The sequence below is a fragment of the Microchirus variegatus genome (assembly GCF_963457635.1).
Source record: "Microchirus variegatus genome assembly, chromosome: 8".
Classification (NCBI taxonomy): Eukaryota; Metazoa; Chordata; class Actinopteri; order Pleuronectiformes; family Soleidae; genus Microchirus; species Microchirus variegatus.
Window position 1 is genome coordinate 616,546 of NC_139809.1, and position 144,179 is coordinate 760,724.

The window sequence follows — 144,179 nt, forward strand, 5'->3', positions numbered from 1 at the left end:
ATATGCTCCCCTAAAAATTTTGCATAAAATGTAATAGTAATTTTACTTTGACATATTTGCAGCAATTCAGTTCTTTTCATCAAGGAGACATTGTTGGTGACAAAAGGAGTCAGTATTTTTAATTCCACACCCATATTTTGAGGCGACACAGTTTATAACAATTCAAACTACAATATGTTGATATTTTTTTGAAAAGTCTTGTTTGTGTTTGTTCAGCAAAAGCCGCTTAAGCTGTGAGATCTATCATCAGCTTTAAGTTTCTCAGGCGTATGATCCTTTAGAAGCCAGTCTCATGTGGATCCAAACAACCCTCTCAGCCTTTATGGTTTTTCATTTATGTAGAGTACATTCAGACCAGACTTTTTTTGCGTGACCTGAGATCATCAGCTCACATGTCTCTCAGACAGAATCTATCTTTCTTTCTTTTTCATTTTATGGCTGATGGTCTCATGGAATTCATTTTGAGGAATTGTCTGTAAAGCAGTAAGGTAAGGAAGGCTGCAACATATCAAATCCACAGCTGAAACCTTCATCTGTTATTTTGATATAAGCGATAGTTGAGTTACATCATCATTTTTTAATTGCTCATCAAGTGCTTTTTTTTATCCACATGACTTTATGTTAAAGATAATAAAGTAACTTTGTAGAAGCCAAACTAACTGAGATGGATGTGGTTGAGTAGGATTGAAACACATTTTATTGTTTATGATACAATACCATGGAGTCAATAATGACCATAATGAAGGTCCCAAACCATAATGTACAGTATAATTCAAATGTTGCAGGGTTTTTGGTCTCATTAGATCCCATTGGAACTGTTGCTGTGCGTTGCAACCATCTGCCAGTTTTCTGCTTTTCTATACAGCTCATTTCACTGGAGAACAGCAACCCTCACCCGTGACCTATTATGGTTCAATATTTGCTGCTTTCGGGACACAAAGTGTCAGATAACTGCTTCATGAACACGCAGACCTGGGACTAACATGTGTCTCCAAACCTTCTGCGAGAGAAGCTGGAGCTTCTCTTGTGTGTCCAATAGAATCGTAAATGTTTTGTGCTTTTCATGAAAGGCAGGCTATTGCTATGTGGGGGGGTAAGTGGTAAGTTGTGGGCATGATGCAATGCCACAGAGAGTTGATGGCTCCCCCATGGCCTCTCATTTGAAATCCTGATTCGGCCTCATTGTTTGTATGTCTCTTGGCATTGTGGTCTGCGCAAAGATTTACACGATTGTTTACTTTAAAATCAAAATATAAAAAACCTGTTTACTCAATTGCTTTGAGCTTTGCATCACGAGCCACTGGGTTCATTAGAAATAACTTTAAAAAATGGTTTTAAACACACCTAAATACTGTTTGCACCCTAATCTTGATAGCTGTGACCTGTGCAAAAAAAAGGTAATGGTAAATATGCAACATATCCAGCCTTCAGCAGTTGTCTAAATTGATCAGTATATTTCCCTGTCACTGTATTTTTCCGTGCAGTAGTCTTAGCTATGAATGACCACAAATGCTGCCCTGTCTGAATTGTTTTGTTGAGAGACATCAGTTCAAAAAATGCTGTGTATACTTGCAAATTCTGGAAGAAGCATGTTAAGTAAAAGAAATGCTAAAAGCAGCTTAAGTTCATCTTAATTAAACAATAAATGGTTTTACTCTTCAGCAGTTGTGTGAATATATATATTCATGCATTAATGTAGATCTTTCTTGATTCTAGATCTGGTGACCTGAAGATAGGACCAACTGAAGACTGGCTTTCCTTTTTTTATAATGTAGCACAAAATACAGTAAAACACAAGCAACTGAAACACAGGGACCAGATAAATAGGAACAAACTGGACTGAATACAGTGAACGGAAACAAATGACCCAACAGAGACACTGGGGAGAACAGAGACTGAGATAATCAAACACAGGTAACACTAATGAGAACCAGGCCAAACACATTACAGCAGGGCAGATAGTCAGGATGTTAGACAGGAGAACTTCAAACTTGACAGTGCACACACAAGGAGAAACTACTAAATAAAACAGGAAACAAAGGAAACCAGAAACAAAGAACTGACAACTCAGGTAAACAAAACAGAAACCAACAACAAAAAAGTCCAAACAGAGTAAATGTCCAACCAAAGGTGCCTGGAATAATAAAGGTTTTCATGACAACAGAAACATCAAGACTCAACTAACCACTGTGGATGTTTCCCTACCAACACTATATAACTCTGTAAATACATTACACCATATAGACGTCATCACAGCTGGATTAGACAGCTTGAAGTTTCCTGAAACATACAACACCTCCATAATGAAGAGACGTCTGTCAGCGTAACATTTACAGTAATTGCAGAACACATTGTAAATGCTTAGTTATCACCAAGACGACACCGAGCTCTGTGTGTACTTTAAATGTCACAGAGTGTGTTCTCTTGTCTGTGGGTTACAGCCTCATACCAGGACTGCTGAGTCCTTGTGGTTTCGTTTCAAAGGCAGTTCAGATCACTGGGTCGCCATTATAGGGTCCAAGCATCTCATTTACATACATTTGCATAATCCTGTTTAGTCATCATCACCCGAGCCTTACTGAGCAAAAAGTAACTGTACTGTTTATACATAAACTGTACACGTGTCACTTGGGACAGTGTTAGCCTGCATCATCCTGCTGCCACGACTACTTTTTGGACTATTTTTGCTCGCTTTGGCTTCATTTAGCTTGTTCTATGTGAGCTGAGACAGAAATTTATGTGAATGTTTAATATAAAAGTTAAATCTATTGCGCAAAAACTGAAAAATTTGATCTCAAATGGGCCGGACCAATAAAGTTAAAGCATAATACCCCATAAACAACAAGGACTCCAAATTGTTCCCTTTGTTTTACATTCTATGAAGTATCTTTTTACAAATCATGTCACAAACAACCTTGAGAAATTCCTTGAGAAAAACAAGTGCAATTTCAACAATGTTACGCACAAGTTTATCATTCAAACAAGTGCATTACGACTTACAGATCACAGTGGATCCACACAGGGATAAAACATTTAGTCACAGGTATCTGGAACTGAAAAATATAGTATTTACTCATTATAATTAGATCAATAATGAATAATCATAATGTGAAATGTTCACCAATTCATCCTGGGGCCAGATTGGACCCTCTGGAGTGCCGGTTCTGGCACGCATGTTTGACACAGCCTGGTTTAAACTAAATGTTAAATTTAAAGGTGCCATATGTAAGAATGTGGCCAAAAACAGTTACTACATTCAACTTCAAAATACCAAGTTCTTTTAGGTTTCGTTTTCTGACGTAACTGGCAACCTGTGGTTGCTCGGTAGCTGAGACTCTACTGACTGCAACAATTGGTAGACGGCGGTAGGTGGCGATTTATTTCATATTGCCCCTTTAAATGTAAATATATCTAAATAGTAAAAAAGTAGTTGCTCTCTTTCTCTCTCTCTCTATATATATATACACACAAGGCTGATTAAATCACAAACAAACAAGTTTACCTTGTTGTAAACTAAGTTTCAGTGAAAATTGTTGTTGACAAATGCAGCAAAAACCCCAAGGCCAGGGCAAAGCAAGGTTAATTTCAAATGTTATATCCATTACTTAGCTCCGCATAAACATCATCTATCAGCTTTTTTCACTTCCACCTCCAGCCTCTCCCCACATTCATTAGTCTCACTCTGGGCACCTTCTGATGTCCATCTGTTGTCACAGCTCTGCTTTCAGAAAAGCCCCATGCGTTGGATAGTTGTTTTATTTATATGACAGTACAGATGTTTTATTTTGTGCAACAGTCTAATATCCGTGCATGTGTTCTGTTTGAGTGCACCGCCAGGACCTGCACCTGTTTGCCTTTTTTTTTTTCTGAAAATATGAAACATGAAACTGCAAATTGTCAAAGTGAAATGTGGTTTGCTTGCAGCAGACTTAGAAACGGGGGGTAAACGAATACCTGTCTGACACAGACAAACGCTGAACCCAGTCAAACTCTTCTCAAAAACAGAGAAATGTGATGCTCGGCCTCGCAGAACTTTCCGCTCTTAAGTCATCTCAGTGTTTATTGGATCAGCCCTAATCTCTGGTAGTCTGAGCACATTGTGCTTTAGAATGCAGAAACCCAGTATGTGTGAACAGATCAGCCTCTGTTTGTACAATGAGACAAGCCGGAGTGATATCATGCTCAGTTCCCTGTTGTACACAAGACTCGTGCAAGTGAGGTCAATGTCTGTGAGAGGGGCTGGTGTGACAGAGTGTGAAGATGGGCTCCAGATGGTGGAATGGTGTAGATTTATGGATGAACAGTGGCTTTGTAATGTGAACGTGTGGGACGGCAGAAAGATGTGTGACCTCAGCACTGATGCTTCCATACTGTGACAAGACTGTCCATATAACAGGTTTGCTCTTCTCTGGGACACTGGGCGGACGATAAGAAACACTTCTGACAATGAATATGATTCCAGTGAGACAAACGTCCTCCATATTCTACAGCTTCTCTACTTTTTTGGGCGTCAATTTTACTGTGTCACTGTGGAGAACTTCTGTGTCGTCTCCACTTTACTCCTCAAAACTCCTACTCCTGCTTTCTCTCCTGTAGGAGATGCTGTTTTTCCAGCTTCAAGAACATGCTGATTTCTGCCCAGCAGATAAACCAATGTTCCTTATCTTCAAAGGATTTAGCCAGAGGCTAATTGGTTTCTCACAGGCCTGGGTCCACACTCTCTGGGATGCTGCACATGGGTGGAGTGTGTTCAGTCCAGCCGACTTGCCACTTCTAAAGGAGAACAGCTGCAAAAAGAAGGGAAGAAAAAAAAAGAGAGATGCCTTGATGAGATTAAGCATTTCAAGATGTTTGCATGTTGGGTTGAATCTGAGAGAGAGAGACACAGAGGGAGAGAGAGATATTTGGGCTGTTGCATTGCCCGATCCTGTTGTTAGTAATGGTGTTAGCTCTCCCACTCTCTAATACTCACACAAACCAGAAATACAATGGCAACATTGTCTTGGTGTGTCTGGTATCAGTTAATAAAACTCCATCACTGTCTCCATATACAGGAGTAAAAGAAGAGGAGTGGACCATATACATTTGACAGCTTTTGCTTGATCCAAATAAACACTTAAGAATATTTGGGAAGTGGAAAGTGGAAAACGAGGTCTATTGGTTTCCGGAGATCATCTTGAACACATTAGCTACCTGTTCCAATGGCACCAAAAACCTCTCTCTGTCACATTGTTATTATATGGCTGCACTTTCACCTTCATTCATAGTTTAAAAAGAGTCCAAGTTTGGTTTATTTTAAGCTTGCAAAACACTGCACACATGACCCAGTCTCTACTGGATTCCACGCTGCCAAAGATTTCAAAAATAGCACGTGTCATTTCAGTAAAGAGAGTCATTCACTCTCGTCCTTCCCTTAAAAATGGGAAAACAACCTCGAATGGTTTATTATGTGTCTGTGTCTTGGTGTCATTGCACGCTACAAGTGAAAATGACCCGTGTTTAGAGCACGGTTCGCCCAGAAAAAGACGTAGCAAGCTCTACATGCTGCCCTCGCAGTGGAAGATTACGCTAAATTACTATCCATAAATATATGGTGTTTCCTGACTCTGCTCTGCAGGACTGTAGTGATTATAATCCAGTCCATCATGTACTTGGTATCAATGTTGCTCATTTAAATAATACTGCATCTGCAGTATCTGCACCTTGTCCTATCCAAAATGACCACAATGAGAATGTATAGCAGTAAAATACTGGATACCCCACACTTCATTAATCTGCTTTTCTCCAATTTTGATCCATTTTACACCTCTTTACCATAATAGTCAAGTTTTTTTTTTATCCCCTTGACTTAAATGAATCAATGATTAATCTGTGATTATGCATGAAAAATCAAACCTATCATCCAAGGTTTCTCACTCTGGAGCCACTGTCCTGCATGTTTTAGGTGTTTCTCTGCTCAACACACCTGAGGACCAGGAGTGAGAAACCCTCATGTAGTCCAGTCACTAATCATCTTCATCACTATCATTATACTGATTTTATGTATTCATACAAAGTCTGAAATTCAAAGGCTGCCATTATATTCAATCTTGCCAGTTAACAATGTGTTTACAGGTTGGATTTTTTATCTTATACACTTCACTGACACTAGTTGGTTGTCAGTTGGTTGCATTTTATCCGAACTGTGACTTTTGCTTTTAATTCAATCCTACACGGCCTCTGACTCTCTGTTTCGCTGAAATTAAACTGAAATATTTGAAGACAATGCAGCAAGCTTGTGCTTCAGACATCACATTTGGCTACTCCGGTGATTTAATATTGCATTCAGGGACTCACAAGAGACAGATTTTTAAAATATTCTCATTCAGAACAGCAGAGAAAGAAAGAAAGACGATGAAAGACATGAATCTTGGTCCCAATGCACCAAACTCCAAAACACAGTGGTACCGCATTTTCCATAATGCAGCTTAATGTTGTGATTCAGTGATTTAATTCAAGAGTTGATTTTTCTAACTTTTAATAGCTCCCAACAGACCAATGCAAAACACTAACAACAGTTTTAGGGGCTGGGTGGGGAACTCTGTGAATAAACGACTCTTAAAGTGTCTTAAAAGGCAAACAATACATTAGATGGATGTGTTGAAAAATGATACAGTGTGTTTACAGCGACTGGTCGTTAATACCCTGTGAGTCATTTAGTGTGCATCTGTGATTGTTTATTGAGACACATGCATTCCGAGTTATCGTCAGCTGTCCCCTTTTTACTGTGATCTTTAATTCGGTTACTTTACTTTGTGAAATATGGTGCGAAAACACAGCACAGCGGGGGATGTTATAGGCTGTGTGCATGGCAGCAAGTACAGTGGGAATCCTGTTCAATCACAAATGGCATCCTTTTGTGAATGTGTGTTAGAGCCACCATAGAGCTTTCAACTGAACCAATATTTCTATTAAGGTCTCATATTATACCCTATTTATTATATACTATTTCTCAAAGTTAACCGAGTTCCCTGGTGTCCTAATGAACATGTCTGTGACATGCTTTGGTCAAAATACCATAAGGATGAAGCACCACAGCAGTTCAATCACCCTGACAAAACAGCCCTGTTCACAACACTCTGTTTAGTATTATCTCTTTAGGTCCACCTTAAATAAAAAAGGTAAAAGAAAACTTAAGGGACAGGAAATGAGCCACAGAGGCTACTGGGAGCTAACAGCAGTTAGCATTTGGAAAAGTGATCATTTGCAGGCTCTAGCAGGCACATTGCTGTCATATATAACATGTATCCACTGGACAGATAAATCCTCTGAGGCTGGAAGTTTGTGTAGAACTCTGTGCTGCACTGTGGAGCCAAGAATAGAAGTTTTTGCAGAATTTGCGGACTTCCGGTTTTTGGATACCCTTGCCCTCGTCAGCACTCTCACGTGTTTTACAGACAAAGCAGAGCTCCACGAGACAACAATTCCAGGAATTTAGCGCATTGTGACGTCTCAGTGAGTGTGGAAGTCAATATCGCGTTTCATCTCCTGTACTTAGATGAGAAGGACCACAAAAACATGAGTGAGTCATCTTTTTAGACACTTTGCCGACTGATAGGACCTTCAGAGTCCCAAATATAAGGACTTAAATTAATAAAAAGTTGATTTTTGTATAATATGTGACCTTTAGAATATGTTTTAAATTGTTCTAGTTTTAGGTGTCAGATGGTGTGGCGGATTCTTTCTTTTCCGCATCCTGTAAAAACTGCAACATCGTGTCGCTGGAGTTTCCAACAGGAAAAAACAACCTCTGGTACTGGACTGATTGGATATACAGTTTGAACGGGTGAAATAAATCCTCCTGAAGTGACGGGAAATTCCCACTAGGAACGTGGATGTTAATCTCACTGTGTGAGTCACATTAATCCCATGGTTGCATGTCATCTGGACACAAAAAACAAACATTATTTAAACTGTAGTTTGTTGTGTATAGATCAATGTAAACTGTATAGTCTACATTTTACTGATACAATTAAAACATCATATTTAAAAATCTGATTTGATTTTTTGATCTTAGTACAAAAAAAGTCATACTTAATCACTTGCAGCGATCACTTCCAGATGTCCAGGACAAAAATACCCTGAAACATTTAAACCTGCACAACACAATCTCCTTCAAAATTGAAATGTTGCAGAAAAGTGTCCAAACATTATCAAGCCACTGTTTATAACCAGTCAAAATATTTTCCTCAACATCCTCCACATCTGTCCCCACCCATGCCTGCTGTGCCTGACTGTGCATGGTGAAAAGATGTGGAGATTAAAGGGCCCTTTAGAAGCTTGATGACACCGTATCCTATGTCACCGGGGAATTGTAGTAATCCTCGTTACACACAGTTTGAATTATCACGGCATCTGAAGTGCGGCAAAGGACAAAAGGCATCATTACACGTGTGGGAGAAAAATCACTCATGGTCATTATTTGTGATAGAAGGCTGCTGAGCTTCAGTATCAGAGTGCTCTGTAATTTCATACGGGAGCTGGAACCAACGATGTTCAACGATGGCAACGATGATCTCGGCACGTGGCCTACATTTTTCACTTTAACTCTCTTTTACTGCATGTCACTGATTCAGTTCTAATTAACCATAATGGGTCCCTGCATTTATCGCATCAGCATACTGGATATACAGTACACCACAGTAGTGGTAGTTTCAGGGAATCTTAGGAATTGGATTTTTGCTTTAATAAACTCTGGGTTGACGATGGATTGTTTGCAAGCGCTGAGCAAAAATAATGGCAAACAACGTCTGCAGCATCCAATTCTTCCTTAACAAAAATGGATGAAAAACAGGCTGCTGTAACATTAATGTTGTATGCCAAAATCACAAGGGATGTATAAGCTTGCTGTGCAGGGCATAACAAAGTAAATTCAATATTTTTTTTAACTTGGCCATCACATTTAATTGTTTCACAGTCGGAGCCTATGTACATTGGGCCTGGCAGATTGGCCTGTGTGTACGCAACGTTTAAATCCAATTTCATTACAATTGACGGAAAATATGTGGAGTCTGCTTGTGGTGTTGTGGTGCTTTGATTGCTCAGCCTTTGTTTAGTATCTGTCATCTCTTTGCCGTTGCATTGCGTGAGCTGGCAAACATTGACTGCAACTGGAGCTTGTGTGCTGTTGTTCTCAGTTTGTCTGAGCGAATGCAACCGCGGACTCTACTTGGTGACTTGTCTGATAAGATTTGATTGTTTTACACGGAAGACACAAATCCAGAGGCCCTGGTTTTGTGTTTGTGGTTCCACATCAAGATTGATCCTTCAGACTAAAGCTGAGGTTCGCTCTCGTGCATCACAGAGGTCACAGTTTGCTCCGTCTCGTTGTTCGTGGACACTGAGATCTGTCACCACACTGCACAACAGCGAGGAGCTGCTGTCAAAAAATGTCCCGTAAAGTATTTCTTGTTTGAACACACATTTCCATAGAATGCAATAATCTACATTCACGTCAATGCAGAAAGGACAGAATCATTGCAGTACGTCACTACATCCCAGAATCATACATGGGACACATGAAACGTATTAGGTTTTTTAATGGAAAACAGCTGATATTTGATGATTCTTACTTGTTTGTCTCCGATGACATTTATCTCTGTTCACAAAGACGTGGAATAATATCATTACCAGTGTAAAAGATGTCGGTATGCTTTGATGTATAATAACACATAATCCTGTAGACCACACCATATGCACAAATTACAGTTTAAGTGTATTTCTGTGAGCCCCAAACAAGAGGTTTCTGTGTGTATCCCCTCCATATCAATCTGGTGTGTGGCGCCACTCAAACACCGAAGCACCATATGAATTTATGGCTCTGAAAAGGAGTAGGAAGAACAAAGGAAGACTTTGGAGCCACTTGTGTTTCCTCCTTTGCATGTTGTCTTCACCACTGAAGTTTTTCCACTACGTAGAAAGCATAAGTATGGCTCAACAATTCGTAAACTACGTGTTGTCAGCAGAGAAGCAGAAGACAAGAAAGTCAGAGCAGTGGAAAGACAGAAGAGAAAAAATCAAGACAAAGAAGAATGGAAGGAAAAATAGTGGCAAACAGGAAAGAGGGGAAGTCATTTGGATGCAAGATTTAACTTTGGCTCATTCTACACATTAGTGTCTTCAGTCCTCTGTAAATCAAGCAGCATGTTTACAGTGTAGGAGCTCACAGATGAAGAGGGTGATATTGCTGATGTAGCGCACACACACACCATGAGAGCACTCTGAGTCCTTCACATTTGATTTTGATTTGATGTGCAAAGCCTGCAGTTTAAGCTGGTTCTCTATGTTAATGGCATCCAGGGGAACATCTTGATAAAATCGATGTGACTGATAATTGGCGTCCAACAGACAATACGGGTTCTTTTGCCAGGAACATCTTCCAGTAAGTCATACTGTTCAGTTAGACCATGTTCCTTCTGAAAGTCTTTGGGAGCAAAATGTTTTGGTGGTACAGTCCCTGTGATTGCATTAATGGATACTCTTAGCTCACCTCAACTTTCACTCAACAGTATTTTTCTGTTCTTCACGCAAAGATTAAGGTTCAAGGACATGTAGCAGGTGAGTGTTGGACCCAGATGAAGCACACGGTACAACAGAGGTATTCAGCAAAGTGCTTTAACAGTTTTAAGGCAGATTTGAAGCAACACAGGCAGACAGGATCTACTAGGGTTAAGGCAGTTCAGGGTTCAGGTGAGGAAGGTAGGTCACGACCAGACAGAGTCAGCAACAGAAAGTCAGTCTGTCAGAGTGATTTTTATACTGGGTTTATTGTGGATGCAGAACAGCTGAGTGAACCAGGTGAGTGGAATCAGCTGATGAGGTGGGTGTGGCTGACAGGCTGGGTGAGGTTAATAAAAGCACTCTTATCAAATCATATCATCTGTCAATTGTCAATTTTCATTACTGACATTATTCCATATTGACAAAACCCTATCAGAGTATCATCATTTCCAAAAAGAGTATCATGTTCTGTTTTTTTTAAACTTTTTTTTTATGATTGTTTTTGACAGACAAGGGCCTTTCTGCATGGAGTTTGCATGTTCTCCCTGTGTCGGGGTTTTCTCCGGGTTCTCCGCCTTCCTCACAAATTGGACCATAGGTGTGTTAATTGACCGTAGGTGTGTGGGGGTGTATGGTTGTTTTTCTCTATATGTGACCCTGTGTCCAGGGTGTACCTCGCCTATCGCCCTGTCAGCAGAGATTAGCAAAGTACCCCCACGACCCTCATGTGGAGGATAAAGTGGTAAAAGATGGATAGGGTGGATGTTTTCGACAGCTGTGGCTCAGGCGGTAGAGTCGGTCATCCTCTAACCAGGAAGTTGGTGGTTCTATTCTTGGCTTCTTCAGTCTGACGTGTCCTTGGGCAAGACACTAAACCCCAAATTGCTCCTGATGTGCTGGCAGTGTGTGAATGATGTGAATGATGTGTGTTACATCAAAGCTACACTACTCTGTGTGTGAATGACAAAATTGCAGTGTTAAGCACTATAAATGTCCCTTTGAGTTGAGTTACAGGACATCAGGCAAATCAAGTTTAATAAATGGCTCCAAATAAGTGCTCCACTACATTTGCCAGTTAGCTGCTAAATGTTTAGTCTCAAGCAGGTAATGTGCAGTAGTTATTTGGAGGTTTTTCAATGTAAATAGCTGCAAGCTGTGACACAAAATGATGACATTAGACCAATGAGAGTGTATAAAAAAAACCCAGAGAAGTTGAATACCAGAAAATAAAACAATGAGCACAACCAGGCTATTAAGATCTGTGGAGCTGAGGGCAACTGCAGAACTGGGTGATCATTATTTGTGTTTTTATTTTTCCTCTGTTGTTTCATAGGCCTCTTTGACAGCATGCATCTCCTGACATGACATGAAGGCCTGCTGTAAAAAGACAATCTTTATGTATTTTCTCTCTCAGTGTTATTTTTAGTAACAGTTTAAAGATGTGTGTTTATGATAATGTTTCTCTATTTCCGTCCTCTGATTGTCTGTGTCATCGGCCGAACATTTTGCTCTGTCAAACTACAGCAGAGCCAAAACACTTATAACCACCGACCTTATGATTCTGTCTAACTCTCAAGACCTGACATTAAAAAATACACAATTCCCAACACCAACAAGGCTTCCATTCATATTTAGCTCCCCTCTCATGTGCACTTACCAGAAAAGAGTGGAGGTATGAGGGTAAAGGAGGCTTTACGTTTAAAGGATCCCTCGACTCTCCTCTTCCATCCTCTGCTGAACGCATTAACTCGGATCAGCTGTGGTTCCCATCAGCGATGCTCAGACCGAGGACCAAATGTTACACATCAAAAAAAAACAACAACTGGGATTTGATGTGTAAACACATGCCCCTGTAAACACACAAACTGATTTATGTGCATGTGCACAGCATACACACACACACACACACACGTTTGCTGCTCAGGTTGCTACGATGAGAAGCTGTGTGTTCATTAAAATGGTTGAATGACTGCGTGTATATATACACACACATATATATATATACACATTTATATACAGTATATATGGCGTTGAGGTGAGAGATATGACGGCTAAGCTTAAGCAGCCTGTTGGGTTTCATTACAATGACTATTTATGGGATTCAAAGCATAGGTCACTGTTTCAGATTATATAGATTGTAGATTGCAATTTTACAGATAATCATATCTGAACTTATATTCTATGTTTCAACAGTCACTTCTCTTTTATTAAACTTATTTATAGACCGGGGCAAATTTTTTTATTGACTCTTTGTTGCGCGTTAGAGTGGAGTTCGACTCTTTAAATCTACGTCCAAGTATATCATCATGCCTGGCTGCATCAAATATGTCAGATATTCATGAGCAGGAAATGCAGCCAAATGCAGCAGAGGGTCATTTTTACTCTTTGGAAAGAGAGTCAGTGAAATGTCCTTGTTCCAAGAAAATGTCATTTAGCAGCTTTTAAAGGTTACACGACTCTAGTGGAACCTGTGTGGGACATGAAGGTTGGACTTGGGTATAACGCAAGTTTCAGCGCTCGTCTCTGGAGTGTAGATGTTGATTCGTCTGCGGAAAGACCTTGCTGCAGGTAATTTCACTGTGCAGTTGAGCACTGCCATGTCTGTGACTGTACTGAAGGACGCAGACACTGCATGCATGCGTGGCTGACAGGACAGTGTGCTGTATGGATTGTCAGAGAACGCGCCACCACCACAATGAGCTGATCAGATGGAGTTATCCTCTTTCCTTGGTCTGAGTTAACAGGGAAAAAAATGGCATGTAGAAAAAAGCCACAACATTCCTCTGACAATGCCTATGTCTGTATAGCATAAACAGATGGGAACTCTTGGCTATGAAGAGACCGAGCTCAACATTACTGTCGGCTCTATTGTTTTTATTTATAGCGTTGGCATTTTCATCATGTGGAGTATTTGGTGCCTAATCGAAAAGAAATGGAACCCTCCATTGCTAATGATAAAACGAATTAAAGTAGACATTTAATATAACAGGATTCACACAGAGTGTTGAGATATACCATGGAAACTGTTCATTTTGTGGACAAAGTGTTGGCTTTCTGTTCTTCTGTAGACATTTTTTTATTATTATTATTATTCCTTTCTGACATTGAGCCATGAATAACCACCATCCTCCTTTGCATTGGCAATCAACCCTTAACCTTTTATTTTAGGCTTCACTGTGCAAATAAATGCCGACCCCCTGCTTGCTCAGAAAGTACAAAACATCTTAGATATTTAGCCATGGCTTACACAGGCCAGCTTGTTTGAATTTCACCTGGCAAAAAACAGGAATTTGCCTCAGAACCTAAGGCTCAAGAGAAAAAAGTGAGACCGAGTGTGTTCCCTTCATCACAAGAGATCAAGACTTTACCTTTGTAAGGAGAGAGAGAAAGACAGCAGCATGGGGCACCAGAGTTCAAAGCTTGAGTGTGCTATGGTCTGCTAAGATGGTGGTTACTTGAAGAGGAAATTGTACTTCAGCTCATTTTAAAGAATCAAAGAACCTTGGGGTGATTTACACAAGTCTGACCTAAAGATAACGCAAGCAATGATAATATGCAGGACTTTTCTCACTCCTCTGTACAGAATTAAATTGCTTTTTAAATTGGAAATGTTTTACCATTGTACATAGAGATGCGGCAGAGGGACGAATGCAAGCAGTCGTCACCTTATAGAGGTAGAATGATCAGGTTCCGTGTAATCTTCCCAGCATTTGCACAGCCTGGCACCGACAATCTCCAAAGACCTTTCTCTCAAATTGTATCAACACTCCAAACAACGGAATCCATCAAACTACCTTCCCCTCCAGTTCCATCACAGTTAATGGACCTGCCACATCACTAACTCTCTCATAAAATAGAGAGGGACAAATTATATTAATGGAAATGCCACTGTGTGCTGTTTGACAGACACATACTTCTTCCGCCTCCTTTCTGCAACTGCCCATCATCGCATTACATTCGCTCTGACTGCGCCGTCAACTCTGAAGTAAAAAGTAATTTACTGATCATAGTTTTCTGCTGAGTAAGCTGATGCCTCAGGATGAAGCCTCAGAGTTGATATCGCACAGTAATGATGTCATGTTTCTTCCTGATTGCTTTAAGTCTCACACGGGAGGAAAGAAAGTCTTATAAAGGAGAATATTACAGGACACAAAAATAGCATCTTTCATCTTAGCTCACTACAATACACTCCTATATGTTTACACATTACAGTAACAATATGGTAATATATTCAATTGTGATAGAGGGCCGGCATGTTCTCCCCGTGTGTGCGTGGCTTTTCTCCAGGTTGTCCAGTTTCCTCCCACAGTCCAAAAACATGCAACATGGGGATTAGGTAAAGTGGACTCTAAATTAGGTCTGACTGCATCGTAATGCAAAATGTTACACTACCAGCATGCATTTCTCAGTGTTATATAAAATAAGGTATCATTCAGTATATGCCTCCTCGTGTACGATTCTCTTTCTGATACTGAATGTCACTGCCCACAAACACCCACAAACCAGATTAAGCCTCTTGGCTTCATGCAAAGATATACTTAAGAGAGCCTGCGTAAAACATCACCCTTCGCTTTACCACACTCGTGCTTCTCCGTGCTTTTCTCCATACAGAAGTGATTTGGTCCTCAGACTTGGGCCTGAACCTACAATTATCTAACAACCAGAGCAGTGTCCCTATAATTCCTTGAAACCATCCTGGATCCAAAAACGCACAGGGAGGTCTTCCTCTGTCACAACCCCCCAATCACCTGACCAGCACAGCCCTCTTTCTCATCCACCCTCCCCCCCCCCCCCCCACACACACACGCATACACATGTTTTAACATGTGGTTGAACATATGAGGCTGAGAGATACTGTGATTGTCTGAATTTGATTCCTTTAATACATGACTTTATTAATTTATTTATAAAATGTGAACTGTGCATGTTATTGGACATTCACATGTGCATGTGCCAGATGGCTAATTTCCATCTCTATTCCCTGGGCAGGTTGATATAACATAAGCAACACTGGAAAACACACAGTAATGCATATGCAGTGATGCACAGCGACACCTATACACAATGCACAATCACAAATAAATATATTAAACACATAACAATGAGAAACACCAACATTTCAATGTGCCACTGAGGATTGCACATCATCTCTTTCAGTGGCACAGCTTGCTATTGCACATTACCCGATTACTGTATGTCGCACACTTTCTGTTACGTTGCACATTCTCATGTATTTTACATTTAGTGTACCTTTTTTGCACCCTGTCAACTTATTTCTTCACAAACTGCAATGGTGGTAAAATGTATTAACAGACCTGGATATTCCTCATCCAGTTTTCCATGTGTGTTTTGAATGTTGCAAACATTTATCAATGTTCTTGTTGGTGGAAAAGGTCTTTTTTTTGTTCTCTATAAAATGAAACAAATGTACACACAGGAGAAAAGTCCCTGTTACTGTTGTATTTGTACATTTCTTGTATTACTGTTGCATCTATTTGTAAAGACAGCTGAATATTCATGCTTTAGTTTGTCAAACTAAGGCTAAATGTGTGAGATATAGTGGAGAAAATAACCGACAGAGGTAAAAAGAAACAGCTAAATGCACATCACAAAGCCAACAATAGACTTTTCACATTGTTGTCTATTATTATCTCATTGCAATTACCTCTTTTGGAAGTGAACTAAGATGAGACATTAAAGAATAGGAATACATTAATGTATTTGACACAGATTGTGAAGTTTAAATCATAGTGTCCTGCTGATGTGCTGGGAAAATGTGATCTGACAGATGGGGCCTGACTACTGAAACACCCCTGCATGGATGTGTAGTGGACCAGGCTACTTTCTTTATCTGTGAAGCACTTTTACAATTATCTCTATGTAAAGGAATCGAAGTGTGATTATAACATGATATACTATATACTTTTATGAAATGAAAACATGTTTTTCTTCATCTTGTAATTGATAACCCAGTCTAGAAAAGTCTAATAATAAGCAGATGTTGATGTGATCCAACATGAAAACGTCTTCTTTTCTTATTTTATTTCTATCAGTGTTTTTTTTATTTTATTTTTTTAATGTCAACTAGATTATGATATCTGGAAACACCTGTTGTTTTTATTTATATACATGTATTTTAATCGACCCTGGAATAAGGATGTTTGAGATCATGCACTGAGAGCCCTCTACTGGCCATAATGGAGCCTCTGTGCAAAAGCTTGGACCAATGACCAAGTGAAATCAGTGCAAAGCAAACACTGGCATGACACCAAATCCTCTCAGGGACTCGTGTCATGAACATGTCATGTTTTCTTTACATCATCTAAAAGGAAAATAAAGAAAAGGAAGAAAAAAAAAACTCCCATGATTTAATCAGACAACTCATCTTTTTGATCAAACTTTCGACTCAGACAAAATTAAATCCACACAAAACAAGACTTTGATGTCAAATGAAGACATACTTAAAAGAATTTTAAAATAAAACATGGGACTTTTCGTTTTTCCTTTGCTGTTTAATTGAATCTAACGAACAGAAGTCAGAGTTCCTTTTACTGCCGCTGCTGTTTCCTGCAGCTGTGATCAGTTAAGTTTATGATATTGAAGCAGGACAGTTTAACAACAACACTTTTGCACTGTATCACAACACAGTCAATGGATTCAATTCAACAGTAGCTTTGAATCTTTCTGATTTTACAAACCAGGGAGCAGAAAAACACAATAAACCCATAATTGATTCTGTAGACCTAACGTAGAGGACATGTTCCACTTATTATGGTGTGAAGTCATTAGAAATTAAATTAAACAGTCAGGATTAATCTCTTCAGTACCTGTCCGTCACACTGAGGACCACCTCCATACTTAGCACAGTACAGTTAGTGGCGCTGGACCTTATGGGGTGTGATTTATCCCCCCCAGTCTCCCGGAGTGGGGGTAATGCGCATGCGCACCTGATCTCCGAACCACATGCGTGGGTTAGGATCAAAACTGCGTCAATTGACGAGAGACACCGAGAGCTCAAGCGGAAGTGGAGCACACCATCCTCCAGATTAAGGCTCATGCATTTGCAGCATGACACAATGCACATCGAAACGTAACGTAAAATAATGTTATATAATATTATATATGAAACATTATATGATATTATATTATACTGAAATGTGACAGCATAGATTCATACACTCTAAATTTGAAAGGGCAGCTGAGTCATGAAGCTTGGTGCAAAAAAAAAAAAAGATTAATGATCATTTATGATAGAATACATGGTTTGAATTCATCACTTATATGTGTTGCTCTCCTCGTAAAGCTAATTTAATGTATGTAATAGATAGATAGATAGATAGATATACAGATAGATAGATAGATAGATAGATAGATAGATAGATATACAGACAGATAGATAGATAGATAGATAGATAGATAGATAGATAGATAGATAGATAGATAGATAGATAGATAGACATTTAGATAGATATATAGATAGATAGATAGACAGATAGATAGATAGATAGATAGATAGATAGATAGATAGATAGATAGATAGATAGATAGATAGATAGATAGATAGATAGATAGATAGATAGATAGAGTAGCTGAAACGCGAACGTTTCACCGACTTTTACTTTGAAGCTCCAACCGGATGTTGCGTTTGCACTTCCGTTAGCTTACCCACAGTTTCAATCACGATGCTCGTCCAGCAGCGACCGCTGAGCATCAGAGAGAGAGAGAGAGAGAGAGAGAGAGAGGGAAAGAGCGTTGATCTCCCTCCCGCGTGTGAGTGTGTGTGCGAGCGCGTGTGCGAGCGTGAGCGTGTGTGTGTGTGAGCGTGTGTGTGTGTCTGTGTGTGAGTGTTTGTCACAGATTCAGTAAACGCTGTGTGTGAGTCACTGACTCTCTGTCGGACTCGGAGCTTCCACACAGTTCACAGCAAACATGGGTTAGAAACGCGAGCGACGCACAGATGATCCACTTTGTTCACTTCAGAGAGGACGATGATGATGATGATGATGATGGAGGGAAAAAGAGAAACGGACTTGTTTTCACAGATACATCCTGACAAAGACTGAGAGAGAGAGAGAGAGAGAGAGAGAGAGAGAGAGAGAGAGAGAGAGAGAGATCTGGACCCACTGACTCTCTCGTGTCTCGACTCGCTTCAATTACTCTCCTCTTTTTTTTCTTAAATTGTTTTTCCTCTTTTGTTTATTTTTTTATCTTCATTTCCTGCCGCGTGTGAGTGACACAGAGATGTTTGCAGAATTGCTGTGCGGCGCTGTGGCTCTGGTCCTGTATGTCAACACTCTGGGCGCAGATTTCTGCTACGATGACAGGTAACTGTGTGAATGAGTGACATCCTGCTCTGATCATCTGATCATCTGATCACCTGCAGCTCAGCTTCAGTCACTCTGCTGCTGCTGCTGCTGAGTTGTATTTTATTGCACCAGCAACTCTGGCATTTACTTCTTTATATGAGCTGCTGCTTTGTCATTAACGCTATGAGCATCAGCCTGAAGGTAAACAATTCATCAATTGTGATAATGACAGTGATAATGATGCTGATAATGTAATGACACCTAATGTTTATGTTTCAGTAGAACAATGTGCCAAACTTAAAAAAAAACACTTCTCATTTCTGCTACTGAAACTGCTTCTTTAGTGGTGCATGTATAATATACAACACAGTGCAAAAGCAGCATTAGATTGGGATAATAGTTTTACTAATTACTAATCTAAAGCATGCAATGTCCAAAATATATGCATATTACAATAACAATATGTTATGTCTTTGATAGTCTATGTTCTCACAGTTAAATCAGGCTGAGTTTCCTCTCTGTATAAATGTGGCGTCATGTCCCCAGAGCCTGGTTTTACTCAAAGTCCTGACTTGTGCTGAGCAAATAATTGATCCCTGGAGAAAAACACATCCATGCAACGTGTCTCCTCACTCTCTGCAGGAGGAGTTTCCTTTGCCAGACTCGTCCAATTGTGAATCCACTCCAGTGCTGAGAGGATTTTATTGTTTATTTACTGATAACAATCTTCCCCAAAACATTGGGCATTCACTTATTTTAATGATTTATGATTTATGACCCAATTCACACGGTAACTAATGGGCAAAGTTGTGCATAATACAACTTTTCAGACTAAATTTACTGCCATTTCTATTCATTTAGTTTAGGTAAACCAGCAATTTCCAAGATATATTGTCTGTGTTTAATAGAAGACATACACTTGCTTCATTTATTGATTATTAATCAATAGTCAATTTGTTTGATTTGTTTCTTTGCTCCATACATCACAGAATTAATGTAAACTGAATAATTTTGAGACTTTTGAGAACATCAGCACTTTTAGGTTTGGGAAACACCATCAACATTGTCCACCATTTTATGAACCAAACAACTAATTGATTAATTTAAAAAAGATTTGAAAGATTAATCAATAATCCAAACAATTTAAAACAAGTTAAATATTTAATACATCGGACCATTAAGGTCAGGGGTCTCTAACCCGTGGCCAGTTCTTAATATGAAGTAATATGAAAGTATAGTTTGACTATTTGCTATTGTCATGAACAGCAAGCAATATTTTTATAATAAAAATACCTAAGGTTATATGAATCACACTTTGAAATCGTTTTTTTTATTGTGAACTGTGTCGTTCCGTAGCGTGATGGAGTATTGTGATACAAATTTCCCATATAGTTGAACTTTTTTTTTGTATTTCTTAACACCACCACCCTCCTCGTGACTGGACACTCGTTGGCCTCGTCTACGTCTTTTGAGTTTGAGTTCCCCTGATTTACGTGGAGCTGACAAAGAAATCTGGTTGTTTATTTAAGGCAGATATAAATCTTGAGTAAAAAGCTGGAATAAATTCGGCAAATTCATTCGGTGACCTCAAAACAATCTCCCACCACTTGTGTGTGTGTGTGTGTGTGTGTGTGTGTGTGTGTGGGTGGGTGGGTGGGTCCTGACCAAGTCTGTGGGAATGACTGACTTTAACATATAGGCTGAAAGCTTCCATCCACCAACAGAACGCTTCAGTGCACAGGTTGAGTGGCTCTAACGCCGGGTGATGCATTACTCATATACAGTAGCTGCCTTTTGATATGTGATGGCTGACAGTGCTCCAGTCTCACTTATGCTTCCTCCGTGTCCAGATGTAGGTCAGAGCGTCATCACTGTGTTCCTGTTACCTCTGAATCATCATCCTGTAGCAAATATAACATGTTGATAAATCAGTAATTCATATTTACAGGTATATGGGATGATTTCAGGTGCTCAGAAGAGATTAGATAGATTATATCTACATTAGTATGCTTTATCCTGCACTTTATATATTTACAACAGGAGCTGTGTGATTATTTTAACAACCCCCAGAGGATAGAGCTCAGTGAACCAACAGTACATTAACATCCCCCACATCAACTCCTAGTTTCCTTTACAACTGTGCTCATGGTTCTGTGCGTACGTCTCTGCTTAACGCTTCCCCCCCAAGGCCTTATTTTTCGCTGAAAAGTATGAGAGTTTTCTCCTGGTTGTTGAGTCGCGGTGCATTTGCACTTTGCACCCGGCACAGATGACACTTCTCTGCAGGAAAGCTGTCACTCTTTGTTCATAAACCTGTCAGGGAGTGGCTGCACCGTGGAGAGGTGAAAGACAGCAGAGGCTGCTGCTGCTGCAGAGTCTCTGCTGGAGAGTACGACCGAGTGCCAGAGTGCTTGATTATTCTATGAGGAGATGCTAACATCATGTTATTTATTACCGTGGGAGGCTTTGCCCAAGTTAGTGGAAACAGATTATCTTATTTCCAATCTTATTCATCTGTGTTTAACACCATGTGTTTGGTTGTGGTTTGTTGAACATGTTGCTCAGTTGAAATGTCCCGAGAGCTGTTTCAAAAAAAAAAAGCAGAATAAAGAGATCCAGGTTTTTACAGGCGAAGCCAGGCTTGACTTAGTCGGATTGGTCCATCCTGACTTTAGTGTGTTTCATGAAGGCCGATTAAGAGAAAATCAGAAAGTGTCTCATCGAGGATAAAAGTCGAATTCACAGTAATGGCTTCCCCATTTATCTTGAGAGAGTCCATAAAGATTAATTGGCAGTTAAAAAGAAAGGCTTCTTAGGCCCTCAATCTTTATCAAGCCACACATGTTGCATGTTTAAATTTATATTTTCGATACACGACATGTCCACAGCTTTTCTTCTCAACATGATATCTCGCAGGAGACGACTCCCGCTGCTTATTTTGCACCCAAACAACAGCAACAACTAATGGGGGTGTTTAAGCTTTTCACAGATAACACAGGATTACTTAAGCCTGGCTTTGCTACTGTGTTTATGAAACAAGAGTCCAGGCCAAGATAACTGGAAAATCCTGGCTTAATCTGCTATCGAGGTTTTCTCTCTCAGGATGCAGAGACTAATCTAACTTGCTAATGTCGTGCATGTGTGGAAAACGCGCTGACTGTGCTCGTAAAGAAGCTGTCAAAACAGGAAATATTGAACGCGTGAGTGGCAATAAATCAAACGCCATTACCCTAAAGCCTGTAGACTGATTGTAGCATCTCATTATAATATCTGTATCATCCGAATAATATTTCAAAGTCATGCGCCTTTTTTTTGCTCTCAAAAATCCACATTTGTCGCACATCATTCAGCGTGCATTTAAAAGCGTCTTTCCTTGATACCCGCATGATAAATAGATGCAGAAGAATTAGATATGGAAATGTTCTCTCAGTGTGACACAGCACAAGAAGAATTGTGCCTCTTTTTTGCTTCTAGCTGTGAAACTAATAATGTGTGACTATAGTAATGATTAAACGTGTGTTTGGTTACATGTTTCATAGACACCTGAGGGTTTGCACTATAGGGCTGTGTCACTTTTCCTAAAAATGAAGTTTGAAGGCACATTATATGACGTGCTATTCCTTTGAAAATATCTGGGCAATTTCCCAGCCTGCACACTCACAACCAAAGTGATGAAATCATTTGCTAAAACTTACTATTAGTCACGTCATGTGTCGCCGTGTCGTTGTGTCGCCCGCCTCTGATGCCTCCTCTGCTGCCTCACTGTGGTGGAGATAACAGCCGAGCTAACAAAGTCTGAAAAATGTGTTTGTGACTTTGCCATCTATGATGTAGAAGCAGAAACACTTCCACATGCTCTTTTACATTTTTTGAATTTCGGATAAAAAGTGCCAGCTCTAGTTTGCCGTTAATTGGATGATAGGGCTTCATATGGTCCTGGAATGGCTTTATCATGGTAAAGTACATGTGTGCCTCTGTTCTCTTATCAATGGTGCCTGTGTGTGTGTGTGTGGTCAGTGTTATAAATTAAACAAATATTAGCCGTTCTATACATAGCAACTAAGGCCACCAGGAGGTCACAGCTGAAGGAAAAAAAGTTAACACGTGCTACAGTAAATTTTATGCTTCACACGTGGAAAAAAAAGTAGAAAAAAATCCCATGCAATGCAATTTTCTGGCCCCCGCAGTCAGTCAGTCAGTCAGTCAGTCAGTCACAGCCCCTCCCTCGATATATATGACAGCCTGTAAAAGTGTCTGCTCCCCTGTGCCAAATCACCTCAGGGAGCTTTTCCTCAGTCTCCCCCTGAAAACACTTATCATTAGCACATACACAACTTTGACACCTGCTCTGGAAAATGGGAGTCATTCATCATGTACTTCATATCTGCGCTGTTAGAATCCACCGTCCGAGCTAAGTGAAGGCATGGCAAAGCACAGATAAATGTCAGAGGAGAAATACTGGTCCAATATTGTGCGTCTTGTGCTCAGCCTGTGAAACGGCATTGTTGGCTTGATTGCTGGTAGCAAATTTTGTCTCACAGAAAACACTTTTTTTGTGCCACGGGTCAACAAAGGGTGACGGTAGTTGACGACAGTTGAAGTGAAGCCCATTTCATGACGGTTGAAAGCGCGTCAGTCTGTTGGAGAGGTGTACGCTTTCTCTCATGCACACTGGAGCTTTAAATCGCTGTTCTCTATAAGGAGGAAGTGCAGCCACTTCAGTTCTCCGCCCTCAGTCAGTGTCATAAGTTTTGACTATGTGAGGACGTGTGCGTGGGTCACGCTGAAGGACGGCAGCTCTCTCGGGACACGCACCATGATTTGTGATGCTCAGACTCTGGCTGAGGCTCAGACTCTGTTTTCATCCATGAAAGCTTCATTAGTGAGTAAGTCGGGGACGGAGGCAGAGCTGAAACTCCTCACGGATGATGCTGTTATGTTGCGAAGCCACACAGGGTGAATGACTCATGTTGTTTAATGTTCACGCCAACCAGCAAACAGGAGAGAAAAGAAGTTGTGTATCATCATTTTTTTTAGAAGAGAGACATGGATTAATCAGTCGGGCCAATTATTGCCATTTTGTAATAATCAGCATGACCTAATTATTATTAAATGAATCACCATAGCATTACTTTTTATTATATATTGTGTTCTCAGACTCTCTACAGCTGTAAGATAGTAAAAGGTTTTTATCCAAAAGTTTTATATTATATTAAGAACTTTCATTTACCTAATATTTAGTTTATATATTATTTTATTTGAAATATGTAAGTGTATTACAGTGCAGACACAAACTGTACATGGAAGATATAGGCCAAGTGTTTTAAAAAAATATTTTTATTAGAAAGAAAGAAAATAGGTTAAATACAGCCCAAAAAAAATTGCATCATATTTTGGCACCAGCCCTAGAAAAAAGAACATATCAGTCAACTTTTACTGTAAAGTGTGTGAGTTCACACACTTTACAGTAATGTAAATGTGTTTTGATTTACTTTGACATCATGTCCCAACAGATAGTTTGTTGTAAAACGTAGTCCTTGTCAATCTGAACATGCTGTGTGGTCCCAATAAGGTGAAACCCAGTCTGTGTTGGACTACCTGGACAGACATGGATTCTGTCTGTGTCCACGACTGCGAATCGTCCTTGGCTCCATGTGTCAGTGCACTCATCTGGAACCCTACTCTCATGGCCTCTGGTATAAAGATGGGCTGGTTAGCGCTGTGGCTATGTTGAGGGCCCAAGGGCGGCAACCCAGCAGTCTGAGTATCTCCACTTTTTCCCCAGTCAGGGTTTCTGTGTCTGCACCCTGTAATTACCATCCTGCCTGCAGAGAGAAGACTCACGGCATGGTTTGGTGGACGTGAACTGCTCCGCTGTCGATCTCTCATCTCACTCCGTATGTCGTTTTCTCTGTCTGCCTCTCCTACCCCCAAAGCCGCTCAGGCCGCCAGCTCCCATCAGCCAGTGACTGCCTCCAGATGGTCCCGTTTGGTAGACTGTTTGGGGTTTTTCTCCCTCCTGCAGTTTGAAGGGGAAGGTTTGAAGTGGATTCAAATGGAAGATGTTGTGTTTGCTCATAATTGCCAGGATGGAGACATCAAAGTTCTTGATGACACAGACATGTGCATCACAGAGGCAGTGAAGAAGGCCGTAAGACAAAAGCAAATATCTTTATATCATCTTTTTTTGTATTGACGCAACAATATTTTCTAATAAGTGTAGATTAAATAGCGATATCTGTTGTGACAGGGATCTTTTGCTCTGAACGACAGGAAATGATCGTCCAACTATGCAGTTTGTTTTAGTTTTCTTTCAGTTACTGTTTTGGCTGTGAGCTTTGTTGTCTCATACAGAAGATCACCAGTTGGTTCAACCAGTGGCCAGTTTCTGGGTCTTTGGACTCAACATGCATATCAGGTTTGGTTGATTGGAGACTCTGAGTGTGATTTGTTTTGTCTGTGCATTTTGCCTCTGTGATAGGCTGGGTCCTGTCCAGGTTGTGCCCTGCCTCCCACCCAACGTCAGCTGGGAAGCAGTAGAAAATGAATGACCCATCGCAGTCAATGCAGTCACCATAAAGTAGCTGAAAACATAGTTTTTATCCCAATCAAAGCACGTGAATTTGTTGCTATGAGCAACTGTTTGCAAATAATGGCCTAAAGTGGGGCAAAGGTTGTACTCACTGCCTGTTTCTCCTGCCTCTGAGTGGCCAGGAAATATCATCTCACTATTATTTTCACTTATGCAGATAATCTAGTCATATCAATCCATTTGTTTCAATAAATACCAGTTATGAAAGGTTCAGATTTATCTGTCAGTACTTTGTTTTACCCACATTTACCCTCTGATCTGTGCAGAATCTTTTGAAGCATTTGAGTCTCTGATGGCGGGTGTCCATATTTAAATCAATAGGAAACAGCTGGTTAGATATGATGCTCCATTTTTTTCTCCCCCTCACTGTCTTTGGGCCCAGAGTATGACTTCATTGTATTGTGTCTTGCATGTTGAATTTCACCTCATAAATGTCATCAGAAAATGTTGGCTCGTCCTGAACGTCATCCTGTGTGGTGAAAGCAGAAAAGAAACATCTCAATTAGTTGCATATTTGGCAAATGTAAAACAGAGATTGCACATTAAGTCTAATCTCACATTAAGTGTTTTAGTGCATTTCCAAACTGATTGTGGACATTCCTTTCCATTCTGAGTTACCACATTTCTCATTGACTGTCAAAGCTCCTTTAGCAATTCAAAGAAGCTCTCATTTTATTTCATGTTAAATTCTATGTCAATATTTCATGTCAACTTGCAATGTCTTATCTCACTGTCTGTGCATCAGCTGTGTTGTCCAATATCTTATTACAGAGGGGTATTAATAATAATTGTAATAATACTAATAATTAACCTTATTTACATAGTACTTTTCTTTAGAAATATTACTAAATGCTTAGCAGTCCAATCAATCGTAATCAAATATTTCAAGGCGTTTGTGCCTTAGGAAATGAAAGAGACAGAAAGCCCAACAGTTCATACAATGAGCTAACGCTGGGCAATAGTGAAGAGTCAGAACCAGACTCAAAGATGCCTCGGCTGGATGAGGTGAAAGGAAAATAGGGGACGGAGGAGAGAAAAAAGAGAGTTGAGAGACAGAAACAACAAATCAACATATCGACAATCAAACAATCCAACAAATATGTCATAAAAAAGGAGGACATGGAGAACATGAAGAGGAGGAGAGAAGAAGTGAGAGGGCAGAGACAGAGGAGAGACACCAGGAGCATATGATAGAGGGAGATGCGATGAAATCATAGAACAATAGAAGAAGTACATTAAAATAGTCCATGACTATACAAGAGGCCAAGGTGTCCAAGGTTATACCGAACCAGAGAGAAGTGACACATCTTGAGAAGTTTGGACATCTCTCACATGTGTTCAACAGCTTAGGATCTGACACAAGAAAAGGTTCTATCTATTAACCATTAACGTGTATATCAGTAGATTACGAGATTCAAAGAAACTGGACCGCAAGAATGTGAAACATGTTTAAAAAATACAAGAGTCAGTAGTACGAGTAAATAGAGTGGAAGCTCTACTGGAATATGACTACTGAAATATAAAACAGCTGTTGTTCGTGCATGAGCGTAAACCCAAGTGACCCAAACCACAAGTTAAACACTGCCCTACTGTCATGCTAAAGCTGAACAGCAAGAGCTTGTACCATATTTGCACAAACATACCTGCACACCTCTGTTGTTGTGCGGTGTCTGCTGCATGCAGTACCTGAGGTGGAGCTGCTGCTTTCCTCTACCTAGGGTTTGCCTTTGAACATTCCCATAAATGATGTACTGTATAATAAATTATTCCCGGCAAATGTTAGGACTCGTATGTACAGTACAGTATGCGGCTGTGCGTCCATCATTGCTGCACATATGTCACTATGAAATCCTTGTTGTTTGTGATACATTCGACATATAGACGTTGAAATCGTGGTGAAAGATCTCCTTAACTGTCTGTTTTGCTGTGAACCATGCTGACGACATTCGCCTAAAGAGCAGTGCGTATCAAGCTGGCAGCGTGGTTGTTTTTTATCTGATAACAAGTGTGCTTAAATGAAAAAGAAATCTGCTGCAGATCTGTGTTGCCCACGCCTTAGTCACAGTAATCCTCTGTGACATTTTACATGTGGAACATGCTCTTGTGACGCCATGAACGCAAGCGTCCAGGTCCCACTTTGATTACTGTCGCAAACCGCTCTCTGCCATTGGATTAAAACAGAATATTTGTGGCATCGTGTAGCGAGCTGAAATACTCCACTGATTGCCCTCTTCGGCTGATTGTCATTTGTGATGTGCTGCAGTGGTTGAGCTGTGTTCTTACTGTGAGACTGAACGCTGCTCATGAGCAGCCATTGTGGCCTCTGCTGTGCTCGAGCAAAGGCCACAGCAAGCTGCTTCAAAGCTGCAATAATCTCACTGATGCTTTGTAATCACCTGACTGGTATGCATTGGGATGGGATATGGGCCATATGTAAGATGGTGGGTTGATAGAGTCACCAGATTGTCTTCACAGAATCCACCAAGGCGTTAACCTTAGTCCTCTTTGGATAGTCGCTGTACTCCTTGCCTGGCTATCTAATTAAAAGCCAACAGATTATCTCTCCTAGTACATCATGTGGTTATAGCAGCACACACACACACACACATATATTAATCTCCTTAAATGGGAATAATGTGTAACACCAGAGTGAATCATTCAACAAATGGTCAGTGTTGCGTGACAGACAACACATTTCCTCAATAATGTGACAAATGTGACAACTCCCATCAGTCAACAATGATGCTTCAGCACTGCTGTTGTACCAACAAAATAAAATGTCTTGGACTCATGTTGCCAACTTGCTCTCTGTGTTTCTGGAAACAGTGTTTTGAAGGAGTGTATCGATTGGTAATGCTGTGCTTTAGGATATGGTCTCATATAATTTGACTGTACGGGGGCTAAGTTGTTAATGGGTCCAGACAAGGGTTTGGATTTCGGAGGCTAATGCTGGCTGATGGCTCTTAAGCGGTGGCCACTCTCAGGCTCTTGGCCCTCTTCATATTAATGGGATTAACAGGACTGTGCATGAGGGGGGCATGAGGTGTAAGCAGAGAACCCGAAGCCATTAGAAACAAAAACTCCCCTGTCCCTCCATACTCAACAGGGATGCTATAGTTGGCCCTTTTCAGCAAGGAAGAGGAGAAGGTTACCCCTCTTCACTGGGCCTCAGCGTCTTGGTGGCCTTATTCTCTGTCGAGATTCACTGGCTCGTTTCGATAAGGTTATGACACAAGTTGGCTGGTTTGGGGGGGAAATGCCTTTGTCCATTGTGAGAAGAAGGGGCTGTGTGGTCCCTCTGTTCTCCCTGGACCCAAAGAAGGAGGCCATTTGTCACCAAATCGAGGGGGAATTAAGGAATGGTTGTGTTGGCTTGCTGTTTATAAAAAAGACAAAGAAACAAGACCTCAGTGTTTGAACAGAGCATAAAATTGCTGCAGTTTTGTAAACCAAACCTGTCAGAACCAATTGGGTGACCTCTGGTAGCACAAGCTCTGGTTAGTGTTTTTAAGCTTTGAGAGAGTAGAAGGGGGAAAAAAAAGATGATGCACAGTTCACGAGCCAACAGTAGCATCACCGTGTTGTGAGTGAGCCAGTTCTACTTGTTATTTTTGGGTGGCATGGATGTAAAGAAGGAAAGGTGATCCACCAGTCATTGCTCTCCTCTGATCTTGCAGAGCTGGTAGTTTGAACACAGCCACCTGCTTTTAATATATTTTATGCATAATTTTATAGAGATAATTGGAGCAAATGTGGGCTACTTTAATTAGAAGTCAGACTTTACAAATTAAGAGATGAAAGGGTTGTTAAATATGTTTGTTTTAAACCTATGATGCAGTTGATGTGGAATGAACCAGGTTTAATTCATACTCTTAACTGTGCCATTGTGTTGCAATGATGTTCTGTTCCTGGTGTGTTCATGATGCTTTGGGTTTAACACAATGTAGAGCTCAATTACTGTCTTTTATTTTTTATCACAGCCTTGTGTATTGTCTCTGCTTACAGGTTATTGTTTGTCATGATTAATTGATAAAAGCAATGCAACGGCAGCACATTCACCTGCACAGTTTTCCCCTGAGATATTCAGTTCCATTTTTTTTTTCCTAGCACAGAAAAAGCGTCAAACCCAAATAAATCAAAATCTAGTCGTAATCTTGTTTTTTTGTGGTGAATGAACAGAGTGAGCTAACAAAATCTTTAGATAATCTGACGTGATTATCGTTGAGGATTTCTTCCCTCTCTTGTCAGATCCAGGTTTCTCAGGCTCTCTTTCAAGAACACACACGGTGGATTTACTCAGGCTCGTGTTATTATTGAGGTTAAAGTGGTTTTCAAATATGATTACAGTATCTGGTGTGCGAGCTGAGTCAGATGGAGCACAGAAGTGCCTGTGGTTAGGTCAGCAGCAACTGCAGGTGACCTGCTGCTCCTTTTGCCCTGAAACACTGGGTCATATCCAAACATGTGCCCCCTAGTAGTTTGATTCTGTTGTGATCCTGTGTGTTTGAGTCACTGCAGAAAATAAGCAACTTGGGACTGGACAAGTGTGTATTGTAGTACACTTCTTTTTTTATTATTTGTGGACCCACAAATAAGCTGACAGAGCAAGTCTAAGCCTTAATACTTGTGCACCCCGATGGTCCCAGAAGTAGGAGTTGCCTCTTTCCCTCACTTCCTACCTCTGACCAGACCACAGCAATGGAGGAAGAACATCTTTTCACAAGCTGCCCTAATTGATACTGTCGAGCCCTGGGAACCTAGTGTGTGGTTTTAGTACTCTGCAAAATGCGTGCAAAGCACAACAGCCTGCAGTGTGCCACCCTCTGGGACACCACAGGTTATTTACAACCAGACGAACAGTCTGACTCAGGTCCTTGTATAGTTTCATTTAAGTAAGTAAAAAAAAAAAAAATACCCACCGCACTTGGATGTGACCTTGCCAAATCTGTCATCAGTGAGAGCGGCCAAGAGTTGAATCCAATCCAAAGGTGTAATCTCAAGGCTTCAAACTAAATGATGATAGAGGTGCAGAAGATTAGATTCCTACTGTTGCCTTCCCTCTTTTTGCTTAGCATACAAATGTTGATTATATAATATGGTTAGAATTAATAAAGGTTTTGAGCCTTATGTATCTATTATCTTTGGATAGGGGTTGGAGACATTACCGTATGTCCAATCAAATGCAGTTTAAATTGACTGCTTCTAACGTAACTCGTCATGGCTCGGTAGAGCAGATGAGTCCGACATGGGAACGGCTTGCGTTGTATTGCATTTCACAGCCAGAGCCAAGTCTCTCTCCCCTTTTCTCTGTGTCATCGGGAATAAAATCACACCAGCGACAGATTGATGGAGTCATGGTGGTTTTCAAGCTTGATTTCAGTGGTTTATTTTGGCTGAGCACTGACCCTCAGTATCCGTGGCCACGGTGTTTCTCCTCTTCTTTGACCTCTCACATGTGTGACTTCCCCCCCCGGCGATTCTGCCAAGTGAGGTCTTCCTCCTCAGCAGAAGATGGATACACACAATTGGCCGGAGTTTATTTTTGATACACGAAGGAAGTGTGGGTTTTTGGGAAGAAAATGTGCACAAGTGTTTTTCCTTCACCAGCCCCTGAGGTTTGAAGATCTGCGGAGAAGCACTGTCAGCTGCACTGACAGAATAATGAGACCCCTTAAATGAGCTCTCAAGAAAAATAAATCTCTAATCTGAGATAAATTGAGGGTGTGCAGAGGAGAAAAAGGGAAGCGGGCAAAGACAGAATGAGTGACTGATGTGTCAGATCCCTGATTACGTACAATATAGCTGTGAAGGCCTAGAGGCGATCTGTGTCTGTAGTGAGCACATGTTGTCCTGACTGTGAACTCCAGCTGTGAAGGGCCTTGCAACATTTAGCGAAAGGAGAAGTAAAGAGGGCCCAAAACCACACTAGATCCCCCAAGTAGTTCCTCCAAATGTGTCCACATTTCCCGTCACCATGTGGTGGAAACATCAGCAGCTGTTTTAATTAGGAAGGAGGTTGAGAGAAATTCATCCTTAGTGATTCTGGCTTCTGAGCTTTGTTTTCATTTGTTTGAGTGACTGCCGGGCTCACAGGTGAAGACCTCAACCTTCAGACACACATTGTTTAAACAAAGTGTCACTCAGAAAACCCTGAATCTTCTCTTTTTTCTGCCAGAGAAAGCTTGATCAGAGGGAGCCTCTCAGGCGCTCAGTCAGGCTTAATGTGTTTTCTAGAAACAACCTCCATTATCTTGAAAGAAGACAAATTACACTATAAGAAGAATGACATTTATATACAGAATCCAACGTCTGGAGGCAAGTTGGATTCTGACTCGGGAAGAATCGAAATTATCTAACCCCACTGGCAGAAAAATACATTATCAGCACTAAACACTAGATTAAATGACTGTTGCAGTGCTTTCTCTCTGCCAGCACTGCTTATTTAGTACTCCTCTGAAACATTTACTAATGCAGTGCACCCATCAGTGCAATTGATTGATGGCGCTGATGATTCCCGCTCATGGCGGCTGAAGGAAAGCAGGAAGAACTCGGCTACCTGCAATTTGGCCACGCTGTTGAAGAGATTGCTGCTGAGATTATACATTATATCACTTAAGAAACTGTACATCATGCAGCTCTTATTGTCCTTATGTGCTAACATCTACCACCACGTCTTCTCGTTGAGGAGTTATTGATTTTTTTTGAGGTGGAATAATCCAGCATAGTTTCCCAATGAGCACACAGATGGTTTACTCTTATTAGCTGAACAGGGATTTCATTTATTTCCTCTTGCAACTCTTGCAGAGCCCGTTCATTGATTCAGGGAGGTGTAAATATATGTTGGAAAATGAATGTGTTATGTGTCTGCTGTCTGCAGCGTCACAGTAGCATGCGCTCGTATATAAAGTTTGATATTTCATGGTTAAATGCAGCATCAACAACAGCAACTTCAGATTTACATTTGAGATGATTGTGTGTGTGACACTCCACTGCTGTAACTCATGGGGATGAATGATGGATCTCAGCTGTCACAGTGAACAGATGAGTTGGCAGGACACACACTGGCATGTTTGCCTGCTCAACGAGCTTTTAATTTGCGGTAACGACTTGACATCAGCAAATTAGGGGTTTGTGGAAATCACAAAATTGGGAGTTATGTGGAGGAAGAATGGGGACTATACCTGTTATATACCTGTTTTTTAAGGTGCTCTGGGCTGCAGCCAAGCGACTTGGCTTGTGTGAACATAAGTCATGGAAGTTTTTACAGGCAGAATGACAGGCAGTGCTTTTTGGAGGAAATCACAGCAGGAGAGCTGTAGGAAACATCTAAAGGCCACTGTTTGAATGTTAGGTACGAAGTGGCAGTTATTTTAAAATAATAATAATACAACTATTAATTATTTATACAAGTGCTGCAATTGCTGTAAAAATATCTTTGTAGAGCTTCCATTGTTAGACACTTGCTTTCTTTGACAGTTAATTCATAGTCAGTATGTTTATTTATTTATTCAATACACAAATTTAGCCCTCATTTTTAGTTTGGCTATTGTTTTTTCACTGTAATTAGTTTGTTTTCATGGGTGCTTTGTGTTTTACACTAAATTGCGATCTTGGCTCTCACCCCGGGCAATTACAATTCCCTGTGTGATGAAGTCTGGTTTCCACTACCTTCTCAGCTCCAGTTGGAGTTGTTAAAAATGTATATTTTGCCTGGAAACATGAATATTTGGAGTAGACATTTGACGGAGTGTGCTGTAAAGCACTTCCTCGACACATTGCTCAAGTTTTTGTCGTTCAGCATCCTGCATGCTGCCAGCTCCTAATAGTTTTGCTATATACTGTCTGGGTGAGTTTACCATTGGAAACAGCATATCTGAAGCTGTGCCATAATCACATAATCATCTTTATGAATCATCCTATGGTATTTATAACGATGGCTTCTGGTTTTCTTCAGGAAACCAGCTTGGCTCGCTCTCTCTCTTCTTTGCAGTATCTGAGTAAAAGAGAAAATAGCCATTTGAAAAATTCCTTATTTTTTCCTGGGAAACATTAGTGGTATTATTTTACGGTATTACATTTCCAGCTACATATAAGAGTTCATCTTTATTTTTATATATTTTAAAACCCTGGCAGAGGTGAAGTAAAGCCACTGATCCATCAAATCCTCTGCTTTTAATGGTTATGTATGTGTACATCAGAGTCCCAATAATTGAAAACAGATTTTTACGTGTGCATTAGCAGGTACTTATATCTGACCCTGACAAATAATACTGCAACAATAATATTGCCAGTGTGTCCTCTTCTTATAGTCCCTTGTTTTGTTTTTAATATATATAGTGAATGGACGATACTGCTGTGTTAATGTGTTTTCTTGTATAAACAGCAGCCTCCTCAGTAGATTCGAGATGTGGCCATTAATAAAAAAACAATGTTCTCCCTGAAGCTTTAATTATTTGCAGATTTAGGAGGTTTTCTGTGTAACTGTCAGTGGTGGACTCCCAAGGGTGAGTCATCTGCTGCATAATTGACGCTCTCAGTCTAAACCAGATTAAATTTTTAAACCTTTTAGTGTGTCCCCACTTGGGAGGATGTTGAACTTCTCCAGACTAAGATCCATATGTTTCCTTTGTGTGTGTTGTTCATGCATGAACTTTTCGTTTTTACTCAATAAAGGAAAAAGACACTATAATGATTTATAAACGGAAGATCAAGTTGGTGGTGGGGCTGCACGGTTTAGTTAGTTGCGATTACTTTTACAGATGTGATTGCAATATGATTCATAATTGTTGTGACTCATAATTTCATTTTTGATAGTCTCAACAAACTCGAAGAGCTAGATTTTTGGCACTGCAGAATGCTATTTTGAAACATTTATCAAGTAATTGCAGTGTTTTTTGATTTGGATATAGCGCTTGGACGTATTGTGCTTTGGATTATTTTTGGCATCAAGTTTTCAGGTCTGCTTGCTTCTCAAAGGTCCCATATTATGCAAAATCTACTTTTTAATCATTGAAATCCTTATATTTGGGACTCTGGAGGCCCTACCAGTCGCCAAAGTGTGAAAAAAGATGACCCACTCATGTTTTTCTGGTCCTCCTCAGTCTAAGTACAGGAGAAACAAGCTATGTTGACTTCCGTGCTCCTTAGGACGTCAAAAGACGCTATTCATGTAATTGTTGTCTCGCGGAGCTCCGCTTTGTCCGTAAAACACGCGAGAGTGTTGCCGAGGGCAACGGCATCCGAAAACTGGAAGTCTGTGAAGTCCGTGAAAAGTTCTATTCTTGGCTCCACAGTGCAGCACAGAGTTCTACACACACTTTCAGCCTGAGGGGATTTATCTGTCCAGTGGATACATGTTATATATGAGGGCAATGTGTTTTTTAAAGCGATACTACTAAACAGAGTGTTCTGAACAGGGCTGTTTTGTCAGAGTGATTGAACTGCTGTGGTGCTTCATCCTTATGGTATTTTGACCAAAGCATGTCACAGACATGTTCACTATGACACCAGGGAACTAGGTAGAAAAAGAAGAATCTTGTAGGCTAATTGAATTTGATCTTGATCAGAAAAGTCAAAAGGGACTTTGATTGATGTCAGTATGGATTAAATTTGGGCAAACATCTTGATCTTATTTGGAAAAAAACTGATCAAAGAATTAACATGTTGTATTGGCTGCAGCTGGAGATACAGAGATAAAGCCCAGTTCTCCTTTGAGTCCACGTACGTCTTTATCACAGCACAGTTATACTTTCTGACGGCTCTGAACCTTGAAACAAAGGTCACCTGCATATTCATAACCCTTAGTGCTATTTACCTGAAGATATTCAGCTCACCCCCCCTTCTCATACGCCTGCATATCATATAATGTGGTTGTTAAATTGTTGAGGGTAAATATTAAGGCTAACTAAATAAGGTGCAGCTGCTTCTGCACAAATAAATCATGACACACTGTATCACAGTTCGTGTTGTCATCAAAACACTGAGTGCAGTAGGACGGTAATGTAAAAAAATGTGGAGTAGCTTCGAGCTTTCACCTTGTCTGCCCACTATACTGTAGCTGCTGTGATGCAAGTTAAGCTGTGCGTGTGGTGCAACCTTTGGCTGATCCATGAGTCTGTCTCCTTGCCAGCTTTGTGCAGTAGCCAGCATTTCTTTTACAGGAAAACCTGCTTAAGCTTATTCACTGACGTGATGTGAAATCTTGATCCGCTCACTTTATTTTGCACTTTGTTATTAGATGCAAAAGTGTTTTTCAGCCCACCTATTTCTATTAAAACAAAGTGTGATGTGTGATTTAAGCAAACAAATGAAATCGTTTAATAAAAAAAGTCATCAGGTGGATGAGGAATATCCAAATGTCTTTGAAGGAGCTGTCACATGATATTAGTTTGAACTTGAAGTAATCACAGTCTCTGATTGTGAAAGCAAGAGTATGAGTGACAGTGACTAGTGCGGGCAATTTGCCGTTCGGATTTGGCCATAAAAATGCAAAATCTGTAAAAATTGTATCATATTACGAATGTTGCATTCAGAATTTTTGTTCCTCATCATCCTTCAGTGACAATTATTACTTCTTTAACTATCAACTGTCCCATCTTGACTTTTGCGGCATAGCGCTATGTCAAAGCAGGGCTTTAGAACATGTGCTTATATCATCAGAATTTGTGTCAAACTGTAGAAAATGTTCAGCTTTGGGTTTGGAGCTTTGCGGGTTTAGAAGCACAGAATGGCACTGGCCGACTTAAATATGAAACGTTATTCCCAAAGCCAGTCAAATCAAAGCCAGTGGTGGACGGTAATATGGCTACCCAGCAAGCGGATGGTAATTGATTTGTTAAAGCCGCCACGCTCGCGTGGTGAAATGAGATGACAAGTACAGTCCTTAGGCGTAGTTGAGTGGAGGGAGGGATGTGGTGAAAAAGAGAATTAGGTCTGTGACCCACAGGAGAATCAATACAACAAGATGGGTGTCTGGAAATGGCGCTGCAGCTCTTTGTTCTCATTCAGGCCTCTGCTATTAACCAACCATTTTGTCGGACTACACTCCACGTTATTAAAAAACAAATCTGAGTGACACAGGCCATTTGTTTTTACTGGCCATATGTCTGACCATGTGGTTTCCCATATAACAGGCAACAACACATCATTGTAAGTAACATGAACAGCATGAAATGCAAAGTGAATCCCAAACAAAAGCTTTTAATACATCATCACGTGGAGTGTGCCACAAATGAATGAAGACGTAGAAAGTGGACCGTCGTGTGTCGTGAATTTAGAATACCACATTTGAGCTCATTATGAAGACTAATAACTGCTGCTCTGTTGAAAACAGATGAGGTCATATCTTGTGTAGAGACTTGATTGCATTGTGCAATACCTGGTGTCTGGGGAAAGTAATGTTTGTTCATTCCATGGGGGAAAAAACCATGAAAATGTGTCAGCATAACATGAATCCTGCAGAGAGAAAGCAGTACACTCAGGTACAGATGGTGTGAGTCTGTTTTTCCTTTTCCTGGATTATGGTTCAGCATTTGAGACCAGCTATAATTTATCTTTTTCATTTGTTCACATGTGCGATATACAATGCTAATGTGTCAGCTTTTCTTTGCCAAACCAGGTGACAGGTTAATTGCAGGTACACTTTTCAAGTCATAAAAAAACATTCCTATGCAAATGTTTTTCTTGGTGGTTCAGAGTAAATTCCTCAGCCCCAGGAATAGCAGCTGAAGAGTTGGAGGAAAGCATAGTTCTTTTTGCACCTCATAAAACTCCATGAGCACACCTTGAGAGTTGCTGAAGTCCTCTTCGCGAAGATCCCTCACTTAAGAGTCCTCAGAAAACTCCCTGAGGGTTATTGTAGAAGAGCTAATGATGGAGGGACACAGGATACACTGCTGTCATGTCACAGTCATGTGTGTTTCATCCCCTTACTCGCCTTCCTTCACCAAAAACCACAGCTGAAGTGTCATACAAGAATGACAGGACACCACATATTCATTATGAGAGCAGTCACTTCCTCCTGCATGACCACAGCATCCACTTGACACTCAAGATACAACACAAAGTGTGTATTTATGTTCCACAAATGCCTGGACCTGGACTGAACTGTTGGCTGCTGAGCTGAACTAGATGCTTGCTCTGTTAACCCAGTTTACATGACTTGAATTTTTCACAATCGGCTCGAGCTTGATGTTTGCACTCTGGTGCCCTGGAATAACAGGCAAGGCCAGAGAACAAGGTCACTGTATTCTGCAGAGGCTGTTACACCCACTGTTAATACAGACATCATACAACATAGGGTTGTGAGGTAAATAGAGATGCAACAATTCACCAGTATGGATCGGAAAGTGGGTTTCTGACCCTTGATAGATATTGTTGAACCATGTGTTGGTAATGGTCTAATACACTAATTATAGTGTATTATGCCTGTGCCACGTGTTGATTTGTATTAATGTAATTCTCGACGGTGTGTGCCTAATTCACTGGTTTATAATCTCCGCTAAATCTCACCTCTTAGCTCCCTCCTCCTTTGAACTCTGTTATCAGTGATCTAACATGCCAACAGGTTCATGTAATTAAACCCTGCTGCTATGTTAACATTTGCATGCAGCTGTGTCTTACATGATCCCTCCAGGTCTCGTAAGCTCTGACACGTTTTGCCCTCCAGTGTGTTCCATCTTCGTTAAACATGCAGTTTGCTTGTAATTAAGTACTTCAGTGGATTTAATGCTCGCCGGTGCTGACTTGTTCTCCGGAAACTCAAGAGAGAGTGTATGGATATGTAAATAGTGTTTATGTGTATGCTCACACAAGATCTCTGAGGCTTTGTTTGTGGATTCATACACGGAGCACCTGAACTTAGTGTAACGAAGAGACTGGGCTACAAATATCCTGCACAGATGTCACAAGCAGGTGTTATTCTGGTCGAATACATGTCATGTTGACAAAGCACAATGGCTTTTGCATGAGGGAAGAAAGCCGAGTTGACCTGTGAAATTACCGTTAACAAACATTTTTAGGTCCTAATCCAATCTACTTTTTTTCAGATCAGATAGATCATTAGATTCAAGAGGTCAAGGCAACCAATGGTATAAAACACAGTCTATTGACAATAGTATAATTTAGTTTTAGTGAAATTGACTTTGTTGTTCTTAAAAATAAGTTTCAGTAATTTCTTCCACAGTCCAAAACCAAGCAGATTTGGGGATTAGACAAACTGGACACTCTACATTGACTTTGGGTGTGAGAGTGGATTGTTGTTTGTCTCTATGTGGCCCTGTGATGGACTGGTGACCTTTCCCTGTCTTTCACCCTATGTCAGCTGGGATTTGCACCAGCGACCCTCATGTGGAGGATAAAGCGGTAGAAGTTTCAATCGGTTTCCAAATGAATATGTAATAATGATCTTAGCTCTAAACTGGTATTGAACATAGTTGTGTTTCTATCCTGGATGATTTGCATCAAGTGAATAGCTGTGAAAGTTATTTAATTCCCACTGAAGTCTTATAAATATTTCATGATTACAAATCTGGTCCTATATGAGTCAGGGGATCACACTGGTGACAACATTGTTTCTTTCTGCCTCACTGTTTCAGTCATTATCATTATAGTGGCACCACAGCAGGAAGATGAACATGCACCTTCTGTCAACATGTTTTTTTTTTCAAGATTATGGCTTCCTCTCTACTTAAAGAGGAAATTGAGTTGACACAGTGAATTTCTTTCCATTTAAGCAGCCCTAATGCTTAATGCCATTTGGTCTGCCCTCAGGGCCTCTGAGTGTTTTCAGCGCTGGCACGTGCTCTCATTACCTCTGGAAAAACTTCCAATGTTCATTTAAAACAGTGTTACCTGATTCCTGGATCCAGGAAGATTTGAATTTGGAGGTGATGCTGCTGCTTCCCCACGATGAGTCAATTGTGAAGGGAAAATCGCCCAGCAAATGATGCAGCGTAATGGCATGTGCACATGTAACGTCTATAAATATCCAAGATGAGAATAACATCATCTCTGTTTGCTTCAGTGAGAGGAATTGTGGGTAATGAAAGGAAACAAAGGGACTGGCACAGTGATGCTATTCCAGCTATTTTTTAATGCAGCCACCCAAAGCTGTGGGGTAAGTAATTGTTAACTGTTTAGCGTGAGGTAGGGTTTAACGGCTGTGTGGGCATTTTTTATATGAGTTACGTATTCATATTGACATAAAACTGGGTAAGCATTACAGAGCATAACCTCTACTTCCCCTTTGGTGAAGAATATTAGGAATGATGCTAATGTTTGGCACATGGGATCGTGCTTATTACACCGCTGGAAACAAATGCTGACAAACATAAACTCATTTGAATGAATGAGATTGCAAAATGTCCATGAGACATCATCCATTGTGTTGTGGAGGAAGTTATCCCTGACTCCATGATGAGAGAGTCTATTTCCACTAGCGGCGTGTCACTCTGGAGCCACTCAAACAGAAAATCAAATCCCAACCTGCTGGAAAAATGAGCCTTTGAATCCTTCAGGAGTGGTGATTGCCTCCGTGTTCAGTTGAAAAGCAATTGGAAAGAAAGAAAAAAAGACGTGAAAGACGGAGTGTGTTTGTTTGTTTGTGCACATGGTGCCGGGTATGAGCACGAGAGCTTGTGTAAATGTGCGCGCGCGTTTTATGAGCTCGTCTAAGTGATTTCCCAGTGAGAGTGTGTTTTACAGGCGGATTCCTCCAGGATGAGTCTGACTATTTGATCAAATGGCTCCATGGCGTCCTCCCAGTCTGCAGCCTAATGAGCATCATGTCTAACAGGTGGTCCATCAGATCCCTGAAAACAACAGCAATCAGAGTGTTTGTAGAAACATTTCTTATTTGCAGTGTGTTCCTGAAGACCTTTTTTATACCAGTAGTGAGACTTTCTTTTCCCTTCCCATTCACAGTGATGAAAATATATCTTAAGCACATTTCTGGGATCGTTGACTGGCAGCACAGGACACTCTGTGGTTTAAATTGTATAAGTTATCAAAAGATTTCAGAAAACCTGGAAAGTTGTGTGTATGTGTGTGCGTATGTGTTCTTGAATTTGCAGCTTTGTGAGGACCAAAAAACATGTAAACCATAGGGAGTGAGGACATTTTGGGAAAGTGAGGACATTGAGGCTCGTCCTCACATCTTTAATGGCCTTATTGGGAGTTCAGACCTGGGTTTAGGGTGAGGCATTTAGTTGTGATGGTTTAAGGTCACATATTATGCAAAATCAACGTTTTTAATCATTCAAATCTTTATATTTGGGACTCTGGAGGTCCTATCAGTTTGCTCACTGGGACAAAATTCCTGGAATTGTTGTCTCGTGTTGCTCCGCTTTGTCTGTAAAACACGCGAGAGTGCTGGCGAGGGCAACTGTATCCGAGAACCGGAAGTCCGCGAAAAGTTATATTCTTGACTCCACAGTGCAGCACAGAGTCCTACACCAACTTCCAGCCTCAGAGGATTTATCTGTCCAGTGGATACGACGGCAAAGTGTCTGCTGGAGCCTGCAAATGATCACTTTTCCAAATGCTAACTGCTGCTAGCTCCCAGTAGCCTCTGTGTCTGAGTCATGTTTTTTTTTTTAAGAGATACTACTAAACGGAGCGTTCTAAACACGGTGATTGAACTGCTGTGGTGCTTCATCCTTATGGTATTTTGACCAAAGCATGTCACAGACATGTTCAATAGGACACCAGGGAACTAGTTTAACTTAGAGAAATAGGGTTTAATATGAGACCTTTAAAGTTAAGATAAAGGGCTAGGGGATGCCTTATGTCTATGAGGGTCCTCACTACAAATGCTGCACAAACGTGTGTGAGTTCTGCTTTCTTTCATGATCCCGCTATGATGAACTTAAAAAAAAACAGAGGCGCAGTTTAGAGTTTACACAGCACAGAGGAAAATAGCTATAAAAGTGTTAATAGCATCCAGATTGTGATCGTACAAAACACTGGTTTACTGGATATTGTGTGAACCATTTGCATGGTCAGTATTTATTCACTAAGTTCGGAGAATGTATGAGCAAACTGTGTAGTTAAACTTTTCGTTTTTTATGCACGTCTGTCTTTACTTCTGAATGTTGGCATTGATTACGCATGTTAGGACGCTGCCGACATTTCCCGTCGCCTAAGCTCTATAGAGCTGCGAGCAAGAAATGAAGACCACAAGACGTGAATCCCCAACCACCACGTCCAACAACAATCTGTTCAAGCTGGTCTTTGAGGTCAGAAGATATTGAAATTTAAAAAAAAAAAAAAAAAAGTTTAAATTAAATATATTCTGTCAGTATGTGACTGAAAGACTGATTAAAAAGAATCCGCCATGTAACACAGATGAAACAGTTTATTTTCTTCTCTTTGCTGAATTCTCAGACTGTACACTAGGTTCTGTTAGAAATCTTACAAAGAGAAGAGAAACATAAAAGGAGGTTTTTGGCCTCCTCCCAAATGCTTTGGTAAATGTCTGCAGCATGATGAATAACTCTCAACGCACCAGTTTTCAGTCTGCTGTTTTATCTGCGTCGTATGGAACTGTAGTTTTCTTTTTACAGCAATTTGCTTATCACAAAGTTTTAATTAGGTTTAGTTAGGTTAATTACTTAATGTGATCTCATCTCATGTTATGCTAATTAGTCAGGCAGGGAAAAAAATGAGATTTGTAAATGAAATTGAATGAGATTTACACAAGTGCTCATTTATTTTTTTCGGCTCATGTTTTTTTTGTGTGTAAAACCTCATGGACTTTTTCATTTATGAATTAATTTTTACAGCTGCATTTAATCCTTGTGCTGGTCAAACATACTGTATGTCGGAAACAAAGCAGAGGCGCTCAGCGTGACCGTCACACGTCTATTGTTTTGAGGCAAGCTCATTAAGTGTTGTGTTAGAATACAAGGCTTTAGGATATTTTGGTTGTACATGTCCCCCCCACCCCCCAGTCTCTTTTCTCACAATTGCTGCTGCTGCTGCAGCCGACTTTTAATGGAATCTGATGTGAAAGCTTGTGAATAATGCTTTCGAGGCTGTGGATTGTAGGTCATTGTGCCATTACAGTTTGTTCCTGCTCCGTCTGAGGGAGGATGTATGTGTGGATGTGTGTGTGTGTGTGAGTGTGTGTCTGGGTCTGTGTCTGAGGAAGGAGCGGTGGGGGGAGCAAGGCATGGAGGCGTTGTCTGCTCGAAGCATCGCAGCTTCTCGCTCCGTTCTGCTGTAGGTGAACACCCCCCATCCCCCCACCACACTCAAGCTTGACCCACAAATCCTTTCCTCCAGGCAACAAAGGGATTATGAAAGAAATAGACTAATCTACTTCTGTGAATTTATATGCACGGTGATTGCTTTACAAGCCCGAGCATTAACTTAATCTGAGGGAGCAAAAGCACTTTAGCTATTGTGTTTGCGTTACTTTTGTCATCCAAAGCAGCTATTTCTGTACTGTGCATCTAATGTGCGGAGCAAAGACAGAAAACACTTGAGTTCCAGTGTGAGAAGCTTTGTTTTCTTTATTTGGGATACATGAGAAGGAACACTAGGCTTGTAAGAGGCCACCTGCAATAACAAATTACTCCCCAGTGTGTAGGAAACATCCAAAAGCAGCACTCCGGATGGTTTTGGTCTTGATTTATTAATATTCTACATAGACCTGAGGGCTGTGCATGATAGATATCTGGGGGTGTTGCTATATGAAAAATATACATTTGCAAAGGTCTTGCCAGCAAGTTCTACTCAGTAGCACGTACCAGAAATGACAGTTTGGTCGAAGTGAAAGCACAGTCGGGATGGTTATTTCAGGCTCGCTCATCTCAAACATCTTTGATCATCTGTGTTATCTGCTGCTGAGGTGGGAGTGAAGTGATGGTGAGTGAAGGGCGACCGAACATGGATGAACTTCTCGATCTGTCGTCGCCAGACAAATCATATGTGGAGCATTTGGCCATAGTTGGCTCTGCCTCCCTTCTTTAAATTGTTTGTCTCCACGGTGCGATACAGCAAATCCCAGGCTAATTTAAACTGTCCAGAGAGAAATAAACCATGTGATTTTCTGCAGTAAATGTTAGCAAGCTGGAGTGGATGGAAACCGATAAAGCTTCTTGGCAGTGGATACGTTATTGTTTCTACTCGTATGTCTCCAGACATTTTGAAATTATTGAACATGTTGTTTGTGCAACCTCTACAATGATAGTGTCCCTCCATATATGACCTGATGATGAAAGATTATGTGATATTCTTTTTGGGTGCTATTTATCTTATACGGAGAATAGTTTTGATTCTTCACCACAGGAAGAACATGAGACAAAGGGACAATTCCAATTCCTATCTTAACCCTCAAGCTCAACCCTTAATCTTAACTGGCCTCAAAACCAAGTGCTGAGGGTTATTTTGTCACTTAGAAATGGGACACCCCTTAAATGCAGATACGTCTTCAGACTGTAGGGGGCAGAATAACGAGAAAGCTGCGTCCAGTCTGTCAACTCCAAAAAAGAAGAAGAAGAAGAAGACATTTACGTCAGGATTATTTATTCTGATCCGTTTGTCAGTCAAGTTATTAGGTTGTCAGTTAGTTATAAGATGATACTCATACAAATATTCAGCTGACAGTTACCACACACCACGACTTATTGAAAAGTAAACCATAGCAAATGATCGCTTGTCCGCACCGGCCGACTATTGACAAAAGATCGTAAAATAAAAATAAATATTACGCAATAATGACGTCAGTAATCCATAATATGGGCCTAAACTAAGATCATTTTTATATCTCTATTAACAAAGAAAATACTTCATTTGTATCGCACTCGCTTCGCTGCTTTCAACGCCATCTTTCTTATGTGAAAACACGCAATGCATTCTGGGTAGCCCTTGTTCCCAAGGGTGGTCTCGGCAAATCTAAATATTGAGGGTGATACAGCCCTTAAACTTGACCCTCAACTTAATTTTTCTGAGAATCAGGACAGAACTTGCACTAGAGGGAGCACATTTTTGAGATTGAGGATTAAGATTGAGGGTTAAACAAGGAATTGGAATTCACCCTAAGTTTTGTGTTGCATGGTGTTCAACTCATATCCAGACGAGAGCACAGATGCTGGGCTTGGGTGGTCACACCCATAGCGATGTTGCACAATGACTGTTTACTGCCCCTTGTCTGTTAACCAAAATCATCTCTGTGCTTTCCTGGCTCCAAATAAACCGGCCCCGACGCAGCAGGAGCATTTATCCAGTTGACCACATGGTTTAACAGACAAAGCCACTAAACTGTCATAGTGATATTTCCTTTCCCAGATGTTCTAATGATGTTCTCACCAGCTCTCACCACCTCTGCTTTCACAGAGAGTTCACAATGTGAGCCAGATGAGGGGTTTTTTGCTTTCGAGGGTGGAACATCATGAACCATCTGCGAGGATATGGGACATACACTGACTACATTATAGAGTTTACCTTTTCCAAACTACGCCTGCAAGTAAACCTCAGAAACTGACGATTCTATGACATGATGTCTCTCAACTGAACTCAACTTAAATCCCTATACAACAGATTGACTGCTCAGCTCTCTTCTCTTACACTTAGCATTTTTCAGCCTTGTTTTATTTATTGTCATGATGTTTTGTGAAGTCGGTGCATTCTTGGGTCCATAAAAGTTCAGTTTCTGAAGTTAGCTGATATGCTTTCATTTATCGGAAACTATGCTTTTTGTCTGTTGTAAATTTCCTACCCAAACCATCAGAAAGGTTGTAGCTGTTTTAATGTGGTTTAACTGACACAACACAGCTCTGACTCGGTATTTGGAAAACAGAAAAAGCCGCACTGCCAGCATGTGAGAGCAAGACAAGTTGCACAAACAAAACAGGGATTAGTATGGTAATTATCTTAAACAGTACATGATAACATATGCTAATCCTCTGAGCAAGTTCAAAATAAAACATGTGAACATCACGTACTTACTTACAAAAAATGCAATCATTCCTCTAGCTTCAGCCATCAAGGGATGAGAGGATGACCTGCACTTGCCTCCTGAAAGCAGGTACTATAAAAAATAATTAGGTTTCCCCCAATAAACCTAATGGCAAACTGCAGTCAGAATCTTTTAATATTACATTGAAACAAATGTTCTTGGCTGATGCTGAAAGGTTCAGGCGTAGTAAGCTTCTCTCGGCTGACTATGAGAAATGGATTGGCCTCTGGTGACTTGTTGATTTTGTTACTCATGGTGTGACTCTACGGTGCAACTGATTTTTTTTTTTTTCATTTTATCACTTTGCTACCAAGGGATTATCCTCCATTTAAAATGAAGTAGTTCCTACAGCTGTGTAATATTAACCGTTTTATTTTACAACATCAACTGTCCTCACTCTTGTTTAAGAGCAAAACACATTCTCAGCATTCCCGTTTTTGTTTAACCTTATCTTTTCAAACACAGCGTGTTGCATGGAAACAGGGGAACCGTTAAGCCTCTCAAACACTCTCAGGCCAACCCAGTATTTATCACAGACTGTAACAAGTAGCCGAGCACTATTTGAAGAGTGTTTATGTGATATACATGCTCAGCACTGACATATGTAATGACACGTGTGAGATATGAGCCACTAATGAGCAGCATCACCAGCCTGCAACTCTTTGACCCCCGTCTCATCTGCTGTTAGCAGCAGTGGATAAAGCAGCTTGAAAGTGTCTTGTGTAAGAGACCTGATCGCTGACAAGGGATGGAAGAGGATGGTGAATGACGTAAATGCTCCCTCCTTCTTTCCGTTCTTCTCTGATCTCTAATCCTTGGCAGGTCAGCTGCTCTGCTCCACCGGTGACCATAATTCCTTAAAGAAACGTGTCCTTAGAAGAGTTCCTGTTGCTCCCTGCCCCTTCGTACGTGACTGACCTGGAAACGGTGCAGCTGACACAGACAAAGCGCTGAAGGGCCTGAGCTGCCTCCTTGTTTTTATTTTTGATCTGATGAAGGACATGACTCCATCTGTTTCCTGCCGCCCAGGGCTGCAGCGTTCACAGTCGGAGTGGATGAAGACGAATGCGCAAATGCAAGGATGAGTCACAGCTTTGTTCTCGTGTTATGACAAGTGCTTCTGCTTGAGTGCATGGGGCTGGAAATATTGACATGTTTGTAAAATGACTTTGAGGCTTGTTGTGTGGCTGGCATCATTGTAAATGGGTAAACACAAATGATCAACAGTTCTGCTGACATTTCTGTCTAGCAGTTTACCAGTTCAACATCTCCATGTTTACCACGCAGGGTTCTTTTGTTTGCCCCATCAATAAACAAGCCAACTCAAAATGTAGAACATAAATACTTGTTGTTCTCCCCTCAGGAAGCTATTAGCTTCTTAGAGGAGTCCTTTCTGCATGCATGCTATCCTCCTCCACAGTCAAATCTATCCATGTCTTTTCTCTGCCTCTGTCCTCTTGTGTGTCTTCCCCCAGCACCTGTCAGCTCCATTGTCCTCTCCAGGAGAAGAGTAAACCCTATACAGTCATGCTCCTGTGACCTTTTTAAATGCCCCCCCTCCAAAGGGGGCGAGTGCCTTTGTTTCTTGTGCCTTTCTTACCAGGTTTTGGGGCAATCAGCAAGGGGGCATCCGTCTTCCCATAGTGGGAGGCGTGGTGGTTGCTGCTTGCTGAGTGTGATAATGGACCACACATGGTTGTGCTTCAGTGGCTCACCAAGACTTGGGCCATGGTGCGTAGGCACAGGCCTCGGTTCTGCCTCCTCCGTCCCACCGAGCAACCCCAAAAAACACTCTTCTTCTCAGGCTTTTGTCAGGGCCCTTTCACTTATCCCGGGCTTCGCTGGCCCCCTTTGTCCTCCTATCAGGGGGAACTGTGCCTCAGCGCCTACTCCCTCGTCTTTGTTCAGTCCACCTACAATATGTGACCAACAAGTATCTCAGAAATGCAATGAATGCAAGTCTTTCTAACAGATTTAATGTGCCTAAGTAAATGAGAGAAAATTAGGTTTTTTGGCAGTTTGTTCAAGTGAGCTGATACTGTGGATGAATTCACATTAGGATCAGGATTTGAATTTCCATGCTACTTTTGGTATCAGGCATGAATGTTTAGGTGACATATTTTCTTATTATTAATCATTTAATCCAAATCAATTGTAGACAATTAAAAACAACAATCCCTTCTGTCCAAGTATTTTTCTTTTTGTAGCCGTATTTATCATACTTGATTAAATTAAGGAGCCGCAAAAAAGGCGTCAGAGGTCTGGATACTAGATTAAAAACGTAATATATGTCTGTGTCTCCAAATCCACTAACATGTCTGACTTAGCAACCATAAATCTTTATATCCCAAGGTTTATTAAGTTTCCCCTTTTTTCTTTATTATCTGTAGAAGCAGCTTTTTGATGTTTGACGCACACGTCAGGGATATCTCTTTCTTCTTTCTTTCATTAGATTGGAGACCCTGCTAATTTAGAAAACTTCTGTCAAAGCCTGTAGCGATGGTACCACCCTGACTCTTTATTAATATGAGGCACATATATGGTGAATGATGACAATTTATTAAAAAAAAAACCATCCTTCTTTGGATAGTGTATTCTAACTGAAGTTTGGATGGAAATCTACCTTGTAAAAATATTCAACGGTTTTCTCCAGTGTCACATTGATTTGTTGGTGCTCCTTGCAAAGTGAAGCATAACAAGCAGTTATCAGTGTTGTGGTCCTCTGCACCACACGGCCCTTTGTTGATCTGCTGCTAACCACAAATACAGTATGTGGAATCATCAAAGGGGAATGGCTACCATAGGGGTAGCCTCAGCAAAAGCTTTTTTTCCCCTCCACTGAGGTCACTATGCTGCCTGTAGTGTTTGGCATATGTTTTACGAAGTCTAATTAAAAGTTTAAGGCATTGCTGGGTTCAAAAAAACCCCAAGAGTTCAAAATATCAATCTGACCCATGTATAATGTCAACCCGCTTTGCTCACCATCAAATTATTGCCCCTAACTCTGTAACATCTGATTTCACTCATTCTAAACCTATATAACCCCGCGTCCAAAATAAGCTCTAAAACATCTGACGCCAATGTGCTGCTGTTACTCCCACATTTGTAGAAATTTCTTTGCAGACTTCATTTAATGCAAATAAATGTGGTTGCTCAGGTTTTCATGGTAAATTTCTCAAATTCCACACAAGCCTCGGATATATTGAAATCAATCCACCCTCCCTATGGAGTCACATGGCTCTGACAATCTTCATTAACCAGGTATGAAAACACGGAAAAAGCAGCTGTCTGTTTAACCATCAGCCCAGACTTCGTGGCTGAAACACCATTGATTGCTTTTGTGTGATACTGGCTCTTAGTAGGAGAGACTTGGCCAAACACATTGATTACCGCTCACTTTACCCAATTGATTCTGTTCAGTTTATTCCAGCAGTAATTAGCCTCCACAACAACTGAATCATCTGAGTGGTGTCATTCACTTACTAATTAAACGATTGTGCAATAATGTTTTTTAATTTTATTTCTTGTTCTTCAATTTCATTGAATGTGGCAATGTGTGAATGTTGATCACTGACACTGACAATTGTTGTAAATGTGCTGACTGGTGCAGTTTTATGCTGTATTATTGTTTGGAAGTCAGCAAAGCTCAACAATGGGAATTGGGAAAAAAATTGACTGTGAAACTTGTTGACTCAGAGAAAGACATTAGCTGAGGAGAAGAGTTTTGTTTCGAGTTGACAACAAAACTGTCTTTTGGATATCTGTCTTTTGGATAGCTCGTACTATGAAAACCTGTTCCGATTATGCACCCTAGTAGCCCATCACACAATCTGACATAATTATTATCAAAAATATAGATAATGATGTTACTTTTTTCTCATTACTGGAGTTAATGTATTAACCTAAACTTCTGCTGTGAAAATAGCTGGGCTCAGGCAATATCTAAATATCTTTGAAGTAATAGTGATGTTATATGGATCTTACCTCATAGGTGTTTGGTGAAACAGTCATGCATTTGACTGGAATGCAATATAATATAAATGCAAGGGTTTGCTTAGTTGTTTTAATGTATATATTTGAGGGAGTCTACTCTACATTCTACACAGACAAAAGTCTGTAAAAAGCACAGGGGCTGGTGAAAGAGGCCGTGTGGTTTGTGTGATTTGGTGGCTGTAAAATTCTAAATGTGTAAATGAGCTCCTTTGCAAAAATGCAAATTGACACCATGTGAAAGACAAAGCCTTTAAAAAACACGTAAGAGGCTATTTGGGTGCCTCCCCGACATGTTTATGGGTGAAAAAGTTTGTGCAGTCTCACGCAATGTCAGGCTACATTGGAGATATTTAGGCACCCGTTGCATTGACGTAGGTCTACAGGCCATGGAGAGGGAACGTGTGTTTTCTTTCTTTATCCCTTCACTTTTAGATGGTTTCTTCTCAGTTTCTCACGCTTTCAGTAGCACATCTATAGACTGTTTGTATTATACCCCACGACAGCTTGTCCTTCATCACTTTTTGCAGCTTAAAAACGTCAACCCCCTTAAGCCTACTGTCCCGTGTCCAATTAAAGTGGAAATAAATAACAGATTGCCATTGCACCTTAACCTGATTTCCTCTCACTGTATCTGGCCCTGACTATCTAAGAGCAAGCTAAAGTTAATGAGGCGACAATATCAGCTATCAGAGCTGCCTTATTCTAATCTGTTCGTGGAGATCCTGTGACTTTCAAGTACTGTTATTCAGACCGCCCGTCCACATTAACTTTGACACACACACACACACACACAGCTACTGAGGTGGGCTCCCGATCTGAGTGAATAGGTTACATGTGCCTTCAATTACGGCCTGGAAGTGGAGCCCAAATAGGAGAGTCTGAAAAAGACAGGCTTTAGAACAGTGTGAGGACTTGCCTGTTGTGACAGTTTCTAATGAGTTCACTGGGAGCTGCATTCATGACCACTGCCATTCATTAATGTGATGATTTGTTGCGTATGTGTGTCAGTTTTCATGCTGTTTTCATGTTGATGTTTTGTGGTGAGCAGAGAGATCCTACAAAATGTCAGCGAAACACGAAACGCTTTCGGCCATCTTCCTCAAAGTAGAGTTAAGGCTCATAAGTAAAACACCCTTCAGTGGAAACAACTGCAAGTAGCAATTGTAATTTGTCGAAATTTAAAAAATAACACTTTTATTTTGCGGGAAAAAAACTGTAATGGCAACACAACTAATGATCCGTGCAAAGTGAAAAATTATTAGTTGTTTTATTGTCTCCCAGTTCCCAGCAGCATGCTTCCCCTTGCATTGTTAGGGCTTTAAGCTGATTGGTTTGTTTTCATATTTGCATTTGATTGATTGCGCATGGCTTCAAAAACATAACCACTAATCACAGCGCTTGCAGGATGATGAGCTTTCTGCATCTTCTTGCACTCAAAGCAACCTCTCTATACTTAAACAGAGGACCTATATGGATGACTGGGATATGGCACAGCTGTTTCAAATGCTGAACATATAAGATGGTCGGCACTAAAGATGTCTTCTCCTTTCTGCTCCACTGGCACTCTCAAAGGCTCTTGCTGCACTTAAGCCCTCATGCAATAAACATCAGTGAACAGAGGCCTCTTCGGTGATGTGCCATGATTCAGGCTCATCCTTCAAGGCTGCCCTGGCTCATAAAGCCCCTCCATGCAAAAAGGTTTGAGAAGAAGGATGGCAAAGTGCTAGACAGGAGATCTATACTTAGCTCTTGCTTCTATGTGGGGTTTCCATCCTGCACTGCTCGGCCCATCTGTCTGACCTTACTGAACCTCTTCATGGGTCAAAATCCCCCAAGCCCAACCAGATCACGTGAACAGCCCAGTTGTCGGTCAGGCTGTACTGGTTTGGCACAGAACAGGACCACAAGCCCTGGAAGAAAAGTCTCCCCTGCACTAATTTCCCTCTTCATGTGAAAGAGAAGCACTCTAAACACAAGAGGAGGAACAAATCCAACTAATTTATTACCACATGGCCAAAAAGGTCAGTGCATGACAAAAGCCCTCCTGTTGTGAAGACGAGTGTTGTGGAATGGCCTCGTCCAAGCTGAGTCTCGGTGACTACTGCAGCATTAGACATGGTTCAAGCTGAGCAGAAACTTGAAGGTAGAACTAGTTTCAGAACAAGGACTTTGTTCTTATTTTTTGTTCTGCTGTGACTTTATTGAGTGAAGCCTCTTATCAGTTTGCATTATAAATTGGCCCAAAAGTCTAGCTGACACAAATTGAATTTCTCTTAATTTGTTGACCATTATGTTGCTATTTTGAGTAAAGCAATACTGACTTCTGACTTCCTGTAGCACTTTGTATGGCTCAGTATAAATGGATAGCCATAAAATCTGATAACAGTCTGAGGATGAGGTGTCTTTTAATACCTGTAGAGACCCCATGATTCTTTATCTCGTGCCAACATTTCCATCAGCCTCTCGGTCTGGCAATCAACAAATGGGTTGGACTAATGGGCTAATCCCATATTAGTCCAACGTATTGTCCTGATTTGAGCATGTGCAAATCTTCTGTTGTTGAGTTTTTAGGCTACACATGGTCTGTGCATCGCTTTGAAGACATGGGTAGAAGAAGACATTTACATCAGGGTAAACTTGTGGACACAAGTCTTCGGTAAACATTATACTGGTTAAACTTAAGCATTGCTAATTTGAGCTTGTTAGCAGGTTAATAACATCATTTGTATTGAGTAATACAACAGGTACTTGTGCATCATGGTATGGAAGCAGAGAAAACCTCAAGTTCTTTTGAAAACCATCTGAACTGTTGAAGACTTGACTGCTCAAAGTGGCTTTTTCTGTTGATAGAGAAAGATCGAGTTGGTTACTAAAAAGTAGTTGATCTTTGTGAGAGAGAGAGAGAGAGAGAGAGAGAGAGAGAGAGAGAGAGAGAGAGAGAGAGAGAGAGAGAGAGAGAGAGAGAGAGAGAGAGAGAGAGAGAGAGAGAGAGAGAGAGAGAAAGGGGATTGCGTGACCCGGCAGCTCTCTTCCGTCCGGCCACAGACCTGCACATGCTGACAGATTTATTGATACAATAATCACAGTGTAGTTTACTATATCAGCCCACTCTGCTCTCTGCACAGGCAGCTCCTGTAATTGGCTTTTACACCTGGAACTGACTATAAACTTCACATAACTTCACACTTTAACTGAAAATATGACTTTGACATTAACATGATTTATTTATCATAGGTGGTGATAGACAGCGATGGTGGATTTACACTGAAGAGCAGCAACAGCAGCTATTAATGAGGCAAATTAGAAATTGGTATTTTACATTTTGGAATTATAATGCTTGCAAGTGTGTGTTGATGTTAAGTGTTGGACTGAAAAGGATTTAGAAAGTTACAGAGAGATGTCAAGGCAGCTAAATCAAACAGGGCAGTGGCCCTCAGGCCTTTTGCTGGACAGTAAAGTGTTGGACAGGTCCCATCAGAGCCCCAGGCAAATCCACATCATGGGATTCAACGACGGGCTGCCAGGATTCCTGCTTTGTCAGGGTGGTTGGCTGGGTAGAAGTGTGGCTCACTGGTTGGTCCCTTTGCTGGTTAGCTCTGGTGATCAGTATTCAGGCCACGTCTTACTGTGCCTGTCTCAGTCTAAACAAAGGGCTGATCAGGGATGCTAGGCAGCAGGCATGAGTATTCACCGAGCTAAAACACTCCATAGAGGTGGATGCGCTTGCCCTTCTTCAGACTCAGTGTCTCAGTGTCTCTGTGTTTGCTTGTTTACCGTGCCATGAAATGGAGTGAGTGTGTATTATTGTGCCAGTGGAGCAAATGCAAATACCCTCCCCTGAAGGGGGAGACCTATTCCACTCAGCTAGGGAATGCTGTCGGGTTAATCAAACGCAGTGTTGCATGTTGCACTACGGTAAAAACATTGAATCCTTCTAGTGAGATCCCTTTTTTGTGCATTTTAACTGCACAACACACAAGCTGACATTTTTCATACACCACTTACGCTTAAGCAGAGTACGTAACATGATCATATCAATAAGTAGTAACTTTGTAAAAGTTTTACAAAATAAGAATAGAAATTGTTACCTGGAAGTGGCCTAATGAAAATGAAGAAAGTAAGGCTGAAACCAATGTATATGAAACAGGTATTGGGAGCATGAGCTCACTGGAAAGTAGTAATGAAGGTCAGAATTAACTTGAGCAACACAGGGGAAATTTAGCCCAGATTCAGCCCTAATTACTGTTGTCCCTGACCTTTACCACCATCACCAGTATCTCATCCATCCTGACTCTCCTGCCTTTTGCTAATTATCATGATGGAGGGGAGGCAGCTGTCCACGGTCAGTGAAAGTATCGTAACCCCCTCTTTATGACGCGCTCTTAGAATCTCTGGCAAATCTGTCAAAATAAAAAGAAAACAAAGGTTTGACTTTCTCTTTCAAAACACTCATTGACGTGTGCAGAACAGGGAGTTTGAATAATGAAATAAAATAGCTTTTGTTTTGCCAAATTAAGAAAAAATTCCAACTCATTCAGTCTTGTGGTTTAAAAAAGAAATCATTCAACATTCTCTCCAGCACTCCCTGAGGCTGTTTTCTTTTATTAAGAGCTTTTACTATAGGCTTACTAATCGCATATGTCAAATGAAAGAAAGCAGCCATTCATTCTTGACAATAGGCATTTTATGGTGGCCTCCGCTGTGGTGTTGGCTACAGAGAGCTACACCGCAACTGTTTTTCTCAGTTTGTTCTCCTTTCAAAGTTAAAGCTAAAATATCAAAACACCCCATGACAGTTAATTACATCTTATCCTTAAGATACAGTAACAGAAGTTTCTAAATAAAAGAATTTGGACCGTTTTCCCTCGTGTTGAACAGGAGCCTCTCTCTCTCTCTCTCTCTCTCTCTCTCTCTCTCTCTCTCTCTCTCTCTCTCTCTCTCTCTCTCTCTCTCTCTCTCTCTCTCTCTCTCTCGCTGGCTGAGCTGGTCTTCAAACGTTAACGCTTGATTACATTTTATCTTGTTTGGCAGCACTGCCAATGGCTGGCAGGTCCCATCTATAACCCCATGCTTTGTAACAATGCAGCAAAATAGACGTTTCCACTTCTCTCTCCTTCTGCCTCTTTTGGCAAAATCTTCATGTCTTTGCTTTTCATTAACATCACCTTTTGCATTAATAATTTGTTTATTCAAATGAGCTTCCTGAGAGTTTGATCGCTTTTCTGCTGCACTGAATACATTAATCGCAGTAATCTAAAGGTACATAATAGAACATCATTTATTTATCAAGAAGGAGCACGAAGACTATAATATGTTCCTTAATGGCCTCTTAAAAGTATGGTTTTAAGACGTGGTCTTTATTGTATTGTCTTTGTGACGTGAGACTCTAAATTCAAAATAAATAGAGCATATATTTTAACAATAGAAAAAAGACCATTAATAAAGGTACCATTACTGCAATGGAATGACATGCAATTAATGACGTGCTAGCATGCCCATGGGAAGAAACATTAGACAAAAGCGTGCCGGAAACACTGAGTGGGCTACCCCAGTGTCCCAGTGGGCAGGCTATAAATACCACTGTGCTTCTTTCAGATATTAAAGCTGGGTGATGACATGTAGTTGGCAGACCTTTGATCACTTTCTCCAGACTCCCTTTAGTTTCACATGCTCTCACAAATGGAAATCTTTATATGCTTTGTATTTTAAGGAGCAGATTTCCTCTACAGTGCTTCAGTACACTGAAAGTGCAGTGCTTCGCCTGTTCCTTTGTCACCCGCTGTGGAATCAGTGTGAATATTACATACGATTTACAAACAGATTTAGTCTTGTCTATAAAGTCTTGAGCTCTGTTTCCAGGGGAAATGGATATAAATACTGGTATCATCCAACAGGAATTCTTGTGCTCAGATGGTTTCTGGTAATAATTTACATTTTTGTTGATGTTTCTCTTCGTAGTTTTTGTTTACATCATGACTGAACATCAATGTACACCCATGTTTCAGCTGTGTAAAGAATCCCTTTACCTTAAAACAAATATTGTTCTCTTGTTGAGAGAGATGCCCAACCTCACCCTTTGGTGAGGACGGTGTGCTTGGTTTCATCACATTTTCTTTTAAATGCTGGAGAAATCTTGTTTGGTCACAATGGTTTCCATTTCACCAACTGCTTCATTTCATATTCATTGGGTAGATGTAAGGGGGAAGGAAAAAAAAAACAACCCGATGACATGTCCTTGACTTTCAATCTCATCTTAAACATGAGTCTCATCTCTTATGTGCGTGACGGCCACACAGAGCCAATCGCTTCTCAGTTTTAGATCCAGTCTGTTTACAGGGATCCTGCAGTCACTGGACAAGGCAATTTTTCTCCGTCCTGCTTATGCGTGCACAGTATACATGAAACTGTTCCAGGGGTAAAGAGGTTAACTCTCGCATGATTATTTCTCAGCTAAGGAGATAAGGAGATAGCAAGAACATTTTTCATGGAAATGCTTTTGAGCACAGTCAAGTAGGCTAGAGGATCATGCTCATGAAGGATTTTTTTCTTTCTTCAGTGCACTACTCTTTATCCCATCCTGGTTTAAAAATTAAACAAATATATCAACTGTTCTCATAGTTGTGTTGACAGTGTTATGACAAACTGAGAAGAGATAAAATACCTGGTGATCAGAGTTTTTTGTGTTCCCTCTCTCGGATGTGTTGAAATTATTTGGAAAAATACAATGTCAGGCCTTTGTTTTTCGCTTTTGTATCAGGATCACATGTTTAATTTTGGTGAATTAATTTCACAATTTTCCAAAAAAATCTGTTTTTCTTATTTTCTCTGCGTTCACCATAACCACACTGTACATAGTGGCTCTGTGTAAATTATTAGAATATGGAAAAATATATATATTTGCCAGATGCTGCATTTTCACTGCATAAACAAGTCTGTACTTAAATAATTTAGATTTTTCATACAAAAAAAAATACATTTTCTGTCCATATTATGACAAGGAAACAGTGAGGCATGTGATTGTGATCCAGAGAAGCTGTGGAGAAATTCAACCTGACAGCAAGAAGTAGGTGATCATGAAACAGTAATGGGAAGTCGAAAAAAAAAAAGTTTTCAGGGGCTGCTGTTGTTAGCAGTGACATGATCCCTGTGTTCCTTTGGGAGTCAGTGTGCAGGATGGCGGTCAGGGGTGGAATGTGCTCCCAGCTTGGAAAGGTCCTCCTTGCTGCCAGCTCTACTTAGAAAAGGGTCTGGTCAGCCACAGAAACTCAATCTTTCACTCCTACTGGCCTCTTGCAGCTGGTGGAGAAGTAAAGACTGATAATGATTAAGAAATTCAGAGGACTAAGGTCTTGCGATAGAGTGTGAAGACTCATCGTGACTAATGTGATCATTGTGAGTTTATGGCTGATTATACATTTTCTTTCCGACTAAAATTAATACATATAGCCTGGATTCTTCACCCCTGAATCTGCGATGGTACAATTTGTGTCTTTTACTTCATCACATTTATCCAATTGAAATACAAGCCCTAACTCTTACCCTACTGCTAACCCTAACACATGGCTGCCAGAAATTATGCAGACAAAATGGAAAGTAGTATGTTCACCTATATTCCAGTTAATGCAGACCAATTAAACACATTCCCACTGGTGAAGAAAAAGAAAATCCTGGGTTGAATGGATTTTTGACCAGTGGGAATGCATTCATTCAGCTGTGGGTGTATCTCCATCTTCTGCTCTGGTTAGTTCACACATGAGCGGGTTAAGAGGTTACACCCCCTTCTCTCTCTCTCTCTCTCTCTCTGTGCTTCTCTAATCTCTGCCTGTCAACATCAGTGTGTTAGATGCCGACAGTCTCTGTGACATATAAGAACGAAACAATCCGAGAGTACAGCGACTCAGGACACCAAGGCCATAAACACAGGGGTCTTTTGACTGGCACTGGTACACACACACACATGCTTTGCTGCCAGAAAAACCTGGTGTGGTTTTAACGCAATATATAATGCATCAGGCTTCACTGACTCCCTCGTGGCATGCAATGGAAAAACAGTGCACTTGTCTCCAAAATAGTATTGAAATATAATTCATTTTATCTGAGCATTTTGGGAATAGCTATGATGTTTTGTATTTACTTCTTTTCTACATTTGTGTCAGTATTAAATATCAGTATTGGTCATTCAATGGAAAGACATTTGCCAAATTTTTATTCTGGATTAATGGCGACTAGTGAAATAACATGAAAATCAGTCAGAAAATGTGCTTATTTTCAACACTATGCTGTAAAATTTATTCAACATCACATTCAACAGATCTTTTGTGTGACACACATCCTCATGTACAGCGTCTCACAAAGCCAAAGCTGTAAATGCAGTGGGCTTTTGACTGGAACTGGCTTTAGTCCGTGCTTTGTTGCCAAAAGTGGTTTTAAGGCAATATATAATGTGTTTGGACTCACTGACTCCCTTGTGGCGTACGATGGAAAAACAGTGCACTTGTCTCCAAAACAGCTTTGAGATGTTGATGAACTATAATGCGTCTTATGTGGGCATTTTGCGGTCGCATGAAGATCTCAAATAAACTGGCATATCAGTCATGAAGTGGAGGCTTGGGCTACCAGTTCTTAAGTCCTTGAGACCTTGCCAATCTCACTAGAGAGGATAGAAACCTGATCATCTGTGTGCTGACATGTGAGGCTTTTCTATTCCACCCCAGCTGTTTATTTCTATGCCCCCTTTTGACCTTCTGAGGCGAGGTGCTGTTTATTTCTCTCAGATCCATCATAGGAGGAGTTCTAGCTCTACTCACCCCTCTCTGAGAGAGTCAGATGATTCTGTAATATGATGAATGCCACAGCTTCTGCTGCAACACACCATAACTCCCCGTGAGCTTTTTGGTATTAGAGGTGGCAGTTGTTCAACGGGCTTTTGCCAAAATAAAGTGTTATGCTTAAAAAGGGAATGGCTGAGGAAGCAGTTCATTACTCTTGAGTCAACAGTTTTTGAGTTCATTCTTGTTTTTTTCTCACTTTTACATCAGTTTTATTCATAAGTTAGAGCATATATATAAGACTAATGAAGCATTTAGTACTTACCTTGTGCCTTGTGTTTTTACAGTCCAATTCATTGTCCAAATTGTGACTGCTGTTGAGGACACACTTACGACCTGGAGCACCTCTGTTCTGCTATTGCCAACCATCTTCCCTCTACAGGGGTTGGCTTTGTTTGCCTTGAATTATCAGCGCCGCCATCTCCCAGTGAAAGCAGCAGAGGTCTTTCACTATGTCCGATGCCTTGTAGCATGTGCTTTACTTGTCCCCTTTTTGACCCCCGGTTGGCCTTCTCCTCAGCCGATGACATACACACAGCTTGCAACTAATGCAGCCGCATTGCATTAGGTCACACGGGTGCATGTCTGACAGAAGGGAAGTCAAACTGGCCTCTTAATTAGCAGCCACGTGTGCTTACAGAAGCTGAACGCTCATGTGTGTTCACAACTGTTCTTGAATGGATAAAGTGAACTTTATACCTCTGCTCCACTCGAACGCCTTGTTGATTTTCACCCCGTCTCAAATGTTGCCAACATGACGTTCCAATACTTTGGTTCCTGTTTTGTTTGTGGTCAAGGGTGTGTCGCCCTTACCTAATTCCTGAGTGGCAAAGCTGCTTGGACTTTGAAGCTCACACTCTGTCTCACACATATACTTTCTGCTAAACCCCTACTGTTAAAGTATAGCTGTGCGTCCTCGTGAGAAAATCATCAGCACGTTGCCAATACAAGTATATCATAACCGATATGTTCAGACATTGCACTTTTATTGAATGTGGCAGATAAGTAATGTGGTTAGACGAAGAAGCAGTGGCCTTGATTGAATTGACAGAAATGTCACTACTGTATTACATGTACATTTTAGCCATCCATCGACTACATGCCGTGGTTTTTTTTCGTACCCAGAAATGCTTTTCTAACCTTTTCTTTTCTCTCTGCAGCCGTGCAATCAAGACCAATCAGGATCTGCTTCCAGAAACTCCCTGGACAAACATCTTCTACGATGACTTCTGGGGCACTTTACTCACGCACAGTGGCAGTCATAAGTCTTACCGGCCTCTCTGCACCTTCTCCTTCCGCCTCAACTACGCCGTGGGTGGGCTGGAGCCTTGGAGTTACCACATGGTTAATGTGGCCTTCCATGGAGCTGTGACAGCCCTGTTTACCTCGCTGGCACGCCTGCTGCTTGGAGGAGGCCCGTGGAGCCTCCTCGCCGGCCTCCTCTTTGCTTCTCACCCCATCCACACTGAGGCAGTGGCGGGCGTCGTGGGTCGGGCTGATGAAGGTGCCGCACTGTTCTTTTTGCTGTCCCTGCTCTGTTACATACATCACTGCACACTGCGGGGCCATGCTGGGTCCTGGCGGCTCATGGCGTGGTTCGTGTGCAGCCTGGCCTGCGCTGCCTGCAGCATGCTGTGGAAGGAGCTGGGAGTCACAGTCCTGGCTGTGTCTGCGCTGTACGACGTCTGCGTTTTCCACAAGCTCAAATTGCGACAGGTCGTCATGCTCTTCTACAAGGTAATCAAGTTTGTTCTGTGCCCGTGGTGCTGCCTTTTTTCACACGTATCTGATTTCCTGTGTCTGCTCCCTGACTTCCCAGAATCTGTCGAAGACAATGCAAATATATCCAGATAGATTTATGCTAGAAAAGATGCAAACAGCATATTCTGCTCTAGAACTGTGCACAAGGCACATTCACTGATGATGTCTCACGGCCTAACGGGGATCTCCGGCAGTTGCTGGGTATTCTGAAAAAAAAGATGATGATTATCATATAGCAATAAAGCCTCCCTAATGCTTTTATCTTAGTCGTTATAATCTAAGCCTAAAGATTAAACTGAGTTAATGTGTAACGTGGTCACAGTCTGGTATGTTGCATAATTTCAGGTCCTGATTTCATTGCAATTCAGTCTCTAATCTGTCCACATTTAACAGTGAGATACGCTATTTTCTTCCATCTGATTGAGGTTTGTAAGAAAAGTTCCAAAGAACAGATTAAGTCATTCAATTAAACCAAACTCAGTGGAAGAATGTAGCTAACTGCTCATTGACCCACATTTTTAGTGATGGTTAATGTGTGTTTATAGAGTGTCGTGATGAAAAGTGAGCTGTTAGCCACATGTTACACATTAGTATTGGAACAGAACGTTCTGTTTTCATGTGTTATGGGTTCATGTGTATATTAACATGTGTGTATATATAACAGAAGAAATAGTTGAGGTAAGAAAAAGTGATGACCACTTCATATTTTCTTGTCACTTTTGACAAATCCAGCCATTAAGCACCCTTTTTCCTCCAACAGCTCCTGTCAGATGTATTTGCTGTCTAGTCAATGTCACATCCCTGACGCTCAGTCCATCATTACAAATTCAACAGGACATTTGCACTTATGTGGCAGAAGAGCTCAGACGCAGCCAGTGAGACGGAGAGGACACATGAAGGGACAGGTGTCAGCGAGGACAGAGACTGATGTTAACATCTGTCCTCAGTGAATCCATCAGGACCAGATCGTGCCAAGTGCACGTCTGAATGTGTCTTTTGATCTGATCACAGCAACCACATTGGGAAGCGGGTTTGAGGACGCATTTTGTCCACATTCCTGAGCTGCATGAACGCAGTATAGTTCTTAGAATGGTCCTACTCTGCTGACGCCATGTGACCCGTGGTAGTTTCACAGTTTTTAAACTTATCAGCACTCATTCATCCATTGTTTCTTTAGCCACCACCACAATATTAAGGCCCCGTCCCATTTCTCCCGCTTAAAATGTCCACTTGGTTTGGAGTGTTCTCAACTGTAAATTCCCCTCGTTGAGGTAAGTGGCTTCCCTATGGAATTGGGACACCACTGTATGCAAATTAGTGTAGTGAACGTAACGAACGTGCTAACCTACGTCACATGTTGACAATTCTAGCGGTGGAGCGCTCAGCAAATAACTGCTAGCTAGCTAGTTAGCTAGCTGCTTTCATAAATCGTCAGTTATTTTCTGACATTAGTCTTTGGATCAAACTAACATATTCCAACACATGCTTATTTGCGAAAATATATTACAACACAATCGTTCCTCTGCAGATGTGGCCGCCATCTTTTTGAAAAAAATCCTCAGCCGGCTCGCAGAGTTTGCTAAGCATCATGGGTAATTTCATCTTCCACTTCGTTTTTAGCACACACCAGAGCTCACTACATTTTGAGGGTTGATTATAAGGGGAAAATCGTACTACCCCTTGCTCCCCCCTACACAAGAATTTATGGTTAGGGCAAACATTTAGGGTTAGGGGAGTTATTGGGACGGGACAGCATATGATTTTGGTTTTTTTTTCATCACAAGGAGGACTCTCTTCTTTATCTTTCTCTTTCTCTTACTCTGTCACCTGCAAACACGGGCACATACACTTTCACTCACATAAATACGTTGACACATCCAGGACATAATTTATCGCCATACTTTGCATGATGTGGTTACGGTTGGATCACTGAGGACAGGTGTCAATAGCAGGTCTGAACGGGACCCAAAAAGCCAAGAGAGACAGAAACATGAGAGAAAAAATATTCAATTGAAGTGCAGATCATACTTTAGGTTCAACTCTTGTGTGGTAATGAAGACTGATAGCCTCTGGTGCTGCTACTGCCTTCTCCACACTGTCCTCTCGTGATTTAAGCCTTATCTGACTCTGTGTCCTCTGGAGTACAGCCCATCCATTGCTGTAGGCAGACAGGCCTTCTAATGGCTTGTCAGGCTTGGCTAGACCAGAGGAAACAGGGCCAAAGGGGCTGAAGAAGATGATGCCTCACAGCTGACACATTTCAACTTTCTGATTAAAATCCAAAAACCTTGCTGATCCAGTCGTCCTTCAAAGAATAAAATCGACTAGTAACAATCCTGGCACGGAGCAGGCTCTTCAGATTGCTTTCATGGTTTGCCATTCTGCGTAATGAACCTGGCAAGTGTCTCCAGAGACAGATGTTTGCACAGCACAGTAGCTGTGATATTTTGTGTTTTTGATAGAATATGATTCAGTGATGATCTATCGAAATTTGATATGAGTATATCTTACATGAGGTGTAGCTCGAAATTGCCTATACAGACGTTCAGTAACAACATAAAGTATCACATTGAACGTATCTTGTTTCTCGATAGACCTATAAACCTAAATTTGTAGTACTATATAATGTTTGAAAAGAGACATTTTGTTTTATTTTATACAGCTCAGTCAATAGGGAACTTTGCAGTGAGAAGACAAATTAGGAAATGTGCAGTTTGTTGTCACTTTTGGAAAACAACCTTTTTTTCTGAGGCTGCAGACGCAGGTTTGCAACTTTTTGCTGACGTTGGCCATGACTGTATCGTGTCGTGTCATTAGGAGGACAGACAACACACAAGTCAACACAGCAGAAAAGACAGAGTCTTATCACCTCTAACACATTAACCTCAGTGGTTTGTTGTGTTTCTCTACCTTAGGATAACAGTAATTATTAGTAGTCTGATCCAATCATCTTTCCTTATGGCTAATAAGTAATGCAGCATGTCCACTCCATCTCTGTGAAGAGAGGCACTTACTTTGACTGATGATGAGCAAAGGGAGTTATTCCTCAAGGCGAATTTAGCCTTCAGCTGCCTGTGTGATCATTAATTTTTGCTCAGAGCTGCAAATGATCTCAGTGAAAATAAACACAGGCTTGAGATCTATCAGGTGCTGAAAACTTGGCCGCTAATTCTGCAATACATATTGTACCAATAAGAAAGCCGCACAGTGACATTTATGTTCTGTGATAAAAGGCAAACTCGGCACAAAGGCATGAAAAAGGGAAATGTCACCGTGTCTCAGGCTTTCCTTCGTTGGAGAACACAACATCCATGCATCAGTCGGACTAAAGAGGCCAGTTTGTTGCATGACAGACAGACCACAGTGGAACAGTGCTTCATTTTATTACTGAGCTCTTCGCTCAGCTCAAGTCGTTTGACATTCAGCATTGGAAATTTGTGAACAGGGTCTTTTTATCTGATTGTGGCGTACGTACAATTACATTAGAGTTTTATATCTGCTACAAATCTCCCATTTTGTCATTACTGCTTCTGTGTGCACTTTGAAGGTTGTAGGCTGGAAGCATCACTGTTATTCACTGGAGGTCCATAACTCATTTCACCACAACTTAAACTGCAGACTATTCATGCAAATCAATGGGTAATGCATGCATATTATCTTGATTTATTTGTTAAATTTTGCCTGACTTTAAATTTATATAACAGATCTTGGAACAGTAGAATTCGTGCAAAAAAGCTTTAGCAATTCCTGAGGATTGAGGCAAATCAAATTCAAAAACTGATATTTTACATTAAAAAAAAAACAGGTTTGAACTGGGTAAGATCAAACTGTCGAATTGAATAGGCTGTAATTCATTTGTGTGCTGTGCATGTGCTAGCTTTTGTCTGCACAGTGTCAGCATCACAGTTTACATGTATCCACTTCTCCAATTCTCCAACTTAAATTGTCCCAGGGCCAGTGATCTTATAAAAGGGATTAGACAAACACGAGCCAACTCTATATGCAGAAATATTGGCCACAGTCTGCAGCACTTTAAGGATAAGTATTCATTTCGCCACAGGGCTGTATCTTTGTGTTCATGTTTGTGGTACTGGAACTGCACTGGCTTAAAAAAAAAAAAAAAAAAATGAGAGAAAATGAAGGGAATGCGAGAAGGAAACAATAACACCCAGACTGTAATAGAATAAGCATATGCTGGATGAACAGTGACCCTGGAGTCAAAGCTCTTTGCATCATGTGGCTTCTAAAGGCTTTTATTAAGAGATTTGGTGTAACCTTTGGATGCCTGGGTTGTGTTCTGGTGTAATCTGTCGTAGTCTTTCGATAAATCAGTCGACCACAACCATATTTTATGAATATATGCAAAGCAAACCCCTATTTCATACGGAATGGGCCTGTGCAAGTAGCAGTTTTATGACCCATAATCCCCTATATACATTTCAACAAGCATTACATTACACCCTTCCCTTTTCCTCCCTCCCATCGTTAGTCTGTATGTTTAGTGTCCAAACTACCAGTGCTTTCAGTGTTGACAACCGGTGCCAATGTCAGTCGACAGTGTATAATATGTTTGTAATTAGTTCTTTCCAAGACCTGCACTGTCTTTAAAAGCCGTCATTAAATTGTTTACCCAAGCTGACCTTTACAATGGTGAGATTCAACAGTTGCCTTTGTGTCTGATTAAAGCATTTATGGCCATATGTTCTTATGCTTTGAGCAACTCGCAGGCAATGAGTTTATAGCATTCAGATGTAACAAAGTTGGCAACAGGGAGTGTGTGTGTGTGTGTGTGTGTGTGCGGTACAGCCACAGTTTATGTGGAAAAAATATGCTTTTTACGAGGCTGTTCCTGCCGAAGACTCATTTTCAACAACAGATACTGAAACACAATTAGAGTTCCTAATTTAGTGGAGGAAATGTTTGTGTTTTTTTAGATTATTTCAAAATGGTTATTCTAAAATTAAATGTTTGTCTTGAGATTTCCTCTCTTTCATCTTTATGTCAATTTTATTTTTTTTTTTAAGTTTCACCATCACAAAATACCTGTTTTTAGAGGACGAGTGACTTGTCGGACTGAGGAGATGATGCCGTTTGTTGACGTGCAGGTTCAGTATGAGTCAAAGCCCCTGAGGGAGCTGCACTCCTGACATGACCGTGACAACAACGACCCTTTGAAAACACGATACAGAAATCCGATGCTTTGAAGGAGTAAACGGCATAAAGAGATATTATCTTGGTGATGTCATGTTAATGCTTTGCATCCATTAGTACAACCTGAGCATACTGCGCCTCACATATATCTTCAGAGGAACTTGAGATGTTCCTTTTGCTTTTTGCTTTTGTTCACATTCAACAACCAGCAACGCAACCACTGGAAACTGATTTTCAAATCTGGGACAAGACCCAGCTGGCCCTCAGTGAATGTCAAGCATACTCACTTTATCTTTTCACACCTCCCATTTTCTGTTCACACTTTGGCTATTAGTTCAAGGTCACTGCTCCAGGCATGTGTGTGTTATATGTTTGGAGGGTTACAGAGTTAACCTGGACTGTGAGCTCAGGTGTTATGGAGTTGTCGAGGCCAGCGAGCTCTGACCTCAGGGATGTCGGAGATGGAACAGCAGACCTGAGATGGGAGGTCCCTCCAAGCGTGTATAAGTGCGTACTGCTTGCCGTGGTTGTGTACATGTATGCAGCACACACCCAGCATACACAATATGACATACACACATACCATCGCAGTGTATTAGATGAGGTGAATGGAAATACAGCCCACCACATGCATTCTTACCTAGGGCTCCACAGATGCTCCTCCATGCTCTAATGGCTCCTGTCACAGTGTGATAGATTGGGCCTGGTGGGCTCAGCTCGTGCCCCCTGCCCTCACCCACCTGCCTCTCACATGGGGATACACACCACCTCCTCTGGTCTGTAGAGGGAGATGGACAGTCAGACGCATGCACACTGGAAACAAAGCTGTAACGAAACGAAAAGATTAACACGTTAAAGGGAAAGTTGGGGATATATGCAGCTGAATCACAGACTGTGTATAAAAATGGACTTCATTTTCCAGTTGAAAAACCATTTCACCGGATTACCTGCAACCAGGCACCTATTGCAAGACACCTCTAAATTGAGACATCATTTACAAAATGTACATTATGTTCTATAAAAGAAGACCTAAAGTAGTAATTGAGACTTATTATCTCCTCATATTTTCTCCTCAGGAAAATATTTACTGATAATATGAATCAAATGAGAAATAGAAGCGCATTTTCCCATAGACTTTTTTTCAACCACTGCTACTTCTATCCTTATTCCTATAGGCTTCCCTTTCCAAACAAGAAGACTTTGTCCATTTTATTTGCTGTCTATGAGTTATATTGAGTGTTAGATATGTAGGTTGTCATGACTCTAATATCTTTGCATAAACATGTGGAATAAATTAGCACAAAGGGAGGGAATATTGTAGTAATTATGAAGTTGCCAGGCAATGGGCAGATATTCCTGCTATGTGCATGGTCCAGCCAAGACAGCATGTAACCCTCTGTAAAACCACAACAGGAATTCTTCTTCTTCTACTGTAATGAGTAAATAGAGGTGGTCTTATTAAGAGACCTTAAGAGGTGGTGCTTATCTTTGAACAAAGACGAGTTTGCTGATTTCCACTCTTTCCAGTCAGTTGCTAAGTCAAGCTAACCAACTGCCAGATTTATAGTTAATGAGCATGAGACATGAGAGTCATACTGCATGTATCTTTTCATGTCTCTCTCTCTCTCTCTCTCTCTCTCAGCAGGGAAGGGCATTTGCATATTTTCAAAATGTCAAAGTATTTCTTTTAGACGTGGTTTGAAAATGGATAAGGGCTGTTTCTCCATCTGTCTCATTCTGAAGAAAAGCATTATAAAGGCGGCAGTAATCGAGAAGACATTCCACTGATGATCGAACAGGACTCTCACTCCCAGAATGTCATAGCTTTGGGGTAAAATGAGGCAAGTGCAGCCACAGTGATGGAAAGTGACTTGAGCTGGGTCTGCTTCAGTCTGCCGTTTATTAGACTTAAGAGAACCTGACAGGCACTGGGCCAGGGAAAACCGGCACTGTAACCCTGACTTTGCAGCGAGACGATGGAAACGGAGACGAAAAAGAATGGAGCCTATAACAAAATATCACGCTGGTGTAAAAACAGATGCAAAATACAGAACAAGCCTCACTTTGCTTATGGCTAAGAAATGACTGCATACCCCAATTCTTTTTATAGCCAGCATGTCTGAAAATCGATGGTGGCATTTTATATAAGACCTCAGCTCAGGAAAAGAATGTTCTACAGCACCAGCGTGCAATTGTACAACTCTTTTGCACGAGCATTGAGTTTTCTTTAATGAAGATGAGAACAGATTTACTTGTCATTAATCTTTCACAGGGACAGTTCATTCTAACTCACTAATATTACAACCACTAACTCACAGTAATGAAATAACCACCATTGGACAATTTAGATTTCCTTCCTGCAGACATTACTGAACCATGTGGGGTTTTTCCACCGTAGCACAAATATCTGTTGATGTTCCAAATGTTGAGTTTTTCAAACTGTAGCTTACTTGAACACAACTGAAATACACCTTGGGCCTTTGTTTCACCTGCAGACCATAGCTCTTATTTACGGCAATAAACTGGCCTGTAGAATGAGTAAGGAAGAAGAGTTTTTACTTAAGACCTTCAGACTTATGGGCATACTGTAAAGTGTCATTTCTATACAGGAATTATGAAACTGAAATGGGGCAAAACTAAATGATAACTGACATAATTTCAAACATAGCAGTTGTTATGTAAAGCTCAACAGTATTTTGAATGTGACAACTGCTATAGATCAAAGCCCGATGACAAGTTTAAAGTGCTGCCTGTAAGTCCTTTTTAGAATTTTTTTTTTTTTGTTTTACCAACTTACAGTAAATTAGGCTTTTAAGAATCCTTTTCAAAACAAGCAACCGAGAAACCACTTAACTGCTTCCAAAACTGTTCAGACGGATGAGTGACATGTAATCATTCAGATGCAGAATGGGCAAACTGCCACTTTACACAAACAAAGGAAAAGGAAACAAATCAAGGGCTGTCTGCAGAGCCTCTGTTCTGCCTGGGCTCTCCATTCTCTCGCATAATATTCACAAGTTTTGCTGAAAAGCCGAGTGGTGCAGCCACTTCGATGAATACGTTAGCGGTCTGCTATGGTATTGAGTGAAAATCGCCTCTTGTGCGCGTTGCTACAAAGGAGCACATGCATCTCACCGTTGGACGCTCACAATGCAAAGGGAGGGAACCGAGAAGAATCAGGGCAAAAGAGATGGAGGAGAAATATGTTGAAGAGAAGGAGAGACGTTATTGGATGGAACAGCCAAAGGACGGACAGACCAAGAAAAGAGAGTCTGTTGTTGACATTTTCAGGAGGCGGAGAGAACACACGAGAGAGAGATAAAGTGTGTGTCTGTAGTGCTTCTGTCAGATGAGCTCTACCAATGTCTGTAAACCATCAGCCACTGTTTTCATGGCTGATTAAATTCTGGGGATATGCACGCCTCATATCACACTTGACTTTGCTCTACACTCTACCATTAAGTAGTTAAGAGAGATTTAAATTTAGAATTGTAATCATTCTACTGTCATTTTCTAATGTTTTAATTCTATGCAGCTGTCAAATCAGACATTGTGGTCATTTAACGTAATGTAGAGTTACAGAGACCAACAAAAAACCATAAAGGAGCACACTATGATTAGTGTCTAGAGGTTGATCGCACTATTTATTATTGCCATTCACCAATTATTATTTAGTTAATTGGCCAATTAGTCAATAAAATAGATTTATTTCAGACAAAAAATGTTATATATTTTTAATGTATACATTATTTTTATTTGGAATAATTCTGCACTGCTGTGTTGACACAAAATACAGAGCAGAGATACGGAATTTTAGTGTTGAATGAGATCATAAATGTGATTTAAAGGGGACATATGCTAAATCAACTTTTTAATCATATAAATCATTCTATTTGGGACTCTGGAGGCCATATCAGTCGGAAAAGTGTAAAAGTTCTTTTTACTTAGGACATTAGGACAAAAATAGGGTATAATACGGCCACTTTAAGATAAGCAATTGTGCATTTTTTATTATTAAACTGGGACAAAACAGCGTCATATATTGACCATCAGCTCTACTACTCTTTTAACATTGGCATCAGCCATAGGAATATCCATATCTGCAGACTTCCATTCACAGCAGTTCCATTAGCATTATATTGCACTCTACTCTTTTCTGGATATGATCTATAATGAAGTCTTATATAAGATATTGATGAGACTGTTGAGCTAAATCTGTGCGCAGACAGTGCACTGCAGTATGGTTTCCAACCGTAGCTACATTGCTTCAGTATTTACTGCAGGTGTGATGTGCATGGCCAACCTTATCTGCTCATTATATTCATGGGAGATAGAAGCATGTGGAGTCATGGTGAGGTGCACACTTATCACCTGAGGGTTGCGACTATAGACCCTGCAGAAGTGTAGGAAGAGATAGAAAAGGGTAATTGTTTTTCAAAAACAATAAAACAAGTGTATACGGCTGGAATACTTGTATTACAGTCCCTATGTTTTAGAAATAGCTTCTTTGAGAAGGCAAAGAGGCCATCCCATCATTTCCTCCCATCCTAGTGTACCATCCCGTTGTTTTCTATTCTTTCTGCTTTAAATGCTGAGTTGCAGTTTTTGTCCTTAAATGTTCAGTGGAGCATGTGAATTAAATGGACTCTGGCTCATGCCCAGTTCTAATTTCTCCACTGTGACACATTGGAATGATTGTATGATTATTTCAGCAGGGACGCAAAGCCACATGGGACAATCCACTGGTTGTAAACATGCAAACTGTGCAAACAGTCCATGTCCACATTTGGAACTGTGGAACAAAATTCCAGTAGTATTGAGAAATTTAAATCACATCATGTTACATGATCAGAGCTGGGTTTCATCAGCACTGACATGTTAAATCATTGGCATAGTTTATATTTAACTCCACGCTAAATCTAATTTACAACAGGGTTTTCATGTATTGCACACTGTGTTGTCACCATGGATGTATAATATGAACTGGATAGAGCTCCGCCCCCTCTGCCTTGAAGAAAATGTTTACATGGTGGGTACTGTGGGTACTGCAACATAAAACCCCATAAAAGCCCAAAAGCCCAAAAAGAAATTTTCCCATTGACCACAATAGTAAAAGAGACGCCTGTAAAAGTGTCCACAGGACACCTGGAGACATGGACACAGGCTTGTATAGATCTTTATATGGTAGTGACACTACTGCACATGCTCTATGGGCCCCATAACCCGGAAATAAACGCGGAAGTCAACAAACTTTTTTGGTGCCTGATATCTGTGCCAGCACATCTGGGAATTCTTCTCTCAATCCTCAGATTCATTGGTGATCTTGGAGATCAATGAGTACAATTGAGTTATCATGTTCTTTGGAGGCGTGTGGACCCTCAGAGAGTCACAGAGGGCTAAGGTCAGCATATTCACAGCATCCAAGTATTCTTTTTTTGTAAGTAATGTGCTCTTTGTCTTCATCCATCTCTCTAATGATTTCGCGAGTCTGGGCTAATTTGGTCATTGGCCCTATAAGTTGATGTCACTGGAGAACGCTTGACATTTTTAATTAGGTTGGTTGGAAAAGAAGAGCTTTCTTTATGTGCTTGATATCTTTAAGTGCTCAGTCTGAATGTACACCTTTAAAATTCCTTGCTCTATTATCATGGTGACACAGTATTTATTCTTACTGCCTTGGTGAACAGACAGGATGTTTGTATTACTTGAATAATCATCATGACCAAAGAGGAAAACAAGTAATGTTTTTAATGTGATTATTTTACCGTAGTGATATTTGCAACATGAATTCATGCTTGATGATGAAGTTGCTTGTTGTTGGTCTGTGGTAGCAGCACGTTTTTTTCGCTGACACATTCAAATTCATTGAGTAAGTGTGTGAGGATTATGTTCGTAGGCTCAGGCCGATATTAGATAGTCTCGTATATCATGATGTTTGCCTCAAATAAGGAGAAGGAGAGTAGTTCTGATCATGTTTGAATTGATTAAATAATCAAGATTTTTATCTAACATAGCAATATTTAAGTAACTGGAAGCGGCCGTTATCAGCACCCGCATGTCTTTTAATGTAAAGTTTTGTTTTAAAATATTTAGCAGTATTAGTGCTGATTGTATAATAGCCAAATGTTTATTATGTTCATTCATTTTTACAACATTTTCCCACACGTTGGGACTCGAAACAATACATAATTGATTGGAACATTGAGCAAGATTTTAGCAATCAGGCGTGTTCTCGTGGAGGATACATGCACTGATCCATAGTGAATGCAGGGCATCGTTGTTCCTCTATGGAGGAACATTGAAAACAGAGAGGCTGAGTGGACTGGCTTTGTTTTACTGTGAGAATGAACGAGGCAGAGACGTTTGGATTCTGAGCAGATTGTGGTGGACTTTGCAGGACACATGACGCACAGAATAACATTTAAACAGATGTGTGTGTTACGACTTACTGTGGCTACTCGTTGTAGAGAGGAGACCGACAACAACCGCCGCGTTGCTATAGCGATGCGGCGTTTTTGTCTGTGTTTGTTGTTTATTATAGGAGTAAAAGATTCTGAAGCTGAAACCAAACCTCGATGCAGACAGCAACAATATTGTACTGTGATAAAGCAGTAAAGAACCATGATATCAGCCTGCTTACAAAAACACATAATAGTCATCTACATAACTGTCTAAACAAATAATTGAAATAATCATCTAAATGTAGCTCTAATTAATGTTAGAGAAGCTGTATCTATGTAGCAAGTTGTGTCTGTGTGTGTCTGTCTGTGAACGGCATATCTGACCGCTGACCGTTAGTCAGATCGACCTAAGATTTTGGATATGGGTGAAGCATAGCCCGATAGTGTGCATCCTTTTTGGAGTAATTTTAATTTTCGGTGATTCATCACGCTATGCCAGGTGGTAGGCAGCGGCTCATCAGCAGCAGCTGCGCTGTCTGGAGCTGGAAGGTGGGAGTGGAGAGGCTGTCCTCACGGTGGGTGAGACATTTACTCTCGATTCAACGCAGAACATGGTGTTATACTGAAACGACAAATTCGGTGTCCATTCAGCAATGCGCAAGCGCATATTTTTTAGCATTAGCATGCTACTATTTTACTTGGCGAACCTGTTTCCAAAAGTAAGCTAGCGAGGCTATGATTAGCATCAGCGTAGCTAGCTGTTTTGTGACTGTCAGCCACGCTGGAATCTCTTTACAAGGCGTATTTTGTTTGCAGTGTGCACAGACTTCCTGTGGACACTGCACTAGTATTAATAATAATGATTAAGTTAGCAGTGAGGCCAAATAGGGCAGCTAAAAAAATTGTAAAAACCCAATTTGTAAAGGAGCTTTGGAATTTTGGTGATCATTTTTTGTGTGTAAAACAACCTCCTTTTCATTGCATCATATAAACATATTGATCATATCCACTCAAAGTACAGCATTGAGTGAGTGAGTGTTCCTGATCTCATCTCACATTCTTTTCACAAGTTTCTCAGAACAGCTTTTATTTTGCCATTAGCTTTACAAACACGTACTGACTCAGCCTCAAGTACACTGGATACAAGTGGAACATTATCATTTGATGGTTCAATTTGGACTCCGTTTTGTCATGGGGCCACTGTAACGCTCACTTCTGCTGTTCATCATCATCATCCCCCCCCCCCCCCTCACCACAAGTCATATTTTACTGTGTGTTTGTTGAGCTTCTCCATGCTTGTGACTTGCCAGTATAAACAGCAACAAATGACATCCTGTCAGTGAGACGTGGTGGTCAACTGTTTTGTGACAAGCTGGAGAGCTATTTTCTAAAAGTGGTTCAGGGAGGGAAAAATGCAAACAGAGCATTTTTTTTGTCCGTCCAGTAACTCACACATCCCTCTGACAGCAGATCAGCTTGACTTAGTAGCCAAACTCTGGCTTTGTGTCTCATTCATGCCTTTTCTGCAGGCACTTAGTGTCTCTCTAAACCCTCCAATAAAATGGCTGTGATCTCCCAAATGCATCGTAATGACTTGGAATCCATGCATAGACAGGACTAATCTAGTTTGGATAAAACTGGCAAAATACCTCAGGAGCAGTGATTTGTTTTTTTATTATTATTATTATTATTATTTCTTTTCTTTCTGAATGTTGTTTTTTTCCATTTGTCTTTCAAGTCCTTAAGAGACCGTAAGCAGCACATGTCATACCCCCCTCGTAGGACCTTGAAACAGCATCTTGTTAAAGTAAATGTGCGGTTGTGTTGGTACAAACTCAAACTCGCCTGCTTGAAATAAATATGGGAGACAAAAGGCCAGAAATCAGGAATAGTCACTTAACATTTTAAACCATGACTGTGGTTTCTCTCAATAAATATCTAATCTCAAATGCGAGCTTTAGTTTTCCATTGTCGTTATGTTCTCATCGTTTGGTCTCCGTGACCCTTTTGGCCTTCAGTTTGTAATGAGTATTCCCGAAGAAGAATCTGCAGTTGTTTTCTTTTCATGGTCATTCTCTCAATGAACTGTGATGTGTAATCTTGATGTGGCCGCGTGATACACGCAGCAAAAAAAAAACAATATAACAACAACAGAAAAGCAGAACGGCTCACTGCTTATACCGCCGTACGCTGGCCGAGGGAGTTCATAATCAAGGTTATTTCATCCGTGAAAAGTAAATTTCAGTGCTTACAGTCTCTCTTTTTTTGCGTACTAAAATATGGTCAGAGAGCCACAAAAAGATAAATATATTAAGAGTGTGCTTCTCCACACTGACAATTACATTTTTAGTCAACTGAAAACTTGGCAAAGTGGAAGATTTTCCACTTATTAGCCGTTTATATTCCTTCCCCCAGCTCTCCCTCAGCTTTTCCCCATCTACCTATACAACATACATACTATATCATCACACAGGCCTAATCAGAAGTTGGTGTTTCATCCCTCAGAGGCGTCTTTCCTATGCAATTAGTTATCTATTGCTGTTTGATTGCCACTGATGAGATTATAAATCTACTCCTAGAAAAGGAGACCCTTTCTCGACCTTAAGCCACTGTTATCTGGCATCAAATTAAGGTATTTTTTAAGCATGATTAGGACATAGGACATGAAATAAGTGTGCTTTGTTAAAGTGAGACAGAGTGAGACGAGCAGGAATGTTGAGTGAAGGGCTCAAGAGAAATTGATCCCATGTTGATTCAGTGATCACGGTTGATAAAAAGCACGATGTGTTTTAGGATGTATCGCTCAGACACGATGTTCACGCTGAGATTTATTTGCTGTCACCACCTACGTCTGAACTCCAACTACTTTTTTTTCACGGCAGGTCTTTGCAAAAAAGGCAGCGAGTTTTGAAAGAGAAAATGCTCAGCGTGGAAATTGAAATTGTCAGTGCGATTCATCCAGACAGAGGCCACATTGTGTCGGGTGTTTCACTTTTTCCACTGTCTTCTACCTCCCTCATGCTCTCACTCTCCCTTATGGACACAAACCTGATCTCTCATTTTTAATCTAGTCCTGCTCATCAATAGCTCATTTCTCACCCTTTGCTCTTTCTGAGGCAGATTCCCTCCCTCTCAACCTGCAGCTCTATATCCAGCGGTCGGAGACGCTGACTCTGTGTGTTTTCCGGTGGGTTCACACGGGTTAAAAGCTTTGATCATGAGCAGAGCGACGCAGGTCCACTGTGTTTTCTCACACCATGACCCTTCTCACAATGTGGCCCTGCAGTCCAGCAGCGGCCCACTTGACCTGAGGTCAACTCAAGCTATACACTGTAATTTATGGAGGTGATGACAGAGTCCATGTAGTTCATTCAATTAATTAAAAGTTCTCACCAGGAAATGTCAAATATTGTCCTGAAATATTGTGGATCTTCTAAACTGTGACAGCATCCGTCATCGCTCATTTTAAAATGATCTTTTTTTTTTAGATTATTTTATTTGTGTGGTCCTCTTGCCCCATAAAAAAATGCCTGTAAGGACATACGTAGATATATTTCCTCAAAATGAATGTGAAAAGCTATTCTCTTATTTTGGGTCTGGCCTTTTTGTGATTAATTGAGTCATTATTGGTCTGTAAAAAACCATCAGCGGCCAAAAGAATAACATAGTGAAAGCAAGTTTTATCTAGGGCTGCCAAACAATTATGTGTTTCTTTAATGCAATTAATTGCATTTTTATCACATTTATCACATGTTTATCATATGTTCTACTATTTTGCTATTTTACTATAGTTTTGATAAGTGACTGATTCAGTCTTTTCCCGAGAGAGAACTAACTCACTGACAGCACTAGTTTTAATATAATAATGAGTTTGCGGCAAAATTGTACCACTTTAAATGAATAAAATGAACACTTTTGAAATTGAGTATATGGAGAGTGCTTCTGCAAGTAGATTAGGGCTGTAGATGAGATTGATGCCACTCTCAATTTAGTTCATATATATATATATATATATATATATATATATATATATATATATATATATATATATATGTATACATGTGTATCTTATATATATATATACATAAGGGTTATACACACACATATACACACATATAATACATATATATATATATATATATGTATATATATATATAAACTAAATTGAGAATGGCATCAATCTCATCTACAGCCCTAATCTACTTGTGTGTGTGTATATATATATATATATATATATATACACACACACACACAAACCACATCAAACAAATAAAATGTGTTTATTTTGCATTTTGAAGTTCTGAAGTTTCTTTTTTGTTCTTCTCATTTTGTTTCCCCCCCTGTTTCCAGTTATTGTGCTAAATTCAGCTAGCATTTGATATAGAATCATATATCTCTCCACACAAGAAAAACACATTTCCCAGTCAGTAAATTTATGCAGAGCTAAAATGTCAAATTAGCCACATTTCAAAAACACGAGCCAGCTGTTTGTAATCCATCACACATTGTTAGGAAGTGAATCGCTGGGTCTCTTATCTGCTCTGTGTGCTAACAATCAGGTTTTACACCCAAAGGTTCTTGACTGTCTCAGAGGAGGCGAATCACAACAGCTGCTGCTGATAACACAGACAAAAAGATAGATTGCGGTTCACCAGCCACAGGCTTGATGAGTTGATCCAACACAGTCAAGAGGCAAAACACACACGTTGTGATTGTGTATTAATCCGTCAAACCTTCACAAAAATGTTTGCAAACTCTTTAAAGGCATCTGTGGTTTTAGAAGCTCAACCATGTTTACAATTTGAAGCCTGTAAATGTGAAGCAGAATCACAGTGAAAGTCCCGTCTTTAGACGGTTGATCTTGGGATGATGAAGAGGAGGCGATAGGTCACACACGTCACTTCTGTGTTCATAAGATGTTCTCTGGTGCTTCTACTGAGAGAACGCCATAGCTTTGCTGTCTGATGGACTTAAATGTGTCACGTAGTAGATTCTTCATAAACCGCCCTTTTAAAAAGGTGAAGCATGCATTAGCCAATTATTAAAAAAAAAAAAAAAGCCTGTGTTCTGAGAGAAAAGAGAGCTGTTCTCCAAACTAATTAATTACATTCCGCTTGAAGCTTTTCCTGCTTTATTTTGACACAAGACTATTCTGTCACATCACTCCAGTGGATGTAAAAAAAAAAAACACCTTTTACATTAGATTGATTTTTCTTTTCAGTCAATTCAACCAAATCAAAGTGTGCAGGCAGAAAGAGGACGACAAAGGCACAAATAGGGATTTCTTATTTGGCCTGTTTTGCATTTCATCTCCAAGGATATTTTATTCATAGGTCTGGCCTATAAAGGCTTAATTGTTTCAGTTCTGAACTGATTGTGCTTAAAACACTACAGAGAGGAGAGGGGGGGAGGGGGGGGGGATACATCAACCTCCTGCGTCCTATGGGGTTGTGCTACACCATTTATTTCAAACTAAACTGGATTACAGTCAAAAGACACACATTTTGAATGCCTCAGTTTTCCTTCATATTAGAGCAGTGGCATCCAGGGAGTTGGTGCCTGGCTGGTAATAGAGCTAATGCTATTGAATGAAAGACAATTTGACCGTAGGCATATGAAGGAGGATACATATGTTCATTTATCCAAGACTTGATGGACACAAGATTAATTTTGTCCCCCTGGAATTTGTCCCCAAGAACATTTTATGGAGCATTTCCTGTTTGCTTACAACCATTTTTTGTTTGTCATCAAGTTTATTTTCCCTACAATGTCAGAGAATTTGGCAGAATAAGCACAGCGAGGGAGCATCGGGGTTATAAATGTGTGCTCAAGTGCAATCGAGGGATTGTGTTTATGTTTCGAATAAAACACCCCGATTGTAAATGAAACATGTTCCTCGATCCTCGGCGTCAACATGTGGATGTGATCAAGGTTGTGTTGTCTGAGCGGGTGTCGCATCTGGGAAGAGTCTGGACGACTTGTCTGTTTCTCACAGTGTCAGGTTGAATATGTGTGTGAGCAGTGCCAGGTTGTCATCAGCAGCAATACTTTAAGACTATGAGAGGTGTGTGTGTGTGTGTGTGTGTGTGTGTGTGTGTGTGTGTGTGTGTGTGTGTGTGTGTGTGTGTGTGTGTGTGTGTGTGTGTGTATGCTCGTGCCATATTAGAGCTCCACAGCAAGAATGACCTCAGAGATCTGGTGTTGTCGAGTTGAGAACCCGGCGCGGTGCCCTTTCCACCTAGCAATGAATTTTTACTTGACCTGTTCTTTCCAAACATAGATGAAGTTTTCCTTCCAGTCTGCTCTGCATTGTTCTCTGAGTTAGCACCAATGTGGTGTTCTTGAAAGCGCTTGCCTGGGCCAGAAGAGAATTGTCTCGAGAGCCTCTACGAAGGCCTCGTAAATCCAAGCCGGACTCCCTGAAGCAGTGATTGGGATATATTAACACTGCTCAACAAGCCTCTCTGGCAAAGTCTGTACAAAGTACAGTCCCTGGGCCTCATATAGGCCACTTCAGTCTACTTCTGCTGTAAAGTTTCAGCTCACCTCCTTAGATTAAAAAGCAGCCTCAGGACCTCTGTTTCTCCGCTCCAGTGATTTTAGGGATGAATGAAATAGCACATTGAAACCGTGTGTGTGTGTGTGTGTGAGATTCGAAGTGGATGATGGCCATCCATCTGTCCTGAGAGTTCATGTGCAGTTCATGACTGATGATTTCCGTTAGGCTGAAAGAATGAGAGTGGTACTTTTTGGGGGAATGGTTGATTTCACTGCGAGGCTTATTTTTGGGACCTAGCATACTTACTCATACACAGTATGTTAATTTTAGACAGTCAGTTAAAATATAAATATCCTTAGTCCTGTGTTATGAAACACTGTCCTGGATTCTGTCTGATTTGACACAGAATGATTCTTATATACTATATATATATATATATATATTATGATTATTATATATATTTTGGGACATGCTGTACATTTCCTGGCGGCCTGACAGAGCTTCGTAATTATAGTACAGATACTAGAGTGGTATGAGTTATGTTTCCCAAAAATACAGGACTATTTTAATCTAAATTGAAGGACTTTTCACTCAAACTAGATTTTCAGTCACTTACATTTAATTTATCAGTATACAATGACAGGTGTGAGTGCCTTTTTATGTTTTGCAGAATTTAAATAGTAAGGACTGATTGATATGTTGAGTTGCTGAGGCCTGGTGTTTCATTTTATGCTGGACTATTGTCACTGTGCATTTTCAGTAATAATAGTATATTCTTTATGGCTGAGTGGTTAAAGCATGTCATCTGTGAGGTGCCTGCACAGCAACTGCACTTCCTATCCTTATTACAGTCTTATTTAACAGCATCTGAGAGTCATTTTCCCTTACAATTTTGTTCTTATATTCAACATTAAATTTCCATCTATTTGATTTACTCTGTTCTGTCTCCAGCTCACATTTTCTGCCGTATTTCTGACAGAACCCCTTTGGCAGTCGCTCAGATTAATGAGAGATGGTGATGTGGATTGAAACCATGACCTTTTTTTGGTTGCCGAGCAATGGAACAACTTCTTCTGCAGTAGTATATCCTCACAAAACACTGGAGCACCGTGGGTTGTTGTCAGGTCTCCGTTGATGGTTTTGGCAGCTGACCTAGTTTTAATTTTATGCCTGTGAAATTTTCAAAAATGGCTCGGGTTGTTGCACCAATATTCAATTCTCCATTGTGGTACAATTTCCCAAAGCTCCCAAGAAGTATATATATATATATATATATATAATTGGGGAGGCTGAATAATTTTTGTCAAGTTGCTCTGTTATATAAACCATTCTGACTCAGCCACAAAAAGCATTCAACTGTGCACTATTTTTTGCAGATTATTTTTGATGCTGTTTTTCAGCTGTTTCCCATGTAGTCACCATACTGACGTCTCTCTTCATACACGTAGTCTGTAAATGACAGTGGACCGAGTGGAGAAATCAGTTTTGCACCCTCGAAGCAGTGGTGTCATGACATTTATGATCAGAGAACAGGGTTTTGCCCTTTGGAGATGGAGAAACATCAAATGTATTGGTATGAAGGGACTGTGAGGATAGCCAGTGATGCATTTGGTGTAAATTTAAATAATGAAAAGTAATGTGTCTGATAAAACATCCGTATGATTCTCTGGAAATGATGACTGAGACTAACAGAGCAAAGTTTTGCTGAGTAACTCATATTTCAACCGTCTTTTTGCCTTCTGTGGTTTTTAATAATTTTTCTTTTATTTGAAGTTTGTAATGGAAGTCTCAAGGGCACATCATGCATGCTTCTGATGCGGATTTTAGGAAAACCTCAACATTGTTAAGAGTTTTAAGTTGAATCCCCAACATTAAAACAATAGGAAAGGTTGCAGCAGTGGAACATGCTTGCGGTGAAATATGGCAGAAGACGTTTAAATCTGTGATGAATTTGGGTTTTCAAAGTGGTGTTTGTTTGATGCGTGTTTAGAGGCTACAGAGAAAAAAAATGTGCCTGGATAGAAAGTGATGGTCTTCGTCGTCAACGTAGTTGTGAGTGTGAATGTTCTGGTTTGAATAAAAGGTGTTAATGTGTTGCTTTTGCTCATGGGTTTCCTCATAAAAGTGTTTAGTATAGTCAGTAACGAAACAAAAAACAGCCAAAATAAAACTTTGATGAATAACCTAACAAAGCTGCTTTACTCACTTGACTCAGCTGTAGTTGGAGCTCTGTACCCAATTAATTCTGAAGGAACGTAAGGTGAGACGATTCAAAGCAAATTACAGCCACCCAGAAAACTATTTTCATAAGCTAAATGCTCTTGTAAGTGCACTATATTGTTTTCTGACAGTTTTCTTTACATTTCCAGCTTTATTAGGGCTTCAGTCTAATTTCTGTGTTTGTTTTGTCTTTCAGAGAAAGAACGTCCACTTGCTGCTGAATGTGTTTTTGTTGGCAGCGTGGGGAGCTGTCCTGTTGGCCTGCCGCTTCTACTGGATGGGCAATAAACCGCCTAACTTCTCCAATTCTGACAACCCAGCGGCCGACTCGCCCTCCCTCCTCACCAGAACACTCACATTTTTCCACCTACCCGCCGTCAACATTTGGCTCCTCCTCTGTCCGGATAAGCTCAGTTTTGACTGGTCAATGGACGCCCTGCCTTTGATCAGGAGCCTGACTGATCGGAGGAACTTTTATTCAGTCGTCTTCTACCTTGGACTGCTGATGCTGGCTTGGTTTGGCCTGTGGACGCACCGCGCAGCTAAGAGCAAGGACACAAATGGCAAAGCGCATCATTACACTAATGGCAAAAATGGAAACAGTAATGGACACAGTTACCAGTATAACAATCATGAGCATATGAACAACTCTCACACAGGCACTCACAGTAGCAGTGCACAAAACGGTACCAAAAAGCACTTTGAGATCAGGACTCCACTGCCCACCACAGAAAATGTTGTGGTGCTTTCTCTCGGCTTGTTGGCGATCCCGTTCCTCCCTGCCACCAATCTGTTTTTCTATGTAGGTTTTGTGATAGCAGAGAGAGTTCTGTACATCCCCAGCATGGGCTTTTGCCTGCTGATAGCAGTGGGCATGAGGTCTTTGTACATTCGACTGAGGCACAGGTCCTTCAGGACGATGTTGGTGTATTGCAGCGCTGCCCTAGTTCTTGTGTTTGGTGTCAAAACTGTTTTGAGGAACCGGGACTGGAAGAACGAGGAGATGCTTTACAAGTCAGGGATTTACGTGAATCCTGCTAAAGGTAAGGCCCACCATGCATGCACACTATCACACAAACTAGTCAAAAAGTATTGATAAATATAAATAAGAAATGAGTCATACCACAGGAAATCCAGCTGAACGCCTTGTTAAGAACACATCATTTTACTCGTTTCACACTCATCCAAACTGTTTGATGAAACCAGGAACACTGTCACACTTGGAAGGCCACCGTCACCCATCACTGACTTACACCTCCAGCAAGAGATAAAAATATGTAGCCTTTATCGTCAAGGTCAGGAAACATAGATTTCTATCTAAAGCAACAGTCTCGGACCTTATGAGGGGGAGGGGGGGGGGAGGCAGGGAAACACACAACAACAGGACATGTTGTGTTAGCTAATTTGCCTTTCAGATTCTGTAGTGGAGCCGAGGCATGACAGCTGTTTGTTTTGGCAGACCATCAGCCGAACAGAGCAGCAGCAATGTCCCCGACTCCCATTCATTAAGGCAAATATGAGATTTGAGTGAAGCCCAGACACAGACACACACACACTCATTGGATTGTTTTTAAAAGTGCATACACAAAATAACTGTGAGCCATAAAATGTCATAAATCCATCTGTGCATAACTGTGTGCACGGTTGAATGGAAAAAAAAAACAGTTGTTTTTGTGCCTGCCCTGTTTATACTGAATATTCTCTTGGGGAAAATGTACGAGTAAAGTAAAGACATTGCTGAAAGGCACTGCATCTTTTAACACTTTATGACTTGTGGAGCTTACACACTTTATTGTCATAATTGTGCATTAATACATATGATATGCAAATGCATCGTTATCCTTGCAACTTCAATAGCAGAGGTAATTTCCATAAAAAGAGTTGTTTGGGGCGTTTGTGCTTTCTGAAATAACCTTTAAAACAAAGGAATGGTGATGTGTTGCAGTGGCTCTGGATACTAAACATTAGGCAGTCACTTTACATTCAGCCAAATCTTTAATTTTAATGTCTTCATTATTGTTCTTTCAGTCTCTCGCTGAACAAAATATACAAAAGCTCCTCACAACATTATCACCTGTCACATACTGTTGTGCCTTTCAACAGTAATCCCATCAGCCACGCAATAGCACTGCGGTGGTTCTCTTTTCATACGGGCTTGAAAGAAATGACAGGTGGTTTTGGAGCAAAGCTCTCCAAGTGTTTCAGCCATTTTTATGTTAAATACACACATATTATGTCATGTCAAGTGCAGGTCTGTTCATAACAAAAGACTTTAGGAGCTTGTGTGAATTCTGAAGAAAGAGATTTTTTTTCTCTCTCCTTTTCGGTTTGATTAACTTTTGTTTTTTTGGAACCTCAGCATGGGGCAACCTTGGAAATGTCCTGAAGAGCCAAGGCAAGATGGAGGAGGCTGAAGTGGCCTACAGAAATGCCCTCTATTATCGCAGCAACATGGCTGATATGCTGTACAACCTGTGAGTTTACAGTTTTAAAAAACCTCTTCTGTTGTGAATGATTCTTTCCTTTATGTAATTCTCAAGTTAAAACGTGAACATATGCACTTGGTCTCCTCTTGCTCATGTGTATCCATTGATCAGAGCTGTGCTCTCAGAGGAAACATTGTGTATTCCCCAGAGCGCTCTCTGCCTGACAGGGAATTTACTGGTGCTTTTTTAGCCTGAAGAGAAAATGCAAAACTTCCAAAGTCAGTACTTACAGTGTGCTCAATTGTCTGTGGTTTTGTTAGCCCTAAATCCCCCACCTCACTCCTTTCCCTCAGTTTTATCAGCTGCTTGTGTTGCATAAACTCAACAGCTTATAACTTGAAACATGTCCTCTTTTGAGATTTTTAAGCTCTAACCATCCCCCGCCATCGTTTCTTTTCTCTGTTCCAGTGGTTTGCTGCTACAGGAAAGCAACAAGTTCGCAGAGGCACTCCACTATTATAAGCTGGCCATTGGTAGTCGGCCAACTCTGGCTTGTAAGTACAGCTCTTCTTTTTTTTATTGACAATCTCCAGTGCTTGTGGTTGTGGCTGTGCTGTGTCCAGGCAACAGTGAGCACTTGCTGTGGTTATGTGAAGGGAGAGGAATAGGTGGCAAAGGGCAGTTGGTATACGGCTGAATTAAACCTTCAACACAGCTGTCTGAAAGGCTTTCAAAGCCAAGTCATGTCAACAGATCAGGTTACTGCATTATGTCATTTATTATGAATCCATGCCAATGCTTTCCTATTGCTTTTTATTTCCCCTACTGTCTTAACATACTACTTCTCTCTTGTTTTTCATGCATCTTTCTCTCCTTTTTGCCTTTCGTCGTTTCTATCGAGGTCTATTTTTTTTATATTTTGCATCTTCGAGAATTATATTTTTCATTCATTGTCATCATCTTGAGCAGGTTTTCTCCCTGATTTGAACAAATAGCTCACAAACTTGTGATCATGTAATAAATTAGCTCCACGTTGTTCCAGACATTAGTCAATGACAGACAAATAAAGAACCTTAAATGTTTCCTCCTTTTCCCCTGGATTAATTATAGACGTAATCAAGATCATGGTTCGACTAGAAAATCTCCATTCAGCGTGCAATTATCCAATCTGTTCCAGCCGATAACGGAGTTAATTAATTACCCTAAGCAGCAGCCATGTTAAAGGGGGAATAAGAATGTGACAGTTAAGTGTTTTTTTTTTTAAGGTTACACCATTATTCACTGCCTAGTTGGGTGTTAACTAGTGAAGAAAATCACTTTAAAGGCCAATTAAATTGGAAAAAAAACACTATTGTCTGTCAGATGTTCCCCAGTGTCAGTGCAGATGTGTGCAACGGAGACATTGAAGGTAGCACAATGTGGGACAGATAAGACGGTGAAGTGTGAGGAGGTGGAGTGAAGTGATTTGAAGCTTTTGAAGATATCGGATTTCCTTTTGTATGTCAAAGAAAGCAGTTTGATTCCTTTTAACTTGATTTTAAACAGCCGGTTGTGAATAGGGGAGTTGTTTTTCGACGCAGGTCCATAGAGACTTATTATACTCCAGCTGCAAATTGATCATTTGATGTCGTCTTATGATGTAGTCACTTGAAAACAAGTTTAACAAACATCCAAAGAATCCCACAGGATGCGTGCACGAGTTAAATGTAGTATGAAAAAGTGAAAAGTGGATGACGAGATGGTCGTACTCACCTTTTCTCCTTCTCCTTCTTACAGGTCATGTAAGACAAACATTTGTACAGACTTTACAATTTAAGGGAGTTCAGTGTTCGGTGGATGAATGTGATTTGACAGCATAGACAGATCAGTATTGAGAGAGTAAAACATGTTGTGAAGTCACACTATATCCCTGCACAAGTATGATTGGAAGCTGTAATCATCTGAAACATTTCAATTAATATTTTGTTTTGTTTAAACAGCGGCATACTTGAACACAGGCATCATCCTAATGAACCAGGGTCGCCTCGATGAAGCCAAACGCACTTTTCTTACCTGTGCCGACATCCCAGATGAGAACCTGAAGGACCCGCACGCCCACAAGAGCTCGGTCACCAGCTGCTTATACAACCTGGGCAAGCTGCTCCATGAGCAGGGGCATCAGGAGGTAAATCACCATATACTACGTGTGTCCTTCAAAATATGTTATTGCACGGTGATATTTAAATACAACACAGTCGCTGCCATAAGAGTTCAATTCATTTGCTGTTCCATATATTAGTACGTCCTTTAAAATGCAAAACGGTAGTGTGTTGAGATAAAATGCAGACAGTTTGTTTTATGGGCCACAGAGAAGATGCTCTAGTTTGTATGGAAATGTTTCAAAGCGTCATGGGGGAAACTGTCTTTTGCTCAGATAAATATAAGGCAGTTTATAACAAATTTACTCCCTTTCAGGTCCCTAAAGTCTACAGAGTGGTGGCTATGCTTACTGGTTTCCCAGTGCATATTTATATTATTAGATATTTATATACCCAAGCACCAATGCTGCTGATTGAACCAGGAATAAAGCAGGAGAACTGCAGAGTCAGTAGAGGTCTTTATAAATAGTTGGCCTGCTAGAGAAGCACACCCCCACCTCCTCTAACCGCCACCATCATTTGTTTCAGCAGTAAAGTTAGTTCCGACGATCGTTCAAAGTGTTCTAAGGTGAATCGCTGGACATTCACTCTATATGCATTCTGGAGTCAGTATGTGACACCACTCTGGTCGTCTTAACAGCCGTGACGATGAGGATAAACCCTCTCTTGCTCTGATCTGTATGAACCAGCCTCCGTGCGACCTCCAATTCCACGCTGCGTATTCACAGTGTCAGGGCCTCGGTTGCAGGGGGGAGGAATGACTAGTTACCCCCATCGCCAGATTCTCTGGGGTCTCTCTGCTCGCTAATGCAAACACCCGCACCCACTTCTTTTTTTATTTGCTTCTTTCACAGGAGGCCCTCTCGGTGTTTAAAGAAGCAATACAGAAAATGCCAAGACAATTTGCACCACAGAGCCTCTACAACATGATGGGTGAGAGCTGCTTTTGATTCAAGACCACAAGCATTAAAACTCATGCTGTTTTTATCGTGTGCAAGTTAAAACAGAAAGTCTAACTGACGGGAAATGGATACGGTTTGGAGAAGTGTTCACTATTCTTGGATAGGTCTTTGTTGTTCTGAGTCTCTTTAAAACAAAGAGCATTTTTATTTAGTCTGCCGACAGCGTCTTTGCTACTTGCAATTAAGACCAATATCTGTTTTCACACAAAGCTTCACATGTGGAACATGTTCTCGTACTAGTACACAGATGAAATTACACAATGGTTGTTTCTCACCTGTGCTTTGAAAATTCAAACTAAGCTCAGAATTCAGATGTCCAGTTGTTAAAATATCCACTATGTTTATTAATGTATAGATGAAAAGTAGGTCAAGATCACTGGGGGCTTCATGAAGCCTCAGAGTTAAGATATGTGTTTTGAGTTGATGTAAATGTGTAAATAAGTGTCAGGTACAGACATTCATATTGATTTTTATCGGAGAAAAAACCCTATTTGAGAAACGTGATTTTAGTTTACGCTGCCATACAATGTTTGTACTAAACAGTAGTAAGCTTTAAAATATCATTTTACACTCAGTTAATTGCTTTGCTGGATTGCAGCTGTAGAACAGCTGGTGCAGGCTCATTATAGCGACACGCTCTTTGCTTTTTCTGCTCTCGCACTGCTTTTACTCTGTCACACACACACACACACACACACACACACACACACACACACACACACACACAAGGGCAGCTACACACTTGAAACCTTGGATCCTGGTCTGTAATCCAAAATCGCTAGTGCCACGAGTTTGCTTCTGTGTTGGCAAAATGGAGTTTGACAGAGTCACTGAGATTATGTCAAACTGTTGATGAAAGCTTCACTCACCGTTAAGGAGCACGGCTGCAACTGTAATACAGTGAAGCCGAGCCAGTGAGCTGTGATTTCTGCAGCTTAGCGTTGTTTCCTCACTGAAGTGATTTGCACATTTGGCACACCTGCTTGCATCTATTTCCTTCCAGTTTTGCTCACTGTGCTGCTTCTTTGCCGTTTGTCAGACACCTTGACACAAGAATCTTTCATCAGACTAAAGCCTTGGTAGTAATCTGCAACATGCTGGTCTGTTCTCAAAGCTATCTAATGGACTGAGGAGTGAGCTGGTTTTGGATTCAGTGTCACTTGTAATTTCATGTTGATGTTGGTGCTAATCTCATACAGAGACAAGTATTTTAAATATCATCAAATCTGAGCAGACCTGCTAATGATTTTTTTTTTTTAAATATATCAATACCTTGTTCATTTTCGCTTTTATTCATCAAAATCTTAAATGGTTAAGTCAAAATTCTTGTTTTTTACATTGCATTATCCAAATATTCATGATATTCATCATCAATTTGCTCTTTATAGATAACTTGTGCAGTGCCCATAGGAAGTATGTATTCCTACAGTCAGAGCTGAAGAAGATTTTTCCGTTATGGTAATGCATGATAAGGAACGTAAAGGCTCACTTTATACACTGTAGCTAGCTGTTTTGTCACTGTCAGCCTCGCTAGCTTACCTTTTTGAAACAGGTTCGGCAAGTTAGCTGCAAAATATTAGCTTGCTAATGCAAAATAAATATGTGCTCGCTTTTTGGGAGATGGACACTTCCTCTTTTTCAGTATAACACAATTTTCTGCGGTGAAACGTGAAAATGTCTCACCCACCGTGAGGACAGCCTCTTCACTCCCACCTCCCTGCTCCAGACAGCGCAGCTGCTGCTGACAAACCTCTGCCTGCCTGGTGTAGAGTGATAAATCAGCGAAAGTGCAGTGTGATCTGAGTCTAAGGGCGATCTGACTAACAGTCAGTGAGATATGCCCGTCACAGACACACAGACAGACAGAAACACAGACGCAACTTGCTTTATAGATAGATAACTGATGACAAAATGTTGAACTGATGGAGACGTTAAAAAAAAACAGCATGATCTCAAGCATTACTTTTTTATCTAGAGGGAAATGACATTAGCCTTGAGTCGTGTTTTTAGCCGTGAAAGGAAGTGACATCTTAAAGTTTGTTTTGTACATGCCAATAGAGGATGTAGATCGGTATCATCTTACAGTCGCGATCGCTCTCTTCGGAGGAAGTGTTTTCAGATTAAAAGCTCCCCAGTTGTAATTAGTCGGGTGACACCTGTTGCTTATCAAGAAGGTGATTAGTCCTAATCCCAGAGGAATTAAAGTTTCAGTCTGTTTTTATCTAAACAGGCTGCCCTGTCTTTTAGCTCGTCATAAGAACGACTGAAATTCTCGTGAAATGTTTAACACCTGTCTTACATTGACTTTTCCCCCCAAATCTGTCATAAAGTTGATTTTAACTGTGTTGTGTCCAATTACCAGCCAATGCTGTCAATGTCTTGCAATAATAGACGTGTTATTAGATGGCCATGAAAGAGAGGTCATTGTTATTTCAGGTGTGAGCCAGCAGAGGGTCACATTCTGTGGTGGGGGAGGTATCAGATGATGTCTTACAGACCAGGGAGTGTGAGGGAATGTGTTGTAGACTCACCTCTAAAACTCTAAAGTATCCACAGTGACCGACTTATTTTATCTTCTTCTTTTTGTCTTATTTTATGAGATTAAAAGGTTAAAAGTAGATCATTTCTAGAGCAATGAGTATGTTGTAAGCGCTGTCAGACCTGGTATCCACATCTGTCCTCAGTGATCTGATGAAATGTTCACACCTGACATTAAAATGCATCCTTGACCACATATGATCAGATCTGATCCCCTGTTTTTAAATGCACACTGATTGACAGAATTCATTTATTATCAGTCTGTTTGGTCAGATGTATCTGATGTCAGTGTATTTGTGTGTGTGTGTGCATGTGTTTCTGTGTGCCAGAGAAAAGAAACCAGAGGGTCTTAAGAGGAGTGAATTAAATCTCTGCTCATGCAGCTGTAACATGAAATAAGATTTTACCTTTAGACAAAATAAATCATACAGCAATTTGCATTAAAATTGTGGCGGAAGCTACCAATAAATTAATGTTCCCGCTGATTAGAGGAAAAGGAAAAAACTGCTGCAGATCAGACTGCGTCAGCTGAAGAGACAGTTTCTAATGCATCCTGAGGATGGATTGTGATCAGGAAATGTGGCCATTTGCATCCTGAAATCATGTCCGTATATGAGGATGCATTCAGACCCTTACTTTGTACGATCTGTGAATGGATCCTTCAGGACTGATAAGTCCAGGTGTTCATGTACGTCAGAAGTGCTACTTTGTTGTGGTGAATAATGTCCCTCTGGTGCTTGTTAGTTACAGATCCAACAAATCTAAGACGAGGAATATGAGGCACCCTGAAGGGTGATAGTTAAAAAGCCAATCATATAAAAACATGCCAACGTGTTTCAGCCATCAAGGCAAACTTAAAAAAAATTGCTATCCTTTAGCTCAGGGTTTCTCACTCCTGGTCCTTGGGAGCCACTGTCCTGCATGTTTTAGATGTTTCCCTGCTCAAACACACCTGATTCAAATGGTCAGTTTGTTAGTAACCCTGCTTTAGCTGTTTTACACCTTGTGGTCATGTGTCACAGTGCCTTAAGGCGTTTTAACTATCACCCTTCTGAGTGCCTCTGATTTCTTACGTTGTGTTACATTACAGTATATTATTATTATTATGACTCACTTATGACAAACCTCAACAACATAGGGTTGGTGCTGACTTATGCAGGACACTAGAACGAGCTCCGGTGTTACTGTTTCTCCGTGATAACAATAGGACGACGTGCGATGTGTCGACCGTCTGACCCCTCACTGTGCTTCTCGCAGGAGAGGCCTTTGTGAGGCTGAACATGCTGACTGAAGCTGAACACTGGTACAGAGAGTCCCTGCGAGCCAAGCCCGACCACATCCCTGCTCACCTCACCTACGGCAAACTCCTCGCGATGACGGTAAGAGTGAAAATGATAAATCGTTTGTTTCCGGAAGGTAACACACTGTGACAGAAGTTTGGCAGAAATAGCTCCGCTTGTACAAGTGCAGACTCTGTGCCTGACTCAGCAATAAATGTCTAGGTATAGGTTGAATGTTAATTGATCATCAACTATCCAAAGGTACCGTTCTGTCAAACTGACGACTGACAGGTCTAAAGCCCACTCTGCTGACTTCACGTTGTCAAATTTTGCTTCGCTTCCATTCATTCTTTTCACTTTCTTTTTTATTGCATTCCTTTTTCATCCTCCAAGGATTTTCATCAATTTTTCTGCAGCTCTTTTCTGATGCTCACGGTCTCCTCCTGACATCTCTACGGTTAATCAATAGTGTGTAGGTGGAGCAGAGTGAGAGGTGGAGATATTGGAAGAGAGTGAACCTGAGCGAAGAGGCTAGTTATGTTTTATAAAGATGATCATGCCTGTCTGGGCAAGGAGAGGCTGCTGATAGATGCGAGCAGATAAGTCATCCAGCAAATTATTTCCCCCAGCCCTATATGTGGTATAGGGTGATAGCCATCATGGACTGAGACCAGTTAACCCTTCAACACCTAAGCCTCAAAATGTCCATCTGGACTTTGTTTTTGCTTATTTTAACCATAAAAGGGCCAGAATATGTCCCATGAGTAAGTGCTTTTTCCATTATTGCATGTTAAAATAATGTATTAACAATTTCAAATGAAGAAAAACAAAAAGTTGTATTTATTTTATGGATAAACAATTATTGTAGTTGTACATGAACACCAGATTGTGCGTGTTGAATTGCTATTATATACAATTATTAATGAATCTATCTATCATTCACGTCAGTTTCCACAGTCACAGAGTTTACAAGGAAATGGTCACGTGTCAGAGACGCAGCGCAACTATAGATAAGAGTGAGAGGAGCTGGACATGACTGTCACAACAGAAACAAATAAGTCGGAGGAAAAGTAGCACAGAAGGTCAAAGGAAGGACGGAGACCTTTTCTTTTCAGCTGACACTCTTGTCTCCCACAGTCTGAATGGTCTCTAATGAAAGGATGTTCATGTCTTTAACAAAAAAAATGGAGAGGTGGTATCTGAATTTCCACAGAGGGCAAGACTCCTCCTGGATATCCTTTACGGAAACAGACACTTTTTTATTTTCTTTCCAATTTGTATCAATGATACTGCAATGATTTTACTGCTATGTCATTTAGATAAACTTGCTGGAAAAAAGCTTACTTTTTAACTGTATTTTCCGCCTGGCCTAGAATAGCACAAGGGCTGGAAACAGCCTTACTTCTTATTTACTTCACAAAATCCACTTACCAACATCTTAAAAGCTCAGTAATTAACATTTTATGTCTCGCTGGTTTAATCCAAAAACCAGAGCATAAAACACCAGACATGTAAAGAGCCAGGCAACATTTTCTCAATGTTTTTCCAGTCTTCGGCATTTGTGCTTACTGGCAGTTTTATACGAATATAATACTATACAAATACTATACGGGGATTACATAATACTATAATAATACAAAAATATCAAGAATGGAGTGGATCATTCTGTGTCTAAATTAAATTGACCTTGTTCATGCTGGATTGATTTTCCCATCTGTAGTCTGCAGTGTCTGATGCTCAGCTTCAACTATAGTGCAGCTGACACCACACATGCAATTTGTTTGTTAAGCTGACACAAATTAATTTCTAACAAAGTCCATATCAGAAGTGATCTGAAACCAAACACTGACAGTGAGAACAGTGAAGGGGAAGAACACAGTTCTCTAGAGGAGAGTGTTACGAAGGGGAAGAATTCCTTCCACCGCAAAAGAGAAACCCATTTTATTTAAGAAAGTGCTATTGATTTTGGAGGAAAGGAGAGTTCAAACCTGCAGGATAATTCTCTGTCGGACTGTGACTAAGATGGATGGGAGACGTGTTTTGAGCCACAATGATCCTGAGAACAAATAACTCCACCAGAGATCAACATTAACATCTTATTTATCCACAAAAAAGCATTTCAAAGAGTTCATTTCCTTTCAAGTGTTTGAGAATGTTTCGCCATGAGTCTGAGTCAGGGTATTATTTCATGTAGAACCCTGTGTTGTGGTTGTGGCCCATGTGCCTGACGACAACAGCATTTAAACATGATTAAAACCAGTGAAGGAAGTGGACCTGCCTGCCAGCCCCCGCCTCTATCATCCCATACTTTTTCACTCCCTGTGACAACAAATGTGAGTGATGAAGACGCTTCACATGTTGTCTGTCGGGGCTTTTTGAGCTTCAGATTTCCTGCGGGAGAGGAAGACGCAGCTAGTAGGAGTGGGAGGAAAAGTTTATCACACAGATCAGTATCACTCCTCCCACTGCGCTGAACACTCTACACCTCCGCCCACTACGGGAAGCAGGATGGGTTTAGGGTTCTTCGCGCGCACCATAAAGGCAAGCGGTGTTAAATTGGACATATTATAGCCTATTTCTCCAAGTGAACCTAGTTCTCTGGTGTCCTAATGAACATGTCTGTGACATGCTTTGGTCAAAATACCATAAGGATGAAGCACCACAGCAGTTCAATCACCCTGACAAAACAGCCCTGTTCAGAACACTCTGTTTAGTAGTATCTCTTTAGGTCCACCTTAAAAACTGGGAGCTAACAGCAGTTAGCCTTTGGAAAAGTGATCATTTGCAGGCTCTAGCAGGCACATTGCTGTCATATATAACATGTATCCACTGGACAGATAAATCCTCTGGGGCTGGAAGTTTGTGTAGAACTCTGTGCTGCACTGTGGAGCCAAGAATGTGTTTTACGAACAAAGCGGAGCTCCGTGAGACAACAATTCCTGGAATTTAGCGCATTGTGACGTCCCAGTGAGTCAACATCACGTTTTATCTCCTGTACTTAGATTGAGGACAACAAAAACATCAGTGAGTCATCTTTTTTCACACTTTGCCAACTGATAGGACCTCCAGAGTCCAAAATATAAGGATTTAAATGATTAAAAAGTTGATTTTGCATAATATCTCCCCTTTGATATTAATCGGTAGACAGGACAACATCCGTCTTACAAGTCAAAAGTTGCGGATATACTCAACTGAAGCTCTAATTCCACTTTCAGATATCTATATCTGAAAGTGTTGAACGATTTTGAATAATTATCTAAATGTGATTATTTTGACTGAAGTCGCATTTGTGATTTGATTGCCGATATCAGAGAGAATGGTCATATTTCTTAATTTGCATAACATCTTTTAAATGATTACTGTGTGATAAAAATATGTTTTATTCAGTCTGTAGAATATGATGAGTATAGGTCAGGGAAATATTTAATCTAAAATGGTCATTTGACACACATTTTAAATGTAAGAAATATTGAGCCTCCTGAAGTTTGAAAATTGCTGTATGCCATACTGTGATGTTGATGACATTTTGAGTAGATACCTCAAACTTGAATTGTGATTAGTCATAATGACATTGTAGATATCTGAATGTGGAAATATAGACATAGGCAAAGATGACGTCATTCTGACTACTAAAAAAATGAATCACAGATATCTGTAACTGTAGTTTTGACTCGTCAAAATCACATCACAGATATCTGTGACGGTAATTCCAGACAGTCAAACTTGGCGAGTAAATGTTAAAGAAGGCTTATTGCCTTACACCACAAAGCAGAGATGGACACAGCAGCTGTGATGCTTGCAGTACTAGGTTCAGTCTTCATTGTCATTTCCTCGGGTTAATACAGAATACAGGTTTATTTAGTCATAATATCCTCAGCACACACAACACCAGAGCTTCATCTGATGTTTATCTGGTGTTATCAGGAGATTTCATGTGTGGGGAACTCACCAATATAAGCTCAGCATGTGTGTGACTAAAGGGAGGAAGTCTTTTTCACAAGTGGATATAAGTAGTTAAAGGTCCCATATTATGCAAAAATCAACTTTTTGATAATGTTAATATTCATATTTGGGACTCTGGAGGACCTACCAGTCGCCAGTGTGAAAAAAAGATGCCTCACTCAAGTTTTTGTGGTCCTCCTCAGTCTAAGTACAGGAGATAAAACACGCTCACTGTGACGACACAAGGCACAAAGTTCCTGGAATTGTTGTCTCACGGAGCTCTGCTTTGTCCGTAAAACACGCAAGAGTGCTGGCGAGGGCGAGCAAAAGTCCGCGAAAAGTTATATTCTTGTCTCCACAGTGCAGCACTGAGTCCTACACAAACGTCCAGCCTCAGAGGATTTATCTATCTATTATATATTATATAACATGTATCCACTGGACATGACAGCAATGTGCCTGCTAGAGCCTGCTAATGATCACTTTTCCAAATGCTAACTGCTGTTAGCTCCCAGTAGCCTCTGTGGCTGATGTCATTTCCTGTCCCTTAAGTTTCGTTTTACCTTTTTTTTTTTAAGGTGGACCTAAAGAGATACTACTAAAAAGAGTTTTCTGAACAGGGCTTTTTTGTCATGGTGATTGAACTGCTGTGGTGCTTCATCCTTATGGTATTTTGACCAAAGCATGTCACAGACATGTTCATTATGACACCAGGGAACTAGGTTAACTTGGAGAAATAGGGTATAATATGGGACCTTAAACACTTTTTTCTCCGGTTGCAATTACAAACCAGTTCACTTTGTTCAGAGTTGCCGTGTCACAAAATGTGGGAATGGATCATGGAGCTAACAGGCAGATTATGGGTTCCTTTGATCCTCATCTCTGCTCAGTGTTCTCTGTCACACATGGACCCAGAATAGCCAACAGAATTGCCTCACAGGGCTGTTTGTTGTCTCTTATTTATGTTTGCATACACACTGACCAGAGTAATAACAGTAACGACCAGTCAGCTTTGTATAAGCGACTGCAACACCACCGTAGTTGGAAACCTCCCCAGATGGGCCCAGTGTCGCTAACTTGCTTTGGTTTAATGCCCACCCCCCTTAGGCACAAGGAACCTGAGGGGGGGCTTTGTCTAAAATTCACATCTTTAAGACCAAACCAGCAGGAACCCACTCGTGCTGCCAAACGTAAAGCCCACCCTGTGTCCTGAGCTGACATCTTTTCATTGCTGACTGTTACTGTGCCAGGCATGTGCAACATATTGGTTGTACTCTGCCTGCCCCCCCCCCCCCCCACATCTTCCCACAGGGAGATGCATATCGTGTTGCAGCAAATGACACATATGGATGCAGATGAGTTACGTTTTCAAGTCGAGAAAGACATTCTTTATGCATCCAAAGACCAGTAATTAATGCAGTAAATCTGGGAAAGCAGAACTTTATCACACAGCGAAGTGTGTGGAGTTAATTTAAATATAGGAACATTTTCTCATTTTTTCCAATTTTCCAGTTGAAGCTGGTGAACAACACTGAAGTAATATGACAAATTGCCAGGAACTGTCAGTTTTTTTTGTTTTTTTAAATAAGAATGATTGTGATTATTTCTTCTCTGAGCATGTTCTCCATTAATATACTGTCACAGTCCAGAGCTTATTCCACTCACAACTGCAGCTCCTTTCAGAATGTGAATGCGTAACTCTGAGGTTAAACAAACCCTAACCCAACAACATTCATTCTTCCACCTGTGAATTTGAGTCTATAAATACACAGAGATCACTATTTGGATGCCATCCGTTCTATAATCATACACTAAGAAAAACCTCACGTGTTTATTTACATTGTAAAAGTCTATATTTTTTGAATCCACAGCTCATTGAAAATGTGTATACAGTCATTAATACTCCATTTTGCTGATTGCTGTATATCACACTGAGTTGATATTCATTATTTATTATAATTGACTTCTCCAATCTGGATTTATTTCCTCCACATTTCCTGATGCTTTTGCATTATATATATCAAGCCTGCATAGACTTTTACGGCTTCAATATTGTGCATTATTTATGTAAAGGCGTTCTTTTTCTTTTGGAGTGAAAGACACTAATGAGCTGCATTGTTAATGCTAAAACATCAGCTTTAATTGTTGATTGGGCGGCATCTGGTTCCCAACTGAGAGCATGAATATGTCAAATCCCAGCTGGCATCATGTCTACTGACCAGCTGTTCTGTTTCAGGTGTGATTGGTTGCGTGTCACTATATGAAGGACCTCGGGGAGCTTGAGAGGTCCACGGGGCTTCAGTGATGCTTTTGCACGTCACGCTACACTCACCCTCCAAATATGGACTCTTGTAGTGTTGTGAAGGCCAAAGAAAACACACACACACACACACACACACATGTCTGTCATGCACCTTTTTTTTGCGAAGCTAAAGATCTCAATAGACTGTCTCTTTCCTCGCTTCTGCTCCATTTCCTTCCACCTCTCTCTCTCTCTCTCTCTCTCTCTCTCTCTCTCTCTCGGTCTTGTTTCATGCCGGATTAGGCCACACACACACTGGCAATTTGCGGTTATGCTGTGGAAGTGTTTTTTGTACAGATAAAAGTGTGTAATGAATAAGCCTTTGCCCTGTCTGGTCCACTGTGGCACGCACAACAGCGTGTACTGTGACAGGAGGACACATGAGCTTGAAAGAAAAATACTCACGGTCCATGTGTTTCATGTCTATTTATTAAGATTTATTGTGAAAGTAGGTTTGTGGTTTGGAGAGGGACATTAGGTTTACTCAAAGGTATTTTGGACTTTGAGCTGAAGGTGGTGTTTTTATAATAAATTGTCCTGGGGAGGAGTTGAAACAATAATGAAACTGAATGAAATCTTTTTCTCTTAGGGGCAAAAAACAGAAGCTGAGAGGTACTTCTTGAAAGCCATTCAACTGGATCCCTCAAAAGGCAACTGTTACATGCATTATGGTAAGTTTCTTTTTGTCAATTTGACATATCCTGACTTTAACTGCAAATATTCAATTCACACAAATACTGCCCTGTTGTGCACAAAGGCAGGAAATGATACACGACGACAGTGTTGGCTGAACTTTTGCCAGTTCCTCTTCCAATCTGCAGTGATTTAGCTCTGTGCATAGTTAGTCGGGTGAAATATCTCTCTCTATATCAACTCATTTCTGAATGATAATTGTGTATTGAGCTAGCACAAGCTGCCAAGTTCATCACTTCATTTTGTAAAAGCCTCTAAAACCTTGAAGAGCAGTTTTTAATGAACCGATGTGTTCGCTCACCATCAGTGCACCGAGCCTGCGTGTGACATTTGCATTGATCGATGCACCGGTTTAATGATGGATTTTTGCATTTTATGGAAGCACTGTGAGTCTTAAGTTGTCACTTTTCAAAGGTTAAGAAGTGAAGTTAATGATAAAATCAACTGTATTGATCATTGCAAAGACAAAGAGTGTTGTTGCTTAGTCAAAGAGTATGACATGGATACACAAGAAATAGCAATAGATTAGAAATGAATGTTGAATAACTCACTAAACCACAGACCAGACGTGTAGTTTACAGTTTACAGAGTCACATATTTACTGTTCATATTTATGGTGTTAAGCTCAAACTGCAGCGGTTAGGAAGTGCGTCGTGTACTGATTACAGCAAAAAGTGTCAGCAGACAGAATTTAAACATGTATTTAAGTGTTTAATTGAGCAGAGTTCTAATACTTATCCAGTTCCAGGTCACATTATTTTAATTCATTATATAATATAATTCAAAATATAAACTTGTTTATATGTTGTACTGCTGGGAAGTGATGTTAATAATAATAATGATGAATATTATCCCAATTGAATTTGGCTCTAACTTTCTCATTTTCCCTTGGTGTCATTATGAAACAGGTATTAAATTAAATTGAACTCTATGTGGTAATAAAAAAAGGGTGCTGGACCTTTTAATATTCTTCACTAAAAGTCACACTGCTGCAAGATGAACAGGATTTACAATCAGAGTAGTTGCACTCATAACATTGAGAAATGCATGTATTAAAAGTAGCAGGACACTCCTGGGATTGTGTGTTAATTACTGATGCAGGGACTGTCTTTGCTGTATTGGCTCTAATATAATAAACCCTCTGTCGCTGCAAAGGTCTTTGTGAAGTAGAACTAATTGACACTCCATCAAAGTCTCATTTTTTTGTCCATCTCTAACGTCATAGGCCTGAACCAACAGCTTCAGTTTCATCCACAGTTTTGAAGGAAAATATGATGCGGTTCACTTGGTGGTTTAGCATCTTGGTACAGCAGCGAGGCTAACCAACCAAAGTCAACACGGTGTTAGTTTCTCTCTAAACCCAGACCTTTGCAAGGGGTCCTCCCTTGGTTCCTAGCATTGCCAGATTTCTATAATCCTGTTATTTGGGTCCACAGAGGTCCATGGCCACACCCATAATAAGACAGAAATCTCCTGCTAGAAACAGAAATAATAGATCAATGAAGGACTAATCACAACAAATGTGTCTGACAAATGGCCAAAGAGTGATGGTTATGCGTCACTCATATCCAGTGTTTCACCATATTATTTCAGGGGCAGACCAGGTTGTCCCTTTACCTGGGCCAAGGGTAACATTTCTAGGTCTGTGTATTCCTGGAGGGGAATCCTCAGTAATCTTCACCGTGGTGTTGTTCTCTCCTGCTCTGCCAGGTCAGTTTTTATTGGAAGAGTCGCGGCTGCTGGAAGCGGCAGAGATGGCAGAGAAAGCTGCTCGCCTGGACAGCGGCGAGTTTGATGTGGTCTTCAGCGCAGCCCATATGCTCAGGTGAGCCTTTCATTGGAATGCACTTGTTTTGTGTGTCTGTGTGTGGGTCTGTGTGTGGGTCTGTGCGTGTGTGTTTGTCATGGCCCACAGCGCATTTACAGTTGGGCCACTGTTTTCCGAGGCGGTTGTGTGTAAGAAAAAAAAAAAAAAAAAAAGGGAGGTCCACACTGTCTGCACGCTTTATCCAGGAGCTTACACTTCTCCTCAGCCAGTGTGATTTGCTTGGCTGTACTCTGTAATCCTGTTCTCTCGCTGCAGTGCCAGCCCGAGAGCTGCTGGTTTGTCTTTGCGTGCTGTGCAGCGATGTATCTTCATATGCTCGCACTCTCTCTTTATGTCCCTCTTTACTTCTCGCCAGTCTGTCTCACTCCGTCTCAGCTGTCACTGGCTCGTATTTGAAAGTCTGCCTCCAACTCAGTGCAGGGTTCGGCTGATGAACGTGAGCAGCGGGGCTTTAGCGGTCTTCGGCACAAAGCAATGGATGGAAATTTGTAAATACAGTCGTTTGCCAACTTACAGCTCATTGCTCCACTAACTGAATAAGCTTACAAAAGTCATATTACCCAGTGTTTAAAGCCATCATTGGTAGCTTGGGGCTTTTGCATTAAAATTAAAGCAGCCTGAGGACATTTCTTTAATACGATTAAAGGTCACATAGAGTGGTCCTGTTGCACATAAATGTTAGTTATGGAGGTCTACTTACATACATTAACTTGTTTTTATGGTCAAAAACCTCCTAGTTGCTGTAAATGAGCCGATAGAAATCTTCTTTTCTGACGCTGTTCGTCAGCCGCGAGATTTCAGAGTGAACTTTCACCCCCAGAAGACAGAGTCTTGTGATTGGCCAGTACTATTCAGCACATCATCTCTGAAGCGCAGCTCCCCCCTCTGGAACGGTGGATGCACTGCGCCTCATTATCAAAACATTGTTTTAACAGTGTTTAAAAATAGCTTCTTCACGACTCCCCGCCACAGTCCCTTTGACGACCTTCGACCCAGAGTCAGACCCAGAGTCAGAAGACACTGTCGCTCGTGAAACACCTCCACAACGGACGTTATTCTTCTTCTGCGGTTCAATGTACGCAACCGGATGTGCCCGGACTAGTGCCCGGAGCAGGAGGATCTGCTGTTCAGGAGAACCGCTGTTTACGTAACCGGACCTGGTTTTTTCAGAGATCTCGCTGAGCCCGAGATTACAATAAACACATCGTTCTCAGCAGTGGCTGAACTGTTTGTTTCGAACCTTCAGGGCTTCTTAAACAAGGTAATGACGCAGATACACACTAAAAAACAGCGTTAATAGGAACTTCCGGTCTCGGTCCGCTTTAATGTATATTTTGAATAACCAGCTTGATAAAGCTGCCTCTACTATCCCCAACATCACAATGTTTCTAAACAGCTCTATTTATCATTAGCTGCTTTATGCATAGCTCATCCTCCATCATTATATGATCATGCACGATCCTTCACCACCAATGGTTTCCAGCATTGACAGGCTCTTCCAGGTCCAGACCTCTGGCAGCTTAAGAGAGCCTCAAGCAGTGTTTTGGGGTTGAACCTTTTTCTGCTTGCTTGGCATGGGGTCCCACTCTTCCACAGCTCATGTTCTTTATGCTGTTTGTCTTGGAATCATTCGTGGAAAAGGCCCTCAGTCCGTGCCGAGGGACACAAGTGAATCTATACAAGGAAAGGAGGAGGTTAAAAAGAGGGACACAAGCTCTTAGATGTGCGAATGTCTTTTATTGCTCTCAGGAGTCATTGCATTTTTGATAATTTTGCATCCCCAATAAATTATTTTATTCTGTCTTTTGAACATTTTTACGTGTTCTTTTTCACCCTCACTAGCTCTGGTTTATAGTGTGAGCGTAAGTCAGGAAAGGCTGTTCAAAGGAAAGGACAGTGGGGATTTTCGCCAACTTTTTATTTCGTAAGTCGAGGTGAAAAAAGACACTGTGGCATCCAGTAACACACAATCCATAGCCAGTCCCTGTTGCATTATTTTGTAGAAAAATCCAACAATGCATTCAACTAAATTCCCTGCAACTGTTGCACAACGTTGCACTGCTGCCCAATCCCCACAACATTTGCTAATCATTGTTTTCTGCAAGTGACGGATGTTTCATTGTCATTACTGACGATGAAAAAGTGAACCGCAGTATACTCTACATGTTACTTTAACAAAGTCATTTGTTATAGTTACTAGTTCATTCTCCCAAAAAAGAACTGAGCTAGTAACTAATCACCAAGGAAAGTAACTGTTGCATTAACTGTATGTTCAGTTATTTATAATAAAACTGAATATTATATATTTTTAATTAATGAAATGGGCACTTGATAGAATACATTATGAACAAAGATTGTACACTTATCTACAATACTTTAATGCCAAAATGTTACATTTTGATATACATATAGACACGTTCTTGTAGTAATGTCTGTACTTCCAGTTGAAAATGGCACCTTGACATCACTGCTCGTCTCTTGGTTGTTTGTGTGTGAACGCCGAACCGAACTCTGTCTCTGATTGGCTTATCTGGAGGTTTTACTCTATCTTAACCAATCATCATTACTTATATGATTGCCCCGCCCTCCTCACCAAAGAAAAGAAAACAAAAAAAAACTTTATAGCTCCTCCATGGCTGAGAGAGCTTCAATTAAACTTAATTGTAGAAACACACCACATGTTATTGTCAATAACGGTTGTAATAGTTATTCATTAGATTACCTAGTTACTGAAAAAACGCATTGGTTATTTTAATGCCATTGTTCCCATCATTGCTGGACAATAGCTCATGTCTCTCCTCCATAGACAGACAGTGAGCTACGTGACACTCCCACAATCAGGGTTTCTACTGCAAGGCACTGCAGATGATGTTAAGCAAAACAGAACTAAACTAAGTAAATGCAGACATGAAGTGAGTATGCGTTTCTGAGTGTCACACAAAGAGGCTCATTCAGGACTAGGACTATGACTAGAACAACGTTTTGCAATACAATTTCATCACAAAAAAAAAACACTTATTGCCACAAAATCAGGTATTTGTGGTTGGAACAAAACGATCATAAAAACCGCCTGCAAAATCCTGAGGGAGCTGCATAGCTCTTTAACACATGCAAGCATTATACACAATATTGCAGTTTAGCTGAAAATTCTCCATTCCACCCACATGTCTAATATAATAATATAATACACTAATTAGAAAGATTCATTTGTATATGAACAGTATGTCATGAGGTTAAGTATGCCAGTGTATGCGTATTTTATAAGCTGAAAATTATAACAATAAAAAGGAAGATGTGTTATTGAGTTGCATAAGTTCTACTGCATGTACAGTTTTATCCTTAGGGAAATGTCTGTGGTCAGTGTTGTTCCTGCTTTAGACAGATTGGACGACTGTTAGCACTAACCTAAAGTACTAATATGCTCTTATAGGCTCCTACCTTCAGCACTTGTATCATAGCACTTATGGAAAGTATCCTCGATAAATAGCTACTTTGCTCTGATGAGAGCTTGAATATAGTTTCTATCTTTTCTACTTTATCAACAGAGATATGTTGTGGTTTCTTTCTTGTGACAAATGTACTTATTGTAAGTGGGTTTGGACAAAAGCGTCTGCTAAATGCCCTAAATGTAAATCTAAATGTAAATGTGATTTGAAGAAATACATTCTGGTGCTGGTCTTTCAGTCATTAGTTTCACACACACCTTCTGCATTATAAGCAATGCTGTCACTGTTTTTTCACTGTGATTTGTGCATGTCTGGTGTTAATGAAGCATCTCCAGACAAAGTGAAGTCAATGTTAAACAATCACTGGTTAAATTTGCTGATTTTAAATGTGCTTCAACATTTCTGCTGCATTTTCCCATCATTGTCCTCATTCCTTCACTCTCGTAGACTCACACCGACTCTTCCTCGTGGGTTTAAACCCAGACGGCAGTTTACATACTTGGCCTCCATTGTCTTCTCTTGCGCTCTCACAACCCACATACAACCCTAAGAGTTTCTGTTGCTCTTTGGGTCTTGGTGTGGCAGTTCTCCAGTCCTCCTCTGATAATGTGTTTATAAATGCGATAATGACATTATAGAATTCGATTGGTGCATTTTCGTCCTCAGAGGATTGTGCTTTCTAAATATTATGCTGGCAAACAAACATATGGTTGTGGTTGTACATGGAACCCGCGTTTAAAATCTCAGGACAAATTCAGCAGCTGGAGTTGTTGTCTGGACCTCAATTGGAATGTAAAATGCTCCCTTTATTGTAGGACTGGAAAAATTCTGCTGTCCCAAAAAAAATAAACAGATGTGGTATCAGAAATATATCTTAGGTATTTTATGGGATAAAATATAGGATGAGATTAGAACACAGCAGGGCACTCTAGTGAAGCTCAGTTTACTGTAATGCAGGTTCCAGAGCAGCGAAGACACATTTCAGCCACATTAGACAGTGTTTTTTTTTTTTTTTTTGTTCAAACCAAACATAAATAATGTGTGTGTACTTTGGTGGCTGACCTGGTAATCCTAACATAAAAGCTTTTCCTTTTATTTGAAACCATACGGACGGCAATGCCTTGACAAACTGCGACAGCCCAAATGAAACTGCTTCCACAGGCCTCACCTCGTTTGATCTTTACGACCTAAGGGGGCCATACACATCCAGCCGCCACCGGCTCTGTCCTTGACTTTGTCAAAGTTTGTTTGTAATGAGACAATTCTTGCCATCAGCGGCGAGCATGCAGCTGAGGGCCGTAAATGTGTCTTCTGAGATAGTTAAACATTAATAACAGGAAAGGCTCGGTGACACAGAAGGTGAAGATTTAACAGTAGAAGCTTAAAGGAAGATAAGAAGCCTAATATAGGGCGTTCCTGTCTTTACAACAGTTCACACCATTAGCTATACACAAGTATGCATTAAATATTTCTGATCAGACTTGGTTTGTTAATAACTTTTCTCTACGTGCACCCAATAACCCAAATGTCCTGACCCTGAGCTTACACCGCACCAGTCAGCACAGATGTTATCGAACAAACGATCCTATCGAACGAGAAAGTTGTAGGCGACTGGATCAGCCTCCGTCATCCCTCATGCTTTTCCCTCTGTTATTTTCTCACTGACCTATGAATGCAAGTAAACATGCCGGGTTCAAGGCTTCATTCTAAGCCAGGAGCAATAAAGATGAGTAATGACTGCGTCTCTCCGTTTTCCCTTTGCAGACAAGCCAGTCTAAATGAGGCGGCCGAGAGGTACTACGGACAAGCAGCGAGCCTGAGACCCAACGTGAGTACGACCACAACTATAGCTAATCCCTCACTTAACTATTTATCCTGATGGACACTGTGCAGTCACAGTCTGGACAGCTTTTCCAATATTATTACTGCCCAGTCTCCCTGTGCACAACGGCTTTCATTGTCAGTGGATCGCAGGAAAAGTAAGGGCTAGGTTTGACTAAGCTCAAAGGTTTGTTTGTGCACCATCCATCATCGACTTCAAAGGAGAAAACCAGGGGAAGTAAATTGAAAAGAATAATGATAATAACACTCAGACAGAGAACTTTGACATCCTGAAAATAAATGGGCTTCAGTTGAGGGGGTCGTGTTGTTTAAGTGAGGGCCGCAGAGGGAGCAGAGTGTGTTTGGCATGTGGTCACTGTGTTTGTTCCTGTGTCTTGATTAGAAGAAGGTCCGCATTTGTGATATAAATATATCTGGACACTGTTATACAGACAATGTTTGGTTCCCCAAGTACACAGATCCGTGTGTGATACAAACAATGACAAACAAAAATAAAAAAAAATAAACTCGAGAATAAAAAATGGATTCAATTTCCAATTTCCACAGAAACAATAAAATGGAGTCCCTGTCCTCCTTTGTTATTCTCAGTGTTGATGTAATGGTCAACATTTGCCAAAGTATTTCGTACTTTTGTAACATAACATTTGAATACCCAGATGGAAGATAAGAAAAATATTTATCTCTAATCACTGAAGTTAAAACATGCACATCAGTCATTTACAGGGATGATGTGGGAATATTTGGTTCAATCGCAGATTCTTCTCTCTGCTGTAAGAACTTAATGGTCCCAACTTGTTTTATTTTATTATTTAGATGTGATAACTCATTGGAAGTTAACGACGCCATGTTGATGGGAACATAAGAAGCCACAAACAGCTCTCTTCTGTCTTCCGCTGTCCGTCAGTTCACCACGTATTTGGTGACCAACACATGAGAAGACATTTTCCCCTTAAATGACAGTAAACTACAGACCACAATCTCTTCATCCAGGGTTTCTCACTCCTGGTCCTGCATGTTTTTAGATGTTTCCCTGCTCAAACAAAACCTGATTCAAATGGTCAACTCGTCAGTAAGCTCTGCTGAAGCCTGATAACAACACCTGAAACATGCAGGACAGTTGCTCCCCCAGGACCAGGAGTGAGAAACCCTGCTCTGCATCTGTTCATGATGCCCACTCACACCTACGTGATATACCAACTTAAGTCAACTTCCTTCAGGGACATTTTCATGCCTCTTTTGTTGTGCTCCCTTTCTCCCTATAAATACACACTTGTACAAAAGAAAAAGACATGCAGCCGCTTCCCACGGTGACTATTTCAAGAGCAGATCAGTGTAATTATCACATGACCGTTTCTTGGCGTCTGAATTTTACAAACTTTTTTTTTTCGCCCGTACTTGGTCACTCCTGCTCAGTATCTGTATCGCTCACAGCTGAGGCACAATTGCATCGTAATCTGTCTCCTTCACCATTATCCTTTGTTCTTTCTGACTTTAGTCTTGTTCCCTGCCCGTCTTAATTTGTCATTTCATGCTTAACTGCGACTTAACTCTTCCCTCTCCAAAGCGCGGGTGTTTTATATTAAGCACATGTGGCTGTTTGCTCTGAGTAAGAGGGGACACATTCTTCCATTCATGGCCTCAGATTTAGTCCTTTGGCACCACAATCCCATCTTTCAAGACCAGTTAAGTCATATTGGATGCTTGGTTTGCTTTGGTTGATCTCTGCGCCCCATGAAATCTGTCCTTTAATTGTTCCATGTAGATATTCTTCCCTGAAATGCCTTTTTTGTAGTTACAGCAGTCAGGTCATTCCCCCAACCAAGCTCCAACTACAATATTGGCAGTTTTAATAATAGATTATTTTTCTCTACAGTCCAGGCGAATATGCATCACATCCCTGTGGTCTTCCCTGTGCAGCTACAGTATGTCAGTTTTGAGAATGGTAGGGAGGCAGAAAGGTTAGAGAGCAGCAGGAAATGAAGAATAAGTTAAGTTTCTGACAAAGGAGCATTTTGTGAGTGTTGCAAATGTCACAAGGGCAAAGAAGAGTGCAGGAATCAGGGGGAATACTTCTCAAATAATCTTAAATGCAGAAAGGGTCAAGTGAGCAAAGGTTGGAGCGTACGGGGAAGATGGGAGTAAAGAAACTAAACTCAGGAATTGATAAGGCCTGCTTCGGCGGGGAGACAGATCTCTTAAACCTCAGCTGCAGCTGCACTGAGTGGAAAACCAAGGCTCACTTGATTTTCTACTCAGGACTCTTTCCCCATGGCTTCACATGTAAGGTCACTCATCAGTGTCTATCATGGAAGAGCTCAGAGAAATTGGAATACAAGCCTTTAGCTTCTGCCTTTATAAGGTCAGGCCCCAATACATTTTCCAGTTTGAGCTGTCTGTCAAGTGGACAAAAAACGTTTTGCGTACATCTTTAAAAGTCATTCCAGGGAAGTCTTTGCATGTATTCAAAAACTCTTATAATCCACTTAAACATACTCTTTGCTGGACAGACTTTGTTTTTGACTGTGGATTCTCCTTCAAACTGTGCCATTCATTTGAATCACTTGCATTGTAGTTATTGCACCAAAAGCCACAAAATACATTCATTTCATAAGCTCTCACTGTGAGAAAGCGCTTGGCAATGGTGGAGAAATCTCCCCTTCAACAGGAAGAAACCTCCAGGGGAACCAGGCTGAGGGTGGGCAGCCATCTGTCTCATCCGGCTTGGATTTAAATGAGAGAAATCATTGGGGGAAGAAGCGTTAAGCGAACACAGAGACAATGACACGTTTTGTACCTGTTATATCTAAGTGCTGCCAAACTGTATTTCACATACATAAATTCTAACATAAATGTCAATTAGTGCGGAAAGGTTCCTTTATCTGCTTCCAACCAAATGAACAGGAACAAAGAAATACCTTCTTAAAGACACAAGCAGGCTGTAGTTTGAGCATCGTCACTCTTTCATTTAAATCCTCTAAATGCTGCACTTACTCACAGACATATTTCCTTTTTACCACAAGTCATTTCAGAAACAGACTGAGGCTAAGGAATGATTGGCTTCACTTAACATAGAATCCTCAATTACGCTACAAAATGGCACTAACTGTAATTATCCAGTATTCCGTACACCTTCACTTATCAACTCCACATTCTCACTATTAATATGTCACTTTCAATTATATCTTTTTTTTATATATAAACACCTATAATTTGGCTTTTTGACTTCCCTTACTGGTAAGTCGATCCCCTTATGTTATTTGTGGTCTGACCCTCAGATGGAGGTTTCTAACAGAAGGTAATTTATAACACCAACAATCCCAGTGATAGCTCCACAATTACAGTGAAGAACTCTTGCTGCTCCTGTAAATAATAGAATAATTGAAAACAGTGAATGTCTTTTCCAGAGGATTAATGCAAGTGCACGACATTAAGTAGGCAGTATGGGAAAAAAACACCAACCTCAATGCTCTGTCATTGTTTTCTATAATAAACAATGGTTGTATCATGGAGCAACAGCAGTAGTGATGGTCATGCCAGCCTTTTACTTTTGCCCAGAGCATCTGCATCTGTTAAGGGCTAAACCAGAATTATCCCAGAGTCTGTTTGATTTATTCACAAGCACAGTTCTTCCTTTGAGAAACACGGCATAAAAGGAGGTCCCCGTTGAAATTCTTATTCATGCATGGAGCATCATTCATCTCACCTTGACGCCTGGAAAAAAGAGGAAGATGTTTTGAGAGTTATGCGAGCCCAAAGCGGAACAGCTCAGTGCAGGGGCGCAGTTCATGAGAGTGCATTTGATGAATGCGTGAGAGTACTGACTGTATGTTCGGCTGGAAGTTTTCTGTGAAAGTGCTACCAATACAAATACAACCAAATACATTTGCATGGCCAAAACAAAAACACATTTAAATACATACAGTCTGTACAGCGTCATGGTTCAAATAATGTGTTTGCCACAGATGAGGGCGGTCACATACTGTTCCATGTGATGATTATTTATGAGGTAGTAAAAGTATTTAATTGGTGAATTTACCAAAACTGTTTGTTTGGGCATTTCCTGTTTCCTCGGAATTAACAATTACAGAAATTACCGTAGTCTCGGCAGTAAAACAGTAGCTTCTTGGCAGGAGTAGACATCATTTCCATGATTCTAAAGTAGAGATCAAATTTGGCCTGGATACGATCTAACGGTGTTTAAACTGTGGACACTTGTGTCCTCGTGACTCACTCTGCTGTCGCTGATGATGATGATGATGATGATTTTGCCCCTTGGCACCAGCAGGAATATACAGTAAATTCAGCCGAACCACATCAGAGCAGCTGCTCATTTTAACATGTGTGACTACAGACCTGGCACAGGGACAGGCACAGCAGCGTGGTTACTCAGTTCCAAACACCGAACCGCAGTCTGGGTGATCTGACTAACAGGAACGTATAGCGTGCGGTATCAACTGCCGTAATGACCAAATGTGCTGGTTACAAGCCTTATTTGTTTAAGTTTTTTGTTGCATGTATTCACCCACTTTGACTTTTGTGGTTTACTCCCAAAGATGAAAAACTATCGTATCACTTGTTAGAAGTATATAGCTGTCACTGAGTGCCATTCTGGGTGTTCCTATCATCCATAAGTTGAGTATAAACTTCAAAAAGTCACAGATCTGGCCATATTTGTATCACTGTTCTATTCTTCAGTGGACCAGCTTCTTGGATCAAAGCTGAACTTTTACATGCAGTAGTAATTTTACTCACTTTATCTGGTTGTTTTAGCCCAACTTAGGAAGATTCAATTTAGTACATTTTTCTGTAGGACTCACACATTAATTTGGTTTTTTTCTCATGTCCTGTAACATAAGGACTGTGTAAATACTTGCTGTCTTATGGGTCTTCTCAATAATCTCAGGTGAACACGGTCTTGATGAAAGTCTCTCCATTTGGTTTCAGTATCCTGCAGCTTTGATGAACCTGGGAGCGATCCTCCACCTCAACGGGAAGCTGCAAGAAGCTGAAGCCAATTACCTCAGAGCGCTCCAACTGAAACCCGATGACACCATCACGCAGTCCAACTTGCGAAAGCTGTGGAACATCATGGAGAAACAGGGCCTGAGGACCATGAGCCCCTGAGTTCACGCTGCCTATAGTACCTGCCATAAGTCTGCCAGACCTGGAGGAAAGGAACACGTCCTTATTCACTCATCCAGGAGAAACAAAGGAGTCTCAGGGAGGATGTTTGCTCTGAGAGGCTGTGACTGTGCCACACAGTTCCTCCTAATGACTCCTGAGCTCTGGATACACCTCAGGCCAGCAGCATTGCTCACAGCTTGGCCAGCACTACACAGTATTTGGACTCTACAGAACTTTCTTTAAAATAACTGCTCTCACAGGAACCTTGTTTTTTCTTTCGTTTTTTTTTTTCTTCCTAACCAGAGCACTTGAAATAGTAATGACACCACCAGTAAGTCTGTCAACATTTATAATGAATTAAGTTTCTTAAATAAGCAGCTATAGTTCAAAAAATGTGAAATTTGTCCCAGAAGAGATGGAGATAAATTAGAAAGCATCACAGAGAGATGTACTGAGGGCTTTTTCCATCCCCACTTTCTCAGTTTGATCATGTGTTCTAACTTAGCAATGAGGAAAAATAAGTTAATATGAAGAACAGGACACCATCCAACATCTCCATATTAATGTAATTTAAGTTTATGATGGTAAACTCTCAAGTCTGTGCACTTCATGTTTCAAACACTTCATAGTGCAAACATAAGAATTAGCACCTCATTTGTAGCTGATGCTTTTGTCACTTGGTGACAACTTGAAAAATGGGAATTTAATTTGTTAGCCATTGCAGCACAACAATAGCCTCTAAAAGCTCCACACAGACTGGATTTTTGCCGAGTAGAGTGTGTTGTGTTGGCAAGATAACTCGAATAGTAATAGAAGTGTTACCTTCACACTGTAATGCCTTATAACAAAAGGTGTGAATCTGTTTTCAGCGACGCACGTGGCATTTTCAGCACTACCCGCTTCTTGTAGTTCGCAGTTAAAGACGCCAAGGTACCATGGTAATATGTTTGTTGACATTAAGTAGCTATAAATGGAATTATCAAGCTATGTCTTCCCATGGACGTCACAGATCACAGTGGGCAGGTGTGATAGTTGTGGATACACCAACGCCTGTCGCTGCTCACACAAAGAATCACGTGGAGCTTAAACGGATGGAAGGAGCTCTTCTTACCAAAAACAAAAGCTATGTCAATGGGCAAACTTTTCATTGCATAGCAATGGACATAGCATGCCTGAGGGAATTGTTTTAATGTCTATGTTTGTGTTGGACATGGACTGTGTATGAAATGGACATAGTTTTCCAGTTTGAAAAGAGTAGAATAGAAGTAGCTTGGTGTGAATGGAAGTCTACGGGAAAACAAACCTTCTTGATTTATCACGTCGCTTAACACTTTCTTTAATAGTCTCAGTCACTAAAGTCAGGTCTTCTTCTATATTATGTTCCCAGCTGGTGTCTTCCAGTAGGTGCTTGGTTATGAACCTTAAGGCTTCATTACAGGAGTTCGTTTTGCGACTGGAAGACCGTGTCCAATTGTATATACAGTCTCTTGCGTATGGAATAAAACTAATGTCATTGTTGTGTTTATATAAATGAATCCTAATATATAAATATATATCTGCAACATGTGTGTGTTTCATAAAGCCATGCATCAAAAAAAGTAGCCAGTAGAAGCTCGGACACTGAGCACATTTTGGTTCTTAACATCAAGTATCCCCCCCCCCCCCAAACTGTCTAACCTCAGTCTTTCGGTCTCATTGTGTAGATATTCTGTGTAATTACCATGTGCTCGTTCGTCGTTGTCAACACACAGGGAATGAAACGGCCTCCCAGAAGTTAGATAATGTGCAGTATTTGTGATAATTTGTTTTGTTACAAGACACAAAACCTCCTCCTGAACTATTTGTGTCCTTAGTTTATTACATTGTAACTTATTGCTTTGCGTTACCTCGGCAAGCAAACCAGCTGGCACTGTGTTTTTACATGTACAATGAAGGGAGTTAGAAGATATTACGTTACGTTTACGCCTATTTGTTTGTGGTCACACCTGAGAAAAACAGACATCCAAATACGGTCACCCAATAAAGTAAAATAACACGTTTCAATGAAGGATCTAATTCAATATTTAAGTCACTTTCAGTCAAAAGGGAGTCAGCACTGTTCTGTTTAAAGAAATAAAAAATATCACAATTCACCCTCATTCCTACCTCCCCTCTCACAATCCCCTTGTGCTAATGTCTCCTGTGTATATAGAGTGTTTATGAACAAACACTTATAATTGTTCTTGCTTGAGTGAAGGTGTAAAAAAAAAAAAAATGGTTCACTCTGTGTCTCTGCTCAGGGATCTCAAGCAGTGGGTTATTGCAGAAACTTGTTCACAGAGCGTTTACTAAATTAAAGATTTATTTTTGAAAGATGTTGTATTTGTATAAATTATGAAGATTTGTAGCCTTTTGTCTCCTTTTTCTAATATAAATATGAAACCGTGTGCCAGGATACACCCTTTTTCTCTCAGTGTTGCTTTTTTTCCACAATAAATTTATGGTGTTCTGCTTTTGTTTTGTTTCCTGTGCAGTTAGCCTGTTCATGATGTTGATTTCAGACTAATTTATGTTTTTCATATGGGCTTGTAGCAAGTTGCCACCAACTGAAAAAAAAATGAATATACAGTCCCTTTACACGCTGTAAAATATCTAGAGTTCTACAGTCAGATTTCCTTTAAATCCACGCAGGATATCAGGCTTAATGGGGTGGTCTCGCATGCTGTGAAACAGGTTTTACAGAGCATTTAAAGCCTCACCCTGCTGCAAATTTGCTAAATCATGTCATAAACTCAACTGAAATGGATCTCCTCTGCTTTGATCTTTGAACAACAAAGACGACATGTAAATATTGCCATATGGAAAGAGTAGCAGCACAGTGTGCATGCACGCGGGATATGTGGCTGCTGGTGTGTTTCATTATTCCACACACACCCCCACAATTCAGACCCTGCTGACAGGAAAAAGGCCCTTCCCTGAGAAACAAACAGTCTGCCTTGTGATGTTTCACACATGTCTACATGAGAGGTCTCTGCACCTCTGAGCAGAGCTCGCCACGGTTTCCTGGCTTTTCCTTATTGGGCTGGAATGAGCAGACGCTGCTTTGTACTGTCCAGTCGAGTTTGAGTCTTCTTCTAATAAAACAGGTGAACCTTGCACGTCTTGACAAAAAAAAAACAGTGGAGCTCGCCTTGTCGTGCAGCAAGGACAATGTGCTTTATGCTTTAAGCCTCAGTAGACATTTGGACTCTTTCCCAAATAAGGCTAAATATACTGCTAACCATAAAAATAATGTCAGTGCATATGTTGCAGCAGCAGAGGAAACTTTCTGAGGATTGTTAAAGCAGTTTTAGCAGGTTTTTAATCTGCTCAAGGGATGATAAAACCAAGATATTTTGTGTGTGACCCCCCAAAGGATGAATCAAAATACATTTAGAAATGATGTTTGTGTTTATGATTATCTTTAAGCCCAATTTATACTTCTGCGTAAAGTGCTCTGCGTAGCTACGCAGAGTCCTCTGCGTCGACGCAGAACCTGTCGAAGAGCCTCTGCGTCGTCTCCGGGTGCACGGAATATTTTTTAAGTGTCCGTCACTCCGTCAAGGGACTACGGAGACGGCAAGAGCTGCGATTGGTCCTCAGGACAGGCCGAGCTAAGCTGCTCTGTGCCGGCTCTCAGTGCGCTCCGGGTGTCCTGACAGAGGCGGAGCTGATCCCCGCCGATAACGCCGCTGCCAAACTATAAATACGTCATATCTTAACACACACAGCACATGTTTAGACTCTAAATGGCCAATTTCTCGCCTCAAATTATCTTAAAACTGCGTTCCGTCACACAGAAAAGTGAGAAACGGCCACTGTTTCAACAACAACAGTCTTTCTCTCTCTTTCTTTCTCGGACGCCATTGCTCACTGTAGCCAGAAGCACAACAAACTTGCGCAGCGACCCCTACTGATCGGGCGGGAAATTGCAGCGAGTGTCCGTCACCACGACGCAGAAGTATAAATGCTCGAGGCGTCTCCGTGGTGACGCAGACGGATAACGCATACGCAGTCGGAGAAGTATAATGTGGCCTTTAGTTTTGGTCTTGTTTTTCTCTCTGCCTTTATCTACTCTTCTCCTGCAGGCGTGAGTGTGTGTGTGGTTGGTTTCCTCTGCAGCAGCTGATGACACACACCTGTTTCCACTTAGCATACCTGCTTATAAAAGCCTGTTCATCACTCCACCACTCTGTCAGTTCATCCCATCTCACTCTGTCTGGCCGTGCCTGGTTTCATCTAGTTTTCTTTTTCTGTGGTAATCCTGTGTTTTTGGTCATTTGTTGTAATGGGCAGCTTTCTTTCATGTGTTCAGAATTAGTTTAGCTCCACCAGCGAGACACTCAGCCTCCTGCTGATCAGTCACTTTTTTTTTTTTTGTATGGGATAATAATGTTCAGTAATATCTAACACTGTCTACAGATTCTGCTTTGGGATCCTCACAACAACACCAAACACATTGTGTAGTAGCCATAACAGATGAATATTCGCTTTCAATTAGTTTATCTTATCATCTAAATATACTGGCACAAAGGTACATACTTTGGATATGGTATATCCTGATAGCTTGGATGCTTCTCTTATCACACTCTCATTTGTAGCTTGAATGACCAATTTTAATGTGTAGTGGGTTGATTGTTGTGGAATCTGCCAGTAAATCACATTGGTCACACACTTTCAGGTCAAAGTTTGAAGTATGATAAGTAGCCCACAGCTTCTTTTTTTCATTGTTAAAAAGTAAAGTAAGTAATGATAAAATACCCAAATATCAGCATGTGCTGGAGCTACTTACCTCATAGAGGCTCACGCTTAGGGATTTTCCAATAAGTGAGCAATCGAATTCCAGAATACTAACGATAATACGTAATAATTTGTCCCTTAAACACTAAGTACTTCAGGCTGTCATGTCCCCAAATTTGTATATAATCATCTTAACACTTGTCAGTATTAAAACATTGATCTGGAAATAAAGTGTTGATGGTAAATGGCGATAAAAGCAGGGATAGTTTTCATTGGCCGCAGCAGAAAGACTGTGGATTAGACGTGACTTAAATGTACCTGAAGTGATAAAACTAGAACATGTTTAAAGTTACAAAGAAAACTAGACATTCTGCTGTACATTCACATTTCCCTCGTGGCAGAATCAGTCAGATTACCTGTGTCCAGCACACAAGAAAATCAGGAATGTCTGTCTTAAACTCTTACTTATTGCTTTTATTATCTCTTGTAACCACAATAGATCAAACTGGGTGGAAGGAATTTTCTCATTATTCTATGATCTGGCAAATCTGTTCACTGTTATCAAGCAAATATTCCCCAGTATGAGCTGACGACTTATCACCACTTTGATCTGATGCGCCTGAGCCGGTGCGATCACAGCATCAGGTCAGTTTCTTTTGAGCAGAAGGTTGTGCGTGATGCTCAAAGCTCTCTCCTCTGGACCCAATAGCTGTGGTTATTACTTGATAGAAACAAAGTATTAAGATGAAGCTCCTGCATGAGATGCAAACTCTGCTTCACATTATTGAAGTGTTCTGATGTTCAGAAAGGAAATTGTCTTTCTTTGGCATCACATCTTCCGATGCATTCCTACACTACGGCATCTCATTGTCGCAGAAGTGTGACTGTGAAGAATCGTTCCAAGTGCTCATTACAGCATGTCAACGTTCATTAGAGGGGACTTTAGGTCTTTTTTTCTACACATTTCAAAACTATTTAAGCTCCTATAGAACAGAAGTACCAATTAATGCTGTTTTTTTTAGTGTGTATCTGCGTCATTACCTTGTTTATGAAGCCCTGAAGGTTCGAAACAAACAGTTCAGCCACTGCTGAGAACACTGTGTTTTATTGTAATCTCAGGCTCAGCGAGATCTCTGAAAAAAACAGGTCCGGTTACGTAAACAGCGGTTCTCCTGAACAGCAGATCCTCCTGCTCCGGGCACTAGTCCGGGCACATCCGGTTGCGTACATTGAACCGCAGAAGAAGAATAACGTCCGTTGTGGAGGTGTTTCACGAGCGACAGTGTCTTCTGACTCTGGGTCTGACTCTGGGTCAAAGGTCGTCAAAGGGACTGCGGCGGGGAGTCGTGAAGAAGCTATTTTTAAACACTGTTAAAACAATGTTTTGATAATGAATAGCAGTGCATCCACCGTTCCAGAGGGGGGAGCTGTGCTTCTGAGAGCTGTTGTGCTGAATATGAGCTTCAGTGAGGAGAGATTTCTATCGGCTCATTTACAGAAACTAGGATTGTTTTGACCATAAAAACAAGTTGAAGGTGCCATATGTAAGAATGTGGCCAAAAACAGTTACTTCATTCAAATTCAAAATAGCGAGGTCTTTTAGGTTTCGTTTTCTGACGTGACTGGCAACCCGTGGTTGCTCGGCAGCTGAGACTCTACTGACTGCAATGATTGGTAGACGGCGGTAGGTGGCGCCACATGCCAAAACATGATTTCAAAACATAAACATGATTTACAGTCTGCAAAATATTTTTTTAAAGCAAATATTTAGTCTGTACTGTTGTTGTTGGTGAGTTCAGTTTGTTATATGAACATTATTCCTGAGTCTCTGTGACATATTAGGAGGATTTTATGATTTATTACATAATGCACCTTTATTGTATGTAAGTAGACCTCCATAACTATATGTGTAACAGGATGGTGAATCTGCTTCAGCATGTCTGTATGAGAATGTAAGTCAACATTAGTGTTTATCTCAAAACTGGTTGTTCATTGTTTTGTCATAAACCTCTTTTTAAACCTACAGAACTCTGTATTTGGTTTGTTTTCAACAGCCTGTGCATTATTGTCATTCACCAAATCTAGAAATGCTGTGTGCCAAGCCTCAGCAGACATGCTGAAGTAAATATTTGTTCTGGCTAATTGTTTCACAAACCATTTCTCTATTATGTTTCTCTGCTCTGATGTTATCCACACACCCATATAGCTAACATACAGTCATGCTTGTGCTTGTGCAGGTGCATAAAAAAGGAGTCAGAGACACAACCCAGATCCAACCATCTCCCTAAACTGGCCACCTCCGAGGATTTACAGCGCTCGACTAACAGCCAAACTCTAGAGGCCTCTGAACAATCCATTTTGTGTGTTTCTTTTGGCTGCTGGGGCCATTAACATCTAAAGAAATGACCCAATTTATTTCCCATCCTCACCAACAATAGTACTCTGTCTTCCTTCTGCCCTCACTGATGTGTAAACGCAGGACTGCAGTGTCCTCTGTGCTGGAACATATACCATATGTCTGTGTGAGTGTGTGTGTGGTAGCGAAAGAAGAGGCAGGTGTGGCATGTGCATATCACAGCGTCAGGATTGATTAGTTCCAGATACAGAGACAAGATGTGAAGATCCAGCAGCGCACGGACAAAACAACAGGCTCTTCTCCAAACAGCTGGATTTGCATTCAGACCATCACATGGACCGCGTGCAACTGTGTGAACTCATGTGGGCTTAGAAGGCTGAACTTTTCTGCCTGGAGAACATCAGAGTCATGCGATAGAAAGATCGAGAAGAATTACTCATTTGACCCACACAGAGGTGATTCCAGGTGATTTAACGCATCGTGGCAGCCGTAGTGGAGGTCTGCAGCTGCTCCAGCAACGTTACGGGTGAACAAATTGCATATCTGAGTTCAACAACATGGTTTCATCAGCAGACTTTGGTGTATTATTCTTTGAGCTGTTTTGGCAGGAGAAATGCCTCAAGTTAGGGGGTTGAAATCAATCAAGGGCTCTGTGATAAATCCTGCTGAGCTCCACTCCATTTTTAACATGCACCTGCTCAAAATTACATGCCCATGTGAGTATATCTTTGCAACTCAAGGTCTATATTTCTAATCATGGTATCTATAGAACACTTGAGGGATTCCTGCAGATGTATGAGCACTAGTGTAGATGGGTCAGAGTAAACAATGATAAAAAAAAACCTGACACCTAACAAAGTAGGCTAAAGTGAATATCACTAATATAACCATGCAGCAGCAGCAAAACAAAAGTGTAGTAATCTTAAACACAGCATTGGAACTTTATGTGGGACAAATGTTAAGCTAATAAAGTTATAGAGTTGAGAAAATGTTCATGCAGAATCTCCAAAATAATCTTATATGCTACTGATAAAAGTTCATACGGAAATACACTTGTTTTCCCATAAAACAAGTATCAGTAAATCTTGTCAGTAAACGTAACACTTTTGTCTGTGAGTTGTTTCTCAGCAGCTTATCGGTCAATGACACTTTTACATTATCAGCGCAAATACAATTGAGTGAGAAATCCAGTCAACACCATTGAAATGCACTGTAATCAAAGTGAAGATCCCTCCCAGACTGAGGATGCTTGTAGAATAGAGAGTATGGACTATAAGGAATGATTTACACAGACACAATGGAGTAACCAAAAGCAGCATTTATGAAGTAATGTAGAACTAAATGTCCCTGAAGGGCAGTTTTTTTTTAAAGCAGTAGTCAATATTGACATGATGTATCATTACATCAGTATAAAAGTGTTTTATTTGTGCTGATCTGGCTTTGGTTGTTGGGTAACATGGACTGTAAACAGCTGGAATTGGTTTGAGTTTCAGTTTTCATCATGTTTTCTTGTATGGCATGATGTGGCATAACAATGGCAAAAATGTTTGGATCAGTACCACGATGGAGATGTTCATATGTGATCATTCAATTGAGTTGTGTTGGATTTGATGTGTAGCATGAATGTGTTTTTACATGACTAGTGTGCTGTTGGATGGAAATTTTATAATAGACTATAAAAAAATAACTTTCTTTAACCCAGACAATACTGGTAATAACTTATGATGAGAGTACAAAAGTACATACGCCAACATGTATGCACCACTTCAATTCCATCAATTTCAGACACAGTTGTGATGGAGAGACAGTTCAATACTCCATTGAGAACAGTCTTGTTCATTTCAGAAGAAAATCAGACACTTGGTATCAAATACATCTTTATAGCTCACACACCACACTGCTGTGTTAACTGTTAGCAGGTCCAATGGCACTTTACATTACTTCAGAGTGAATTGAGGGCTAATTAAGGCCTTTAAAATGTTTCTGTTTCACTGCACCCACTGCTTCTGCTGTTGACCACCTTTAATTCTGCTCTGATTGTATCCACCATGGTCTGTGTTTACTTCTGTTTAAAATGCACTTGGGACCATCTGCATGTTATTTAACATGTGCTGTATGTGTTTTTACTATATTCTGTTGTGCAGCTACAGCAGAGAGTGTTCTCAAGTGGACTCGTCAAGCTTCTTTATTAGCGATGTGAAGTAAGTGATTCTGACAGAACCAAACAGAATCTCTTATCAGACTGCTCAGTCATCACATACTGAGAAAAACACAAAGGTCTGGTAAGACTTTTTTAACAGACAAGAATATACATTTTTCAATGGTGTGGAACTCAGCGTTTGAATACAATAGAACTATTATCATTTCCTATTTGTTTCAACTGCTTTAACTTTATTACACTTTTACCTAGTGGTTGTTCTTGCACCAAACCCATTTTAATGAGGTGCCGCAAGAGAACTGCAAAAATCTCAGAACACTCTGGGTTCGTCGAGGAAAGGACAGCTATTCTTACTTATTCACACATCACTGACCCACATATTGTAATAACTAATATTTCTGATGCCACATCTCTATTGAATGTGTCTGGAATAAACATTTCCCTTAAACAAATCATTTTAAAATATGATTTCATATGAAGACAGACATCTACAGTATAATATAATGTGGTAGCGACTACATTATATATATCCTCTATTAGCCTTGATTTCTCTTTTTTTCTTTTGCCGCTAGGATGGTGGCAACTCAATTTTACAGCCTGAAGGAAATGCATTATTCCATTTTAAAATACTCCAGAGAATTCCCCTAATATTTCATAGTGGTATTCATGCATGTATTCTTAATATGATGCAACACAACACCAACCATGAGGAAAAGTACCTGCATCCCTGTCTGCATACTGCTACTGCTGCCTCTTTATGATGCTGACCCGAAGAGGAACTGGACTTGAAACTTGTTTATTGGTCTTTTAAACTGACACGAGTTATATTGAGTGGCTTTGGTGTCGATTGATACCACAGTGACTGGATCAGCAACAGGGGAAGGTACAAGCCAGATGAAACAAGCACAAATACAAGATGTTACAGTGGGATCATCCCTATGTTCCTCAGGTTCTATGTTCCCCGCTTTCCCCCAAAAGGGATCTTCCGTTTCTCAGTTATTACAGATTTTTCAGGTCTCTACCTCGCGTTACGGTTACTGTTATGGTTATGGTGACGGGTTAGGGTTAGGGTTAGGGAAGGGGACAAAGTTTAGGGGATATAGTGCATTGTCACATGGAAAAATATTAAGGAAAAGCAGGGGAACATAGGCATATAGGCTCTCCTGTTACAGTAGCATGAGAGGAATAAGGTCATCTTTTGGGGAGAAACCCTTATGAATACATTAGAGTGAGAGAGTGGCAGAGGAAAAGGCAGAGTGAAATATTAATATTGCATCACATTTTAATTATGCTTTTACACATCTATCTTGAAATGATACACTATTTTCTTCCTGGAGTTTGTCAATGTCACTGTTGCAGGTGCATGAAACTAATGAAACAGAAAACAGAAAACTATTCACAATAATTAGTGTTTACAATGTGAAACAAACCACGTTTGATCTTTATGAGCTTCTGTGGTTTTTGTGAATCAGACTGGGATGATTTTTCTTGCATATTTATTCACGTGTAGCATCAGACTACAGGGTTTCTAACACCTGATTCAAATAAATGGGCAGAGCTCACTGACGAGCTGACCATTGGAATCAGGTGTGATTGAGCAGGGAAGCATCTAAAACATGCAGGACCAGGAGTGAGAAACCCTGGATTAACACGACCCAAGTAGGTGCTGCAGTTTATCTATAGTAGCTGTTTTTCTCCGCCTTCATTTGTTTTGCTGTTTTGATTCATTTCAAATAGATCAAAATGAAAATAAATGGCCAACATATAAATTCCCCCGCTTCATTTCTTGGTTTGTCTGCTCATACTGCAGATATCACTGAAAACTCTGAGGCTGGCTGCTGTATACACCACTTCCATTCTTGGCTGTCTCCAACCATCTGTTAAAGAGTAATTATGAAGCACTCCATCAGCACATTCCTGACAGCTGAAGCCATTTATTTCAACGAGCTAAAGCCATGCACTTGCTCCTAATCATGTTAATGTACTTGCTCAACTCCATAAGAGTAGATAAAAATATCCAAAACTGCAGTCCATATATATGCTGACTACTTCTGCTGCATAAAAACGCGACACTTCACCATGTTACGTAGATATTTATAGCAGCCACTTTAATTCCTTGTACCTGCGTCAGTTTGCACTGCGGTTGCACCACAGCAGTTGTGCTTTTCACATAAAATGTTGCTGTACAAGACGTCAAAAACTGGAATCTATGGACTGACGGTCGTACCTTTAACCCCATATTGACAAATGGCCTCATATTTTGGAAACAAACATGACTTTTAAGCGTGAGTCTGTGTTTCGCAGCCTTCACTCTTGATTAAGCTCATTATCTTGCCAAAGGGAGTCCTTGCTCTTTTTTAGCGAGTGCCATCAGTCAGCTCCTTCTTGGCTGGACCCCCCCTCAAGCTGACTTGTCCAGATTGTTATTTATCCTTAGTGTGGTGGGAATGGCTGATTAAGTTCCTCAGAGACCTATTAGAGCCGGCAACCTGTCCCACTCAGCCGCTGCCACCATCCATCATGCAAATCTAGAACACGAACGCCACACTCAAGTTGCAACAGTCTGCTTTATTATACCATCATGTCAAAAACCAGTAAAAAGTCTGCTGCTAACTACTCTGGACACTTCCTTAAAAAAAAAAAAAAAATCCCTTAATAGCAGAAATGGGACACTGGTGGGTGAGTGAGGAAGGAGCAACAGGTCTCATATCAGGAGGGTTTGGTTTGCCAGCTTTGACAACCCTGCCAGCACTGTCCCATATCTCTTCTCTCTGTGGTAGCAGACCCTGGTTGCTGATTCTTGGACAGATGGTGAGCTGCTGTGTGTTATTCTACCCGCGACTCCGGTAAAGGAGGTAATTTGCAAATAGGCTTCAAGACACTAAGCACCAGGGTTCCAGCCCCGAGGCAACTGACAGGTCTGATATGAGTTCCAATGGAAAGTCTCTTAAAGTTGCGGTTTGGAAATCTACCAGTGGGTCTGCCTGAAATAGAAATATCCTTGGGGCTGTTTATCCTTATACACACAGCATGCATTCCTTCACAAATACTTTTTCAAATGAAAAAAATCTTTGGAGCTGATGAGGAATTTGAATTTATGCCGAATTAATGAATCCAATATTTTTAAATCAAAAAGTTATCGTACCACATAGGGGTTTTTAAGTCATGTGATACTGTTTCAAGCTTATAAATCCTGTTTTAGCGTCGGGTGTTTTCCAGATGCTCCTTTTGCCTTTGCAGCAAGAAGACCCAGGAGTTTGCATGTTCTCCCCATGTGTGCATGGGTTTTCTCCGGGTTCTCCGGCTTCCTCTCACAGTCCAAAATCATACAATATGGGGATTAGGAGAATTGGTCACTCTAAATTGACCGTCGGCGTGAGAGTGAATGGTTGTTTGTCTCTATATGTGTCCCTGTGATGGACTGGTGAACTGTCCAGGGTGAACCCTGCCTATCGCCCTATGTCAGCTGAGATAGGCACAGCACCCCTCACAACCCTCTGGTGGAGGATAAAGCGGTAGATTATGGATGGAAGGTTATCATACTACATTGGGATTTTAAGTCATTTGATACTGTTTCAAGCTTATGAATCCCATTTTAGCATCTGGTGTTTCCCCTTTAGGATTCATCTAATATAACAGACTCTTGATAAGGCCTCTGGGTCTGATTGTGGAGCGGTATGAAAACGTATAAAACATTTATTCCTATAAACATTTTAGCCGATGAAGCAAACTGGCTTGCGTTTGACTTTGTTCCAATTCTTGTTTATTTTGCTGAAATGCACCCAGCGCTGTTAAAGAAATCAACAGACAAAGACCACATTCCGACTCATTTTTTGCCAAGACGTGTCTGTGTTTCTCATCTGTTTGACGAGACTAAATGCAGCCTCACACACATGTGGCGTCTCTCCGCACAAACGTGCAAATTCAAATGTGTCCGCTTTTTTCCCCATTTAGGCCAAAAGCCTTTTCCCCAGAATCTGCTCTTTTTCATAGAATGCTGATAGCTCAATTACAAGCCTGATTGTAATTCATGTCACTGATTGTGTCTCAGTTTGCCATCCACATCCATGTGAGAAACTCAAAGCCGCAGACCGTCGTCTTCTGGAGAAATCGCCCAAACAGCACGCACTGCTGCTCCTGTTGTGTGTCAAACTAGACAGTGGGAAAGATTTGCAGCAAAACCAAAATGCTGTTGTTTTACAACAAGATCGTGAGATTGATGGAAAGTCTTCTAAACACACAATTTTTGCATTAAAGTCTCTTGTGTAACATTTTTATTCATTGGAATTCCCATTGTTAGCACAAAATAACAACAATTTGCAACCCATATAACTGTATTCATTGTGTTTTGGGATAATTCCCATGAGTTTGCAGTTATTAAAGGGGAACTTCATAGTGTTCTATCCTCAACCCCAATGTACTCCACACTGTTTCTCTTTTATTCTAATTTACTCTTCTATTAGTGGTTCTCTAACTCTAGGGTTGCAACAATTAATCGAAGATTTTTTAATAATTTGATGGATTGGTTTGAGTGTTGCGCTCTGATTTTCAGCTTCTTAAATGTGAATATTTAATATATATCAAAGAAAGTAATAAAACTGAATCATTGGGAACCACTGATCATCATTTTTCAACATTTCTGTTATATTTTATGAGCCCAACAGCTTCATAAATGTGAATATTATTTGGTTTAATTTGATCCATATAAGAAATAAATCACTAAAAGTGATATTTCTGACATAGACCAAACGATCAGTGGATTAATCAAGACAATGACCGACAGATTAATCCATGATGTTGCAGCACAAGATGGCTACGTATTTCACAAAATTATATCCATGTGATGCTGAATAACCATTGGAGTTATTTAGTTTTAAACCAGTGATTTTTTTCTCCATTAGCACGCAATCACAGCCCAATGACCAGAGTTATGGTGAGTGTACACAGAACCATGAGCAGCACATTTTAGGCGATATTTTAATGTCAGTTTGTTTGTTTCTGACTTTTGTGAAAATACTGATGATTATTTGACATTAAATGTTAATCTAATCTGGATGACGTTTCTCTGACCCGAGTGCTGAGACGCAGTGACGTGCAGTAATTAACGATGAGATATCAACAAAGCAAAGAGAAAATAATGAGTATCATCCTGGTGAATGCACTATCAACATAAACCATCAAATGTATAAAACATTAAGCTGTTTTATGGGGTAAAACTGTATTTTTTGCTTGCAGCACTGTATGCATTTCCTTATAATGATGCACATTATACAGAATGGAATGGTTTAAGACACTCAGCGAGGCAGTATGTAAATTATGTTTTTATGAACACTGTAACAAAACAGTGCTCTCTCTCACACAAACAAAGAAATCACTCATGACATTCTCGCATTTAGGCTGTGATAACGATGACACTTTTAATAAAGTTGTTTTATTGCTTATCACTCAGTATAAGTGTTTCTGTCAGAGGTGATGTGTCTCATCCAGACAAATTATGACATGAAAAATTATGATTTTATCATATATGTTCAATTAATGAAGTAAGTGAAACTACTGAAACGAGTCATATTATACCCTATTTCTCCAAGTTAACCTAGTTCCCTGGTGTCCTAATGAACATGTCTGTGACATGCTTTGGTCAAAATACCATAAGGATGAAGCACCACAGCAGTTCAATCACCCTGACAAAACAGCCCTGTTTAGTAGTATCTCTTAAGGTCCACCTTAAAAAAAAAAAGGTAAAACGAAACTTAAGGGACAGGAAATGACATCAGCCACAGAGGCTACTGGGAGCTAACAGCAATTAGCATTTGGAAAAGTGATCATTTGCAGGCTCTAGCAGGCACATTGTTGTCATATATAACATGTATCCACTGAACAGATAAATCCTCTGAGACTGGAAGTTTGTGTAGAACTCTGTGCTGCACTGTGGAGCCAAGAATAGAACTTTCTTACGGACTTCCAGTTTTCGGATACCCTTGCCCTCGCCAGCACTCTCGCGTGTTTTACAGACAAAGCAGAGCTCCACGAGACAACAATTCCAAGAATTTAGCGCATTGTGACGTCCCAGTGAGTGCAGAAGTCAACATCACGTGTACTTAGACTGAGGAGGACCACAAAAACATGAGTGAGTCATCTTGATCTATGACATAACGTGTATGGTAATGTTAAGTGATCCAGGAAGATTCCCCATTGTGTTTTGATTCATGTATTAACATATTATCAAGTGTGATTCAATGAGGATAATACTTATTCCACCTCTCGGTTACTTTATTAATTCCACACTTTCCACTCCTCACAAAAGTAATCACCCGAGCTAGTCTGACTCGGTCTTAATGGACAAAGACTCACTCCATCTTTCCCATAACATATGCCAGCACATTTTGTCAATCTGTTGTATCGTAAAATGTCCCAGCAGATGGGATGAAATGTTCAGGAAATAATTAAAGGGACTAAGATAAATTAAAATTCTCAAGGGCAAATTGCTGCCAAGCCGTTGCTGGTCACACATATAATTATATTTTGCCTGAATTCGCTAAATAAATAGAGAAAATGCAATGTTTTAGAGGCCATATAGGAGGTTAGATATGTTTTATATCAAACCTACTCTAATGTCTGAATTTGGAGAAACACTGACAGGTGGAAAAAATCCAGTTATTCAGTTAAATATGCAACACTATTCTGAGAAGTTTGTGGACTCTCTTCTGTTTTTGTTTCAGCAGGATCTTAAAACATCACAAAAGCTGCTTTAACAACTGCAGCAGATTTCATGTCAGATTCTGACAAATGTCATGACAACCTTTAATTTGATGATTTAGAAGTCAAAATGTGGCGTTGGCTCACCAGGAACCCACTCACCGCACGCACATTTTTGCTATGTTAGTTAGAAACTCGTGTTTTTCATCTCAGTGGGATCCACTCAGCTTGTCCACCACTGCAGCAGGGAAGTGACAAGAAATAAATAAATAAGATATAAATAATGGCAATCTGTGTCAAAGATGTGTTTTCTGTTCTGTGGGTGCTGCTGATGCTGCTGATGCTGCTGCTGATGCTGCTGCTGCACGTACATTGTTCTCCCATCCTCTGACCAACTGACAACACACACGCTCGGACTAATTCACACTTAACTAAAACTGATGGAAAACTGCTGCTGCTTATGATTCATTGAGGATATAATTGTAAATAGTGTTCTTCTTTTTTTTTTCTCTCCACAGGAAACTGAGACTTCCTGCTGAATTTACAAGCAGTGAATTTTAGAGTTTCCCTCTCTTAATTTACTTTAGCTTTTAAAGTCAGTTGAATGCAGCAGAACATGCTGCGACCAGAGAGTTTCAGCATATGAGACTCACAGAGCTGCTCTTTGTGTGATGGACACCTGGAGGAAACGGTGTATGTGAGGTGGTGCAGAGGTGATGCTGGTCTGTTGTTTAACAACCGTTTCCTCCCTCTCTTCTGAAAACTCATTCAGTCCAATCCCTGTTTGCTGTTGCTGTTACTATAACTACATTAATTATTCAAACAATTCAGATGTTTAGCAATAAGAAATCCATAATTCCACTCTTGTTTGCCAGGCCTCTGACTGGAAATCCAGTGAACCATACGAGGAGCTGTGATTGCAGGTTCACCACAATTTTCCTGGAATTCCCAGGAGATCGTAAATCACTGTTGGGTCAGTCAAATAAAACACTTCTCCCAGTAACAACATCAACAGCAAATGACCCTTCAAATGAACACCTGTGCGCCATATTTGGCAGCATTAGCTCCAAGTGCAGGAGACCACATGTGAAAGGTGTTTGTGATTCATAGGGGACTTAAAGGGACAATGTGTAGTATTTATGGGTTTATATGACCCAAAATCAAGAACACCTCTAAAATCTCTATATTTAGATATTTAGCATTAAGCCACATCACTGCAGGAAGCCAGCAATGGTGAGCTGAATCACAACCCCCTCAGTGACGGGGTCGTACCTATGTTCCCTGGGTTCTATGTTCCCCGTTTTTCCCAAAAAAGGTCCACTTTGTATGTGACAGGGGAACATAGGACCCTTTTTTTGAAAAAGGGTAGGGTTAGGATTAGGGTTAGAGAAAGGGTCCTATGTTCCCCGGTCACATACAAAGCGGGGAACATAGATACGGTCCCTCAGTGACTGTGTCAGATGGAGTCTGTGTGCCGGTCATGCAGGAAGCACTGAAGTTATCTTTTTAATTAACTGATTCTATTGATTCAGTACACCGAAAACCACTGTTTTGCACGATAGTTTCTGTGTTTGTGTCGCGTATAAAACAACTTCAAGGCCTTTTCATGCAGCTGTGGCATGACGACTTTGCCCATGGTGAGTCAGTACTAACCCACCAGCACAAAACGATCCAAAGTTAGCCTATAGTTCTCCTATGTTTAGTTAGAAAACGTTCCCTCAATGTAGAGGGGAACTAAAAAATGAAATGTTCTCCTAGTTGCAGTGTGGTCCCCACACAAATAATTGAAAACGACTCAAACCGTAGAGTCGAGTCGTGCCAAGCTGAGCCGTGCTACCACTGAACAGTGGAAAAGCACCACGTGGCCACCACCTGACCTCCACTACAAAACACTCAACCTCGTAATTTGCTGGGGCACCTGGATCAGAACCTCCAGTGGAGGATGAAGAAATGAAGTCCCAACCTTGTAATAATGAGCAACAATCGCAGACTTCCCCAACTCTGCTAGTCAGAGGATGCACAGCATGTGTCCATGTGTTTGCTGTCACGGAAATGAAACACTGTAATCGATAAAATGTCATCCAAACTTCTTCTGGTCCCCGTCCAGCGGACATTATTCAAATACAGTTGAAAAGATATTAGTGTCAATCTGTGTGGTAAACACTAAACATTCAGCAGTGCCTGCCTCCGTGGTGTTTGGCACAGCTGAGCTGACTACATTGTTTCTTGAGGGAGGAATAAGTCATGTAGCAGATGAGGAGAAGGAGGAAGAGAAGAATGTGGAGGAGAGGAGGAGGTCATGCAAAAAAATGTTGGGTTTTTCTGTGTAATTTGACATTTCAGGCCTGATTGTAGTTGTTTTCAAGGTCAGTTCCATGGCATCCATCCTTCCCTTTTCTGCCTGCCATCAACCACCTCTACTCCATCTTTATATGTGTCAGAGGCTATCACAGCACAAATCAGGCACACACAGTAAGATTATCCATGAAGTGAGTAAAACAGAGTCTCCGAAAAAAGAAAAGGTTTTGGTCAGCTAAAGACTCCTGAGTTTGTTTCGACGTGCAGAACTGAGCCAAAAAGGATTTTTGGTGGCATGCAGCCCGTATCCAAGACGATTATGGATTTTTTACCATGTAATCATTTTCTAGAATCTCACGATGGGCCTCTCTACTTGAGGCCTCACACTTACAGTTACAGTTACGTTAACTTTCTGGTCAAGTGTCAAATTCTTGTTTATACACACGATATGTGAGCTTGGGTTTTGTTTATGTGTTGCAGAGGCATCTCAATATTTTGCCAGATGTACGCGTGGTCTGAGATGAGGTTGATAGTGGTTTTGTGGAACTAAAAGGAACACGGACAAAAAACAGAACCACTCATTTCAATGATTACGTTAAATGGTGAAGATGTTATATGATCTTCAGAATATTTGAAAATAAACAATGTGGGAGATGAGAATACCCATTAATTTTTGCAGATATGATCACAAAACAATACCCCAAAATTGTTTTATCCAGGGACGAGTACTTGTGAGTTGCCAGTCTTTGGGAATTAGCCAACAATTATTCATAGTCATGCCCCAAAAACAGAACTTACAATGGACAAATGTAAGTGTAAGACCACTGTTGTGGAGACATCCTCCTGTGTTTTAAAGGTCCCATATTATGCAAAATCAACTTTTTAATCATTTAAATCCTTATATTTGGGACTCTGGAGGTCCTATCAGTCGGCAAAGTGTCTAAAAAGATGACTCACTCATGTTTTTGTGGTCCTCCTCAGTCTAAGTACAGGAGATAAAACACGCAATGTTGACTTCAGCACTCATTGAGACGTCACAATGCGCTAAATTCTTGGAATTGTTGTCTCGTGGAGCTCCGCTTTGTCTGTAAAACACGCAAGAGTGGTGGTGAGGGCAAGGGTATCCGAAAACTGGAAGTCCGTAAAAAGTTCTATTCTTGGCTCCACAGTGCAGCACAGAGTTCTACACAAACTTCCAGCTTCAGAGGATTTATCTGTCCAGTGGATACATGTTATATATGACAGCAATGTGCCTGCTAGAGCCTGCAAATGATCACTTTTCCAAATGCTAACTGCTGTTAGCTTCCTGTAGCCTCTGTGGCTGATGTCATTTCCTGTCCTTTAAGTTTCCTCTTTTTTTTCCTTTTTTAAGTGTTCTTAACAGGGCTGTTTTGTCAGGGTGATTGAACTGCTGTGGTGCTTCATCTTTATGGTATTTTGACCAAAGCATGTCACAGACATGTTTGTTAGGACACCAGGGAACTAGTTTAACTTGGAGAAACAGGTTATAATATGACTCCTTTAATGCCAAAGTTGCTTTGACTTGTCTGAGCTGACGGACGGAGAATCTTTCAAACAGCTTTTGAAGGTGAACAAGAATGTAAACCCAATGACTCCATTAAATCCTGTCGCACTCAGACTCAAAGCAAAGCTACACCACATGTCTCGGAGGATAAAGAGATATAATCATCAGTCTCTTAATAGTGCATCTTTTTATTTTTTATATAGTCACATTAACCGATTACATTTTTATGATCAAAAGAATAATTGGGAAATCTAATATTTATGCCTCATCCCTTTGATTGTCAAGCATCTCACCCACAGTCTACAGTGAGTAGCTCTTCTTATTAATTAGTTCCATCTTAGTCCTGAGTCACAGTGCTCCTCGTTTATCAAGCAGACTTTTGTGCACTTTACTAAGTGACATCATGAAGAATTTGACGCCCGGCCATCTGCGTTTTATCAAAAACAATCCTCTCCCTGGATAGCTCCTTTCAAAACTCATAATTTTCTTGATAAACAATTCCAAAAGGTCGTCACGGGGAAGAAGAAAACAGGAACGCATGAAATGCGTCTGGTGTAGTAATCAGCTTGAACAGATGGCTACGGCTTTGTCCTGAGAAAGAATAGCATTTGGGAAATAGATGCAGCTTATCACTTAAAAGGATCCCTGTGGACAGGATGCTCCATTTGTTATGAACATGAAAAGGTAGAAATGATTTTCATAGCAGAGAAGTGTTCATCCATCACGCCATCATACGACAGTGCAGACAGTAACTGTATACGCTGATTTGATAGATCTTCCTCTTTCATTTCTGTGATATTTGCCAGGGTTTAACCTTCAGTAAATACTGAGTATATCAGTGAAGGAATGAGTTATGTTTAAGGATAGCTTGTGTTTATGTGTTGATGTGACCTCATACATTTCAAACAGAAATAAAATGTCCTCCGGCGATGTTTTCCATAAGCATCACAGTTGTTAGGATTTTTCTCCACATAGCTGAACATTGACACGCAAAATCAATGCAAATCACTTAACCACCACATTAAAGCCATGTTACCTTTATTAATGACTGATCGGTGCAAAACTAATGGCATTACCATCATCCTCAGCTGTGTTTATTTTATAATTATATTATTATCATAATTATTATAATTATAAATAAATAGATAAACATGTCACACTGTGTGATATCAGGGTAATTATAAAGAATACATTTATAATACCATAATCATCATCATTTCTACAATACATTTTAAATGTTTCCAACATCAGTCTTTAACATTAGTTTGACATTAAGTCTATATGTAACAAACAAATGCAATATGATGGACTTTCACTTGTATTACGATAAAAGTACATTGAAAATACTTAGAATGAATGAAAATACCATCCAACATATGCATCACCAAAACCTTTAAGTGAATTGAATTTCCAAGAACCTGAGACAACATTCTCTTTTGGGAATTGTTCATTATGATGACATTATTTTGTTTGGGGAAGTATTTCCTCTCTGTAGTGTCTGATTAGTGCAGAAATGTAAATCCACATTATGAGACAGGGGTAAAACAAAAACATTTGTTTGCACCATAAGATAAAATCTTGTATGTTGCAAGTGAAAACTGGAGGATATTGAAATGTTTCTGTCTTTTTATTTTTGCTCAAGCCGTAAAACGAATAACCATTCCATTCTGACACAGCAGCTAAATGATTATTCAGACACGCTGGCCGAGGAAATGTACAATAATTCCTTTTGAAGGGGACCATTTACACCTCCTAAAAAAGAACACTTTTTAACCAAGTTACATTAATGACATTGGCTTATTTTCAACTAGGAGTCACTTGATATTTTAGGCCGTGAAGTGTGGAACAGTTTCGCCGTCATAATAAACGACTACATTTCCCTTCTTTTACTGCCTTATTCGTTTAGCCAACAGAGGAAACAGAGAGTGAGAACAGGCCTTTTGGAAATGCTGTCCTACAGTTGTTAGGTTTATGGTTTTAAAAAATATGACATTAAGCTTGTTACCATTTTCATACAACACAACTATGAGAAGACAGTTAGTTTTTAGCTTTTCTTGGTCCCGTGAAACTACTTGTTGTCTTTATAAAAGGTGTAAATCAGGGGTGTGAAACTCAATCACAGAGGGGAACAAAATCAAAAAAAAACTGTGCCCAAGTCGAGGTTCAGATGAGGTCAAATAACAGATGATTTTCCATTGTCTATGTCCATTGCCTGATTTCTTGGAACAGCACCCACTGGACCTGTCGTCACATGTATCTTAGCTTCTGAGTGATTTGTTGTACTCTGTGATATTTCTTGACTGTATAAAGCTAAAAGACAGGGAGCCACATACAAATGAGGTGCTGAGCTCTGGCTCTGTGTTTTCCACAAGTCCACATTTAATTTGTTGATTCATTTTTGCTGGCGAGGTAACTTGATAGGTGTGGAAGACTGGAATCTCATGGGCAGAATGTAATTGCATGGTGGGCCGGATGAGGCCTGCGGGCCTTGAGTTTGACACCTGTGGTGAAAATGATATAAATGTGATGAATACTGAGGTTTAGAGTTTGTAGTTACCTCTGGACAGAGACGCTTGATTTGTTCTCTCGCGTTTGTCCTTACAGGCTCCCGTAGAAACATGGCGTCTCTCTGCTAACAGTGGCTATGCAACCGCGGCCCGCGACCATGTTATTTTACATGACTTTTTGAAACACTACGAAAATGAAACAAAAACTATTATACAGCGACTAGACAATGCAGGAGCACATAATATGTATAAAAAAGTGGATTTTGGGTCATATAAACCCATAAATACTACACAGTGTCCCTTTAACATAAATAAGAATTCAAACTTGATGATAAGAGGCATCAATCATAACGTTCACACATCACAAACAGGGAGAAGAAACTCAATAGTTTGTATTTTACACAATTCGCTTTGTTGAATGCACTTGACGCTGTGAGCCGTCCACTCAACAGGTTTCTCTCGCTCACACAATAAAGTGCCGGCTTCCACACTTGTCATTCCTTTTGCGAATTCAAGACGAGTCTAACACTCCTAATTACTCACTCATTCATCCTCTTCACACAGTCTTTCTTCCATTCTGTTTCACAACAGCCAGGAATGTTGGGAGAGAGTCCTCATTATGGAGGAGACAGCAGTTTGGGAATCACTCTTCAACATAAGTTTGGTATCTGCGTTTACTTGGAGAGAAGCAATCGACCTTGGAGTGTCCCTGTGGGGGAAACACTAAAGCTGAGTTACGCGGCTGACTGTGGGAAGAAAAGCGTAATAACTTTCACCTGAATGCTTCCATCCCACCAAACACCAAGGGTTTGTCATTCACAGGCATCAGACCCCTCTGCATTCAAAGAAGGAGGCCCACAAGGATCGAGCACTAATGAGGCAGCAGGCATTTTTTTCTGGCTTGTTGTGAAGTGCTGTGTGTTGAACCTTTCTCTTGACTAGAAGCTGCACACAGTACCAGCAAGCATTTCTTAGAGAGAAAGGGGATTCAAAATTAATGATGCAATTATGCTAATAGAGTTGCCAGGCTGTTTGTTCTCCTCCCCTCCTACTAAGTATCAATCCTGTTGAAGAATGGCAAAGGGGAAAAAAAGGTGTCGCTCAGACTCTGAACGTATATTTTACCCAAGAATCTGGTTTCCAGAGAAATGCACAACTGGCGTTGAAATAACAAAAAATACTGATTATTGTCATTCAGCTTTTCCTGTGTTGTGCAGGATTGTGTTGGCTTGAGATTCAACCACGTTCTTATCCATATTGGGTTTATTATTGAGCATAAAAGCCTTCATGTTGCTGCAGCCATAGACCATAGTGTGAGATATTCTGGCGTAAAGGTTTTCTTTCTGTCACGTGACTTTCAGCCTTTTCCTCCTTCCTTCAAGTTGCATTTGTCTCATCTGGATGATCACATTGATTCAATTTTCTTGTCAAACGTGGACACATTCAATTACAGCCCTGTGTGATTCCCAGCAGAGCATAGAGGACACACCTTGACATTTGCTGGTCATACTTTTGAAGAAGCTTCCAAGATGACACACAGTGTGACGTATGAAGGGCGCTTTTTTTTTTTCCTCACAAGAGTGATAAATGGCCATGTAATAAAAAAGACGGCTATAATTGTGTTTGAAGTTGCTCTCTAACAGTGGCCACGCTGGAAAAACCCAGGCAGTATCCCATATTTTCACTGGCACTGCTACTATCATGTACCAGAAGTTCCGTTATTTAATTTCCATTCACTGCCATGGCTTAATTTCACTCAGTGTTTTAACCTTCAACATAGCACCAGAAGCAGCAGCAGCAGCAGATTATTCTGACTGAACATGTCAGTTTGTACTTCTGTATCTGCTTAACAACATTCAGAAGCAGCAAAAAAAAAAAAAGAGACCATTTTAACCTTCATCCACTTAGTGTGTGGGCTGCAGATGCTGGCAACTTCCAGCGGTCCACCAATCACCATCGTTATATCAGCTCTCTTAATGCTTCATGGAAAGGAAAACATTAACTTGATTTAACTTATCCCTTTAGAAAAGCCACATGAAATTTAGACATGTGCACTAAGCTTAGACATTGTGTTGCTTCAGCATATTTTTTTTCTCTTCTCTTTCTGCAGTTGTCTACCATGTTCTCACTGCACCTGGACCCTCCTAGTGATTTCTGGAAGTTTTTTTCTGTGTGTGCATGCATGTTCTTTGACTGCCAAAAAAAAAACTCACAGCCTGGATTTAAGCTTAACTTGTGCCAAGCTGCTAATCACACCTTCTAATCAGGCAAATACAACATGACAAATTCATGAAACACCCGCGCTAACGTGCTTGTTTTGATACACGTGAATATGAAGACAGACACTTCCAGACTGACGGAAAATCCGTTTTTATTTGGCAATGCACCACCCACAGGAAATCAGCAAACACAGTGCAGCCAAGCATCTGAATTAGAGCATCACTTGTCTATAATACATATTCATGGCGTATGAGGTGGAAGTGATTTGAGTAAATGGAGAAGATCATTAATTGGTTGCGTTACACCTGTGAGGCATAATCATAAAACGTGTTTATTTAAACTGCATCTGCGTCAGCCAAAGCACATTGACTTGCATAGACGAGTAAAGGTTAATCGCATAAACAATGTATAAAGGACTCCTTTGTGCTTGCTGCAGAAATTGGCTTTTAAACCGTGTATTGTATGATTCATTCTATTTGCATGTTGCACTACCATTATGACTCCTTATCATTTAATTTTCCTCTGCTGGCTTTAACAAGCTTAATGTAATTCTCAAGTCAGCTTTACAAATAATAACTGTCACATTATTAACACATTCCCACACAAAGCAAGTAATGGCTACTCAGAGCCTGACAAGCAGTCTGCGAAAGGAATGAATACTAACTACTGGGTAGACAATCCTGTCTGTGTGTGTGAAGGTTTTATAAATCTCCGTGGTTCTCAGGAGATTTGCCTCCGTGAACAACACCATGGCAGCACCGACTGTTCGCTTTTGTCAGTCACCTGCCACGTGAGGACAGAGCAGGAGCAAACAACAACAACAACAGCTCCAGCTACAGACAGTCCAAACAGAAGCCAATAACAAAATCAGACAGCTGTAGCTGTCCACAGAAAAAACTACATTCATTATTAACATTAATAATGAATCAGGACATATAGAATTTCTTAGTTTGTTCCGTCTTTCTCTCCTGTATTCACTTCAGCATGCAATCAGTTCACCTGCGGCGGGAGAACACCTGCAGCCAATCTAATCATCAAGACTCTACTTATTTCCTGGTTCTCCAGCCTCTCATCACCTCTGTATGGTAACGTCACGGCTTTCTTATCTAGTCTCAATATCTAGTCTCTGGTGCTTTGTTATTTATACTCAACAAAAATATAAACGCACAAACTTGAAACGGTGAACAAAAATAGAACGTCATGACATTTGCTCAGATTCTTGATGCATTTGTTTATGGAATGATTTGTTTTGCTCAAACACAGTAGTCCAGTGTCACTTGGTCACTCCTATTGACTACAATCTCAGATTGAGTATTCCAACTCATCAGAGTCATGGAGCATGACAGAGTGGTGGTCAATATACGTGAGCAGTACACAGACACTCCTTATGGTCTGCTCAATAAAAGGGCACACCAAAATGTGGACTTTGATGTCAGATGTCACAAATCATGAGGGAGCGTGACATTGACATGCTGAGTGCTGACACAACTGAATGTCGACAACCTGGTGATGTCCATGTGTCGCCGGTGTACTGCTCACACGTTATTGAAGTTTGTGAACTTGGATCATCGACCCCCATTGTGTTCTTCCTGCCATTACTCCAGGACTTTTGTTTTGAAATTGATCCTAATGCTCGCAAATTAAAGCCGATTTATCAATAAAGTGGTACTTTTATTTTTGGATAGTTCCTCTGTTTTGTCACATAACAATAACTACAAGTTTTTCTTTGTGCGTTTATATTCTTGTTGAGTGTACTTGTCCTCTGCTTTGTTAACTCCTGTGCTCTATATGCTCAGAACTTCCTCCCGTGTGCATGCTGCCACTAACACTTTCCCTCGCCATTGAATCACTGTCTGTCTTCGACTGCCTGCTCTTGGGTCCAGCGCCACCTCGTCCTCACAGAAAAACACATTTCAGAACGTATTCATGACACGTTCTTCTCACAAAATCACATATCATGTGAGATATATAAGGGATGTAAAACTCAAAACAGTATCATTACCCTAACTAATCATGATACTGCCAAATGTCTCTAATAAGAAGAGGTGAACATGTCATTTCTGTGGTCTACAACTACAACTAAATAACCAGTCAATAGACAAATATACTCTACCTGCCAGACAATGTATATAATAATGGATAATGTTATTAGCTCCTCTGCTAAGGAGCTTGTCAACCAAATCCCATCGCCACAAATCCTGCTTATGTGTCATATAATGCAGTATATCTCAGAATGAAATATCCCTGAATAGCGTTGTTCTTGTTTGCCACGGCACAATACAATAGGAAACTTTTTAATTTATTGTCTCTCCTATTGACATTTTTCATATTTCTACCCTATACTGCCCTTTTACAACCACCTCATTTACATCTCACTGGTGGTTCTTGTGTAAGGACTAACAAGAAGCTACAGTAGTCTTTTAATAGGGATTCTTTTATATATATTTTTGACAGATGAAAGACTGCTCTGCGCCACAGTCATGTCTGGGCTCTGCAGTTGTTCAGCTGCAGTGAATGAGCTCCCATGTTAACAGGTCTGTCGCTCCACTGCTCATTTTAACAGTTGAATGTTTGCTGCTCATGATGCTATGATAAGTTTCATGTATGGTGTTGATGACAGTGGTTAAGGCCCATCTGTCATCATCACCATAAATCTAAGTTCAAAACTATTTCACAATCGGTGTGTAATGGAAGACGCACAGAAGTATTATTTTGACTGAAGTCATATCGCTCCAGCAGCAACAGGTGGATCCATAAACAGGGATGAAGTGCTCCCACAGTGGAGCTTATCGCCAGTGTTAAAGAGTGTCGTCTGCCCATCCTCTCACATCCTGTCCCCATCACGCCATGACATTTCAGTCATGTCACCCATAACAGAATGTCAACCTGGCTGCTGTATCTTGGGTCATTAATCTCCCTAATTGAATAAAGATGAAGAGAAGCCCCTGTGATGAGAAAGGCCAGAAGAGTGTCTGGGGTGTGATTTAATGACCCGAGTGATTTATGGCAGAGGATAACACCACGCTTAAGACTGTGTGGGTGGCATGTCAGAGGACAGCTCGCAAAAAATGCCCTTTCCACCGCTCTCCGTTTAGCACTCGGGGCAAATACCCCTGCTGCACGTCAGCGTCGTAAATTTCAGACTGACATGCGAGACGGAAAAAGCCTGTCCCATTCGTGGAATACATAATTAGTCGTACTCGAAAGGAAAGGAAGCGAAAGGAGAGGAGACGAAAAGGATTGTTGCCAGGTCAGTCTCTGTGGTCCCCCTTTTCCTGCTGAATGCAGCATTAACTTGACAAATTAAAGGCAAACCATTGTGGAATGTGGCCTCCCTCCCAGTGCTCATTAGTGCATAATCACAATTACTTTCATTTACATGTAAGGTATGTGGCTGCTGGAGTGGCTACTGTGGCTACTAAATATTCTGTTTCTTTAAGACGTTGGCACAGCATCCACAATGAAACACTGCACCGCTCCTGAGTCCTGTCTTGTTCTCCTGATAAATGTCATTTGGATTAAGAAAAGGCCTGTTGTACTTGTGCTTGTACTATGTATGGCTTTTATTTTTGTGAAGTGGCACACACCTGTTTTATGGCAAAAACCTTACCCTCGCTCCCTCAAATCCCTAACATAAATCAAAGGGAAGCTAATGACATTCACAGACGCAGTGTGATTACATGGCATGTTAACACTCCCCAAGACAAAGTCGTGTCTCAGGCCTAAAAGGGAAATGTATTTTACAGCAGGGGCAGTCTGACGCAGATGTTAACAGAATCTCAGCCATCTGCCTTGAGGTGGCCTCCACTGTGTGTGCCCCTGCTGGTGAATCGCGCCATGCATGTGCACAGTCACCCTGCAACCATCAGCTGTCAGGTCATCCAAGGAACGGGTTAAATCACACACATTTTACCCAGGTGGACGACCTCATATCACAGCACACAGGCAATAAAGGAGTCTAAGGCTTTGTCATTTATTCACTGCAGGTTGGTGATTGATGAGCTTCACAAACATGTCGGAGCCTCTGCATGCTATTATCAAATGTGTGCAGACTCTAAAAAATACAGCAGAAAAGCTGCCAAGAGTATTTGTATACAAGCCCCTGGACAACTCTTGGCACTTGTTTCAATATCTTCCATTACTTTATTGCTCCCATTATTCTAACCTCACGGCAACTGAGATGAGCCCGTAAAGATGAATATGCAAGAAAATGTCAGGATTTAGGCACTTCTTTTTACTCCTTAAAGTTCCACAATGTTCACATAAAACATTGATATATTACATCCAAGCAGCTTCCTCACAGGGACAGAGAAGCCGGACAATATCCTTTGATCAGTGACATTGATGCACAGTCAGGTTTCGTTAAAAGAAAGGATTTTTTTTTTCTTGGATGTCTCTCTCATTATAATCCTCATCCGTTTAACGACCAACCAAGGACAAGAGACAAGTCAGAGAATCTTCACATTCACAGGGTTTTTTTTCTCCACTGGAGCTTATTTGATGTCTCATCGAACATCTCAAGTTCTGACTGATGCTGAATTTCAACCACCACAGTAATTGTGCCTCGGTTGCAGCTCGTTCCTGCAGATGGAGGATCAACACTTCACAAGCTCCTGTGTATTTGGTTTCTATGCATATTTACATAAAAAAAGAGCAGCAGACAGCGAGAGAAAGGCAGGGACACCTCAGGGGGATCTATTGACTTTTATGAAGCATGTTCCTGCAGATAGCACACAAAGTCTGCCTTATTCTTAAAAGGCCATTCATGTCCTCACGTAGATTAAGCATTAATAGTTAATCATTTTCTCTCTGGGTGAAGTGTATTTATGTCAGCACAAAGTAACATTTTCAAGGCAGTTAAATAGCAAAATAGTTGAGCCAAGGCGTTTATATTGTTTACTTATGAAAGGTGTTGCTTTTCAAGGTTTAATGTGTGTGTGTGTGTGTGTGTTCTTGTATGGGTATTTTTGTGAGGACCAGAAACACTTAGAGAGTGATGACATGTCGGGAAAGTGAGGATATTTTTGACTGGTCTTCACATTCTGTCACCCCTTAAAATGGCTTTTTGAGGGTTAAGCGTTAAAATTGGGTTCGGCACAAATGGTGCGTTTCCCCTAACTAGTTCCAGCACTGTGCGGCACTTTTTTTTTTCATTCACGATAGTAAATGGTACCTGGTACTTTTTTTTGTACCTGCACTGATGAGGTCCCAAGTGAGCTGAGTCTATTAATGTGAGGTCGTCAGACCTTGTCACTGGAAGACCCATGAGTGCGACGTCCGACACAAGAATCAAACCGAACAATGCCGAACTGTAGATCGGTTAAAAAGACCTATAAATCCTGAAAACGTGCGTTAATCTCCAGCATTTAGCATGGAAATGTTTAAAATCTCAACACCTTCTGCCGTATTTCAGTTCACTGTCAGACGGAGTCTGTGCAGGAAGTACTGAACAATTCTGTGAACAAATCTTTTTAATTAACCAAATCTTTTGATTCAGAATATCAAAAAGACATTACAAGTGTAAAACACGGCATCCAGCTGTTCTATGATGACTCTACTCACGTTCTTTAGTCATGGAGAACCACTGTGTGGAGTTGAGCCGTGCCGTGCCGAGGTGAGGCAAGGTGAGCCGTGCTGGAACTGTATAGTGGGAAAGCGCCATTAGTTGTGATGGTTGAGGTTTGGGTAAGGGGCTCGCAAATGTCCTCACTACAACTGCTGCAGAAACATATATGTGTGTGACTGTGGTCATTAATTAACAATGTATTAATCATTTCCATGTACAATTATTAGTACATTTTCTATGGTACTGGATAACATCAACGTAACTGCTCCTAGAACAGTAAACACGTTCAATTTGGAAGAAAATATCAACTAGAAATAGAGTTTTTCAACGTGTCTGTGCTATAGGTCCCTGCCATTAAAAGGAATGATTTAAACCGACCATGTGAATTTAGAAAAGAAAGGAAATGGCTCACAGGAAGTCCTTTACTTTTATTGCCTCTGGGAAGCCCAGACTCCACAGCCACCACCACAACCTTCATCTCATCTGGTTGCACCGATCATAAATTGTTCAAAGCTAAACCTTGCAGGTTCTGTTAAATCACACACGGCCTCTACTGATGTTGCACATGTAAAGCACAAACTAAACATAAAAAAACTTGACCCACATTACACAACCTTTCACATTTCATTATGACTTTTTTTTAGACAGGATAGCCTGTTTGGGTGCACATTAAAGTCAGCAAGCAAGTCTGTGTCCCTCTGCTGGAATACCAGAGAAATGCATGATGAAATTGTTATCATGAGGGTGAAAGACTTGTGTTTATGTGTGTGTGTATTAAAGGACTGGCTCACCTAATGATGTGCATTTATTAAAACCATGGGCAAAAGGGAAAATGAGACATGAAATCAACTACAACTGAAATGGTCTTTTAAAAATATTACATTTTTCTCATTCATCAAATCCTCATTTTCTTCTAATTTTCAAAGTTTTGGAAAAGGGTATAATATACTATCATGATACTAATGTAGCATGTATATATGTAAGACAGAGAGATTATTTTCCTGCAAAAACTAGCTCTACGAGTCTCACTTTAATGACTTGTCTTGCCGCACCTTATAATTTTGAATTCTGTCCTACTTTCATGACCATGTAAAAGTCAAATACATAAAGAAAAAGCACCCATTGTATCCTGAAGGTGAGTTCAGGGGCTCTTTGTGTGATAACAGCTGTGCTCCAACAAAACTTTATTGCTTCTTGCTCTGGGTGACGACCACTGTCAGCATTTATTTATACACGTGGAGGTTATATGACCACAGAGCATGGAGCAAAACTGAGAGACAGCTATAATGTAAAAGGCAATGACGTGGGTTCTGCTGTTTTTCCAGACCTCAAGTCCTGTTCTTAATCATTATCGGCTAATTTTAAGGGACTTACTAAACTTTGACTCTTGCGTGTGCTGGAGCAGCATTCTAACTTTTGATTTTAGTCCCAGTGGAGATCAAGTAAAATCCCCATTACTTGATCCCTATTAATGTGGTAAGCTCATCTGAAGTCCTCATGATGCCCGTGCCTGTCCCTGGATGTCAAGCTCATTGAGTAATAGGCTTTGAAATATGAGGAGGAGGCAGAAAGTCACAGGAGCTGAAGATTCCAAAATGACGGCCTGCGTCCAAAGACATAATCCTACTTTCAACTCGCACTGATCCATCAATCTGTAAGAATTTGAATGTTAGAATCTGGTTTCCTTTACCCTTCCTTCTCTGTCTCTCACAGTAACCAACGAACATTGTGGTGATGCTGTTCTCAACAGACTAGACCAGCACTGAGTTATAGATCTGTTTATCATTTCTTGAATTATGTTATATATACTGTGCATCCCAAAAACTGAGAGTGAAACCTCCAGTGTTAGTTTCAGATACATAGGGTTGTTTTATCCTGAACGTATGTTCAATTACTCAGTTAGTTGTTTTATTTTCACATTGTTTATATAAGTTTTAAAAGAGAATGGCACTCAGTGAGGCTCATAGCATCAAACAATTCGTCAGCTGTCTGTGTGGAAAAGGAAAGGAAGTACAATGAGAATCTGTACACAACTGTAAATAGTTCTCAACACCATGAATATGTAGATGTACATGAGGAATTATCAGCGGCTCTGCAAAAGAATCACTGAAATGATCAGGATTAATTTAAAGGGGACATATTATGCAAAATCAACTTTTTAATCATTTAAATCTGTATATTTGGGACTCTGGAGGCTCTGTCAGTCGGCAAAGTGTGAAAAAAGATGACTCACTCATGTTTTTGTGGTCCTCCTCATCTAAGTACAGGAGATAAAACATGCGATTGAGTGCTGGTGAGGGCAACAGTATCCGAAAACCAGAAGTCCACGAAATGTTCTATTCTTGGCTCCACAGTGCAGCGCAGAGTTCTACACAAACTTCCAGCCTCAGAGGATTTATCTGTCCAGTAGATACATGTTATATATGACAGCAATGTGCCTGCTAGAACCTGCTAATGATCACTTTTCCAAATGCTAACTGTTGTTAGCTCCCAGTAGCCTCTGTGGTTGATGTCAGTTCATGTCCTTTAAGTTTCATTTTACTTTTTTTTAAGGTGGACCTAAAGAGATAATACTAAACAGAGTGTTCTGAACAGGACTGTTTTGTCAGGGTGATTGAACTGCTGTGGTGCTTCATCCTTATGGTATTTTGACCAAAGCATGTCACAGACATGTTCATTAGGACACCAGGGAACTAGTTTAACTTGGAATAATAGGGTATACTATGACTCGTTTAAATAATGCATCCCTCCGGTGCAAAATTTGTCATGTATTCCTGCTTAGAAATGGAGGACGGGATGAAGAAAAATTCAAAGAGGTAAAGTTTCCCTTGTCTCTGTTGGCACATTTTACATGACCCCTGAAATCTGCTCTGAAAACACTGCAATATTTCAGACAAATAACAAGATTTCTCTCACTCTCTCTCTCACTCTCACTTTACGAGGCTCTCATCCTTCAATATCCGATAAGAGGGAGAACACACAGAGATGGCAGTGGCCTCTTCAGTTGGATTAAAAAGAAAACTCCCAGAAGATAAAAATGAAGACGGATTCCTTTAATATCTTTGTCATATCACAACCAGGACACCCGGCACACCTGGCAGATATTGTCCAGTCAGAAATGATTATAGCTCTCCGGTTAGTGAGGCCACTGAGGGGATGAGGGAGCATCTGTCAATTCTCACGGGGCTTTGAGAAAAATCAATCATTTGTTATGTGACAGCAGCGGGCAACTAAAGGGAAAAAAATAAGGGCAGGGATAGACCCTTGGTTTTTAACACAACCACAGTTATAACCACACCAAAAAAAAAAACTTTCTGATGCCAGTCAACCACACACACAATTATTCAGTATTGGTTGGAAACATAATTTCAGAGTGAAAGAGCTTTACACAGAAAATGTCACCCTGAACTACAAGTAAAAGAGCTTTCAATGATGGAGAGGGAGATACTGAACAAAAAAAGTTTAATTTATTCAAGTTACACCCAAAAATATATGAGATATGTGATTTTTTCCGTACCTGCTTTACATGTACAACATACAGTAATAGATTCCTACTTAAAAGGACGTTATCGTCTATTGCATTTTACTCAAAACCACAAACCTAATTTCTTGGTTCAGAGGTTCACCAAGGTCAGTGTAGGCCTCATCCCTCTGGGGAGCAGGAGTGAAAGAAAAACTCAGTGTAATCCATACGCCAGTCCAGATATTTCGGTCTGGACCAAATTTCACATTGGTGAACCCACTGACACTGCCATCCATGACTGTGGCTGGTTCCCCCAAAAAAAGGCGAGAGTGCTGCATAACATCAGCAAGAATGAGAGCAGTTGTATATTCAGAAATCACCATCTGAGGCACACGTGTGTTGTCACGAGGACTATTGAGTTAAAACGGCTTGGTTTCTGATATCAGTTTATTAATAAGCCATTTTGAAAAATCTACATTGAAGAGTCTCAGATGTCTTTTGTTTGGACTATTATTTATGGACTGTGATTATCGTGATTTTTCAACAGATTACGTTCACAAACAGTGTTCAAGTAAATCTGGATTTTACAGCAACATTCTACAGTGACAATAAGTTTTTTGGGTTTTTCTCAAAAGTAATTTCCAAAGACTAATTTTCATTTGTCTTCGTTTGTTCTGGTATTGCCAGAATTATTGGATGTTGTTGTTTTTTTAAATACTCTACATGCAGTAGTCACTGACAACAAATAGGTGAAGTGACCTTTTAAAGGGACGATGACTTCAAGACTGGGATCATTATGATTCAGATAGTTACATCTAGTGAGGGTTTAATTCTACTCTCTTGTTTCAACTTCTCCTTTTTTATCCAATATGTCATAAATAACCATCTGAAGGCAATTTAAACCCAACAATCCCACCGGGCTCACATCTTCAGTTCAAACTCAAATCCAAAACATGTTTCATGAAAACCCCATAGACAGAACACAACAACACAGCTCTCCACAACACTTAAAAAGCAAATTTCCAAACATCTAACTAATGTTTCAGACATTCCGCAGTGGTGCTGTGGTTGAATAAAAAAAAAAGACTTAAAGGAGCATTCGGGGTGAGAAAAGAGAGAAGGATGTTAAATCTGACTCCTCTGCTGTAATTCAAGTAAGACACACACAAGACAAAAAGAGAGGTTAACCTTTTGAAAACAAGCCTCTTCTCAGCCACAAGAATGCAAATGAACAGTGTGTTTTCTATTAAATGAAACCAGCTCAACCATAGGTTGCTTCATTTCACTGCCTGTCTTGGATTCTACGTAATGCCCCTTTTCAATAAAGTTCACAAAATAAAACATGTCTTTGTTCGACCACCGTTAATCACACAACCAGAGTGACTTGACACAAGTTTCTAATTTTCACATCAAACTGCATATGACTTAGTGGACATTCATTCAAAACACCACAGTAGCAATCATGAACTCTGTGATGATTAATAATGACGCATACAAGGTTGGGATTTTTTTTTTTTTTTTTAGAAGTACACATCTTGTATGACACTAAAAAATAAATAAAATTCCCTTTTTTGGCAGAAACAACATGTTTCATCAGCGTCCATAAAACATGTGGTAGGCAACAGCAAATGCATGTCTGTAATCATGGGATGAAGCTCAGTGGCTTCTGCTTGGTGACAAAACTTGGATTCTTACAGTTCTCTAGACTGCGGTGAACTTAACCTCCCAATAGACACATAAGCCAACAAATCTTTTCCCAGGCACTCTCTGTGTGCCACATCCAGATTTGCTTAATTATTTCCCATAAGAGGGAACCGGTGAGCACAATGTGTGTCATTATTCTCATCTACTGGATGCTGGT

General features: G+C 40.5%; 1 protein-coding gene across 1 annotated transcript; it reads left to right on the top strand.

The window, feature by feature from the left end:
- Window positions 1-18,780: 18,780 nt before the first annotated feature.
- tmtc2b (transmembrane O-mannosyltransferase targeting cadherins 2b) lies at window positions 18,781-108,771 on the top strand (the record flags this gene model as incomplete). Its single annotated transcript, XM_083893093.1, has 12 exons — window positions 18,781-18,863; window positions 59,379-59,955; window positions 80,447-81,293; window positions 82,610-82,724; window positions 83,145-83,230; window positions 84,656-84,840; window positions 85,669-85,747; window positions 89,572-89,693; window positions 96,428-96,509; window positions 98,242-98,356; window positions 103,570-103,633; window positions 108,592-108,771. The coding sequence occupies 12 exons, from the start codon at window positions 18,781-18,783 to the stop codon at window positions 108,769-108,771; spliced, it is 2,535 nt and encodes an 844-aa protein (XP_083749219.1).
- Between the last annotated feature and the right edge of the window lie 35,408 nt (window positions 108,772-144,179).